A 125,330-nucleotide genomic window follows, 5' to 3' on the forward strand; every position below is an offset into this window, starting at 1 on the left:
ATATTTTGTGACGTTCCTGCAAAAAGCATCCGAAATATGAATGCCAGGGTGTACTGAACAGTGTTATACCAGGTATGAAAAGATTTATCAAACAATGTGGCATACAGAGACCCCCAAATGAAAATAGTACATATAAATTTTCATGTATGACAGACTGCTACAATACAAGCACCCGGTATGTGTATTATGCATCATAAGACCCCCTAACAGTATGGAGACCCTAGAAAACCATATATTTTCTAGTACACATTATAGTACACATTCTGATGAATCTAAAGCAGGTAATTACATCTTCCTTCAAGTCCCCAGGCAGGACATTACAAGAGAGAGCCCCGCCTCCAAGTGCAGTAAAAAAAAAAAAACATTTAAATACTCCTTCCCTCCCCCACATCCCTCAGTGTTTTTAACTGTCCTCCAAGGACGAGGTGCCTGGAAAAATGCAGGTAGGGGTGGAAGAGGTTGGGGCTGGTGCTCTGCTTACCTGCAGCAGCAGGGTCAGGAGGACTTCCATGATGCTGTAGGGGGCTTGCAGCTGCAACTTGTACTGATCCTCTGTGTGGTGAGTCCATGCTGTCACACTCACAGCTGCGAGCTAGACAGGCAAAGTCCCCGGGCCTGGTTACTGGGGGGGGGAGGGTGTTATATACCTGTAACACCCTCTTGGCGACCCCCCCCTGGTGCCAAGGTTGTACCAGCTTACCAACTCGGGTCCTGAGTTCCCTTTGCAAGTTGAAAGGTACTGGGAAAACTCTTCTCTGGCAGTGCCTCCATCTAATGGGGTCCTGGAATACTCCTGAGGATATTCCTATTAGGAAACAAATCACCCACACACTTTATTATATAACAATATAACTTTATATAAAACAAGTGTACTATTAAAGGGGAAGTAAAACACATTCACATCATATAAAATGACCCACTCCCATGGGAACCTATGCAAGTCCAATCCTAACACCTCCTTGCCAGGCAAAGTCCCGCACTACTCCTTTTGGCAGCCCAAGAGTTCCATCCCTTGTCCCCAAAAGAGTACACTTGGTCCTAGGTAGTGCTACAGCCCAAAATACCTTTCCATCCGGTTAGGTACTGGCTCCCTCGTGGCAGGCATCAACAACAGCCTGTGTCATAAACAGAAACCATCCTGGATCCTCTCTTTTTCTACCCTCCCCATGGCACACCTTACCCTGGGGATTCACACAGATGGGTAGGCTCATCCAGAGCTGGAGCAGGCATCCACAGCTATGAATCCATTCCATGAAACACATGCAGCTTGTTTGATCCTCCATTCATAGCTCCCAGCACTGTCTATAGCGCGAGCACAAATTGACATCATTGCTGAACTGCATCTCTCACCCATCTCCAAAAGGTGAATACAGAAATCCGGCATCCAAACTCCAAACCATCTCAGTTGAGTTATTCAGGCACTGGAGGATCCTGCCCAGCCTTTGGCAGGCCTATCATACTCCTTTAAAGGCCTACATTTTGCCGGTGTTGTCACTCTATCCCAAGTGAAACAAATATCTGCAGCAGTCACTGAACTGTAATCTGAACTGTAATGGCTGACAGAGCACATGGCATCATCTTTTATAGGATTGCATAGCACCACCTTGTGGTTCCTTTTGGGATCGGCCATGTGCACCAATCCAAAGGCTCTGCCCCTGGAAAATTCAGGCAGAAAACCATATCTCAAGCCATGAGGCTCAGGGGAGGGGCCCTTAACACTTTAAACCGTGGATTAACTCTACGGGTCCCTACATACTGGTAGGTTATATAGGTTATGTATTCCCCAATGATTGTTTCATGTGGGAAAATGTTATTAATTAAATCAGTAGCGCTCTAATTCAGTGCAGTTCTCGATTGAAGAAGGAATAAGGCACATATAGAGGTGCTTGGCTTAGACTACATACCTCTCAGGGTGATTAAGTTCTTAATATCCACTCATGCTCATTGGTTTCTCCCCATAGATCACATCATATATTACGCACAGCAAATCTCTTATACACATGGATAGGTTTATCCTGTTGTGTGTCTGAATGGCAACCAGTTTAACATATTCTCTGTGACCTGCTTATCCACACAGTTCTATCAATGGGTTCCACAAATAGATATTCCACACATCTAATGCTGCACTTCATCCTTATATAACAAAAGTTCAGGTGCCTTATACTTGTGCTTCCATGGCATATTCCTGGCATATTCAAGCCAGCTGCAAAAAAAAAACACCATCCATACTAGCACCCTCAATATGCTTACTTGGGTCAAATACTCAGAATGGGAGGGCTAGAGGAGAACTTTTCGTTCAACAAGGTGGCAAAGGACTCAGAGATATCCATTTTCAAGTTGGGTGACTACTCTATCCATTTCTACATACGGTAGGGTCATCAGCATATGCTAAGAATTGAAGTCAAGGATAGGTCCGAAATAAGGCAGTTTAAGGCAATGCTTTCGGCCTGTCATTGTCTCCTTGAATCTTCACCAAAGCCCTGGTGGTGGTGGTAGCCTATCTGGGGACTCATTGTATTCTGATTGTTCTGTATCTGGACAATTGGCTAAGAAAGCATACTCCAGTAGCGTCACTAGAGGGGGGGCGGGCCCTGGTGCGTGACGCGCAGCCGGGCCCCGCCCCCTCCGTTCGGCCGCTTTTGTCCGCATTTGACAGTGGCGGGTGAGCTGCCGGCGGGCCCTGAGGGGGGTGCGGGCCCTGGCCCGCTCGCACCCCCTGCTCCCCCAGTAGTTCCGCCACTGGCCTACTCTCGTGACCTTCTGCTTCAACTACAGAAAATCAGATCTTGTTCCTATGCAACAGAAACTGTTCCTAGGAGTTCTTTTGTACCCAAGATCTCACACATCGTCCTTCAGTGAAGATTGTCAATCTAAAGAACCCTGTTTAACCTCTCTCAGCAGAGGAGAGTTGATCAGGAAAGCTGTTTCAGCTCTGAACATGACATCTTTACAAGAGGCTGTTCTGTGGGCCAGACCTCACATGAGACCACTCCAGAGGACAATTCTGAGAGTCTGGGATGGTTCAAAGAGCATTCTGGACAACCCCATAACAATATCTCAGCATGTTGACAGATCCCAGGGAGCTCCCTGGTTAATAGTCCACTGGCTGGTCCTTTCCACGAATTCCAGCAAGCAGGGGTAGGGAGCAACTCTGGAGCAGGGTACCTGGCATGATACTTGGTCACAGCAAGAAGCAGCACTCCCCTCCAATCACCAGGAGCACCTGGCTATTTGGAGGGCCCTTCATCACCAGATGAAGGGAGCTGCAATTAAAGTCCAGCCATCCAGAGAGTCTGAGATGGTTCAGAGAGCACTCTGGACAACCCCATAACCATACCTTAGCATGTGGACAGATCCCAGGGAGCTCCCTGGTTAATATTGCACTGGCTGGTCCTTTCCATGAATGCCAGCAGGCAGGGATGGGAAGCCACTCTGGAGCAGGTTACCTGGAAGGTACTTGGTAACAGCATGAAGCAGCACTCTCCTCCAATCGCCAGGAGCAACTGGCTATTTGGAGAGCCCTCAGAGCAATGGCTTACCGGATAAAGGGAGCTGCAATGAAAGTCCAGTCTGACAACATCACAGTTGTGTCTCATATAAACAGGCAAAGGGGTACTCGCAGCATTACACTAGATCAGGGGTCCACAACTTTTTTTACTCGTGAGCCACATTTAAATGTAAAAAAAGAGTTGGAGAGCAACGCAAGCATGGGGATGTCAAATAAGGGATGTAATTGGCTATTTGGTAGCCCCTATATGGACTGGCAGCCTACAGGAGTATCTGTTTGGCAGTACATCTGTTTTTTCTGCAACTAAAACTTGCCTCTAAGCCAGGAATTCAAAAATAAACACCTGCTTTGAGGCCACTAGGAGCAACATCCAAGGGATTGGTGAGCAACATGCTGCTCACGAGCTACTGGTTGGGGACCACTGCACTAGATGTATCAATTATGCGTGAGGCAGAATATCATCTGCAGGCACTACAAGTAGTGTGCATTAAGGCTCAGTCAACCTCAGCGCAGTTTTTCGGAGTTGGAAACAAGTCCTGCCAGGAGAATGGTCTCTTAGTCAGTCAGAGTTTCTCCACTTTACGCAGACTTTCGGCATTCCTGGATATGTATTTCACTCTCTCCCAATGGTGACCAGGGGTTTACAAAAGATCAGCTGGACAGAAATACGTTTAGTGTCCAGTAGGACTCTTCTTCATCAGGGTCCCAGATCCCAGCAGACTTGCCCTCTCAGCCTGGATCCTGAATGGTAGTTACTGACTCTATAAGAGTTATCACCAGAGGTAAAAGAGATCAGGGACTTCAAAAACATATCTTAGAATTTGAAGGAGATTTTAATTGGGTTGATTCTGATCCATTCACCATTCTTCAGCTACCTTCCACAAAAATTGCAATTTTTTACTAATTGGTGTCACAAGGACTCAAGCCTGCTACTCTTGAAGTCTAGGAGGCAACTCTTGGAGCAATGAGAGGGTTTTCTCTAGGTCAGGTATGTCCAAAGTCCGACTCGGGGGCCAATTGTGGCCCGTTTTCAAATTTACACTGGCCCGCAGCCTCCTTCATGAAATTAATAATAAAGTGGCTCGCCAGCACAGTGCCATCAGGAATCGCGTAGCCGTAATATTTGGCACATAATGAAATTATCTGCCACTTGGTCTATACTGCTGCCTGTGTGCTAAAGGTGTTGGCAATAGACACGTATTGGCACGTAGTGATGCGCCGCTCTCGCATAATTCTTTTGTTTACTGTGCGGGCACGTCAGTTCATCTATTGAAACTTTAAGCCCTAAAGAAGTATGCAAGAGCAGCGTGTCACTACGTGCCAGTGCGTGTTTATTGCTAACACCTTCAGCACAAAGGCAGCAGTATGGACCAAATGGCAGATCATTTCACTAATGTGCCCAAATATTATTGCTACGGCTATGCGATTCCTTGTTTAAATGAGTACATTGATGGTAATGTTTCAAACAATGGTCGGCCCCCACACATATTCACCTCACCAAATCTGGCCCTCGTTACAAAAAGTTTGGACACCCCCTAGGTGAAAACAGATTGGTAAAATGCTTCATCAAATCAACTAACAGGCTTAGACTTACAGTGAGAGATATCTGTCCTCCTTGGGATCTGAACGTACTCCTTACATCCTTGGACAGCTATTCTAATTATGCTGATTACTCTCAAAATAGTTATGTTGGTGGAACTCACTTCAACAAAGAGAGCAGGTGAATTGCAAAGTCTATCTATTAAAGAACCTTATCTTCAGTTCTTCCGGTTTGGTGACATCCAAACCTACAATTTCAAGATGGCTTAAGGCAGATAATTACTATGCTTATGAGCTTGCTGTAAGTCTTCCCCCATTAAAATCGCAGCTCATTCAACATCATGGGCACAAAGAGCAGAAACTTGGCAGAGCAGTTATGTAAGTGGCGACTTGGGCATCCTTGCATACATTGACAAGGCATTATGGACTTGAAGTGATGTTTTCAAGGGAGGCTGCTTTTGGTGAGAAAGTGATATAAACAGGTTTATGAGGCCCTCCCTATGATGTTTTTCAATATCTCTTGTAGAGATGTCGCGAACTGTTCGCCGGCGAACTTGTTCGCGCGAACATCGGGTGTTCGCACTCGCCGGAAGTTCGCGAACGTCGCGCGACGTTCGCCATTTTGGGTTCGCCATTGTTGGCGCTTTTTTTTGCCCTCTCACCCCAGACCAGCAGGTACATGGCAGCCAATCAGGAAGCTCTCCCCTGGACCACTCCCCTTCCCTATAAAAACCGAAGCCCTGCAGCGTTTTTTCACTCTGCCTGTGTGTGCTGAAGAGATAGTGTAGGGAGAGAGCTGCTGCCTGTTAGTGATTTCAGGGACAGTTGAAAGTTTGCTGGCTAGTAATCGTTTTGATACTGCTCTGTTATTGGAGGGACAGAAGTCTGCAGGGGTTTGAGGGACATTTTAGCTTAGGTAGCTTTGCTGGCTAGTAATCTACCTTCTACTGCAGTGCTCTGTATGTAGCTGCAGTGGGCAGCTGTCCTGCTTCTGATCTCATCTGCTGACTGCTGCAATAACAGTAGTCCTTGTAAGGACTGCTTTTATTTATTTTTTTGTTGTTTTACTACTACTACTACTACTACTACTATAAGAGCCCAGTGCTATTAGTCTAGCAGTGTTGGGGAGTGGGACTGGTGTGCTAATCTGCTGCTCCTAGTAGTTCAGCAGCACCAACTTTAATTTTTTTTTTTTAATATTCATTTTTTTTTTATTTTACTTTTTTTTATTTACTACCGCTGTAGTAGTGTATAAGTTGACCTTTTAGGCATTATTTGCCCTGTAGGCATTATTTGCACACTGTTTTCTTCAACCCGCCATCGAGCTGTGTGACCTTGTTCCCATTCTGTCTAAATATCCATAATATTACCGTCTCCAGAAAAAACACCGGAGTCACTTTTTTCAAGCAGCCATAATATATTTTACGTAATCCGTATCCACCGCTGTAGTAGTGTATACGTTGGCCTTGTAGGCATTATTTGCACACTGTTTTCTTCAACCCGCCATCGAGCTGTGTGACCTTGTTCCCATTCTGTCTAAATATCCATAATATTACCGTCTCCAGAAAAAACACCGGAGTCACTTTTTTCAAGCAGCCATAATATATTTTACGTAATCCGTATCCACCGCTGTAGTAGTGTATACGTTGGCCTTGTAGGCATTATTTGCACACTGTTTTCTTCAACCCGCCATCGAGCTGTGTGACCTTGTTCCCATTCTGTCTAAATATCCATAATATTACCGTCTCCAGAAAAAACACCGGAGTCACTTTTTTCAAGCAGCCATAATATATTTTACGTAATCCGTATCCACCGCTGTAGTAGTGTATACGTTGGCCTTGTAGGCATTATTTGCACACTGTTTTCTTCAACCCGCCATCGAGCTGTGTGACCTTGTTCCCATTCTGTCTAAATATCCATAATATTACCGTCTCCAGAAAAAACACCGGAGTCACTTTTTTCAAGCAGCCATAATATATTTTACGTAATCCGTATCCACCGCTGTAGTAGTGTATACGTTGGCCTTGTAGGCATTATTTGCACACTGTTTTCTTCAACCCGCCATCGAGCTGTGTGACCTTGTTCCCATTCTGTCTAAATATCCATAATATTACCGTCTCCAGAAAAAACACCGGAGTCACTTTTTTCAAGCAGCCATAATATATTTTACGTAATCCGTATCCCACCGCTGTAGTAGTGTATACGTTGGCCTTGTAGGCATTATTTGCACACTGTTTTCTTCAACCCGCCATCGAGCTGTGTGACCTTGTTCCCATTCTGTCTAAATATCCATAATATTACCGTCTCCAGAAAAAACACCGGAGTCACTTTTTTCAAGCAGCCATAATATATTTTACGTAATCCGTATCCACCGCTGTAGTAGTGTATACGTTGGCCTTGTAGGCATTATTTGCACACTGTTTTCTTCAACCCGCCATCGAGCTGTGTGACCTTGTTCCCATTCTGTCTAAATATCCATAATATTACCGTCTCCAGAAAAAACACCGGAGTCACTTTTTTCAAGCAGCCATAATATATTTTACGTAATCCGTATCCACCGCTGTAGTAGTGTATACGTTGGCTTGTAGGCATTATTTGCACACTGTTTTCTTCAACCCGCCATCGAGCTGTGTGAGCTTGTTCACATTTTGTCTAAATATTGATAATATTATCGTCTCTAGAAAAACCACTTGAGTTACTTTTTTTCAAGCAGCATTCATATATTTTACGTAATCCGTATCCACCGCTGTAGTAGTGTATACGTTGACCTTGTAGGCATTATTTGCACACTGTTTTCTTCAACCCGCCATCGAGCTGTGTGACCTTGTTCACATTTTGTCTAAATATTGATAATATTATCGTCTCTAGAAAAACCACTTGAGTTACTTTTTTTCAAGCAGCATTCATATATTTTACGTAATCCGTATCCACCGCTGTAGTAGTGTATACGTTGACCTTGTAGGCATTATTTGCACACTGTTTTCTTCAACCCGCCATCGAGCTGTGTGACCTTGTTCACATTTTGTCTAAATATTGATAATATTATCGTCTCTAGAAAAACCACTTGAGTTACTTTTTTCCAAGCAGCATTCATATATTTTACGTAATCCGTATCCACCGCTGTAGTAGTGTATAACGTTGACCTTGTAGGCATTATTTGCACACTGTTTTCTTCAACCCGCCATCGAGCTGTGTGACCTTGTTCACATTTTGTCTAAATATTGATAATATTATCGTCTCTAGAAAAACCACTTGAGTTACTTTTTTTCAAGCAGCATTCATATATTTTACGTAATCCGTATCCACCGCTGTAGTAGTGTATACGTTGACCTTGTAGGCATTATTTGCACAGTGTTTTCTTCAACCCGCCATCGAGCTGTGTGACCTTGTTCACATTTTGTCTAAATATTGATAATATTATCGTCTCTAGAAAAACCACTTGAGTTACTTTTTTTCAAGCAGCATTCATATATTTTACGTAATCCGTATCCACCGCTGTAGTAGTGTATACGTTGACTTTGTAGGCATTATTTGCACAGTGTTTTCTTCAACCCGCCATCTAGCTGTGTGTATTATCGTTTCCAGAAAAACCAACTGAGTTTTTGTTGTTGTTGTTGTTTTTTTAAAAATAATGCCAGGCAAAGGCAGGCCGCCACGCAGAGGCCGTGCTAGGGGCCGTGCTGCTATGCAATCCTGTGGCCCTAGCAAATTGCCCAGTTTTAAAAAGCCAATGACCCTGAACTCCCAAAATGCTGAAGAGGTAGTTGACTGGCTTACACAGCACACCCCATCCTCTACCGTTTCTAACTTTACCACAACATCCTCCTCATCCTCCACTGCTATGGCCACCCCACGTAACACTTCCTCCACCACCGGTGCCCCTTCTTCACTGGGGTCAGAGGAGTTATTTTCCAATGAGTTTCTTGAACTGAGTAATGCGCAACCATTATTGCCAGAAGAAGATGAAGGAGATGAGGACCTTACACCAGATTTAATTCTGGCAGAGAACACGATAGAGATGGACATAATGAGTGATGAGGAGGAGGTCCCCGCTGCTGCTTCCTTCTGTGATGTGTCAGAAGAAATTGATGCATCTGAGGAGAATGATGATGAGGAGATTGATGTTTTGTGGGTGCCTAGTAGAAGAGAGCAAGAGGAGGGTAGTTCAGATGGAGAGACGGAGAGTCAGAGAGGCAGTAGGAGAATAAGACTTAGAAGAAGCAGGGAGGACAGCCCGCAGGGATCAGTAGGGCAACAACATGTATCGGCACCTGTGTTCAGCCGGCCAACGCACCCGCCATTGCCGCCAATACCGCAAACTCCGCCAACTTCTACTGTTACCGCCAGATCGCACACTTCCAAAAAGTCAGCAGTGTGGGATTTTTTTAATGTGTGTGCCTCTGACAAAAGCATTGTAATTTGCAATGAGTGCAGTCAGAAACTGAGCCTTGGTAAGCCCAACAGCCACATAGGTACAACTTCTATGCGAAGGCACATGAGCGGCAAGCACAAAGCACTTTGGGAGCAACACCTCAAAGGCAACAGGCAAACTAAAAGCCACACTCCTTCTGGTCCAGCATCTTACTGCTCTACCTCTGCTCTCCTTGACCCGTCTGAACCACCCTCCACTCCGCCTTCCACCTTGACCACCTGTTCCCATTCCCAGTCATCTGCCACCAGCCAAGTTTCTGTGAAGGCCATGTTTGAGCGTAAGAAGCCAATGTCTGACTGTCACCCCCTTGCCCGGCGTCTGACAGCTGGCTTGTCTGCACTCTTAGCCCGCCAGCTTTTACCATACCAGCTGGTGGACTCTGAGGCCTTCCGCAAATTTGTAGCAATTGGGACACCGCAGTGGAAGGTACCCAGCCGCAATTTTTTTTCTAAAAAGGGAATACCACACCTGTACCAACATGTGCAGAGCCAAGTTACCGCATCTCTGTCACTTAGTGTTGGGCCAAAGGTCCATATGACTACTGACGCATGGTCCTCCAAGCATGGTCAGGGCAGGTATGTCACCTACACTGCCCACTGGGTGAACTTGGTAATGGCTGGGAAGCAGGGAATGGGTAGCACAACAACAACAGTGGAGTTGGTGTCACCGCCACGGATTGCACGCGGTTCTGCCACCACCTCTACTCCTCCATCGCTCTCTACCTCGTCTTCTTCTTCTTCTTACTCTGCTGCTGGGTCCTCCTTCTCCTCCTCCACACCTGTGCACCCCCAGCTCCCCCTAGGCTATTCGACGTGCCAGGTACGCCGTTGTCACGCTGTCTTGGGGATGACGTGCCTGGAAAGCAAAAACCATACCGGATCTGTACTCCTGTCATCTCTGCAGTCACAGGCCGATCGGTGGCTGACCCCACACCAACTGCAGATCGGAAAAGTGGTGTGTGACAATGGAAGCAATCTGTTGGCAGCGTTGAGACTAGGCAATTTAACACATGTGCCCTGCATGGCACATGTGTTAAATTTAATAGTCCAACGTTTTGTCTCCAAGTACCCAGGATTCCAGGACGTTCTCACCCAGTCCAGAAAGGTGTCGGCCCATTTCAGACGTTCCTACACAGCCATGGCACGCCTTGCTGACATTCAGCAGCGCTACAACATGCCAGTCAGGCGTTTGATTTCTGACAGCCAGACTCGCTGGAATTCAACGCTCCTTATGTTGGAACGTCTGCTGCAACAACAAAGGGCCGTCAACGAGTACCTTTTTGAACTGGGTGGTAGGACTGGATCTGCACAGCTGGGGATTTTTTTCCCCCGTTACTGGGTGCTTATGCGCGATGCCTGCAGGCTCATGCGACCTTTTGAAGAGGTGACAAATATGGTCAGTCGCACCGAAGGCACCATCAGCGACCTAATACCCTTCGCTTTCTTCCTGGAGCGTGCCGTGCGACGAGTGACAGATGAGGCTGTAGACCAGCGTGACGAGGAGCTGGAAGCGCGCGATTTCTGGTCGGAATCACCAGAACGAACCCAGGCACCTGCTGCAACGCAGGGAGAGGTGCCAGAAGTGGAGTCAGAAGAGGAAGGTGGCTTTGTGGAGGAGGAGGACCAACAGGAGCAGGCTTCCCAGGGGGCTAGTGGTGACCTTTTGGGGACCCCTGGTCTTGTACGTGGCTGGGGGGAGGAGACCGTGGATGATGCAGTCCTTGATAATGAGGAAGCGGAGATGGATAGCTCTGCATCCAACCTTGTGAGAATGGGGTCTTTCATGCTGTCATGCCTGTTGAAGGACCCCCGTATCAAGAGGCTTAAGGAGAAGGACCTGTACTGGGTCGCAACGCTACTAGACCCTCGGTACAAGCATAAAGTGTCAGAAATGTTACCAACATACCACAAGTCCGAAAAGATGCGGCATTTACAAACCAGCCTGCAAAACATGTTGTACAATGCTTTTAAGGGTGATGTCACTTCAGGAACTCATCAACATTCCAGGGGCAGAGGTGCCAGTAATCCTGCCACGAGCACACCTGCAAGGACAAAGCCCTTTGGCCAGTCTGTAACGTCAGACATGCAAATGTTTTTCTGTCCAAGGCAGCGCCACAACCCTTCTGGATCCACCCTCAAAGAACGCCTCGACCGGCAGGTAGCGGACTACCTGGCATTAACTGCAGATATCGACACTCTGAGGAGCGATGAACCCCTGGACTACTGGGTGCGCAGGCTTGATCTGTGGCCAGAGCTGTCACAATTTGCCATGAACCTCTTGTCTTGCCCAGCCTCAAGTGTGCTCTCAGAAAGGACCTTCAGTGCAGCAGGAGGGATTGTAACTGAGAAGAGAACTCGCCTAGGTCACAAAAGTGTCGATTACCTGACCTTTATTAAAATGAATGAGGGGTGGATCTCGGAGGGTTACTGCACGCCGGAAGACTTGTTCTGACTTCTATGCAGCTGTCCTTCTCTTCAAGCCTCATGACTCCACACACAGCTGTCCTTTAGCGTCCTCCTCCTCCCTCCGCCACCGTTACAAACTAGGGTGCAAACCCTACTGGTTTAATTTTTTCTGGCCTCTGTGCTTCAGTGGCTGCGACCAAAAAAATGCCTATTTTCTGCATTTATATGACATAATTTTTCTGGCCTCTGTGCTTCAGTGGCTGCAACCAAAAAAATTTATATTTTCAGCATTTATATGGCATAATTTTTCTGTCAACTGTGCTTCAGTGGCTGCGACCAAACAAATGCATATTTTCTGCATTTATATGGCATAATTTTTCTGGCCTCTGTGCTTCAGTGGCTGCAACCAAAAAAATTACTATTTTCAGCATTTATATGGCATATTTTTTCTGGCAACTGTGCTTCAGTGGCTGCGACCAAAAAAATGCATATTTTCTGCATTTATATGGCATAATTTTTCTGGCCTCTGTGCTTCAGTGGCTGCAACCAAAAAAATTTATATTTTCAGCATTTATATGGCATAATTTTTCTGTCAACTGTGCTTCAGTGGCTGCGACCAAAAAAATGCATATTTTCTGCATTTATATGGCATAATTTTCTGGCCTCTGTGCTTCAGTGGCTGCAACCAAAAAAATTTATATTTTCAGCATTTATATGGCATAATTTTTCTGGCAACTGTGCTTCAGTGGCTGCGACCAAAAAAATGACTATTTTCAGCATTTATATGGCATATTTTTTCTGGCCTCTGTGCTTCAGTGGCTGTGGCCAAAAAAACTGGGCAAACAATGCCTACAAGGTCAACGACGTTGACCTTGTAGGCATTGTTTGCCCAGTTTTTTTGGCCACAGCCACTGAAGCACAGAGGCCAGAAAAAATATGCCATATAAATGCTGAAAATAGTCATTTTTTGCCATACGTTGACTCAACGTATATGGCAAAAAATGACTATTTTCAGCATTTATGTGGCATATTTTTTCTGGCAACTGTGCTTCAGTGGCTGCAACCAAAAAAACTGGGCAAACAATGTCTACAAGGTCAACGTATGGCGAAAAATTACTATTTTCAGCATTTATATGGCATATTTTTTCTGGCAACTGTGCTTCAGTGGCTGCGTCCAAAAAAACTGGGCAAACAATGTCTACAAGGTCAACGTATGGCGAAAAATGACTATTTTCAGCATTTATATGGCATATTTTTTCTGGCAACTGTGCTTCAGTGGCTGCGTCCAAAAAAACTGGGCAAACAATGCCTACAAGGTCAACGTATGGCAGTTGTTTAAAGAGAACAGTAGATTACTAGCCAGCAAAGCTACCTAAGCTAAAATGTCCCTCAAATCCCTGCAGACTTCTGTCCCTCCAATACAGAGCAGTATCAAGCAGATTACTAGCCAGCAAACTTACTATCATCTGTCCCTGAAATCACTAACAGCTCTCCCCCTACACTATCTCTTCCAAGCACACACAGGCAGATTTTTCAGATACATTTTTGCCCTTGATCCCCCTCTGGCATGCCACTGTCCAGGTCGTTGCACCCTTTAAACAACTTTAAAATCATTTTTCTGGCCAGAAATGTCTTTTCTAGATGTTAAAGTTCGCCTTCCCATTGAAGTCTATGGGGTTCGCGAACCGTTCGCGAACCGCTCGCATTTTTGCGCAAGTTCGCGAATATGTTCGCGAACTTTTTTTCCGACGTTCGCTACATCCCTAATCTCTTGTAGTGTACTTCCTGTGGAGTTGACAGAAAGTTAGAATTTCTTACTGGAAATTGCAGTTCCTTCAGGTCCCCTTAGGCAGCACATAATTCCCTCCCTGATAAATTTCTGTTTGTTGATGTAGCAGCCCTTGGTGTCTTGATCTTGTTAATAAACACTGAGGGATGTGGGGGAAGGAAGGAGTATTTAAATGTTTTTTTTCCCAGTCCTTGGAGGAGGTGCTCTGGTAAGAAATTCTAGCTTTTCTACTGCAAACTACCAAACCATAAAGCTATGCTGAACATAACGGTTTTGATGAAATTTCTGAAAACCGTCACAAAGCTTGCATTTTACCCAATTATATACCGCACATTTCTTAGTCTACAGGCATAAAGCATCCTAAATATGAACACCAGGGGTGTACTGAACAGTTTGATGCCTGATATAAAAAGATTTACCAAACTAGGCGGCATACAAATGAAAATAGTACATATGAATTTTCACGTATGACACTATAATAAAAGCACACGGTATGTGTATTATGCACCATAAGAACCCCTAACAGTATAGAGACCCTAGAAAACCATATATTTTCCAAATGTATAAATTCTGACAAATCTAAATCTCCCTTCTCTCCCCTCCCATCAAACGCTCCCCTCCCATAAGATGCTCTCCCCTCATTCCCCTCTGTTAATTTGCATGCACGCGCAAGTTGAAGTCAGGCGCGCTCACATTTAGACGCGCGCGCGGGGGAACGGGCTGGCTGGCCGGGTTGCCTTGGGCGCACTGGTCGGCTTGGCCCGGCACTGTATGCTAAACATAATGCTTTTTATGAAATTTATGAAAATAGTCACAAAGCTTGCATTTTACCCCTTTGTATATCCCACATTTTATAACATACCAGCAAAAGACATTATAAATATGAATGTCAGCGGTCTTCTAAACAAGTTGATGCCCAATATACATAGATTTACCAAACTATGTTGCACACAGAGACCCCAAAGTTTGGGAACCCTTCTTAATTCTTTGGAGTTTTTTTGTATCATTGGCTGAGCTTTCAAAGTAGCAAATTCCTTTTAATATATAACATGCTTTATGTAGTTTTTCAGGAGTGACATAACATTTATTGGATTAACAGAAAATATGCAATATGCATCATAACAAAATTAGACGGTGTATACATATGGGCACCCCAACAGAGATATTACATCAATACTAAGTTGAGCCTCCTTTCGCAAATGTAGCAGCCTCTATATGACTCCTATAGCCTGTATTCTGGATGGCGGCTTTTTTTGACCATTCATCCATGCAAAATCTCTCTAGTTCAGTTAAATTTGATGGCTACCAAGCAGCCTGTTTCACATCATCCCATAGATTTTCGATGATATTCAAGTCGAGGGACTGTGACGGCCATTCCAGAATATTGTACTTCTCCCTGTGCCTAAATGCCTTTGTAGATTTTGAAGTGTGTTTAGGGTCCTTGTCTTGTTGGAATATCCAACCCCTGCTTAACTTCAACTTTGTGACTGATGCTTGAACATTATCCTGAAGAATTTGTTGATATTGGGTTGAATTTATCCGACCCTTGACTTTAACAAGGGCCCCAGTCCCTGAATTTACCACAGAGCCCCACAGCATAATGGAACCTCTACCAAATTTGACAGTAGGTAGCAGGGGTTTTTCTTGGAATGCGGTGTTCTTCTTTCGCCATGCAAATCGCTTTTTGTTATGACCAAGTAACTAAATTTTTGTCTCATCAGTCCAAAGCACTTTTTTCCAAAATGACTGTGGCTTGTCTAAATGAGCTTTTGCATACAACAAGCGACTCTGTTTGTGGTGTCAGTGCAGAAATGGCTTCTTTCTCATTACCCTGCCATACAGATGTTCTTTGTGCAAATTGCGCTGAATTGTAGAACGATGTACAGATACACCATCTGGAGCAAGTTGTTCTTGCAGGTCTTTGGAGGTTATCTTTGGGTTGTCTGTATGCATTCTCACAATCCTCCACATATTCTGCTCCTGTATTTTTCTTGGCCTGCCAGACCTGGGTTTTACAGCAACTGTGCCCGTGACCTTCCATTTCCTGATTACATTCCTTACAGTTGAAACTGACAGTTTAAACCTCTGATATAGCTTTTTGTAGCCTTTTCCTAAACCATGATACTGAACAATCATTGTTTTCAGATCTTTTGAGAGTTGCTTTGACTGCTGTCACTCTTCAGAGAAGAGTCAAACAGAAGCACAACTTGCAATTGGCCACCTTAAATGCTGTACCTTTTTTCATGATTGGACACACCTGCCTATGAAGTTCAAGGCTTAACGAGCTAATCCAATCAATTTGGTGTTGCCAGTAATCAGTATTGAGCAGTTACATGCATACAAATTTGCAAAATTACAAGGGTACCCAAATTTTTGCATAGCCAGTTTTTCACATTTGATTTAATTTCATACAACTGAATACGGCTTTACTAAAAATCTTTGTTCAGATGTAGAATGAGTGGGGTTCCCAAGCTTTTTCATATGACTGTATATAGCACACAACATTTCCATGGGTAAAATGAAGTAACAAAGCTGAGCAAAATGGAATAAAATCCATTTTCTTCGTCTAGTGTAATCAGCAGACAGAATTAAAGTTTGAATATTTTAGCATGGCCAAATAGGTTTTACGGACAGAAATAAGCAAACAACACCGACACAAGGATAAAAATGTAATAAAATGGCTAAACATGCAATAAAATGGCTAAAAATGCACCAAAATGACAGAAATTGCAATATAATCACAGAAATAACATACACAAGGTATTGCGCAGGGCAATTATCAATTATGCTATTCTCAATGGCTATAAAACGGATGATGCGATAAAAAAAGACACAAAATAGTGAAAGTGTGTATGTGTGTGTACAATTGACAAATCGCGTGTTGTGTGTATGTGTGCAAGCGTGTGTGAGTGCTGAGAATGTGTGTGATCCCCCAAAATTGTATGTGTGTCTGTAAGTGTGAATGTAAGTGTGTATTGCTAAAATAAGTGTGTATTTGGGGGGGCAGTAACCTGGAGGTAGCAGGCTCATGATCGTTCAGGAGGGCAGAGGAAGAGATGGCACAGTTTTCTTCGCAAGCCCTGGTAAGTGGGCAGAGCTTGTGATCCAAGAAGTGCACCCAGTAGCAGAACACTTCCATTGTCTGCTGCTGCCTTTGTGGCCCCTGGGCGATCGCAACTCAGAGGCCACTCGTTCCCCACCTAGGCTCGTTGCCTAGGGGCTGGGGAACAAGAAGGAGCAAAGTGTGGGGCTTTAAAATCCGCTCATCCATTCCCAAACCCTTTAATGCTTCAGAATTTATAATCTATGTTCTGTGGCAGTTACTTTTCCACAGAATGTAGATTCTACATTCGGTGGCACTTAAAGGGTTAATTAGGCTTCTGGTGCAGTAAGTTTATGTTTAGTATACAAAATACAGCATTTCTAGCATTATTATATTTTAGACTTTAGTTCCCCTTTAATATTTGTGAAGCGCTTTCCAATTGTTCAAAACAAGCAGGAGTTGTGGCTCCCATTCATTTCCTTATCTGCCATTCTACTAGCATGGCTGACATAGTGCATTGGAAGATTACATTTTTATCTGCCTTTTTCATTTCTTTAATGAAAAAATCGATCTCATTAACCTGAGCATACTGTCTGACAGCAATCCAAGACTAACGTGCAGTCCACTCACATTCACTTTGCACTCCTTCACCCCAGCAACACTAGATGAAGTTAGCAAACTTCTAGCCTACTCAAAACCTACAACCTGCTCCCTTGACCCCATACCCTCTCGCCTCCTCTATCCAATTTCTGATACACTATCTCCTGCACTTACCCACCTATTCAACCTTTCACTCTCCACTAATCACTACTATCCTCAAAAAACCTTTCCTTGATCCCAGCTCTCCCGCTAACTATCGTCCGGTTTCCCTTCTTCCATTTGCATCCAAATTACTAGAAAGGCTTGTTTACAAACGCCTGATCCAGCATCTCACTCACAACTCCCTTCTCGACCCCCTGCAATCCGCTTCGGCCCAACATACTCAACTGAAACTGCGCTTACCAAATTAACCAAGGATCTCTTACTGGCAAAGTCTAAAGGTGCTTATTCCATACTAATCCTTCTAGATCTCTCTGCAGCCTTTGCCACAGTTGACCACACACTCCTCCTAGACATTCTTTACTCAGCTGGCATTCGTGACACTGCTCTTTCATGGTTTACATCTTATCTGTCTGACAGTTCCTTTAAATTTGCCTTCTCTAACTCTACTTCTACTACGTTCCCTCTCTCTGTTGGAGTTCCTTAAGGTTCTGTTCTAGGCCCTCTGCTGTTCTCGCTCTATACAACTTCGCTAGAAAAACGTATTCAGACGTTTGGACTTGTATCAGTATCACCTTTATGCTGATGACACCCAACTCTACTTGTCTACTCCTGATCTTTCTAATTCTGTCCTTTCCCAAGTTAGAGACTGTCTCTCTGTTGTCTCCTCCTGGATGTCACAGCGCCACCTGAAACTGAACCTTTCAAAAACAGAACTCATTATATTTCCTCTAAGATCTTCCCCTGTCCCTCAGATATCACTCATAGTAAACAACACCACCTTTCATTCCACCACACAGGCACATGGTCTAGGAGTTATCCTAGACTCGCATCTGTCTTTTTCACCACACATCAAACACTTACAAAATTTTGTTGTATTCAACTTCGCAACATTGCCCGCATATGACCATATCTCAGTTCAGAATCAACTGAAACACTGATTCAGTCTCTCATCATCTCCCACCTTCGTTACTGCAGCCTACTCCTCGCAGGTATTCCAACAAGTCACATTTCACAACTCCAATCTGTGCTAAATGCTGCTGCTAGACTCATTTATCTATCTCAACACTCAACATCAGCTGCTCCCATATGCATGTTCCTTCACTGGTTCCCAATCTCCTCTAGAATCCAATTCAAATTACTAACGCTCACATTCAAGGTCCTTAATAATGGAGCCCCTCCCTGTATTTTATCTCTGATCTCTAAATACACTCTTTCACTCAACCTTCAATCTGCTTCTGATCTTCGCCTTGCTTCTCTTCTCATCACTTCTGCCCATTCTCATCTACAAGACTTCTCTCGGGCTTCTGCTTTTCTCTGGAACGCTCTGCCTCGAGCTGTCAGACTTTCTCCTTCTTTCCAAACTTTCAAGCGCTCCTTAAATACCCACTTTTTTAAAGAAGCTTATTAAATGTCCCTTAATTATTCAATCATTGCTGTATCAAAAATCAAAAAATTGTTTCTAAAATCCTAATGTAACCTATATTTCTTAAACTCTAATTTGTAGGACCCTCTAATCCTATTGTACTCTGTAACCCTTGTTTGTTATCCTCCATTAGTTCCCTGTTTGTAATAACTATGGTAAAGCACTGCGTTTCTTGTCAGCGCTATATAAATAAATGATGATGATGATGATGAATGACAATCCAACCAAAATTATGCATAGATACTGGTTAGGTTTGTCCAGGGACATAGGGTCAGTCTGAAGACCACTTAGGGTGAGAGTTGGGAAGAATGGCCATTTGCTCATCTAGTTACACTTGCCCAGCTTGAAGGTTAGTTAGGATGAGATTTGGATTGAATATGTATTAGCTGTTCTGGATATTTTTGAAACTATGACTGAATGACTGACACACTATCTTCCTATTTCTAGTACTTATTTCATCATGAGCAAAGGGAGTCCCCAACCAAATTCTGCAACTTGAAGGGGCACATTCAGGAAGGCCTTGAACTGAAAACCTTTTACGACCACTGCCCTAAAGAGGAACAATGGAATTTTTAACCAGGAAAACACACTTATAGGAGAACCAACCCCTTTTTATTAAAATCCCCTTCCCCCCTACCCTAAATAGTCCCCTACATAGACCCCCCTCCCTGCTCCCCCCAGCCTAGGTGTTACCCTGTGTCAACACCCCTAACTCTTTACTTAGCCATCATTGCAGATTCAGGGCATAAGAGTTCATGGGCGAAATCCTTTCTTCGGATCTTCTTCTGGCGCTTTTGCAATTTCCATTGCTTTCACCGCATACTCAGGACCAGCAGATTGCACCAACTGCGAATGCGCCGACACGCAGCTCTCTTCCTATACTTCCTCATACTTTGGGCATCAGTGGTTGAGGGAAGGCAATACACAGAGAAAAATGGACTAAATGTTACCACAGTTTTGCGGATCTTATGGAGGACACACAGGTGAAAATACAATAATATTGGTCCATTTTCATGTGTGCTCCACAATCCTTTTCCTAACATTGTTTACTGCATTCCCCCAATATTCAATTCCCATGTAAACCCCCCCTATGATTTTAGTATTTATCTTAGTGGTTCATTAGTGTTTCTGTTTCTGCTATGAACAAGTTCTCTCTATGTAAACAACCCCAATCAATAATTATGTTCCTTATGCCAAGTGGCTGGAAGTCATGGTTGATTCATATCCATCCTCTCAAATTTTGACTTCTGCAATCTACTGTTTGTTTGTTTTTTTGATGATATATTCCTTGTTCAAGTCATGCAAATGCTGATGCAAGGGATAACAGTATTTGCATAGCATGAATTTTAAATCAGAAGTCAACAACATCAAACCGTCATAAAGCACCTGCTCACAGGTGCACTGCAGCCCAGGGCAGAAACTAGGGGTAGGCAGAAGAGGCATGTTGCTTATCCATAGTCTGGAAAAAAGGGGGTTATGGGAACACTCCAAGGCTAAAAATATATACAGTAGAACCCCCATTTTACATCCCCTGATTTTAAGTTTCCCTTCATTTTATATTGTTGTTTTGTGGTCCCACCTATATATTATGTATAATACATTTCCCTGATTTTACATTTTCTTGGACACCATTTTTTCTGGTCCCCTGAAAGATGGAAAATGGGGGTTCTACTGTAAATACAATGGAAGTGCTACTGATCTGACCACTACAAAAACCATACCAAAAAGAGGGGGGATTGATCAATGTGTTGATTGATCATGTATTTACAAAAACAGGGATTTTAGTTAAAAAGTTATGATTATTAAATTTGTTGATTGTGACCAGAGCAATGGGGATTGGCGCAAAGGATATTTTAAAAACTATCATATCTCATGTGCATCCCCAGTGTTTCTGAAGCAATGTGGGTGTGGTTGGGTAGTAAGCCACTCCCTTAAAATCCTGCTGCCCTAGGCCTGTGCCTTGGTGGCTTTTCCACAAATCCAGGCCTGATTAAGCCTGTGGAACCAATGTTATGGTCTTGGCAATTTCTCTCTTCTAAAAGCTAATGGTGGGGGAGGACTAAGCCCTGTTAATGAAACCAATGACTAGGTCAGGAGACAGTTATCCCAAAAAATTCTACCATGCAGGGAGGTGCCAGGCTTCGAATATATGACCAGAGGTAAATCGCTAGGGGCCACCATATGGGGTTTACTTTGACGTGAATGGTGGCTCTTCCCTAGTCTGGGCCCATGTCCCCTCGCTGGTCCCTGGTATTAAGAACCCCCCCCCCAATTGTCAAAGCACTTAGCCTGGCACTGTTGCAGCCTTTTATAACATGCACTTATATTAATACTAAATATTGTCTCTGTCCCCATACATGAAATTAGACTGCAAGCTCAATGAGCCCTCATTATTGACTTTGACATAGAGACATCAAATCCCTCACTCATGACAATATTTTTGTAAGTGGAGATATAATCAAAAGGTTTTATTCGTAATATAGAAGGTGTAATAGATCAATAGGTAAGGACAGGCTTGGCCTGCACCTGCTGGTGGTGGTCTCTGTGCCAAATTTTTCAGAGTGCAGCATTCTGAAGGATGCAAGTGTGGTTAATGACCGCTATAATCTTTAGGAACAATTAACACTCTTTATGAATAATATTTCCGTTATTGACATAAATACATTACTACATTTTCAGTGTATCAGACATCAAGGGTAAAAATAAAGAGATTAAAACTGACACTGATGGAAGTTGCTGTTTAATGAAGAGCTGCTGGCTTCTGTGCTGTCACCTCAGATTACATTTTTTGCTCTCTAAAGATAAATTGAATATGATTTGCATTGGCTTTGCCTACCATTATTTTACCAATATATATAATTTTTTTCTTTTCGGATTTTTTTGCATGGTTCCAGTGGCAACTGGAATGCAAATTTGTAGCTGTGTATTTTATTTTAATTAGTGTGCATTATACAATAATGTACAGCAAATTGTAATATACACTATGGGCAGTTGTGTAAATATAGATGAAGCAGACCTTGCTTGCTGGGGGGGGCCAGACAGTGGGGGCTGCTTCCTCTATCGCTTTAAGAAATCCCCGGCCAAGCGGGTGAGCCAGGGTCACTCCACCAATGAGGCGAGTTGAGGCACTCGTCTCAGTCAGCAGCGCCCATCTGGTTGCCCCTTTTTTACGCTCCTAGTAACTTCAAGAACCTACGTTTTTAAACTGGAAATCCGGCTTTTCTAGTGCAGAGAGCATGGTGCACCATACTTGCGCCATGTGACTGACTATGGGGCCTATTAATTATGCTGTGCAATCTTGCCAAAAAATGGTGTAAAAAGCTGTGTAAAATAAACAGAAAATTCATCAAGGTTTGTACACCATCTGAATGCTGTTTCAGGCCTCACATAATCCATTAAATTAAATAGGGGAAATTCAAACTGTAAGTAAGCCGCTTGATGGAAAACCATGTAAAGCCATGATGGATCATCATCATCGTCTTTTCCAAAAGCATTTTCAAGCAGCTGCTACACTGGCTTTGTTCGCAGAGGTACACGGTCACTGAAAATTGGTACAAAACTTGATAGGTATGCTGTTTTTCACACAGCAAAGCCTGGCAATGTGTGTTGAATTTTTTCATCGTTTTTTTTTTAAAAGAACATACTAAATAGGCACATGTGTGTGTTTACAGTGTGAGGGGGAGTGTATTATTCCTTGACTTCTCAGGAACTCCTGACAAATGGCGTCAAAATTGTTTCAACAAATGAGTGCCAATAATACATTCACATAACATCAACTTCATACTCTATAGAACGCAAAAGTTACATAGGAATGCCTACATTAGTATAAAGTAATTGGAATATTTTTATTTTGCTATTTTCGTAGACCATCATGTCCTATCAGATATTGCCTTCCAGCGTCATTACGCAAAAACTCAGTTTGTTATAAAAGTCCTACATATTTGCTATTTTACGTAATGTTATTTGCATGTGTGGTGTGGTTAAACAAAGCTTGAAAAGAAGCAGACAATGGTTTCAGTAAAATGATATCCTGTAACAAGTAACACCACCAGAGCTGCCTCGATTCAGGCTCGGTATAACCTATGCATGGATGCACTGCGTGTACTTCCAGCGCCCACACGGGGGCATAGCAACCTTCAGTTCGTCCTGGGGGGACGTGTGGATTCAAGTCACATAATAAAGGCAGTTGGGTGAAAGTAAAGGTGAATGTGCTGAATGACTGTGGAGAGCAGCTGTGCGAGGATCTCAAGAGACAGAGAAGGGGAGAGCTGCTGTTGCTGGGTCAGTTCATCTCCTTTGCGTGCTATCCTTGCTGCCAAGATGGGTTCCCCGGCACAGTGCAGGGGATCTGGATTATAAATGCCGAGCCTTGTGCTGCTTGTCTCTGCGTGAAGAGGGCATAGAGCGGCTTTCATTGATCATCTTCTTGGTAAGTGACACTCGGGCACTAAACAAATGGGGCAGCGTGTGGGGCAATACAGCCATAGAGATCCTGTGGAATGATGCGTTGGAACATACTGTTGGAACATAATGATGTGGCAACAGATGGAAAATAAATAGCAGAGGAAGCAAGTTAGATTGCGGCTGCTGCTTTTCATGCTGTTCATGTCCCTAGAGTGACACGGGCTCAATCTGTAAGAGAATGGATGTGTCGGTAAATGGAAAGCATGGGATATTGCCTTTGCGCTGTTTTCTCTTCTGCACCTGAGCAATCCACTGAGCGATTGTTCTTTGTGCAGAGACATTGCTCGTTTCATCTTTGTTCACCCGGGTACTACTTTTGAAACTGAATTTGATCTAAGGTAAAGAGATTGTTCATTTTTCTACAGAAAATACACATTGTCATTAAGTATCTGATAGTGGGAATGATTTACTGCTATGATGTGCAACACGAAACCCCAGAAGCTGTGCACCTGTCTCATTCATTTCATGGCAGACCTGTTGCTGGGATTGATCTATTAAAAATGATGGCATTTATTAACTATAACATCCACATAATAAATAGTTTTATGTTAAGGTGGAAATATTAGCAGCCAATTGTATATGTAGTTTCTGTAGCATCCAGTAGGATGCAGGTATGGGAAACATGGAAACAAGGCTCTGTATTATGGGTTTGAGACATGTGAATGATAAATTGCTCTGCTTTTACACAGGGTTTATGACTGTGCTTCATATTAGACAATTATAATGTTTTTTATGTCTTGAAGGCAATTCCCCACAAGCCACAAATTCAATTGTAATGCTTGTGTATCTCCCAGATACCATGTACCTGGATGGCAGATTTGATGCTAATAAACTCACTGGCGTTTTGAGTAGATAATAAGAAGACTAATGTTGGTTACATCAGTCTAATGAGTCATCTGATTGTTGCGCCCTTGAAATTTCCGTCATGCGCTCCAACTGATAATGGTGTTTGTTTATATAAATAATATGGGCTAGGGCTTTGGCACTTTCAGAGAATAACACACATGGAGACTACTGACTAAATGGCATTAACAGTTTGGCTCAGCACCAGGCAACAAAATCACATTCTTACACTGTACAGCAAACTGCTCCACAAACGTACAGGTTATTTAAAGTGGAGACTCTCTTTCACATATTGGAACTTCAGGTGAGAAATAGAATCACAGCACTGAATAGCTTACAGGTAACTACAGTAACAGTTAGAGCTCCTAACATCATATACAGGGTTATTGTGCAATTCAAGTGTAAGGAGAGTGATTCAATTTTGTTTACTTTAACATTGCACCTATATGTAATCATATTGAACCCTGTGTGATACTTGTCTCTTGAAAGTGCACCTATATATAATCATATTGAACCCTGTGTGATACTTGTCTCTTGAAAGTGCTGTGTTCAATTATGGAACTGTTTATATATGACACATATTTAAATGGAGTAGGCTTTTATTATTTTGTACATGTTCCTAACCCTTGTGGTGATATAATGGCTTTGACATAAGTCTGGTAATTAGGCACTGTATATGTACATAAGCCTGATGCCTACTTCCTCTCTTACTAATACTTTTTGATTTAGAAAAAAAGGGGGGCATGTGGTATAGACACACAAGTATGACGTAACAACACACAAGTATGACGTAACAGCAGAAGGTGATATAGCAAAGTCAAACAACTTGTTGATTTATATCATATGATAATTAATTATAAGTCACAAACAAAAATGTATTGCATTTTTCTATTTTTTTTATGTTTAACTGTTTGCTCTGCCTTTTAATTTACTCTGGAATTCATTAATTAATGGCAGTGGCAATCACATGATCATCAAAAAAACCGCGGAAACTACTACCTTTTGCCTGTAGAAAGAAAATAAAGGAAATATATACTGGTTCCTGTTGAGTAAACACATATATAGGTGCTTTGTATGTGTGTGCGTGTGTGTGCGCGCGGTTCTGGGGTTTAAGTAGTAGTATATTTGGAATGCATCAGGTGCAAACATCTTTAAATTGTCCTAATAAAGTGTGATTTTAAAGAACCTGTCACAATGTTGATTTAATCTCTCTCTCTCTCTCTCTCTCTCTCTCTCTCTCTCTCTCTCTCTCTCTCTCTCTTATGGATCTCTTACTTATATTTTTGTTGTGCATAATATGTAACTCTCTCTATTCATTGTGTTCATTATTCATTATCAATTTATGCCTGGTAACAGGTTTGTGTAAAATTTTGTTTTATGTACCTGTAGTTGCTTTATTTGGTAAATTGTGCTTAATGAAGTAGGTTCCTAGCTAAAACATGTTGTACTAAGTACAGCATTAAAGTTGACAGTATACTCCTATCTGCCGTGGCATGTTATGGACATCCCTGCTAATGATGCAAATCATACAACTCAGCTTGTTTAACACAAACATAATGCATGAGTAACATAAAGCTAATGTGCATATTTACACTGAAACAATTTAGAAAAACATTTTGTAGTGCTTTCTTCATTGAGAACTACTGGGCTTGTTGTTAGGTCTTGTGAATTATTTGTTTCTTGTATCAATGATATAACAGATGGAGAAGGCAAATAAGCAGCACCATTGCTAAGGGAGTTGGAAAATTAGACCAATGGGAGTTTAAAAGATGATGAAGGATGTACTTATGAACCTTCAAACACAATCAGAATTCACTCGATGAAGAAAATTAGCAAGAAAGATTTCAATTAAATTGATGCTCCTGTAAATGCTACAGAATATATTATTATAGTATCAAAATGTATCAATAATCAGTATCTTACATTTTAAGGCTTCAGAGACCTCCTGGCTCTCACTGGCTATGTCCTTTGAAATGGAGTATGTATATGTTATATTATCAAACAAAAAAACATTAAGCATTAGTAGCATATTGCTGGAAGAATTCAAATGTATAGCAAGGTGTTAACAGGACTGAGTTGCTTCCTCCTGCCACAAAAGGGATGATGGGACAGGCAGGTGGGAGGTACATAAAAATTTGAAAGTTGGAGAGTTATGTTAAATGGTACAGAGCAATGTATGATTGAGGGAAAGTTGGAGATATACAAAGAAAGGGGTGTATTAAATGCAAAAGTATAATGCAGTTTTACCATAAAGCTAATACACTTTCTTATTAAAACAATTCAGGACAATTTGCAGTTACATAGTTACAGTAGTTACATTGTTAAATTGGGTTAAAAAAAGACAAAGTACATCAAGTTCAACCCCTCCAAATGAAAACCCAGCATCCATACCCCTCCATCACATAAATTATATATACCCATTATAGAAACCCATATCTATACTAACTATAGTTTAGTATTACAATAGCCTACCAATTTGAATTTGAATTTTGACCTGCCGTATACATAAACCATTCTGGTTTTTTTTTTTTAATCAACATTTAGATATTCATAGATAATAAATATTTATGAATTTGACCTAAAAATCTATGACATTATTGTAAAGGTATTTTACACATATCTGAAAGTGAAGAAGTGGCATTATTCATGCACACATTTGTGAATTTTAACATTTTTGTGTTACTTGCCCTTTAATAAAATGGCTACTGTTGTAAGTGCAATCTTTGTTCTGAGTTGAGGCCTCTGAATAATATATCTCTCTGATTGCTGCTGAGGGGTTAAAGTAACTGTTAGCAGATTGTGTTCTCTTTCGTTGACGTTGTTAGCGCAACAGGCATCAATACAAATTTCTTTTCTATGAGTAAATGGTAGAAGAGAAGCAATGTTGCATTTCTCAATATCTGTCACTTGTAATAATCTTAGTGTGAAAGTACCTGCTAACACCCTGGAGTACTATTTGTTCCATAAAAGCCACCGCCTAAACATACATCTCAAACATCAGAAACACTTCTATTACTTATTTAAATAAGCTGCTCTGTAGCAATCAGGGCAACCATTCAATAGAGAAAAGACTCAGGTTAAACAGCAGATAGCACATAAGCTCTGTAGTACATAATGGTGTTATCTGTTATCTATATAACCTGTGCCATATAGCCCTTTTTTCAAGTTTCTGTCATTGCTACACAGCAGGTTGTTTATAGGAACTATAGTAGTGTTTCTGAAGCAAACACATCAGTTTTTACCAGTGCATGGCAACATTACATGATATTTGCATTACCAACACTTTAATTTTTAAATGTTGCTCAAGTTATGCCTGGTTGAAGTTTCTGGAGCTGGAAGTAATGCTAGGTAGGGGTTTGGGTTAAGGGTAATTAAAAAAAGGAACCTTGAGTTCCTTTCTTACTGGTGATAACATATATATAAACAATTGCAATGTGCTTTTTGAATATGGATTGATGCCCTACACTACATTTGCAGCTGAACTTAACATCTATATGTCATTTTAGCCCATTCTTACAGGCAGATTTGCTCCATGTTATATAGTATGGTGTATATATATAAAAAAATAAATGTTAGCTGTCAGGTCCTGGAAGCTGGAGTATTTTGGAAGGAACACTCCATTCTGTAAGTCCAGCTTGCATATTGGAGCTCACTTTCCATAGGAAGGTTGTCCTGTGGAAAAGTAGTGAAACTGCCGGGAAGGTCTCTCTGAGCAGCGCACAGCAGTAGGGTTACCTGCCTGTGTTAAAACTCCCAAAGGGACCAGGGGTGCTGCCTGCAACTGCAAGGAGCAGGGGGAGCCTGTGACATAGAGTCTGTCTGTCTGTAAAACTGAGGAATGCCAGGAGGCTGAGCAAGAAGAATCGTGAGTACAGGAATGACCAGAAAACATTGGTTTTCCTACTGGTAGTTCACAAGGGGCTCAGTTTAGTGAGGGAACTCATCAAATGTGTGTAGGTAGCTCCCAGTGGGCAGGTTTATTTTTATGATTTACAGTTTGTATGCTGAGGTGGTCACCCCTGTGTGTAAATAAACTGCCTTATAGTGATACTGACGCTAAAAAAGTACATTTTAAAATATGAATGTACTTTAAAAGTTACCTATAGGTCATAGTTACATAGTTAAATAGGGTTGAAAAAAGACAAAGTCCATCAAGTTCAACCTCTCCAAATGAAAACCCAGCATCCATACACACACCCCTCCCTACTTTCACATAAATTATATATACCCATACCTATACTAACTATAGAGTTTAGTATCACAATAGCCTTTGATATTATGTCTGTCCAAAAAATCATCCAAGCCATTCTTAAAGGCATTAACTGAATCAGCCATCACAACATCACCCGCAGTGCATTCCACAACCTCACTGTCCTGACTGTGAAGAACCCCCTACGTTGCTTCAAATGAAAGTTCTTTTCTTCTAGTCTAAAGGGTTGGCCTCTGGTATGGTGATCCACTTTATGGGTAAAAAGGTACCCTTCCATTTGTCTATAATGTCCTCTAATGTACTTGTCATGAGAGGTTTGTTTTTGTAAGTTCTTAGCTGATATTTCTAAACCTGACTGTTTTGCCAACCTGACTGTCCCATCTCAGCCTGTCAGTTTTAGTTTCTAATGCTGCACGAATATGGCAGCCCACTCATACAGGAACATGGGACATCAGACGTGTAATGTAAAAGCATTGTGCAAATACTTTTTGGCGAAGTTATAAGTGGCGTTTAAAAGCAATTTTATGATAGATGTAAAATAGTTTAATTTCTGGTATCAGTATCTCTTTAAAGTGAATAAAGTGTCTGTTACGGATCTCGAAATCTTACAATAAATATGTAATACATTATACTGTACAAGCTAATTCAGGCTAATTGCAATTTTTCTACAGTGTATTATAGATAACAGAGAAATGCCTGAAGCAAACCATTCAACTTCCTGTTGTAAATTGAAACTGCCTGACACAGCAGGTAGTAGGTAAGTGAAGGCAACTAAAATGCCAAATTGCCAATTCTGATAAAATTCAATGAAAATCACCTTGAATGAGGTACATTTATACCTCCACATGCCACCTCACACATACAGTTTTGCATGAGAGAATAATATGTTGAAATATAATGTACTAAAATGTTATCTAATGGTGAATTTCCTCTTTAAGACATACCAGGATTGATGCAGACAACTGGACAATTCTCTTGGCCATTACTAATTATTTCCCAGGAGACACACAGTAATTGGTTTCTTGCCAGGCAACAAATTGAACCGTGAGTCCATGGAACATTCAGGTGACTAGCAAGTGTGCCATATAGGAATTATCTAGCAATATTCACAGTGCCATGTAGCCTTGTACTTTTGCAGACAATGCTGCCAAAATTCAGACAACAAGCATTGCAGATTGAGGGGGCAGCACAGAGAGATGTAGTATCCCAGTAGAGGCAAATGCATTTATTAAGGATGGCATAGTGAATAAAGGGCAATGTGTGAGGTTTACAATGAGTCTGTGTGGCTACATATTGTTGTCATTCTGAGGACAGATCTCTTTGAAGAAGTCCAGACTGCAGCATGTTAGCAGAGTTATGGAAATAACATCATCATCTGCTTTACAATACGTTGATAATTACTAATTATTTTGTGTTAAGGTCAGCCTTAGCACAAATTTATTTTGCATTTCGACTATGATACAACTGCTGCATTTAGATAAAATTCTATAATAATACAAAAATCTTTGACATCTGAAGAAAACTGTTTAAGCAGAATTAGTGATGCTCATTGCACAAAATGTTCCTGCTATCAGATGACTACTAATTGACTGCTGTTTGTGAAATGCTACTTTTCCCTGGTTTATTGTACCTGGTTTATTGTAATAAAATACATTTACGTTGCAAAGGTTTGCTGTGAATCATATTAAACCTAGCTGGAAAATATAAATTAAGGCCGTGTTTATCTATCTATCTATCTATCTATCTATCTATCTATCTATCTAAGGCTGTGCTTCTTGATTTTACGTGACTTCATGAATCATTATCAATAGTTGTGCTTAGAAAAAACTTTGATAAGATGAGAGGCTTTACTGGCTGAAACTGAGTAATTATTTTTACATTTAAAGGGGAACTGTCAGCCACAAAAATCTGTATATTAAAAGTCCTTTTCAAATTAAACATGAAATCCAATTTCTATTTTTTATTAAAACATTTATAGCTGTGTGATCTTATTTAAACATCTCAGCTGTCAATCAAATATTGTCTGCCCACTGGCCCACCAATGTTTTGGAGGATGTGGAGAGCGGGGTACATTCTACCACATGTGTTGGACCTGCGAGACAGTTAAAGCGAACTTAACATGCCAATCTTTGATAATGTAACTAGAATCACAACTTATATGATCATACGTGTATTAATGATATGTTTGTAAACGTTTTACAGAAAATAAAAATTTCTAAATAAAAAATATTGTCTGCCCCTCCTCTATGCCTTAGGCATAGAGGCGGGGCAGGCAATTACTTTCACTTTCCATGCAGCACTTCCTTGAGTTCACTGCTGTCCCCACATTCCCTCATTCTCTTCACAATTTAATTGTGTAGCCAGAGCATTTAATTGGGTCCCCCATTCAGGTTCACAAACAAGATTCTTAGATGATGCAAGGCTTGCCTTAATAACAGTGTCCACAAAATGGCTCCTGCCTGCTTACTATAATTATGAATTCCCAGACTGAAGGAAACAAGATTCAAATAATTTATATAGTGTAATTAAAGTTCATTTTACTTGACTAATGTGATAAAATAGGAATCTGAATAATTTTTTATTGGGTGACGGGTTCCCTTTAAGCAAAGTATGGTCACCTCACATAAAACATAAAGACATGAAATGATTCATGTTTAAATACAATGACTTGTATAGAACTTTGAAATTAAGACCTTGCTGCAGAACCTCTGTAAATTGATTCTATTGTGTTGACATACACTGTATATGCTGGAACAATGAAATCTATTTTCAGAAAAGGTTCTGCAGTAAGCTCTGTTTCTTTATAGTTCTATACAAGTCACTGAGTTAACTAAGTTGCGTTAACGTTTTACTGCAAGCAGACCTCAAGTGACATTTTAAGGACCACCATACATTTATGGGATATATTATGAATGCTGTTGTTTGGATTGCCAAATTCTTGTCTACTCAAACATTGAATCTTTTAATAAACCCAATAGAAATGTTTTGCAAAAAATATGGATTTATGCAGCTTAGTTAAAATCAAGTACAAGGTACTGTTTAATTATTATAAATAAATGTTGGTTTATTTTCTTCAAATTGACTCTCCTGAAATGTGGAGCTTTCTGGATAGCAGGTTTCTGCAAAAGAATTCCCATACCTGGGAAGTAGCATTGTAGAGGGATCATTTATTAATGAATTGGCACAAAAGAGCATTTAGACTGCCGTTCACTTAGCACTATACCTTGCGAAGTGCAGAATGCCCACTGCACCCGTCGCACATCTCACATCTAGGGCAGGTCTCCAGAGCACAGTGCTCAGTGCTCAGAAAACTCTGCATTTAATCTCTGGCTTAAAGGAGAAATAAACCCCCCTACTGCTAAAAGCCCCCATTCGACACCATCCTTTGCATTCTTATGCGATACTCTGCATATATAAGTCAGTATTTCTGTACAGATCATTTTTCTTACTAGAACACTATATGGGGAGGAAGAAGGGAGGGGGGCCAGTGGAGGGTGGTGAATGAGGGCTTTTAGCAGTAGGGGGTTCTACTTTAAGATACTGCTCAGCACATAGTGCCTCATGTAGCTTGCATCAACAGATGCTCCTCCTTGTGTCTCATGAATGATGCACTGCTATAGCATGTGCACATGGATGTCCTGTGGCTGCCCCTTACATGGTGAGTCATTCTCTTTCAAACTGGAGATACAAAGATTTGCACCTGACAGCAGTAGCACAATAAAAGTAAGGTGCATTGTGGCTAGAAAAACATAGGGCTTTGTGGCTTGTTTTCCACTTTGCACCTTGTCACCTTTAATTGGGTTGTTCACCTTTAAATTAATTTTTAGTATGAAGTAGAGAGTGATATTCTAAGACAATATTCGGTTTTTGAGTTATTTAAATATGAATCCAAGCAGAGTATTTGTTTTTAGGTGGAGTCAGTGGCCACCATTTGAAAGCTGAAAAGAGTGAGAAGAAGACAAATATTTTTTAAACTATAAAAAATGAAGACCAATTGAAAAGTTGCTTAGAATAAACCATTCTATAGCATACTGAAAGTTAACCACTCCTTTAATAAATTATTCCTTATATTTACACTAAGTTTCTTTAATTGTCTTGGCTCAATTTACAAATCAACAGCTAATTGCTGACCTCTGAAGCAGGAATGGATTTATATAAATAAGATCTAAAAATACAGCTTGTGCTATATGCTAATCTCCACTAAACCAAAAGACATAAGAAGCTCATCTCCAATTTACATAATACAGTCTCAATGACAAACGTTATTAACCATTTAATGTGCAATAAGGACAACAGTGTGTGCAACACGGGGAAACCTATTTATCAAAATTCAAATTTGTGTTGTGTTTTTTTAACCACTGACTTCTGTGACCTTGACAGCTTTTAGATGGCATACTTTTACATTTGAGTTTTGTGTGGTTTCCACACTTAATAAATGGTGAAAATGTCATGTTTTGAAACCATTCGTTACATGATTTTTAGCTCTAAAAGATTTTTAGATTTATAAAGTTAGACTAAAGTTTGAAGAAATGAACCCGATTGGGCCCTAAGGAGCTGATTTATTAAACATTTGTACTTTTTTTCAAACTTTCTAAAGCACAAAAAATTGGTGCAAATGAGATTTTCTAGGTTTTTGTATTCTTATTCAGATTCATTCCATGATTTTATTCATTCATGCTTTTTATATTTTAGCAGGGCCAGGTTTAAAGCTGGGGTGCCCCAGGCTACTCCCACACCCCTGCCCTGCGCCTCCCCCCTTGCATCCCCACACACTTGTACATTTTTTTTCTCTTTCCCTCTGCCGGCTAATTAAGGGGGAGGAGTTAATCAGGTAAATTCTGATCAGGCTTTGTGTTCTGTGGTTTGAAACCTTAACTCTGTGACTGTGTGGGAGCTGCTAAGCAAGTGTTGCATGTGATCTAAGTGTTGCATGTGAATTAAGTGCATTTGTGAGGAATTGCACTTGGGAGACTGTAAGTAGCCAGTGTAAATATGAGTGCAAGTGGGTTTACTGGTACAGGTATGGGGCCTGTTATCCAGAATGCTTGGGACCTGGGGTTTTCCGGATAACGGATCTTTCTGTAATTTGGGTCTTCATGCCTTAACTCTACTAGAAATTCATTTAAACATTAAATAAACCCAATAGGCTGGTTTTGCTTCCAGTAAGGATTAATTATATCTTTTTTTTTTTAAATTATATCTTAGTTGGGTTCAAGTTCAAGCTACTGTTTTATTATGACAGAGAAAAGGGAAATCATTTTTAAAAATTTGGATTATTTTGATAATATGGAGTCTATGGGAGACAGCCATTCCGTAATTCGGAGCTTTCTGGATATCAGGTTTCCAGATAAGGGATCCTATACCTGTATTACTCAGTGTGTCTTGTCACATGTATGTGGTGTTGGAGCAGCAGTTCCATGCAGTATTTACATGTGAGAGATGTCGTGGGTTTTCATCTTGGAATCTAAACTGTAGACTCTAAGGGGCAAATTCACTAAGTGCCGAAGCGCCAAACGCTAGCGTCAATTCGCTAGCGTTGGGCATTTTCGTTACATCGCAAATTCACTAACGAACGCTGGCGTAGATTCGCTAGTGTTACTTCGCACCCTTACGCCTGGCGAATTTTCGCTACGGACGTAACTACGCAAATTCACAAACGAGCGCAGTGTACTGAACTCTACCTTTTACGCTAGACTTCCTTCGCCACCTCAGACCAGGCGAAGCGCAATAGAGTAGATAGGGATTGCTTAAAAAAAGTCAAAAATTTTTCTAAGTCCCAAAAAACGCTGGCGTGTTTTCTATGGGGTGCCGTTTGTCCCAAATACATTATGTATACAAAACTATCCCTAATACACAGAATGAATGTCTCTCATGTTATATAAGTATTTGTGACCATACACAGATAAAAAAATATACAAAAGACTTATTTCTATTAAAGAATGAAAACAAAATCTGGTTAGTGCACAAAAGGATGTCATTATATCACAAACTCCATTCTGTACAGTTTAACAAGCAATCTGTCTCACAAATGTATAACCTCCATGTAACGGACACACTTATGTGCAGAGTTACTTACAGAACGAATTATGTAAAAACAAATTTGGACATAATATATAATAGTGTAACTAACTAGTGCTTGTCAAGCTAGATTTGACTGACAAAATAGATATCTGTGACAGAAAGCAAGATTTTATAGTACAGTATTCATTCTTTCCACAAAATGACAGTTTTGTTTCACAAAACAGATAAAATAACCATTCTGTGAAGCAACACTGTCAGTCACATTCCTGAACCAATAAGAACAAAGCTTATTGCCATATACAAACAAGATGAGAAGTGGCCAGCTCTGCTCCACATGGCTAAGGCAAAGTATCTGACGTGCTATAGAGGGCGCCCTCTAATGTCCCCTGTGCTGCATAGTAATAAACATGAACAAACCTTTCCTAAAAGAGCTGCTGTTGAACACTACAGGTTCATAAATGGAAGTTCTTACAAATGGCATAGTAGTTGAACTATAGGTAAGCACATTATTAAGAGACTACTACAAGCTATTTGGTGCAAGATTACAGCTAGGAGGAGACATTGGAGTCTAACTATCATATACAAAATGTATAACTGTCTCTGAGAGTCAGGCAAAGCAGCCAGACAAGCACAGTAACTTCTGGTACATTTAATAGAAGATAGCAGGTGGGTGTGGCCTTTCCCATTATTGCTCTCAGCTTAGACAGGAAGAGGAATAGGAGTAAGTCATAAGATAATGGCAAAACAGCAGGAATGCCCTTAACCAAAATCGCCACACAAGCAGGTTACTACAATAAGAATAGCCATATCACCTAAAATGATCATATTTATGTTTTGCATACTTTTCTTTTTCTACAATCATTATAAGTGCAGCATTATATTTCTCAGCCATTTGTAAAAACTTCCATTTATGAACCTGTAGTGTTTAACAGCAGCTCTTTTAGGAAAGGTTTTTTCATGTTTATTACTATGCAGCACAGGGGACATTAGAGGGCGCCCTCTATAGCAGGTCAGATACTTTGCTTTAGCCATGTGGAGCAGAGCTGGCCCCTTCTCATCTTGTTTGTATATGGCAATAAGCTTTGTTCTTATTGGTTCAGGAATGTGACTGACAGTGTTGCTTCACAGAATGGTTATTTTATCTGTTTTGTGAAACAAAACTGTCATTTTGTGGAAAGAATGAATCCTGTACTATAAAATCTTGCTTTCTGTCACAGATATCTATTTTGTCAGTCAAATCTAGCTTGAAAAGCACTAGTTAGTTACACTATTATATATTATGTCCAACTTTGTTTTTACATAATTCATTCTGTAAGTAACTCTGCACATAAGTGTGTCCGTTACATGGAGGTTATACATTGGTGAGACAGATTGCTTGTTAAACTGTACAGAATGGAGTTTGTGATATGACATCCTTTTGTGCACTAACCAGATTTTGTTTTCATTCTTTAATAGAAATAAGTCTTTTGTATATTTTTTTATCTGTGTATGGTCACAAATACTTATATACCATGAGAGACATTCATTCCGTGTATTAGGGATAGTTTTGTATACAGAATGTATTTGGGACAAACGGCACCCCATAGTTTTCTACATTATGGGTGATAGGCTGAAAAAGATCGAAAATTTTTTTGGGGCTCCCCTCCTTCCCCCCTACATTTCCTGACTCATGGCAACTTACCTATACAGTGGGCACATGTGTAGGGCAAAATAAAATTTTTATTTGATGTTTTGAAGGTTTTCTAGGCATTTGTAGTGCTGATACGTATTCCTCCATTGAAATTTGAATTTGGCGCCGTATGCAAATGAACCATCGCAAGCGAAACTTTGCTTCGCTTGGCAAATCAACGCTAGCGCAACTTAGCAACCTTACGCTACCCCTGTGCGCAACTTCGGATTTTAGTGAATTTGTGGAGCGCTGGCGAAACTACGCCTGGCAAAGTGCGGCGAAGTGCGGCGAATCGCGGTGAAGTTGCGCCTGGCGCAACTTTGAATCTTCGTGAATTTGCCCCTAAGGGGGGTGACTTGCAGCACTAAGGGCAGCGGCAAACATGGGAGAGGAAAGGAGGCCCGCAGTGCAACCACTGGCAGGGGCTAGTGCCCCATTTTCACCATTTTGGCTGAAGATGCTGGGGAGGACAGCTCTGAGCTGGCATGTATGGAACAGGCTGACTCTCAGAGCACCTTGGGAGGCAGTGGCTCTAATACGGGTGGTGGGGGGAGTGCAAGGAAGGAAAGGCAAGTTCTAGTTATAGGGGATTCAAATTATTAGAAAGGTGGATAGGGTAATATGCCGTAAGGACCCTTCATGCCGAACAGTCTACTGCTTGCCTGCTGCTTGGTTTCGGCATGAGTGGAATGAGTGGACAGATTATTGGGAGAGGCTGGGGAAGACCCAGCGGTCTTGGTACACATAGGTACCAATGACAAAGTTAGAGGAGGTGGTGAAGTCTTCAAGAACTATTTTAAAAAACTAGGTGTGTTGAGGCGAGGACTTCCAAGGTAATTTTCTCAGAGATATTACCTGTGCCACGAGCAACACTAAGAAGACAGCGGGAACTTAATGCGTGGCTAAGAGATTGGTGTAGGGAGGAGGGTTTTGGGTTTTTGGAGAACTGGGCTGATTTCTCAGTCGGCTACAGACTCTTTGCTAGGGATGGGCTGCACCTCAATGATGATCGTGCAGCTGTTTTGGGGGAGAAGATGCCTAGACGGCTGGAGGAGATTTTAAACTAGGCGTGTGGGGTTCAGTAAAAGATTCAGTGGATGACAGGTTAGATGAGATAGTGGGCAAAGGAAGGGAAAATGGGGTGGAGATTTGGTTGGGGGTACTGTTAAGGATAGGGAGGACCACATGTCATTTTTTCAATATGGTACCAGTATTAAATGTAAGTTAGCAAATGCAAGGAGTCTGAAAATATGATGTGATCGGTGTAGCCGAAACATGGCTGAATGAGTTGCATGATGGGCAGTTAATATCAGTGGCTTATATAAAGGAGGAGGTTATGTTAGAAAATGAGGGGGCAGAAGTCTTATGAGTAGAGTTCTTCACCAATTGTAAAGAGTCCAGCAAATTAATTGTAGGAGTATGCTATAGACCTCCTAATGTAAGTGAGGAGGAGGAAAAACACAGAACAGAAATGTTTGTCATTTATTGTCATGTAAATGCTCTAAAAATCACCCTATTTGGCTCAATATAGTAGTAAAGAAGTTAATAGGAAAGAAGAGAAAGGCATTTAAAAATTACAAGTCTGCTGGGACAGAAGCTGCATTTAATGAATATAAACACTATAATAAATATTGTAAATCAGCAATCCGGAAGGCAGAGAAAGGAAAAAAAGAGTGCATTGCAGCGGAGGCTTTGTTTTTGACGCCTGTGTTTATGCACAGCGTGTTGGATCGTGCTGAAATCGCCCGTGGAGTTCTAGCCTAAACTGTTTAGGGATGTAGCGAACGTCGGAAAAAAAGTTCGCGAACATATTCGCGAACTTGCGTCAAAAATGCGAACGGTTCGCGAACGTCGCGAACCCCATAGACTTCAATGGGAAGGCGAATTTTAAAAGCTAGAAAAGACATTTCTGGCCAGAAAAATGATTTTAAAGTTGTTTAAAGGGTGCAACGACCTGGACAGTGCCATGCCAGAGGGGGATCAAGGGCAAAAATGTTTCTAAAAAATCCATTGTTGACACAGCGCTGCGTTTTGTGCTGTAAAGGGCAGAAATCACACTACATTTCTAAACCTGTGTAATAAAATGCTTTAAAACGTCCGGCGTCTACATGCCAATCAAGTCGTGTAAAGGTTACAGCCTGTTCACACGCAAAGACGAAACGCGGTGCTTACTGCAACGCAAAAAGACGCAAAGAGCTTTAATGAATGATACCGTCAAGTGAGCAAATAATAGTTTTTAATTACTAGTTGCTTGTCACCTCCAGGATGTTCGTCCTGTTGGTGGCAATATTTCTGTAGTGGTGTGTTTAGCAGTCACCGTGCTTGTGCGCACGTGCACGGTCAGGCAGAGGTAATTCAATGTACAGTGAAGTGAACCAAAAAACACTGATTCTGCAGTGTGGGCCCAGTTTTGGTCTACTTTATTGATCACCTGCGGTGACCATAAAAGATGCGATTTTGCCACTGTTGCAGAACCCTGAAAAATTAGGCATGTGTACTTTCCTGAAAAATTATGTTTTTTTGTCGCAGCCACTGAACCAGAAGTCCAGAAACAATATGCCATATAAATGCTGAAAATATTAATTTTTTTTTGTGGCAGCCACTGCAGCACAGAGGCCAGAAAAAATATGCCATATAAATGCAAACAATATTAATTTTTTTTGTCGCAGCCACTGCAGCACAGAGGCCAGAAAAAATATGCCATATAAATGCAAACAATATTAATTTTTTTTTGTCGCAGCCACTGCAGCACAGAGGCCAGGAAAAATATGCCATATAAATGCTAACAATATTAATTTTTTTTGTCGCAGACACTGAAGCACAGAGGCCAGAAAAAATATGCCATATAAATGCTGAAAATATTCAATTTTTTTGGTCGCAGCCACTGAAGCACAGAGGCCAGAAAAAATATGCCATATAAATGCTGAAAATATTCTGTTTTTTTTGGTCGCAGCCACTGAAGCACAGAGGCCAGAAAAAATATGCCATATAAATGCTGAAAATATTCATTTTTTTGTCACAGCCACTGAAGCACAGAGGCCAGAAAAAATATGCCATATAAATGCTGAAAATATTCTGTTTTTTTGGTCGCAGCCACTGAAGCACAGAGGCCAGAAAAAATATGCCATATAAATGCTGAAAATATTCATTTATTTTTGTCGCAGCCACTGAAGCACAGAGGCCGAAACAATATGCCATATGAATGCTGAAAATATTCATTTTTTTGTCACAGCCACTGAAGCACAGAGGCCAGAAAAAATATGCCATATAAATGCTGAAAATATTCTGTTTTTTTTGGTCGCAGCCACTGAAGCACAGAGGCCAGAAAAAATATGCCATATAAATGCTGAAAATATTCATTTATTTTTGTCGCAGCCACTGAAGCACAGAGGCCGAAACAATATGCCATATAAATGCTGAAAATATTCATTTTTTTGTCACAGCCACTGAAGCACAGAGGCCAGAAAAAATATGCCATATAAATGCTGAAAATATTCTGTTTTTTTTGGTCGCAGCCACTGAAGCACAGAGGCCAGAAAAACTCAGGATTTACCTGGATTCAAATTAAACCAGTAGGGTTTGCACCCTAGTTTGTAACGGTGGTGGAGGGAGGAGGACGCTAAAGGACAGCTGTATGTGGAGTCATGAGGCGTGCAGAGAAGGACAGCTGCATGGGGAGTCAGAATCAGAAACTCAGAACAAGTCTTCCGGCGTGCAGTAACCCTCCGAGATCCACCCCTCATTCATTTTAATAAAGGTCAGGTAATCCACACTTTTGTGACCTAGGCGAGTTCTCTTCTCAGTTACAATCCCTCCTGCTGCACTGAAGGTCCTTTCTGAGAGGACACTTGAGGCGGGGCAAGACAAGAGGTTCATGGCAAATTGTGACAGCTCTGGCCACAGATCAAGCCTGCGCACCCAGTAGTCCAGGGGTTCATCGCTCCTCAGAGTGTCGATATCTGCAGTTAATGCCAGGTAGTCCGCTACCTGCCGGTCGAGGCGTTCTTTGAGGGTGGATCCAGAAGGGTTCTGCCGCTGCCTTGGACAAAAAAACATTTGCATGTCTGACGTTACAGAGTGGCCAAAGTGCTTTGTCCTTGCAGGTGCGCTCGTGGCAGGATTACTGGCACCTCTGCCCCTGGAATGTTGATGAGTTCCTGAAGTGACATCACCCTTAAAAGCATTGTACAACATGTTTTGCAGGCTGGTTTGTAAATGCAGCATCCTTTCAGACTTGTGGTATGTTGGTAACATTTCTGCCACTTTATGCTTGTACCGAGGGTCTAGTAGAGTCGCGACCCAGTACAGGTCCTTCTCCTTATGCCTCTTGATACGGGGGTCCTTCAACAGGCATGACAGCATGAAAGACCCCATTCTCACAAGGTTGGATGCAGAGGTATCCATCTCTGCTTCCTCGTTATCAAGGACTGCATCATCCACGGTCTCCTCCCCCCAGCCACGTACAAGACCAGGGGTCCCCAAAAGGTCACCACTAGCCCCCTGGGAAGCCTGCTCCTGTTGGTCCTCCTCCTCCACAAAGCCACCTTCCTCCTCTGACTCCACTTCTGACACCTCTCCCTGCTTTGCAGCAGGTGCCTGGGTTCGTTCTGGTGATTCCGACCAGAAATCGTGCGCTTCCTGCTCCTCGTCACGCTGGTCTACAGCCTCATCTGTCGCACGGCACGCTCCAGGAAGAAAGCAAAGGGTATTAGGTCGCTGATGGTGCCTTCGGTGCGACTGACCATATTTGTAACCTCTTCAAAAGGGCGCATGAGCCTGCAGGCATCGCGCATAAGCACCCAGTAACGGGGGAAAAAAATCCCCAGCTCTGCAGATCCAGTCCTACCACCCAGTTCAAACAGGTATTCGTTGACGGCTCTTTGTTGTTGCAGCAGACGTTCCAACATGAGGAGCGTTGAATTCCAGCGAGTCTGGCTGTCGCAAATCAAACGCCTGACTGGCATGTTGTACCGCTGCTGAATGTCAGCAAGGCATGCCATGGCTGTATAGGAACGTCTGAAATGGGCCGACACCTTCCTGGACTGCCTGAGAACGTCTTGGAATCCTGGGTACTTTGAGACAAAACGTTGTACTATTAAATTCAGAACATGTGCCATGCAGGGCACATGTGTTAAATTGCCCAGTCTCAGTGCTGCCAACAGATTGCTTCCATTGTCACACACCACTTTTCCGATCTTCAGTTGGTGTGGGGTCAGCCACCGATCGGCCTGTGACTGCAGAGATGACAGGAGTACAGATCCGGTATGGTTTTTGCTTTCCAGGCACGTCATCCCCAAGACAGCATGACAACGGCGTACCTGGCACGTCGAATAGCCTAGGGGGAGCTGGGGGTGCACAGGTGTGGAGGAGGAGGACCCAGCAGCAGAGGACGAAGAAGAGGAAGAAGACGAGGTAGAGAGCGAAGGAGGAGTAGAGGTGGTGGCAGAACCGCGTGCAATCCGTGGCGGTGACACCAACTCCACTGTCGTTGTTGAGCCACACATTTCCTGCTTCCCAGCCATGACCAAGTTCACCCAGTGGGCAGTGTAGGTGACATACCTGCCCTGACCATGCTTGGAGGACCATGCGTCAGTAGTCATATGGACCTTTGGCCCAACAGTAAGTGACAGAGATGCGGTGACTTGGCTCTGCACATGGTGGTACAGGTGTGGTATTCCCTTTTTTGAAAAAAAATTGCGGCTGGGTACCTTCCACTGCGGTGTCCCAATTGCTACAAATTTGCGGAAGGCCTCAGAGTCCACCAGCTGGTATGGTAAAAGCTGGCGGGCTAAGAGTGCAGACAAGCCAGCTGTCAGACGCCGGGCAAGGGGGTGACTCGCAGACATTGGCTTCTTAAGCTCAAACATGGCCCTCACAGAAACTTGGCTGGGGGCAGATGACTGGGAATGGGAACTGGTGGTCAAGGTGGAAGGCGGAGTGGAGGGTGGTTCAGACGGGTCAAGGACAGCAGAGGTAGAGCAGTAAGATGCTGGACCAGAAGGAGGGTGGCTTTTAGTTTGCCTGTTGCCTTTGAGGTGTTGCTCCCAAAGTGCTTTGTGCTTGCCGTTCATGTGCCTTCGCATAGAAGTTGTACCTATGTAGCTGTTGGGCTTCCCAAGACTCAGTTTCTGACTGCACTCATTGCAAATTACAACGCTTTTGTCAGAGGCACACACATTAAAAAAATCCCACACTGCTGACCTTTTTGAAGCTGGCAATCTGGCGGTAACAGTAGAAGTTGGCGGCGTTGGCGGCAATGGCGGGTGCGTTGGCCGGCTGACCACAGGTGCCGATACATGTTGTTGCCCTACTGTTCCCTGCGAGCTGTCCTCCCTGCTTCTTCTAAGTCTTATTCTCCTCCTGCCTCTCTGACTCTCCGTCTCTCCATCTGAACTATCCTCCTCTTGCTCTCTTCTACTGGGCACCCACAAAACATCAATCTCCTCATCATCATTCTCCTCAGATGCATCAATTTCTTCTAACAGCTCACAGAAGGAAGCAGCAGCGGGGACCTCCTCGTCATCACTCATTATGTCCATCTCTGTTGTGTTCTCTGCCAGAATTAAATCTGGTGTAACGTCCTCATCTCCTTCATCTTCTTCTGCCAATAATGGTTGCACATCACTCAGTTCAAGAAACTCATGTGAAAATAACTCCTCTGACTCCAGTGAAGAAGGGGCGCCGGTGGTGGAGGAAGTGTTACGTGGGGTGCCCATAGCAGTGGAGGATGAGGATGTTGTGGTAAAGTTAGAAACGGTAGAGGATGGGGTGTGCTGTGTAAGCCAGTCAACTACCTCTTCAGCATTTTGGGAGTTCAGGGTCATTGTCTTTTTAAAACTGGGCAATTTCCTAGGGCCACAGGATAGCATAGCAGCACGGCCCCTAGTGCCTCTGCGTGGCGGCCTGCCTTTGCCTGGCATTATTTTTAAAACAAAAACAACAACAACTCAGGTGGTGTTTCTGGAGACGGTATTATTATTGATATTTAGACAGAATGTGAAAAAACTCACACAGCTAAGTGGCAGTGTTTTGAAAATGAAGAACACACTGGGCAAATAATGCCTGCAAGGTCAACGTATACACTACAGCAGTGGTGGATACGGAATATATTATTGCTGCTTGAAAAACGTCACTCAGGTGGTGTTTCTGGAGACGGTATTATTATTGATATTTAGACAGAATGTGAACAAGCTCACACAGCTAGATGGCAGTGGTTTGAAAATGAAGAACACACTGGGCAAATAATGCCTACAAGGTCAACGTATACACTACAGCAGTGGTGGATACGGAATATATTATTGCTGCTTGAAAAACGTCACTCAGGTGGTGTTTCTGGAGACGGTATTATTATTGATATTCAGACAGAATGTGAAAAAGCTCACACAGCTAAGTGGCAGTGGTTTGAAAATGAAGAACACACTGGGCAAATAATGCCTGCAAGGTCAACGTATACACTACAGCAGTGGTGGATACGGAATATATTATTGCTGCTTGAAAAACGTCACTCAGGTGGTGTTTCTGGAGACGGTATTATTATTGATATTTAGACAGAATGTGAACAAGCTCACACAGCTAGATGGCAGTGGTTTGAAAATGAAGAACACACTGGGCAAATAATGCCTACAAGGTCAACGTATACACTACAGCAGTGGTGGATACGGAATATATTATTGCTGCTTGAAAAACGTCACTCAGGTGGTGTTTCTGGAGACGGTATTATTATTGATATTCAGACAGAATGTGAAAAAGCTCACACAGCTAAGTGGCAGTGGTTTGAAAATGAAGAACACACTGGGCAAATAATGCCTGCAAGGTCAACGTATACACTACAGCAGTGGTGGATACGGAATATATTATTGCTGCTTGAAAAACGTCACTCAGGTGGTGTTTCTGGAGACGGTATTATTATTGATATTTAGACAGAATGTGAACAAGCTCACACAGCTAGATGGCAGTGGTTTGAAAATGAAGAACACACTGGGCAAATAATGCCTACAAGATCAACGTATACACTACAGCAGTGGTGGATACGGAATATATTATTGCTGCTTGAAAAACGTCACTCAGGTGGTGTTTCTGGAGACGGTATTATTATTGATATTTAGACAGAATGTGAAAAAGCTCACACAGCTAAGTGGCAGTGGTTTGAAAATGAAGAACACACTGGGCAAATAATGCCTACAAGGTCAACGTATACACTACAGCAGTGGTGGATACGGAATATATTATTGCTGCTTGAAAAACGTCACTCAGGTGGTGTTTCTGGAGACGGTATTATTATTGATATTTAGACAGAATGTGAAAAAGCTCACACAGCTAAGTGGCAGTGGTTTGAAAATGAAGAACACACTGGGCAAATAATGCCTGCAAGGTCAACGTATACACTACAGCAGTGGTGGATACGGAATATATTATTGCTGCTTGAAAAACGTCACTCAGGTGGTGTTTTTGGAGACGGTATTATTATTGATATTTAGACAGAATGTGAACAAGCTCACACAGCTAGATGGCAGTGGTTTGAAAATGAAGAACACACTGGGCAAATAATGCCTACAAGGTCAACGTATACACTACAGCAGTGGTGGATACGGAATATATTATTGCTGCTTGAAAAACGTCACTCAGGTGGTGTTTCTGGAGACGTTATTATTATTGATATTTAGACAGAATGTGAAAAAGCTCACACAGCTAAGTGGCAGTGGTTTGAAAATGAAGAACACACTGGGCAAATAATGCCTGCAAGGTCAACGTATACACTACAGCAGTGGTGGATACGGAATATATTATTGCTGCTTGAAAAACGTCACTCAGGTGGTGTTTCTGGAGACGGTATTATTATTGATATTTAGACAGAATGTGAAAAAGCTCACACAGCTAAGTGGCAGTGGTTTGAAAATGAAGAACACACTGGGCAAATAATGCCAACAAGGTCAACGTATACACTACAGCAGTGGTGGATACGGAATATATTATTGCTGCTTGAAAAACGTCACTCAGGTGGTGTTTCTGGAGACGGTATTATTATTGATATTTAGACAGAATGTGAAAAAGCTCACACAGCTAAGTGGCAGTGGTTTGAAAATGAAGAACACACTGGGCAAATAATGCCTGCAAGGTCAACGTATACACTACAGCAGTGGTGGATACGGAATATATTATTGCTGCTTGAAAAACGTCACTCAGGTGGTGTTTCTGGAGACGGTATTATTATTGATATTTAGACAGAATGTGAACAAGCTCACACAGCTAGATGGCAGTGGTTTGAAAATGAAGAACACACTGGGCAAATAATGCCTACAAGGTCAACGTATACACTACAGCAGTGGTGGATACGGAATATATTATTGCTGCTTGAAAAACGTCACTCAGGTGGTGTTTCTGGAGACGGTATTATTATTGATATTTAGACAGAATGTGAAAAAGCTCACACAGCTAAGTGGCAGTGGTTTGAAAATGAAGAACACACTGGGCAAATAATGCCTGCAAGGTCAACGTATACACTACAGCAGTGGTGGATACAGAATATATTATTGCTGCTTGAAAAACGTCACTCAGGTGGTGTTTCTGGAGACGGTATTATTATTGATATTTAGACAGAATGTGAAAAAGCTCACACAGCTAAGTGGCAGTGGTTTGAAAATGAAGAACACACTGGGCAAATAATGCCTGCAAGGTCAACGTATACACTACAGCAGTGGTGGATACGGAATATATTATTGCTGCTTGAAAAACGTCACTCAGGTGGTGTTTCTGGAGACGGTATTATTATTGATATTTAGACAGAATGTGAACAAGCTCACACAGCTAGATGGCCACTGGGCAAATAATGCCTGCAAGTGCACTACTATTGGTGCACTACTATGAAGAACAGCAAACAGCACTGGACACCTTAAAGAACAGTAAGATAAGTAAAATAAAAAAAAAATTATATGTATATTAAAAAAAAAAAATTTTCTCGGGTTGGTGCTGCTGAACTACTAGGAGCAGCACAGTAGCACACCAGTCCCACTCCCCAACACTGCTAGACTAATAGCACTTGGCTGTTAAAGTAGCAAAGTAAAACAACAAAAAAGAAAATAAAAGCAGTCCTTACAAGGACTATTGGGTTATTACAGCAGTCAGCAGATGAGATCAGAAGAGATCAGTGCCCACAGCAGGCAGCTACATACAGAGCACTGCAGTAGAAGGTAGATTACTAGCCAGCAAAGCTACCCTAAAATGTCCCTCAAATCCCTGCAGACTTCTGTCCCTCCAATACAGAGCAGTATCAAGTAGATTACTAGCCAGCAAACTTACTATCAACTGTCCCTCAAAGAAATCAGTGAAATCAGTAACAGCTCTCTCCCTACACTAGCTCTTGCAAGCACACACAGGCAGAATGAAAAAACGCTGCCAGGCTTCAGTTTATATATGGAAGGGGAGTGGTCCAGGGGGTGTGGGGGTGGTCCAGGAGGGAGAGCTTCCTGATTGGCTGCAATGTATCTGCTGGTCTGGGGTGAGAGGTCAAAAAAAGCGCCAGGTAAGGCGAACCCAAAATGGCGAACGTCGCGCGACGTTCGCGAACATTCGGCGAGCGCGAACAGCCGATGTTCGCGTGAACAAGTTCGCCGGCGAACAGTCCGCGACATCCCTAAAACTGTTCACTATTTAGAAATTTTAATTAGTTCCAAGTGGAAATCTACACATGTACTGATGTCAGTGACAGAAGTAATAGGAAAGGAAAAAACAGACAATGCGTCGTCTGCCTCCGACAGTCGTGTCGCGTCGGACGAACGAACGCTGCAACACCCTCCAACGTTCCTGTTGTTGCCTTGTTTCCATCGCATCCAACTTGATGCCTGTGTTTTTGCACAGCATGTCGGATCATGCTGAAATTGCCCGTGGAGTTCTACCCTAAACTGTTCACTATTTAGAATTTTTAATTAGTTCCAAGTGGAAATCTACAAATGTACTGATGTCAGTGACAGAAGTAATAGGAAAAAAAACAGACAATTTGAAGAAATGATAGCATAGGACCCCTTATCCAGAAAGCTCTGAATTATGGGAAGCAAATCACCTATAATTTATTTTTTGTCAAACATTCCTATTGAGTTCATTTAATATTTAAGTTAGTTTTAGCAGACTTAAGGCATGGCAATCCAAATTATGGAAATAACCATTGTATTTGACGTAGCTGCTATGGGACAACATTGAGAAGGCCATCTCCCTGAATCAGTTGTACTGGCAGATGCATTATAGAAAGGGGTTAGATATCTTGTAAGAGAGGCTTTAGATGTTTTTTTGCCTTTCTCTTAAAGAACAGTTCAGTGTGAAAATAAAAACTGGATAAATAGATAGCATATCCAAAATGAAAAATGTTTCTAATATAGTTTTGGCAAAAATGTATAATGTATAAAGGCTGGAGTAACGTGTTCTAACAGAACACTACTTCCTGCTTTTCAGCTTTTTTAACTCTGAGACTTGAAGGGGGGGACACATGGGACATAACTGTTCAGTGAGTTTTAAATTGATCTTTAGCATGCAGCTCAGATTCAAAAGCAGACAGTTATGACCCATGTGGTCCTCCTCCAAGTCACTGATTGGTTACTGCCTGGTAATCAATTAGTGGAAACCAAGAGAGCTGAAAAGCAGCAAGTAGTGTTCTGGCTATTATGTTAGCCATCCAGTCACTCCAGCCTTTATACATTACATTTTTGCCTAACTAACTATATTAGAAACATTTTTTCTTTTGGACAGGCTATTTATCCAGTTTTTGTTTTTATACGGAACAATTCCTTTAAACAACTAGCAGTTAGACAGGTTGCACTTAAACATTAAAGGTTGAACTCAATGGACGTGTGTTTTTTCAGTGTTACTATGTATGTTACTATATCTGAGTATGGTAATTTTAAGATCTGAATATGATTATTTTAAGATAATTTTGCCAGAGTGATTCTTCTTTCAGTAAGAATTAGAGTTGGTAAAAAGTTGGACATTTGTTCTGACCTGAATGTATGAATGTGCATACTGATGCAATTGCAATTTATAAACACTTTCTTTGTAAATGAAAGCATCCATTCCCCAAAGTAATCTGATTTAAATTAAAGTATTTAGTAATCAATGAGTAATCTAACCAATTTATTCAAATTATTTTGCCCATTTCAGCAAACATTTTCTATAATTTCAAAAACTCCCTAAACCTCTGGTACTGTTTAACATGTGGTTGACTTGAAATTGGAGCCCAGTTGGTTTGAATGGTAAAGTTCCTGTTTTAATTATAGAGGGTGATTTCAGAGATCTTGGGGCTTCATGAGCAATTAAAACATGTTAGATAAAATGGCAAATCACCGTTTATGCCAATTATGTTTACAACCACATTTTGCTTTGCACTCTGTACCTACATTCTCTCTTTTATGAACCTCCAAATCATGTGCAGTTTGAGGGTATCAGTAAATGCCTCCATACTCTTATCAACATGCTGTCGAAAAGCATCATCTTGTGCACTGCTTTGGAAGCCATATAGCCAAAGGCCAACCATGAGCCTTGGTTAGTGATACTCATTTATGAGCCCAAACTCCACACCATTTATGCATAATTATATGTGGCCTCAGTGAAGGGTGAAATAAAAAGGAATGAACTGCAAAATACATATGGTTTTAAAGCAATACCGTCACGTTCCTATAAAAATCATAGGAACGTGTCAGTATCAAGTATGTGCTGCACCCGCAATAGTTCTCCTCAAAGCCGCCCCAGCCTCGCGAACTTTGGTGCAGCAGATTGGCTGACACTACTAACAGATCTTCCATATTGCTTCAGTGATGCTGGGCTGGGGGCAGAGCGATCCTTCCATAGGCTGAAGTCCTGTTTTCATTCGTAATTAGCCTATGGAAGGATTGCGCCACCCCTAGCCCAGCGTCACTGAAACTGCATTGAAGATCTTTTAGCAGTGTCAGAGGGACAGGTTCATGCAGGTTCTGGGGCTAGGGGTGGTCTTGAGGGAGGCTATGAGGGGAATTATTGTGGGTGCAGCAAATACTTGATACTGACACGTTCCTATGATTTTTATAGGAATGTGACGGTATTGCTTTAAAACCATATGTATTTTTCAGTTCATTCCTTTTTATTTCCTTTAATTCTCTTTGAGAATAAATAAAGTTGAAAGCCTATAAATAAGATAATTTGATTTAATCTTGCAGCCATTTAACTGTTTTGACTATTATTGCGGGTGCAGCACAAACTTGATACTGACATGTTCCTATGATTTTTATTGGAACGTGACAGTATTGCTTTAAAACCATATGTATTTTGCAGTTCATTCCTTTTTATTTCCTTTAATTCTCTTTGAGAATAAATAAATCTGAAAGTCTATACATGAGATCATTTGATTTAATCTTGCAGCCATTTAACTGTTTTGACTATTACATATAATTTGAAATATTTATTTTTACCATATATCCAACTGTTGGTCCAGGCCGGCATTTATGTAAACCAATCCTTGGATTGTACAGCTCTGCTGCAAAGATGGGTTAAAAGAGCAGTTTACCTCCTTGTTCAACATGAATTCAATGAACAGCATATTTGCTGAGCATAATTTTTGCATATTGCTTTAAATAGAGGGCATATTTTAAAGACTTATCCCCGTATGTAAAATAAGGCAAGTTTGCCCATGAGCAGTAACCCATGGCAATCAATAAGCTTGCATTTAAACAAATTAGTAGTAAATTCTACTTGCTGATTGACTGCTATGGGAATTCGAAGTAAAAAAATTCGAAAATAGTTCGATCAATCGCTGAAATCGTTCGAACGATTTTACTTTGACCACAAAACGGTCAAATTCGGTAAAAAAACTTCGAATTCGATATTCAAATTTGAAGTATTTAAATTCGATGGTCGAATTTCGAAGTATTTTTTGCTTCGAAATTCGAGCCTTGATAAATCTGCCCCATAGTGTCTTTTATTACATAACTCCATAAAAATGTCGACCAAACTGCTTAACACTGTGCTCTATTGCCCTCTGGGCCATATGAAACAGATATCGGCCACAGGGGAAATGCAGGCCGAGAATCCACTGCCCTCCTCCTGCTCTGCACCCGGAATCATTATATGTGCTTGGGTGTGGGCAAACAAACTGCAAAATTTTGAGCCGAAATCCATTGTGGAGAATCCATGTTGTGTTCCCGTAGCCTAACAATCACCTGAAAGGATACTACAGAATTTTGCAGATACTGTACATGCATTGATCCTGAAAAGGGATGGTTAACAAAGTTATGGAGTGATGCAACAGTATTGTATTTAATACAATATTGCTGGACAGCAGCTGTTTTGGCGGTAGAACAATTTAGTAGATAGATTATAATGTTCCTTATACAGTAAATGCAAATATACAGATATTTATCTTCACCCTGTCAGTATCATTGTGCTGTTTCATAACCTGTGTTATGAAAATACATAGCAAACTCACATTTTTTTTTTCACTACCTTGAACTGCTGTGCCTGGAGTTTGGAGTAGTTGTCGCCTGTATTATTATTTGAAAAAAAATATTTTAGAAGGAAAATTTTCTTGTAGGATGATTTTATTATAAAAGGGGGGCTAATGAACACAATAATAAAGAAGGGGATAAAGGAAAGTTAGGCATTCACTTCCAAATATTTGCATAAGACATCTGCAGTATGTGGAAGGGAAAATAAGTAGTAATTTAAACATAGAGTTATTGACCTTACCATGACTTTTTTTGACAATGTTTTTTACTTCTAATCCTGCATCTAGAATCCAAGCCAGTCATGAGAGGACTAATGTTTTAGTTGCCAGGAAGCAGAGGAAGTGACTTGAGCATTGGAATGTCTATATCCCATGCAAATCCAAAAAGTCCATGCTTTTCTCCCAAGCTGCCCTAATTTTCACACTACAGTAAAGATACACTGTGATGCTTGCATGATTTAAGGGTTGATTTACTTCTATGACACCACCAAATTGCAAAAATTGCTTTTGCAGTTGCCTGAACATGCTTCTGCAATTGCTTTCAGATGATACTGTCGTTACCTGGAAAAGTCTGTATTTCAAGCCAACAAAACAATTGCTGAGCTTTTGCAGAATTGCTTTTATGCCATTTTAGTGAAAGTCTACTGGGGTGGGGTGATTTTGAGAGCTTTGGTGTTGCATTTTAGCCTTTTATCCTAACATATTGTTTCAGTCACCAATAAATCCATTATATTTGATGACAATATATTTCAATATAAACTTCACACATGATTTACAGCTTCATGTATATAATGACCTTGATTATATATGCTAGATATTGGCTACATTTCCTCAGATTACAAACGGCCTAACTCAGCTGACTACTGCAGTTCCAGAGAGTCTATGCAAGCTTCTGTTGCTATAACAGCATTACACAAGAGAGTAAAAGATGTTTGTTTGAGAGACTAGAAAATCAAATATTTACATTAAGTGCAAGGAATGTATCTATCTCTTAGCTTAGTTCATAAATGACTGTTATTATTTGATTACAACATTTTTTAAAAAAAATGGCTTATATTTATAATCTATCTTCTCAACTAACTATACAAATGGTAAAGAAATGGATACCATTGGACACCCATTTGCTTTCTATTTCTGAGTAAAAAAACCTTTTGCTCAAGAGAAAACCACCAATGGCACCTTTTAGGTCTGTTATTGCCCTAGGCATTTGACATCAGCCTGCCCCCTTTAGCTCGCTGATTGCAAGTAGAGTGGGGTTGAGTTCTTTTTCCAAGCATCTTTTTTCTATATAGGTACCTAGGGGCCATTCCCTCTAAAGTTGCTGCCCTTGGGTGCTATATAGAAATATGGCCTTGGCAGCTTGCACATCTCAAAGCTAGGCGAAACAATCACTAGCTCAGTGTGCAGAGGGATGCATTTAAAACATTGAACTAATAATATTAAATTGTATTAAATTAATATAAAAGTCTAAAAAAATGTTCATTAGAATGAAGTTAATGGTAGGCTATAATGAACTATTGAAGATATATAAAATTTGTAAATACAATTCAGAAAAAGGTCACAACCATGGGACACTTGCTCCATCAAAATATTCATATTTATTAGGGAAAGCTGTCATTTATTAAGACAAGGCAGGGTGCAAAATGCGCTAAACTGCCTCAATTTCACTTTTCACCCTTCCCATAACTCCCCTAGATGCAGGTCTTTGCACCACAAAATTAATGCATCATGCAAATACCTCTCTCCAGTAAATACTGAGCAGCGTATTGTATTTATTATACTGCCCCTATATGTCATTCAAGGTACAACACTGTGCCTTGTACCTTTTGCTGGTAGCACTGAAATCTATTGCTGCAGGTGCTCTGTAACTAAGCACTAAGAGAAGCAATTTTGTACTTGTGCCAGGAAATTTCAATAATGACCCCACATAAAAAAGCAAAAAACTGTATAAAATGTAATTTATAAAAAAATTGAGCATTGTATAAGCAAGCTCATTTATATGATTGAGGGTTTTGAAGGTAGGGTTACCATAATTGCGAGGATTGACTATAGTACTGAGCTAATTTCTAATGTGTTCACATTAAAGACTTATTACATTGTTTTATTGTAACCCCATTTTTAAATGTTAGGATAATTCCTTTTACTTACAAGAAAATGACAGAACATAGACTAATAGCCTGAATCAAGGCACCTAATAATTTTTCATCACTGTCTCACAGCTGACCTTTGCAATGCAAATATTAATTATGATTCAAGAATTATGTCAAGGATTATCCCCCTATTAAAACCAAGAGCTTACAACTGAATGATTCATTCTTTTAACTTAAATATGATTTTGCAAAAACCTTCTAACAATTGAAAATGGAACAGGACTCCTGTTTTTTTTTACCTGTTCTCAGTACATCATGTAAAGATCTCTTTCACCTTTGGTGGGTTTAGTTTAGAAACCCTTTCATTTAAAAATCTAAAGGTGTTATTTATTGTGTATTATGCAATCAATATTCCCTAACCCTGTATTTTTCAATTATACATTTTCAAAAACAGGGCTTTATAGTCAACCGAATAATTTGCAGAGCACATGAGCACACGAGCACTTTTTCCAGTTTTAAGAATCATTTACAAGTGAGCGAAGTGTGCAAAGTGCAATTTCAGTGATAAAATTAGGTCTGCGCGGTAGTCTTTAGTTGCACATGAGGATAGCTCCAGGATGGCCCTGTGTCAATTGGTGCACTTGCCCATGATAAGACTAGGAAGACACAATGGCACTTATCTAAAAATGCACAAGTGCGGGAGCATGTTTAGGTGCAAGTAATCATTGGTGTCAATACTTGCAATCAATGGTGTCAATCCATTTTTGCAGGATCGCAAGTGAGCCTTAATACAGATTGTTTAATATTTGTGTTAATAAAATTAGATGATCAAAAATATAAAAAATAGCAACTTCGAGTCTAGTGGCTTACAAAAACCAGATGCATGCTTTAAAACAAGGCATACAAGTAAACACTGTCTTATAATTTGTTGCGTTGGGCTACTAAAACATAACCAACAAAATAATAAATAAAACTATGACACTCTTCTGTGTTTAGGGTGTTTTTAACTTTGTGCATTCATTCTAACCCCCTTTTTAAATGAGAAAATAAATCATGCAAGAAGAATAGTGATGCAATAATTTCCCTAAATGCCAGGGGCTATAATATTATAATTATATTCCAAATTTAGTCAGTGTTTCTATGCTTTTGCTGGGGTCTATTTAAAAACAAGGCATGGACACTTTTTTTAAAGTACATGCTGTGCTTTTCATTGGAAATTAAGAAGCCATAATCACTGACTATATTTCAGGAATAAAAAAGCCAGGTGCATGTAGGTCTCTATGGTATCCATCTGACCTCTGCCGACCATAGATACTGCCTGTTGTCTTGTTATAAAGTGATACTTTTGGTCTGCACAGGTACCAAGGCTAACTCTGCCTGACTACCTAGTGTTGTATATTGTGCATGCGTATCTATAGCAGCTGGGAAAAAAATTCCGCTTTCACTGCTCCACGGCCAGTTTGTATCATGAATTTCTTTTATTTCATTGGTCCAGTCATATTTATTTGCCGAACTGTTGTAATGTCACTCCCCAAATTACTTTTTTGGTCCAGAAACAGGCTCTCCTATGTTTGGGTATGGGCACGGTATATTGGGAGATACAATGCATTTTCTTTGGAGTTTTTTCCCTTCAGTTCTGTGTTAACAGGAGATGGGAACGTAGAAGAGACATATTTAAGAATCTTAACTTTTAGTATGTTATAGAACAGGGAACCCCAACGTTTTTTCATCCGTGTGCAACATTCAGATGTAAAAAGTGTTGGGGAGCAACACAAGCATGAAAAAAGTTCCTGGGTGGTGCCAAATAAGGGATGTGATTGGCTATTGATGGCCCCTATTTGGACTGGCAGCCTAGAGGAGGCTCTGTTCGGCAGTAAATCTTTTTTTCATGTAACCAAAACTTGCTTCCAAGCCAGGAATTTAAAAATAACCACCTGATTTGAGGCCACTGAGAGCAACATCCAAGATGTTGGGGAGCAACATGTTGCTCACAAGCTACTGGTTGGGGATCACTGTTATAGAATGTACTGTTTTTGGCAACATTTCAATAGGTCTTAATTTTTAAATTTTTTTTGCCATTTTCTTCTGGCTCTTTTCATCTTTTAAATGGGGGCTACTGACAATTGCAGCCAAAACTGTTGCTCTCTGACACTACAATGTTATTGTTACTTTTTATTACTTATCTTTTCATTCAGGTACTCTACTATTTATACCCTAGTCTGACATTCAAACCACTTCCTGGCTGCTAGGGTAAATTGGACCCTAGCAACCAGATCAGTGCTGGAATTCAAAACTGGAGAGCTGCAGAACAAAAGGCTAAAAAATAAAAAAAAAATTAAGACCAGAAACAAATTGACCCAGAATTGTCTATATCATCAGACTGTTTACATCATACCAAAATTTAATTTGAAGGTAATCTGTCCCTTTAACAGCAAATATAAAATAGTAATTCAGAGCCATATATACAAACTTGGAGACAGCCTATTTGATCTTATTAGATTTCCTTTGTTCAAGATATTGGAAGATAACTTCTGAGGGGATTAAACTGCTTCGCTGCATCATACCCACTCAGTCATGTCCAATATCATGCACTGATGCCATCTAATAAGGCTATCTGCAAGACAACAGAAGACCAAGTACAAGGTACAATATAAGATAATATATTGACTGTACTGTGTAGCATGTCATTTTGCCTTATTATAGTTTAGTCACAGAAAATGACAATGTCCATAAGAAATACACTTTCCTCTCTAATCCTGTAGGTATTACTGTAAAACAACCTCTAAGAACCTTAAACATTGGGTTTTTTTCTTATCAGAAAGAAGGCACTAGGGAGAAATTAAAATGTGTTTCAAATGAATTTGTTCCAGCCGCAGTCTAGCAAGTACCAGAAATGGTCATAAAGTTGTGCGGGGTGGTTCAAAAAAGCGTCATTGTAAACTGTGTATTCTGCTTTTGCTAACTTAGCAATTTGTTTATTTGTAGTGAATGCAGGCTTGTTTCCTTGTAGTGATCTGTTCTTCTTATGTCTGAACTGTGTCTTGCATTGTGACAGTAAGAACCTCAGTGCAGCAACTCTCCTGTTACATCTCTTGGGTAAAGTAGAAAAATATAGTGGTAAACCCTACTAAATATACAATATTTCCATTTAGTTTGCAATGAAGAGTTTTTGTGGCTACATCACCCAGAGATGGGAAAGATGAAGCAAACTGCTAACAAATATTCCTGATATTTTACATGTATTTTCTTACTTTGTTTGAGACAGTATGCAACATTACCCATGTTTTTGCATTTAAGTTTGGAACAGTTCTGCTGAAGAAACTTGCATGAACATTTTTCTAGAGCAGCTCTTTCAGGCCACTTTAATGTACGGAAATTCTGATTTTTTATGCTTATTTTATTTTTTTACACTGCGAAAAGTGTTTGTTCATGCTATAATATTTTTAAAGTAAATATTTTATTTGGGGAGCCATTGCAATGGTTTTCTTGAAATCTTGGTGTGCTGAAACTGGGGCACCAGCTGCTTCTCATTATCCAAGAACAGACAAGTAATAAATTGTGACATGCTGCACAGGGTGAAATATATAATATATAAGTCTATAGGACCATTTTAGTCTGAATGTATGTAAGCATCAATCTGCACAGAGAATATTATTGTAATTTAGTAAACTTTTGTACAACTGCTAAACTGTATTTACCTCCAGTTAGCAAATACGTTACCCATTCTATTAACAATGTTGAGAATGAAATATGGGACACCTATGTTACAACAATTTTTAAAATCTCAATTTTATGTTAATACTGTGGAAATGTTGAGACCATGGTGGACTACCCTAAGAGCTACCAGGGCAGGTTTCTCCGGCCCATAGTTTCCAGGGGGCCCAGCACAGAGGAAAGTATGTGAAGCTGGGGGTGCGGTGTTGAAGGAGCTGGGCAGGATGGGAAGGAAGTATGTGGAGTTTGTTTCATCAATTGTTGTAACTCCCAATTATATAGAACTGTGAGGTGATTTCTAATACCCTTATCTTTGCTAGTTGTTTGTGAGAGGTATAAAGTTTAAATAACTATACAATGTAATTTATTTGTTCTCCATTTATCACTGGATGATAAAGGCATATGTTATTTTGCACCATATTACTTAAAGGGATACTGTCATGGGAAAAAACATTTTTTTCAAAATGAATCAGTTAATAGTGCTGCTCCAGCAGAATTCTGCACTGAAATCCATTTCTCAAAAGAGCAAACAGATTTTTTTATATTCAATTTTGAAATCTGACATGGGGCTAGACATTTTGTCAATTTCACAGCTGCCCTTGGTCATGTGACTTGTGCTCTGATAAACTTCAATCACTCTTTACTGCTGTACTGCAAGTTGGAGTGATATCACCCCTCCCTTTCCCCCCCAGCAGCCAAACAAAAGAACAATGGGAAGGTAGCCAGATAGCAGCTCCCTAACACAAGATAACAGTTGCCTGATAGATCTAAGAACAGCACTCAATAGTAAAAACCCATGTCTCACTGAGACACATTCAGTTACATTGAGAAGGAAAAACAGCAGCCTGCCAGAAAGCATTTCTCTCCTAAAGTGCAGGCACAAGTCACATGACCAGGGGCAGCTGGGAAATTGACAAAATGTCTAGCCCCATGTCAGATTTCAAAATTGAATATAAAAAAATCTGTTTGCTCTTTTGAGAAATGGATTTCAGTGCAGAATTCTGCTGGAGTAGCACTATTAACTGACTCACTTTGAAAATTTTTTTTTTTCCAATGACAGTATCCCTTTAAATTGAAGTATGGGAGTATGTTTGTCATTAGCACTCAGTGTCGGACTGGCCCACCAGGATACCAGGAAAAGTCCCAATGGGCCCAGGTGTCAGTGAGCCCTCATACTGCTAGACATTTGGCCTATTTCATGGCCACTCCCTACTTCAAAAAGAGCAAAGTGGCTAAATAGAGGGAATAATAGATTATAGTATGTAAAGAAAAGAGACTAGGAGAATATAAATTGATTGAGAAGAGGAAGAATAATAACAGTGAGAGTGTGCCCCTGGTCTAAGATTACTTGTTGGGCCCCTGGTCAAAGGTTTTTGGGTGGGCCCCTGGTGTCCCAGTCCGACACTGTTAGCACTGGAGGGAAAATATGATGGGATTGGTGTTGCCGAGTGGACATGACTGGGCAGTTAATATCAGTGGCTATACTTTGTTTCAGAGGGACAGAGGCAATATAAAATAAGGAGGGGCATGTCTGATTGTTAGGCAGGATTTAAAAACTAATATAAAGGAGGGAATGAGGGGGCTGAAGCCTTATGGATGGAGCTCTTCACTGATTATAAAGAATCCAACAAATTAATTGTAGGAGTATGCTATAGACCCCCTAATGTAAGTAAGGAGGAGGAGGCTAAGCTCCTGATGCAATTTGAAAAGTCTGCTAGTTTGGGGAAAGTAATGATGATGGGGGATTTTAATTACCAGATATTGACTGGAGCAGAAGTACTGTCAGGACTGTTAATGGGAACAGGTTTATAAACTTGTTACATGACAATAGTATGGCACAGGTAGATGAGGAGCCAACCAGAAAAATGCTATACTGGGTCTAGTGATCTTTAATAACTAATAAAAATGTATAGCAAATGTAATTGAAGCCCTGTGTAATAATAACCATAATGTGATCTCTTTTAATGTTTGGCGAAAAAAAACAAATATACACTGGGGCAACAAAAACCCTTAATTTCAGAAAAGCTAATTGTAGTGCCTTGAGGGCTACCCTTCAGAGCATAGATTGGTGCATTATGTTTATGCTAAAACGCAGAACAGAAATGGTTGTCATTTAAAATTATATTAAATTGTTACTGTTGTCAATTTTTCCCCCCTTGAGTAGTAAAGGTGGAAGCACCAGAAACCACCCTACATCAGCACAAGGCCTGGTTGGCCGAAGCACCTTAGGCAACCGACGACTACTGTATGTCACCCCTCCTCGTGTATGAGCAAACAAGTGCACATGGCCTCTTTTTCTGATTTTCTCAGACTCCAAAAAGGGATTGCAATCTTAGCCTGGTAATTACAGGCCAGGAAGTTTGTCATCTGTGGTGGACAATTTGTATTGCTTTTTTTAGATGAGGTAAGTTAGATGCTGGATAGCAGTAGAGCAGTAGATGTGATCTATTTGGATTTTGCCAAAGCTTTTATACAGTACCCCACAAATGACTACTTTGTAACTAAGGTCTGTTGGGCTGAATGTAGTTGTTTGATGGATAGGAAAATGGCTACAGGATCGGGTACAGAAGGTGGTTATTAGCATTACATCTCTACTTGGAGTAAGATTCTTAGTGAGGTCCTTCATAATGAACAAAGACCTTGGAGTCCTTGTAGATAATAAACTTGGCTGTAGCGAGCAATTCCAATCAGCACCGTCAAGAGCACAGTTTAAGACAACAAGGTCTTGAGTTGTATTAAAAGGGGCAAGGTCCCATCTATAATATGTCGTACAGTTTTGGTTTCCAGTGCTCAAACAGGACATTATTGATTTAGAGAGAGTACAGAGAGGGACATCTAAGCTGGAAAAAAGTATGGAAAATCTTAGCTATGAGGAAAGACTGGTCAAATTGAGGTTGTTCACACTGGAGAAGAGGCGTTTAAGGGGTGATATGAAAACTATGTACAAAAATATAAAAGGGGATTGTACAATAACTCTCTAATGCTTTATTTACCAGTAGGTCCTTCCAGCTGACAAAAGGGCACCTATTCCGATTAGAAGAAAGGAGGTTCCATCTAAATATTCGGTAAGGATATATTAGATAGCTTTAAGAAGGGGTTGGATAGCTTTTTAGCAAGTTAGGGAATACAGGGTTATGGAAGATAGTACAAGCTGATCCATGAACTGGTCCAATTGCCCCTCTGAGGCTAATTGTAGGAGCTTTAATTTTTTCCTCTGTTAGGCAGGTTAAATATAGAACGTAATGGACATGTGTCTTTTTTCAGCCAAACTTTCAATGTTACTTTGAGTGGCCCAGAATGTTTAGTTTCTTTCTATCTGCATCCATACAAGGGTATATTTGGCATATTTACATTATATTGTTTTCAGTTGTATGTTATATACAACTGTGTGTAGTGTGTGTAAAAAGGCGCTAAGTGTGTATACTACTGCCAGATGCTGTAACTCCTATGTTTATTGCCTGAAGAAGCGGGTCTGAGCCCGTGAAACGCGTTGCACTGATTGGAGTTCGTTAATAAATTTTGACTGCTTAATTACAGTCGTTGTGTGTCTGCTTGGAGGAGGTAAGTCCATTACTGCCTCCTCTGATTACCAAGTTTTGGTTTTTAAACTCGTTTATATCCTTTTATTCTTTTGGCACCTCTGTTCTTTTTATACAATACTAAGTCCACCCTGGGTGGAGGGTTGATACCCCTTTTTCTATCTACAGAGAGCGACTTCTTAATCCTGAGTGGGGTCAGGACAATCTCCCCACCTGCCTTTACAGTGGTTGCCTATTGGTAACCTTGGTTTGTGAGTATATGTTATCTACTCTTATTTCATTATCCCTTACCAATACATATTACACTATTGGGGCTCTTGGTGTTCCTTTTGTTTATTTGTGTGTAGTGTGTGTTTAACTCTATGGGAATTCTGATATTTTGTGTAATTGTATATGTATGTTTATATATAGTTGATTGCAAAAGGTTACATACAGTACAGTATTTTTTTTGTAAGTGAAAAAACAACAAATTTGCTGAAACTGAAATGGGATGGCTCCTACAAAGAAAATAAACATTTAAAGTAACTTTTTGTATGTTATAGAATGGCCAATTCTAAGCAACTCTTTAATTGGTTTTGAATATTTATTTTTTATAGTTTAATAAATATTTCAAAGGTGAACCACCTCTTTAATATTCCTCAAAAGCCACCTGAGACAGCAGCACTATTGCCACCCCCCCTCCTGCTCCCAGCTTTCAACTTTTAGGAGATTACTTTCAACTTTTAGGGAGTTATTTACTACTCCGAATGCAAACATTATGAAAAATTCATGATTTTCTCTTTATAAAATAGGACTTTTAAAAAAAAAATCACAAATTTTTCGGAATTTATTAAACCCCAAGGATGGAAAAGTCTGAATCTAAAAATCCGGCATCTCAGACCTGTCGAGGTTGCATATAAGTCAATGGGAGAAATCCCAATGATTTTTTGATGTGCGCTGGGTTTTGTGCAATACCCCAAAGTTTTCGGCTGAAAATTCTGGAAAAATCAAATGAAAAAAACGTATAAAAAACCCGTAAATCTGATTTTTTTCCCGCAAATTTTCAGGAAAATGTAATAATAAATAAGTGTAAAAAACCTGAGCGGATTTGATTGGCGTTTGTAGCAGAAAATATTGAGATAAATTCGGACTTCGATAAATAACACCCTAAGCGTCATAGCGGGTAAAGGGCATGTTTGATATATATACAGCACTGCAGAATATGTTGCCACTTTATAAATAGTTGTTAATAGTAATAATAATAATAATAATAATTAGAGCACCACATGAATTAGTTGAATGTCAATGTAGTTTAAAATAATAGATCTGGTTGCTCTGTGGCTAGCTAGTCAAATTCTCTATGTATTTTCAGTTAGTAAAGTTTATAAAAATTATATGAATTCAATAATCTAAGATGTGATTTGTAAAATTATGGGCAGATTGCAAATGCAAGGTTATAAATATCCCATCTTAAAAGTCAATTGCTAATTATGTTGATTTGAAGAGCATAATTATTTTAACCGTGCTCTTTACTGTAATGCAATTGGCTCCATTTTCTTAAACTTCCAACATAACTGTACATACATAACAGTAAAAGACTTAACAAATGTAACCTATATAATAACCAGTCATTAAAGATAGGGGCATATTTATCAAGTCCTCATACTATATACTTAGGGGCATATTTATCAAGTGTCGAATTTCTAATTGAAAAAACTTTGAATTCCAAATTCAAAAAGACCAACCGAAATTGAATCAAAGTTTTTTGTGGGTTGAATAGGTCTGTTTTCAGTCTAATAGGTCCGTATTCAGCCGAATTCAAATTGTTTGAATCGAAAGATTAACGCATTCGATCAAATTTGATTCAAAGTTTTTCCCAGAAAAACTTAGATTTTTCAAAGTCCACCAATTGACTCCAAATAGGTTCTAGGAGGTCCCCCATAGGCTAAAACAACAATTCGGCAGGTTTTAGATGGCAAATGGTCGAAGAGACAGTACATGATAAATTTCAATAATCAAATTTTCTAATTTTTTGCAAATATTTTGGACTATTCCGAAGTACACAAAAATAGCTCGAAATTCAAATTTTTTCAATTTGAAAAATCACCTTGACCTTTGATAAATCTGCCCCTAAGCTGTGGGCATCAATTTTGTCCCAAAGTGTTCAGAACTATTGTTTCAGATTTATTTAGTTGCAGTGCAGAAAAAGATTGCAAGAATCCTTAACCAGTGTTCAATTTGCACCAGGGGCTAGGGTGTTGGAGCCAGTGTAGCTGCTTAGCACTAACAATAATTTAGGGGGTGGTTACATAGGATTGTTCTGCATCCAATGAAGATTCATTATTTTTTAGTTGGTACTGTTTTATTACAGAAAACACTGAAATTATTTTTATAACATTTTAATTATTTCATAAATATGGAGTCTATGGGAGATGGCCTTCCCATAATTCAGAGCTTTCTGGATAACGGATCCCATACCTGTCAAACAATTTATTGTCTATTGTTATAGGACTTACTACCCAGGGAGCCAAACAATAATTTAACAATAATAAAAGCTATGCTGGGTAGAGAAATGGCTGTTGAGGAGTGGCGATGCCATTAGAAGAAGGGGCCCCTCTGTGAGTCTCTGGTCATTTTTCCCTAGGAGCGGACTGATATCATTCGTTGGACGTACTGCTCGTCCAGCGTCAGGGACAAAACTGACCTGTCTTCCAATGGCGGATAAGTATTAGCACAATTTGAAATGATCTGATTTGGATTGCTCTTGGTCACTGAACTATAGCTCACACGCAGAATAAATCTGTGCAATTAGTGATATGAAAATTTTATTGATCTGATACCGGATTATCTTGGATACCAGCACATGTTTTTTAGGGCAGAACTCCACAAAGCAATGCAGTGGGCTGTGTTGCGCTGCGGGGAAACGCCACATCACCTATACAAACTACATGCATCCGACTGTCGGATGCTAACGCCACACACTGCATCTTCATCCAACAGTTGGATGCATGTAGTTTGTAGCTGCGATGTTTCTATAGCTTACATTATATTCGGCGCCTCCGACTGGTCACCTGCATTTCCTCTCAGCGAGTCAAATTGGATCACATGGCGCCATAGAGTTCTGACCTTAATGGGAGACTGCTTTTGGGTCCAGAGACATTTTTATTCACAATACATAAGCCATATTTCATATGTCAAACACCTAATATAGATTGAGCTATATAAATCAAACCTTTACAAGCAATTTGAATACAGGCAATACATTAACTTTTTGACATTCCAACAATTATGTATAATATCTAGTATTGAGTGATAAAATCTACTACATAGTACTACATCAACTTTGGTGGTTGATATAGTTCAACACCAGCTATAGAGATCACTTATAGGTAATGTGATACAAATGGGCGATGGAGCAAATATTGCTGTTTAAGAGAATATAATTTCATGGTGGATGTTCTTTAATGGCATTATAACTTTGAGATGTAATACTTTGTGTAATAATAGGGAGGGTCATCTTCTCTTATTGGTGTCATAAGGTTTTACTATGGTTTTAATGTATACATTTGTTGGCATGTTAGATAAATAAATATTGCCATTTTATGCATGTTTATGATTATTGATCTATTACTGTATATAATTGTTTGTGTCCCAGGCTATTAAGTCCAATATTGGTTTATGATTGATACACCCTGGACTTTTGGCCAATTTAATTATTATTGATCACTCGTTTTTTAAATATTAGTAGGAAAACAATTTATTGAGCAGATCCCTGTAATGTGTATCTGTATTTTACAGTATATCTAAAATTTATTTTACTGCTTTATTGAACATCTCTTACCATAATGGTCAATATATTTAGCTCCTGTATTGGATAGATCAGGTACAGGTATATGATCTATTATCTTTCTGTAATATGGATCATCATACCATTAAAGGGATACTGTCACGGGAAAACATGTTTTTTTTCAAAACATATCAGTGAATAGTGCTGCTCTAGCAGACTTCTGGACTGAAATCTGTTTTTTCAAAAGAGCAAAATTATATTTAATTTTGAAATCTGACATGGGGCTAGACATATTGCCAGTTTCCCAGGTGCTTCCAGTCATGGGACTTGTGCTCTGATAAACTTCAGTCACTCTTTATTGCTGCAGTAAAGTTGGAGAGATATCACCCCCTCCTTTACTCCCCAGAAGTCCATCAGCAGAACAATGGGAAAGTAGCCAGATAGCAGCTCCCTGGTAGATTTTAGAACAGCACTCAATAGTAAAAATCCATGTCCCACTGCGACACCTTCGATCACATTGAGTAGGAGAAACAATAGCCTGTCAAAAAGCAGTTCCATTGTGCATCACTGGCTCTTTCTGAAAGCACAGGCAAAATGACCTGAGATGGCTGCCTACACACCAATATTATACTGTAACTAAAACAAATTTTACACGGTACAGTGAATTATTTGCAGTTTAAACAGTGTAATTTAGAAATAATAACGACACCATAAAGTGTGCTAGAAATCATTTAAATATACTGTATTCTTATATGTCTTTGTCAATAGAAAAAAAATAAGAAGATAATAGATAAAGGAAGAAAAAAATATAAGTAGCCAATTTATGTTCAATTTTAAACACTGTAATTTAGATGTCCATTAATGCATAAATGAATGCAACTACTACAGTATGTTCATGCATTAATAACTGTATTATAGAAAATGTAAAAAAGACAAAACCCTGAAATTTTCTCAGATGGAGCCATAATAAAAATTGGAAATAGCTAATTCTAATGTTAATTCCAATAAGTATAGCTACAGCAAAGTTTTAACAAACCATATAAGCTAATTTTATAAGCTAAAATGTGCTGCTAAGACTGATGGCACACGTGGTGTTTTTTTTCCAAAGGAGAAGCACAGAAACCACTGCCGCCACATCCAAGTTAAAGTTCGTACAATATTTTGCAGCAGAGGACAAAAACATCTAGTTTTGAAACTCCCTTCCTCAGGAATTACACTAAGACATTTTTGCAATGTTGAGCTTGACATCGATTCATTATATATTGCTAATGGTACAGCAAAAAATAAACTTGGTTATGACTCACTATTGTTTAAACTGTACAGTTTCTTAAGCCTGGAGGAGAAGAAGGAGGAGATAAATAGTAGTCACATCAGCTATGGTCTCTCACATATTTGGTTGCCACAGTTCTTTATTTTTATTTATTCTTTATTCATAACAAGCAAAGTTTAAAAATCTCCTGGTATAGTCATGCAAGCCTTTTTTGTTCTTTCCTTTGTAGTACAGATCCATGTGAAGCTGAAAAAAAATCAGGAATAGCTGAAAATTGAGAGAGTAGGTTCTACCAATAATAACTTCAAAAGCACTTTAATGAGTTAAAAAGAAAGTACCTGTAGAAAGGCAGTTTTTACAAATATCTTTTTCACAGAAAATAGGGGTTGCACTACTATTTTTGACAAGTACATTATTAACATACCTATGCAAAATGCACATTTAATAAAACTGTTAAAAACATTTTCATTTGTTACCCAGCAATAGTTTTTCATATATTAATTTGCAATTTTGTGTGACTACTTATGTATCAAAATGGGGAAATAAGTTTAGCACTTTAACTTCCCTAAAACATGTGGGAGAATGAAGTGGTTTCCTCTTTATGCTGTTTGTTCTAAACGGAAGCTATTCTGATCAATTAAGCTCTAAATAGATCAGTAATTGTGTTTGTATCTGAGTCTTTGTTAAACTATTCTACAGAGAACTACAATTTTGTTAAATTCTGAAAAGATTGTAGGGTCAGGTAGATAATGTTATTTTAAATTACTTTAGGGGAGTTCCTAAACAGTGGTCCCTGTTAACATAAAATATATTGACTTAAAGGGGTTGTTCACCTCTATATTAACATATGGGGGCAGATTTATCATGGGTCGAATTTCGAATTGAAAAAAAAAATCGAAATTCCAATTCAAAAAGACCAACAGAAATTAAGTGAAAGTTTTCTTTTGGTCGAATGGCCATTATTCGGCCGAATTTGAATCTTTCGAAATGAAGGAATAGCATTCAATCGAATTCAATTCAAAGTTTTTCCCAAAAAAAACTTAGATTTTTCAAAATCCACCCATTGACTCCAAATAGGAGGTCCCCCATAGGCTAAAGCAGCTATTCAGCAGATTTTAGATGGCGAATGGTTGTAAAATTTTTAAAGAGACTGTACATGATAAATTTCGATATTTGAATTTTCTAATTTTTTGAAAATTCAAATCTAATTTGGACTATTCTCTAGTCGAAGTACACTAAAATTGCTCGAAATTCAATTTTTTTCAATTCGGAAATTTACCTTGACCTTTGATTAATCTGCCCCTTAGTATGACGTAGAGAGTGGTATTCTGATACAGTTTGACAATGATTTTTGGTTTACGGCAATGACCTTTGGTTTATGAAGGCTGTTTATACAATAATAGCACAGGAACTGTACAACTAGACTGTTGAATACAGCAATTTAATCCATACCAATTGTAACAGCTGCATTTAAAGTTTATGAAAAATGAAAAAATAAAGTTTGAAAAAACTTAGGTTTTTGGTTGTACAGCAAGAACTACAAAAAGAAAAAATTAAGGCCCACTTGTGAACTTCTATGTTTTTTCTTCTTCTGTTCATTGTAGGACAGTTTACATTTGAAGGAAAGTAAATATGTGTAAATTCTAAGTGTGTCAGTTTGTAGATATGGTTTAAAAGAGGATAACTAATTGGTTGTATGGGCAGTAGATTAGTAATGAGGGCAATGTCTGTCACTCTGCCAAAACTATAAGAAGAAAAGATTTATGAAGAATATGATTACATAGTTACATAGTTACATAGTTAAATTGGGTTGAAAAAAGACAAAGTCCATCAAAGTCCATCAAAGGTGCGTCCTTCTTGACGCACCTTTTACCACAATATAACGTTAGTGACATGGATGAAGCCTGGGAGCATGTGAGGCTTGCATAAATAGTTTGAGAAGGTATTCATAGTCAGTTTGATATGAAAAGACTAATTTTGTAGTTTATCAACTCAAAAATTCCATGAAGGATTTTTTTAATATTTAATATAGTTAAATATAGTTAAAAACTGTACTGCAGCATGTATATTAATACATATTGGAATATTGTTTTTGGAAAGAACTTAAATTTAATATACTTACTTATATTCGGGAAAAAATATTAGTTTTGTTTCATTAATCCAATAAATTAAAATGATTATATGTTTAATTACATTTAAACATTTAAAATTTAAAATGAATGTATCGACTAATTGAAGCAGAAAAAAAAAATCACACCTATAAATTAATCTCAACACTTAACTGTGTTTATTTTCCACAACAATTAATTGAAGAGAAAAATCAATCATGATACAGTGTGATTTAGTTGCATTTATCTGCCCAGTAACACAGTTAGGGGCTGATTTACTAAGCCACGATTTTTGTGGGTCGGGCTTTTTGTCTCCAAAAACCTCAAAAAAGTAGCGAAAGAAAATCAAACATTTTAATAGGATTTATTATGTGACAAAACTGTGACAATTCTGAATCTGAAAATACTCCAGCTAAAACCTGTCCAAATCATTTAGAAGTCAATGGCAGATGTCCCTTCTACAACTGGAAGATCTTTCTTTGCTTTGTGGTTTTTGTGGTTTTCACGTGTTTTTTTTATACTGGCTTTTGTGTTACAAAAAGTCATAGTTGTGGTTTTCATAATTTTTCTGTGACATTTATCATTCATGTTCTTTCAGTTCGCATCTTTTGATAAATGACTGACATTTATTGTTTCAATAAGCTCTAATACCATTAAAATTTGACCTTTAATTAATGGGCCTCTTAGAGTATCTGTCAGGTTCAGTTTGCAATAACCAGTTGCCCTGAGTGTACCACCAATATTAGCCATTAGTGGTCACCTCGAAAGCAAGTACACTGTGCAAAGTGCAATCTCAGATGCAAATCTACAAATTCCTTTAATTTTAATGCATATTTAACTTCATATTGCCAATGTAATTGTAGCTGCAACCCCCTCCCCCCCCAAGTTACAGCCACTGCAGTTGCACAAATAAATCTGCACAAATATCAGGTGCAAGTTGTTTGTAACACTTTCAGAGTGGTGGTTTGCATCACTTTCTGAGTGTATGTTCAAAATATAATTTGCATTCAATTCACTAGACATGAGGCCGGTGTACCTATGGACGCGAGCTTCTGTGGGAATCCTGGAGCTACTGACATGTCCAGGGTGGCAGTAGCTCCAGGATATGTGTCAATAAAGGAATTTTCAGTCTTTAAAATAATCACCTGAACATTGCAGGGCTCTATAAAAATAAATCTAATTTAACACCTTTTACTTCATAACCACGTTATCAAAATTTTAAATCATTGCTAAGTGATGAGCGGATTTATTTTGCGAATGCGCAGTGAATTCCCGCGATTCGCCGCCGGCAAATAAATTCACAAAACTGTCGCAAAAATTCAAAAACTAGACGCTGGCTGCATTTTGTGAATTTTTCGCCATTTCGCAAATTTCGCGGAAATTCTAAATTTTTCGGCAAATCGAAACGCCCCAAATTCGCCCATCACTATTGCTTAATCAATCACTGCATTGTTCACTATTATAGTGCTTGGATAGCAATGAACTTGAATATTTTATATATTTGACCTTTAATAAAGCATTGGGCTGGCACTGGCAGTTACATAGTATTTCTTCTTTGAAATGAGACATTTATACCAGATGGATTAATAAGGTTTTCTTCACATGTACAATGTGGTTGTTGGATTAACAGTTAACTTTATGAGACTTCATATGACATCAAAGCAAATTTATTGTAAGAGTGTCTTTACATTTTTGTATGATAAATACATCTTCATTGGAACTGAAAAAATACAACTTTAAAAAAACAAAAAACAAATACAGCTTGAATACTACAACCGGTGTACCTGGAATTTGATGAGATATGGACAGTAAATCAGATTCTTGCAGAAGACAGATCATGTTCTGATTTTAAATGAGCTTTTCCATTCAGCAGAAAATGTTGTGATTACTTTTGTCAAACATATTTGATTTATACTCCTTACATATTTACAGTTCTCATGGGAAAGAGTCTAAAAGATTATCAGTATTTTTTTCAAAAAAGAGGAAGGTTGCAGATCGGCACCTGAACACTAACCTGTGGCAACCGATTAAATTTTTATTTGTTCTATCCACTGGATGAAAAGCACTGTTCACTAATTGGTTGGTAAGGAGCCAACGTTGATGGGTTAGATTAAATATAAAAGTTGATCTTTATTAAGGTTTAAATGTTCATAAAAGACAATGTGACTCTCTCTCTCTCTCTGGCTGTAGGTTTGGAACAAGGGTTTTTCTCTACTGGTGAGTCTACTCATATCTACATATGGGGATATTATTTCCTATTAATACAGGTGCAAATTTGCCTTTTGTTGCTAAATGGGTCCCAGTGTGTCATATGACAAATGTGGTGGGCAAATTATTTGAAGGCTTGTTAAAGGAGAAGGAAAGGTTAAAACTAAGTGAGCTTTATCAGAAAGGTCTATATAAGAACACCAGTAAACATGCAAAGTAATGCTGCTCTGAGTCCTCTGTCAAAAGAAATAGCATTTCTTTCCTTCTATTGTGTGCACATGGGCTTCTGTATCAGACTTCCTGTTTTAAGCATAAACCGCCAGGGCTAGGGCTTGAGCATGCTCAGTTTACTCCTCTCCCCCTCTGTGCTGTAATCTGAGCTCAGAGCTATGAGCAAGCAGAGAGAGGCAGGAAGTGATGTCACACCAAGCTAATATGTTAGCTGCAATCCTAAACAAAAAGAGAGAATTTTATTCTGGTATGGTAAAGCGTTCTGCAAAATAAATGTCTTATAGCTTGCACTATTGTGGCTAATCTATTGGCAATAAACTGCTTCGGTAGCTTTCCTTCTCCTTTAAGGAATCACATTCAAAATTTTGTCCTAGTGAATGGCATTATCAGCAGCAATCAGGATAGTTCATGTCAGACAAATTTGATTGATTTTTATGATGAAGTAAGTAAGATGCTGGTCAGTGGGGGAGAAGTAGATGTGATCTATTTGGATTTTGCCAAATCGTTTGATACAGTGCCCCACAAACGACTGCTTTCTAAACTATGGTCTGTTGGGCTTAATAAAGTTGTTTGCATATGGATAGGAAACTGGCTATAGGATCAGGTACAGAGAGTGGTTGTTAATGGTACATTGTCTACTTGGAGTAAGGTTCTTATTGGGGTCCCTCAGGGTTAGGTATTGGGTCCACGTTTATTTAACTTGTTTATTAATGACATAGGGGAGGGTGTTGTAAGTAATGTATCAGTGTTTGCAGATGACACAAAACTATTCAGCCCAATTAATTGCATCCAGGATGCAGCATCCTTGCAACAGAATCTTGACAAACTGGCAATCTGGGCAGCTAAGTGGCAAATTAGATTCAATGTTGATAAATGTAAGGCCATGCACCTGGGATGTAAAAATATACAAACAACTTATACCCTTAATGGGACTGTACTAGGCAAATCCATAATGAAATGAAAAAAAGGACCTTGGAGTCCTTGTAGATAATAAACTTGGCTGTAGCAAGCAATGCCAGTCAGCAGCATCAAGGAAAAATAAGGTAAAATAATTATGTATAAATATATAAGGGGATCATTTAATTATCTCTCTAATGCTTTATTTACCAGTAGGTCTTTTCAGCTGACACAAGGCCACCCATTCCGATTAGAAAGGAGGCTCCGTCTAAATATTCGGAAGGGTTTACAGTAAGAGCTGTGAAGATGTGAAATTCTCTCCCTGAAATCATTTGTACAGGCTGCTACATTAGATAGCTTTAGGAAAGGGCTGGATGGCTTTTAAGCAAGTGAGGGAATACAGGGTTATGGAATATAGCTCATAGTACAAGTTAATCCAGGGACTAGTCCGATTGCCATTTTGGAGTCAGGAAGGAATTTTTCCCCCTCTATATTACTATGTTATTAATACAGATTGGTTTTGTTAAAACATAAGTTTAACCATTAAACCTACTCCCACTAGTCCTTTTATATGTAGTTCATAGATTTTGGTCTTCCAGTTATCTATCCCAGTTATTTTACTTTGTAAACTGCCTTCCACTGAGGGAAATTAAAACCAGAAGAAAATGCATTTCTGTGATATCAATATACCACATCTTTCTGTAACCTCAACATCCTTAATCTGTGAGACAGGCTGAAAAATGGAAAACATTGATTTAATTTGGGTGTAGTCATGGATGAGGGGATAGACAAGATATCAAGCAGATAACTATATATTGTACGTAGATAGATGTGTTTATCTATCCTTAAAGGGATACTGTCATGGGAAAAAAATTTTTTTTCAAAATGAATCAGTTAATAGTGCTGCTCCAGCAGAATTCTGCACTGAAATCCATTTCTCAAAAGAGCAAACAGATTTTTTTATATTCAATTTTGAAATCTGACATGGGGCTAGACATTTTGTCAATTTCCCAGCTGCCCCATGTCATGTGACTTGTGCTCTGATAAACTTCAATCACTCTTTACTGCTGTACTGCAAGTTGGAGTGATTATCACCCCCTCCATTTTCCCCCCAGCAGCCAAACAAAAGAACAATGGGAAGGTAACCAGATAACAGCTCCCTAACACAAGATAACAGCTGCCTGGTAGATCTAAGAACAACACTCAATCGTAAAAACCCATGTCCCACTGAGACTCCTTCAGTTACATTGAGAAGGAGAAACAGCAGCCTGCCAAAAAGCATTACTCTCCTGAAGTGCAGGCACAAGTCACATGACATGGGGCAGCTGGGAAATTGACAAAATGTCTAGCCCCGTGTCAGATTTAAAAATTGAATATAAAAAAATCTGTTTGCTCTTTTGAGAAATGGATTTCAGTGCAGAATTCTGCTGGAGCAGCACTATTAACTGATTCATTTTGAAAAAAAAATTTTTTCCCATGACAGTATCCCTTTAACATTATTTCTATAAGTGTGTGTGTGTGTATATAGAGATGCCAGTGACTGTATAAACACCAGTTCATGTATAGTTTATCCAAGTAGAGACTCACACACACAAGTCATTTATCAGTTTATCCAAAACACAGCCCGTAAATGTCAGCAAACTCCAAACTTATCCATGGGTGTTTAAAAGCTGAACTGTGCTGTATTATTGGATAATTCTTGCTTTCTTCACCTTTTGCATTGTCACACTCTTTTCTCTAAACTGTAAAGATTTATTTCCTTAACATTAAAATGATTTCACAAGATCATTGTTGACATCAAATCATTAAAAAAATAACTATTAATAATTGCTGGCTTGTTTTGCCTGAAAAGAAGTATTACACTAATAAGGTGCTTGCCTCTGGCTGTCAGATCAGATGAAAGAGCTGGTCCAAATAATTTCTAATGGAAAATGCTTTGCCTCATGCTTCAAATTGCTGCCTTGATCTCATTCATAGCATAAAGGAATCGCTAGTGCAAGAATTATCTTAGGACAAAGTTCATTATACTCTACGGGCAAATAATTTATACGCCCTCATTATCCAGTAATAAAGGTACAAGTTATATAAAACACCACTGAAACAATAACAGTGCTATAGGCAGAAGTATCAAGAATACCAATTATACATTCATCCCAAATCTCCCCATAACTGGTCCACATTTTGGGAACTACTGACTTAGGTTTACTGACTTAGAGAGACAAAGGAAACAGAGCAATTAGGTTATGTAGGAGCATGAGTTATGCTGGAATTAGCTAAATTTGATCAGGTCAGTGCAAAAATGCAAATCCAAGGATATAGGATCCTGCTTCTGAGAGATCATTTCAGGAGATAAGAATATTTAATGTTCATGTAAAACATATATTTAGCACACATCCTATTCATTAAATTAATCTAAAACAAGTGGGTAGACTGCCCCTTTAAGAAATCAAACCCAAAGCAAGAGAAGTGAGAAGTGTTTTGGTCTTGCACGCCAAAGTTCCTTGGCAGAGAAATGCTGACAAAATGCTTTAGGAAACTGAGGCTGAAGAAATCATTCTTTGAACCACTGAATCTATGGGCCATGCTTTGCAAATGTGTCTTGAAGTGTGCATGGGGTGGTAGTTCAGCTCTTTGCTGAAACACTGGTCACAGGGTATTGTTGCATGGAGTGCAGCCAGTGCCTCCATCTTGCTTCTGGACTTGTGATCCTCTCTGTAATTTCTCTTTCTGGGTTGCGCAGATGCGCAATAGAGCTGAAAATTTGGCTTTCAGTTTAAAAGTCCATATTAAGCTTTACTGAGCATGTACAAAGTAGCAAAAGTTGACAGGGAATGAAAAGAAGATTGTGGCACTCCCTGCAATCGTACCCTGGGCCAGTGTTGTTTTCATCCCAGCTGGGCATTGGCCAGAGGTCTTTATTATTAAAGTTTATTATTAAAGCAGCCCCTCCCTGAGAGAGATTCAACTTTTATTTGTCCATTAATTTCCATAGGCCTTTATTTTCTTGCTTGCTAATAATATGATCTTTCTTTGAACTATCAAATGTATGTGCCAGCTTGGAAATGGGCAAATGTTGAAAAAGCGCTTTAGAAAAATGAGCATGTATGTGGGGAAAAAGCCTTAAGTAATCCCTTTAGGCTAGTGCCAGACCAAGCAGGGGCACACCTGCCATGAGGTGAAAACCTTGCTTAGGCGGCACTGCCCTGCAAGTTACCAGTGGTGGAAAAAAAGCCACTCCTAGTAATTTTAAGTCTAATTTCCTGATAATAAACAGAAATGTGTGCACAGAAACACAAGATTTTGCATTTTGGGAAGACATCTCTGCAGCGTCTGCCTGCACCTGAGTGAAGGCAATGTTTCCGGTTGCAGGCAGAGCAGCAGCAAAGAATAGCGGAGGAGCGGATTCACCACAGACCAAGTTTCACTTGGTCTGGCACTAGCCTTAGGGTCTTAAATTTGTGATAGTCGCAAAGATAGTCGAACAAATCTTTGTTTTGTATGATTTTCGGTAGGGATGCACCGAATCCACTATTTTGGAATCGGCCGAACCCCTGAATCCTTTGTGAAAGATTCTGAACGGAATCCTAATTTGCATATGCAAATTAGGGGTGGGAAGGGGAAATTTTTTTTACTTCCTTGTTTTGTGAAGAAAAGTCACACGATTTCTCTTCCTACCCCTAATTTGCATATGCAAATTAGGATTTGGATTCGCTTCGGCCGGGCAGATGGATCTGGCCGAATCCAAATCCTGCTGAAAAAGGCTGAATCCTGGCTGAAAAAGGCCGAATCCAGAACCGAATCCTGGATTCGGTGCATCCCTAATTTTTGGACCATGTATGGATGGTCCCAACATTTTTCACGCCATGGCAATAAGTCATTTAGTTGGTTGGATAGGTTTGAAGATATCTGTCGGCTAACGATAATGTCTATGCATGTATTGCCTATCTGACTAGGTTACTGTAACTACTAATTATCAGATATAACTTTTATGCGAATGCGGTCTTTGAATTATTGGCCAGAACATCATTTGATATGTTCTTTTTAATACTTTATTTAATCTGAATGGTTAGTGGTACAGTAGGTCGGGAGATTGCAACGGACGAGCATTTGTTGGACATGAGCATATATCTGCACATCTAGGGCCAGCTTTACTTTCTCACCTGCCCCCAGCTTTTGCATGTGTATTTTTACTAAAAGAAAAGATTTTAAACCCACTGCCAATAAAATACTACCTTAAAAAGAGACGGTAAACCCAGCATCTGGATTCGAAGGTGATATTATTAGCAGTTGTGGTGTTTATACAAATGGTCTGTAGATGTCACTGTGCCCAGACTTATACTGTGCATATCTGACAGCTAAAAAGTGACAGTTACTGTTGTGTAATGGCTGCATGAATCTGCTAATAAAGCGCTGTTATATTCTACTCATCCTCAGCTACCCAAAACATAACAGATTGACGACGAGTATGTCTCTTCTACCTCTGCAGCAGCCTGCAGCTTTTCTTCCAAACCCTGGTGATCCTAACATACCTTTTATTGCTTGGATTCATATGTTTGAAAATTACATTATTGCTGCTGACCAAGGGGAGATTTCTGCTGCTAGAAAGCGTGCTTTACTTATTCACTGCCTGGGAGCAGAGGGACAGTGTATATTCTATACAGTAACATTACCTGATGAGACTTATGAAACTGCACTTACTGCTATAAAGAACTTTTTCGTGCCAAGAGTGGTTTCTGAAAGATATAAATTCCGCCAACGTGGACAACGTAATGGGGAATCCACAGAACAATTTGTAGAAGCTTTGAGAGAGCTGGTTGTTACCTGTGAGTTTGGGAATCTAAAAGATGAAATGCTAAGAGACCAAATAGTGGAAATAACAAAATCACTCTACTCATTCTCGGCTAACTAAAACATAACAGCAGTCCGCGCATGTTTTTCTTATATTTGCTGTCATCATGAACCTGTGTTTAATTAGACTGCTTATCAAAATCTCAAGCTCTTGGAAAAACATCAGTGTTAGTGCCCTTATAAGTAACTTATTTGAAGTAATAACCAGTCTAGGTCCTGGACTTTGAAAGGCATGGCAGAGAACTTTCTTATCTAAACTCAGTTGGCATAGACGTGAGGCAGCTCTATGCTAATTCACCACTTGAAATATAAATCCAAAGAGACAAAAGCTTTGTAAGTAATCCCTCCTGTTGACAGTTGTGAAGTACAATTCAAATGCTATAGTATTTCCTTCTCTGTAATTTCATCTACTCTAGTTTAGGGTCTCCATTGTAATAGAAAAACACTTTTAGCAGGGAGTGAGAAATATTAAAAGTCTTGCCATTTTGTAGCCCTCCAAAGTTATTCTTCTTATTAAATATGTTTTTTTGCTGCTGGGCTTCTCATTGTACATGTTCAAAGACATTCATACAGGCATAAAAAGTATTACACTGTATTACACGGGTACAACAAAGAAAGCAGATCTTCAGATCTGTCATCTGTTTTTTATATTAAGCCGGTGTCCTCTATAAAAAGAATGGACAATATTTACTCTTGTTATTTTCAGAGTAAATAATACATTCACTGCAGCAGGCCGAGCAGCTGAGCTGCTGAAAACTTTGGTGTCAGTTCAGTTCATGACCCACACAAGTCACAATGCAGCTTAAATTGCTACTGTGGTGTCGAGTGTATAACATGATTGCAAAGTCTGAGGAATAAAAGAAAATGATCATTAAAGGACAAAGAAACCTTTTCCCCCAAATCTTAAGTATGTTATTGAGTCCCCTTTTTTCACTAATTTTTGTTTTTCATAGAAACACCTTTTATTTCCCTGTGGTGCTCTGTGCTAGGTCTATAAAACACGACTCTGTTGCATGCGCCTTTTTTCCTTGTGTTACATAATGAAGATGGGCACCTTAACTCTTCTGCACATGCACCAAAGTTTTTCCGCCCACTCTATGTCACTGTGTGCGTGCGATAGCACTGACTGACTAAAAACTTCCCCCCAAATATAATTAATGCACATTTTCCGTTTCCTCTAAGGGTAAGGACACACTGGACGATTTGTCGCCAACGTTTTTAAAAAGCAAATCGCGGCGACATATCGCTCGTTTTGTCTCTGAAAAAAACCAAATGAAAGACGCCAGCTCCTGTGCCCACAGCACGTTTGTGAATCGCCTGTAGCTCCAAAACGCACTGAGACCCTTTTCCGAGCGATTTATCAGAAATAGCATGTACTTAGAAAAGCACTGAAATCTCCTAGACACGCACACACATACAGATAAGTAGCAGCAATTGTATTCAAATTACAATGCGAACGCAATGACGCAAGCACGTAAAGACGCCAGGTTACAGCGGGAAGCACAAACCGTTTCCGGTTTGGGTGGAGCACGTACCGCACAGAGTAATGGGATACAAATCGCTCTGTGCCAATAGTCGCTGTGAATCGTCTGTTCAAAAAAGACGATCGTCTTGTCGCCGCGATTTACTTTTTAAAAACGTTGGCGACAAATCGTCCAGTGTGTCCCTACCCTAAAAGGGGACCTGTCACCCAGACAGCTGTATAGTAGCTGTATAATAAAAGCCCTTTTCAAATTAAACATGAAACCCAAATTCTTTTTTTTTTTAATTAAAAATATAGGGCGGCGTAGGTGGAAGGTGGTGTGAATAGCTCCCACTCTTCCCAACGTAGCTAGGTAGAAGACTTTGCTGGGGGAAGGGTGGGAACCAGCACTATTGGTGGTATACTGATGAATATTCCTATTGAGCAGGTACTGACAATAGGTATTTAAACCTGCTACTAAATACTTTATACATACCCACCACCTTTCCAACCTACGCTCTGAGCTTTTAATTGTGTGTTATTTTAGGGACATGGTCCCGCACGGCGTAGCGTTTTTTCACGCTGTGAGTATGTATGCTGGTGTGGCCAAACGAACAATACTTTTAAAACAGTTTGAATTAAAAGTTATATTTTAATACTTTGTAGCAACCTTGGCTTGAATTGGTTGGCTGGCTGCAGCTGATTTGGATGGGTGTGTCACTCTCCAGTATTCAGTGTAGCTGTTTTTTGCCCTTTTCAAATTAAACATGAAACCCAAATTCTTTTTTTTTAATTAAAATATAGAGGCGGAGCAGGCAATCACTTTCAATTTTGATTATGCACTTCCTAGATGTCACTGCTTTCCCCACATTGCCCTCCCTCCTCACCATCTAATTGTGAAGCCAGTTCATGTGCTTTGGTATGAAGTGTCCTATTGTGAATAAACAAGATTTTGCATGATGCAAAACTTTACTTAATAACAGTGTCTGCTAAATGGTGGCTGCCTGCTTGATGTGATTGTGAATTCCAAGACTAACAGAAATAAGATTATATGTTTAGATTTTGAAATATCCATGATTTTACAGATTATCCAGCAGACAAGCCAGTTGTGGATGTCCAGATCTGATTCTGCAGCCCACTTGTTATTCCTGAATGGACATATATCCCATAGATTTGCAAAATTAACTATCGTGCAACCACAATAAATCATTTGAAATCTTTGCTCATAGCAGGCAACCTTGCTTCAAAGGTGCCTCCATTGGGCAATTTTCTAATTTCTTAGCCCCTAAGAACAGAAAAAGTCAGCATTTTCTCCTTTGATACTTTTACCACTATTACTTTTATCTATGTTGTGAGTAGACATCTGTTTTAACTATTATAATAAATACATCATTAACATCCATTATTTCACACAACGATTGAATGGTTTGGTGTTTCTGAAATGCTAAAGGATTAAGTTTTGAAAAGTGATCCTTAACATTGTGTTTGTGAGTTTATAGGCTGGAAGGTGAGCACTGTGGTAGACCCTTACCTGATACAATTTACTTACAGTTCCTGCTAATTGGTCATAGGATTTTGATGTTATACCACTGGTGATTGCAACGTTACGTTTCGGTGGTGTTTTCACTGATGATTAATTATGCATGAACGGATTTTCTAATTGTATTAATTAAGGGTTAAGTTATCAATCATGTGTGGGTAAATTCATGAATATGCATTAAGGAATGTTTAAAAGGTCCACTTTGTGGTGTGATTTGCTGTCTGACGAAGGTTCACGCCCCCGAAACGTAATGTTGCAATAAACGTGCAGGGCTTTGCCCGCATGCATTGAGCTCTGAGTGCCGGTTTTCTTCTTGCTAAACGTACTCCATAAAGGGTTGCCGATCCCTTTCAACTGTGCACCAGGCCAGCTTGTACCTGAGAGGCCAGGGTGTGCTGGTGGGTTTTGGAACTTATACCACTGGTGATACCAGAAAGGAAAGGAAAGAACCGCTCTTCTATCCAATAATCCAATGGTTCATTTCTAAAAATCTAACTTGCTTAATACATATAATTGAAAGTGGTTACACCTTAACTGTATGATTACGTGATCTTAAAAATATAAATAGTGGATATATCAATTCATTAAAATTTCGTTATTAAGATACAGAATTTATAGTTTTTAAATTAAAGTGCTAATTCATTGAGTTTTTTAAGAAAGGCAGACTAAATCAATTTAATCCTACCAATTCATTAATTAAAAATTAATTAATTTGCAATTGATCCACTGCCTAAAGTGCATAGGTGTTAAAAATAAATAAATTAAGATACTTAAAGTGCAAGTGCATTAGTCCAACATAGGACTTAGAAGAATATGTGAAGAATTTATATATGAACCAAATTAATTAACGATAAATCAATTACCCAGCAACTCAACCCGATATAGAAGTAGGAAAATTGATATACAAGAAGGTGGAGTTGTCCCAAAACAACTACCTATTGCAATTACTATCCCTGGGACACCGCAAAGAAAGGCAGGAAAACCAATTAATTAACGATTTATCGTTAATTAATTTGGTTCATATATTAATTCTTCACATATTCTTCTAAGTCCTATGTTGGACTAATGCACTTGCACTTTAAGTATCTTAATTAATTTATTAATTCTCCCTTGTGCGCTCGCCTTTTTTAAGCATTTCCAGGTTGGTGTATATGAAGCTACACTGTTGAGAGCTGCCTTGTTTTGGATTTGAGTTCAGCGAGTAAGGATGTATTTGTGTCATTTCTTGCATTAACCACCTGTAAAGTGTTCTGCATGCAGCGATTGAAGTGAATCTGGAGGGGCAGATAATTTCATTGCTTCAATGCTTGAGGGACAGATCATCAGGCCTCTAACACACAGAATACACAAAGTAAGCCCACAACTCTAACAGACAGTGCCCAGGTTAGAAATAACCTCAAAACCTCAGTATTGCAAGGCAACAATGCTAACTACACTCAGGGAAATGTAATAACAAGCAAAGCTTATCCAGGTTTAGTAAACCATTGCAACCAACCAACCTTTCCCAGGCTGTGCAATGGGAGTTGGAAGCACTCAGCACACTGCATTGTGAATCAATTAACAGCTAGGCTGACCTGATAGGGAACTAAAGCATGTCTTTGCTTGTGTGAATGCAGGGCTGTGATTGGCTAACCCTTCCTGATGTGCTTCTGGCAGAAACCATTAGGATCCACCCACTCCTCATTTGAGAAACGAACAGGGGCCACAGCAGGTCTATAGGGAGCTTCAATAATATAGACATTTTTAAAGAAAATATTTTTAGCCCAAAGTAAAACCAGTACTACAAGATTGGAGGGGTTTTAAGTTATACTTCTTTAACACATCTAAAACCATTTTTGGGAGTTTTTCAGGAATAAAATACCTACTACATACAATATCAGTGTAAGCGTATTATAACTAGTATTTCACGCTATAGTGCAGGTTATTCTTTTTAACCAACATTCATTATTTGTCATGTGGCATGGACCATTTGATCTTGGGGGAATTCATGACATATTTCATTGCCTATGTTGTTCACCGTCTCCGCTATTTTCCTTTTTGACTTTCTTTTGACTGTGCATAGTATTGTAAAAGCAGAAATTTTATTCTACTGCATTAAACTTAATTCTCCCTAGTTTGTTTTTCACATTTTGATAAACTGACATCATTAATAATAGAGCAAATAGAATTGCTCACAAAGGAAACATTACACTGTTTGCAAGCTTTTTAATTTTGTATTAATTACTGTAAGATATCATGTTTTTCAGATCTGCAGATCATGTCTGACACTATACTTTGAAGTTTAAAGGCATGGTTATGGAACAAATAAGCTATTATTAGATAATTTATAGGACAATGAGCATCATATTTAAAAGTTAATCAATAAATGCTAGAGCTCCCTGCTTTTAGCCAGCATTTTTGAGCCCTAGTGGTATTCCCCCTAGCACTTAGTAGCCTGCTGATGCAAGACTTACTTGGCCTTCTGTCTTGCTCCTTATAAATGAGAAGAATGTGAATAGAACCCCAAGACAGATATATAGATTAATATTGTGGGTGCTATGGTGGTATAAGCATTCAGATTAAAGTGCCCACACCACCATTTGCTTTACACCTCATACAAGTGATATAGTCTAAGGGATAAATTTATGGTAGGTTTGCTAACTACAGTATGGCAGATATTTTGCTCACTAATCTCTTACCATATCCTGTTTTACTATTGAAAATAGACAGACATAACTTTATTGCCAAATTTCCTGAGACACCATTATGCTTGAGAGGTTATTGGACATTGAAATAATAATAGCAAATTGAAGTATGTAAGGTTCCAACACGGGAGGAAATATTGTCCTGAGCTCCTTTAATCGCACCACACTCACAATACAGGCTAATATACTGATAATTGTAGAGGTAAAGAAGCAGGAACAGGAAGGCTAGCTACTTAGTGTTTTTTATTGGCACGTCATGTTTTGAGCGCAACGATCTTTATCATGTGTGATTCATTAATGCAAAACACAACCTCATCAAGGCACAGAAAGGAAGTGAGGTAGATTAGTCAGTTTTTACAAGCATTGCAAAGAGACATGAAGAGGTAACCTTGGAGCTACTGCTTCCAGAAGCACCTGATTTGGAATGGTAGGTAGGAAGGACTGAGCAGCGCTCAGCACAACTATGCAGAAGTGCAAAAAGTACATTTGGACACAAGTACCTTTAATGAAAGTGGTTTTAGACACAAATCACTGCGGGGAAAAGAGCAAGTTGCCCACTGCACTTGCCGACTTAAACAAAGCACTATAATGTTTCCTGTTAACCTAAGATACTGATACTTTTTTTGATTCCTGGAACATCATATCCAGAACCAGATGTCCTGGGGATGTCCTTCAGTGGTACAGCAGTCTAAAATCATGGCATGATTCGTGAGCAATTCTTGACGAGCGATTAGAAACTCAGGTTTCTCCACATTTCCTTAGGTAAATATAAGCATTAGTGTGGCTTCCCCTAATGAAACTATGGCTTACTGAAACAAAATAAGTGCCACCCCAGCATATTGGATCTTCAGCATGACATACTAGAAATTCTAAAAAACAATAATAAATTGTGTCAATACTTAATAATGACAGTCTCATTAAGAATGTTACTTATTCTGAATATATTGCGGTGCTGCTTTAAGACCCAGATTCTTTGGCAGACACGTGAGTATTATATTGTAATATAATCAAGCTGTGCCTAAAAATAGAAATGGCTGCTATTAAGGTGTTAGAGGTCAATGGCGCACAGGAAGAAAGGACAGCACATTCTGATAATTCAGCAGTTACAGATGCACCTGAACACATTATTTTTATAAGCCGGTCACATATACTAGAAAGGTTAACAAATCCTCATAGAAATGCAACATATAAATTGAATTCTCCTTTTGAAGAGACAGAGTTTCTATATAACATAACTGCAAAGCAATGCATAAAAACTAAAAAGTGAGACTCAACAGACCTCTGCTTTTAATGCATGCTGGAATGCTTTTAATGCCTATATACAGTATATATAAAGATCACTTAAGCTATTTTACATACATCTCCCACCAACCTACCAACTGTAAAAATTTTAGGAAACACAGGGATCATAAGCAGAGCCACTATCAGTAGTCATGGGGCCCCATGCTACTTAGGATACCCCAGTTATTAGCCCACTGATGACCTGAGCCTTTAGGTGGTTGGTCCTGCATTCAAGTAAAATGGTTCTAATTATAGCTTCTTTCACATGCAGTCATGACCCTGTTCTGCCCTGGCCACTCTCCAGTCATGCTAAAACTCTGCCCATGATCAGCCCAAACCTTTTGTGCTCCCCAAACCCTCTGCCCCTTTGTATTTATGGTCAGAAAGGCAGCTTCTTCTAGACGAAAGCTAGCCATACATATAACGAAACAAAGTTTTGTATGATTTTTCATACATATATTTTAGAACTATGGTATATTTGTTCTATGTATATTGGTCAGTTACATGGTTTATTTTGGCTGTAAAAAGGCAAAAGTCCATCAGCTTCCACACCCCCAAATTACACCAGTGCACATATACAACACATACTTGTACAGTAAGACTAGTAAGATAGTGATTTAGATTAAAAAAAAAAATGGCCGTCAAGTTCAACCTTTAAAGTCTATATATAACCTGCTTAACTGCTAGTTGAGTAGAGGAAGGACAAAACCCATTTGAAGCCTCTCCAGTTTGCCTCAGAGGGGGAAAAAGTCCTTCTTGACTTCAAGACAATCGGACCAGTCCCTGGATCAACTTGTACTATGAGCTATCTTTCAGAACCTTTTCTCACTTGCTAAAAAGCAATCCAACCTAACTTATGTATCAGCCCACATGACTTCCACATCTTCACACATCTTCACAGCAAAAAACCCTTTCTGCATATTTAGCCGGAACCTTCTAATCAGAATAGGCAACCTTATTCCCCCTTAAGGGCCTCTCTCCAGCATGAACAACCCCAACTTGGCAAGTTTTTGCTCATAGCTGAGATTTTTCCATACCTTTTACCAGCTTATTTGCCCTCCTGTGGACTCTCTCTCTAATTCAATAATGTCCCATTTGAACACTGGAGAACAGAACTGTAAGGGATGTACTTAAATTAAAACCTTCCCTCATCCAACATTTTTTTACATATTTAAAACATATTTGGGGTTTATGTTAATCCTTTCTGCAATGCAGTTTAAATTCTCTATTTTAGATTGTCTGATTGCTTTTATGCATGCTTTTTTGGCTTGTTTGTTTCTAATGAAATTTCAGGGGCCCTAGCTAACTTATATGCCTTAAAGGGGACCCGTCACCCAAAAAAAACTATTCCAAATCCTATTTTATCATGTTAGTCAAGCAAAATTAACTTTAATTACACTGTATAAATTATTTGAATCTGTTTTCCATCAGTCTTGAATTCATAATTATAGCAAGCAAGCAGGAGCCATTTTATGGACACTGTTATTAAAGCAAGCTTTCCATCATCTCAGAATCTTGTTTGTGCACCATAATGGGGGGCCTGATGTCCACCCCTATGCACTGGCTACAAAATTAAATGGTTAATAGAACTGGGGGAATGTTGGGAGTGCAGTGACATCTAGGAAGTGCTGAATGGAAAGTGAAAGTAGTTGCCTGCCCGCACCTATACCTAAGGCATAGAGGAGGGGCAGGCAATATTTGATTTATAAAGATTTTTAAATGAGTTTAAAACAGCTTTGAATGCTTTAATAAAAAAAAAGAATTTGAATTTCATTAATTTAAAAAGGACTTTTACTATACAGCTTTTTATGTCTGGGTGGCAGGTCCACTTTAAATGCAAAATTTTCTTGCCAACTACAATACTAATTTTTCTGTTAAACCATAATAGTTTTACTTTGCCGTGTCTTTTTTTTTGTTGCTTACAAGGGGATTATACTGACATTTATCCCATGTTCCTCCTGTGAAAAGTCTGTTTCAGTTATTTTGTTGCAGAGATGCCAAAGTCTGCCAAATGTCTTGGAGGGTAAGTTATACATTTTGGAGTTAGGGACAAAAACAAGTTCACAGGAAAAAAAATTAAATTTTTCTGCCACAACTGCATTTTATATTTTCGACATCTAGCATACTTAAAGGAGAAATATACTGTAGGATAAATGAAAAAAACCCTAATTTTGTAGGCAATTATAAGTAATATATGGTGTTGCTTTAACATTATGCTAAAAAAATATCTTTAAAAATAGCTCCTTTATTGAAGCTCCCTATAGATGTTCGCTGGTCCTTGATTAAATGGGGGGTGGGCCTGTCCTTACAGTTCCTGCCAGAAGCACAGTATGAGGGGCACAGCCAATCACAGCCCTGCAGTCATACAAGCAAAGCCAGGATTCAGTTCCCTATCAAGTCCTGCAAGCTGCTGATTGGTTCCCACAATTCTTCTATATCTAAATGAATATAACACACATTCTTATTTTTTACACAAAATGTCTCCTTTAAGAAAAAGCAAGGAATAAATAGTCATGGCTATGTCACCGAAAAAGTAACAAATGAAAATATTTTTTCTGCTAATTCTCAATGAAAAAACTGGGAAAAAAATAATGTTGCTTGAAATCTTTAGAGGCAATTCCAATAGACTTTTATAATAGCATGGAAACTCTTACCTGCCAAATTTTTCAAGTCTGGGAAAAAGTTCCTGAATTAACTAAAATAAACAGATGTCATTTAGCATATTTACAAACCTGCTAGCGTTTTGTAACATGAATACACCGTTATGCCTTCTTGTTCTAAATTGTGCACAAGTGAACCTATTGATGCCAGTGAGTTCCTACAGTAAGCTGTGTCAATAGGCCCAACATATTTGTGCCAAGGTTCGTAGGACATATATGGCAACTGATGATGCAAATCAAACTTTGCAAATTTTAAGGACGAGATAGAGGCATGACACTCCCATGACACTTAGTAGGCATTACATATATAAAGGGAAAATATACCCTTCTTTTTGACATGAGCTCATTCACTTGTAGGTTTTGGATCAGGGATTAGTCTGATTTTGGACATTTTGGAGTCAGGAAGAAATTTTTTCCCCCTCTGAGGCAAATTGGAGAGGCTTCAGATGGGTTTTTTGCCTTCCTCTGGATCAACTAGCAGTTAGGCAGATTAAAAAAAAACTAAAAGGTTGAACTTAAGGGACGTGTGTCTTTTTTCAACCTTACTTACTTACTATGTAACAGAACTTAAATGTACAAAAAATCTTTTCAAATTTTTGACATTACTGTATAGTGTATAGTGCCAAGTAGAGCCTCTTATAGGCTGCCAGTCCACATAGGGGCTACCAAGTAGCCAATCTTAGCCTTTATTTGGCAAAAAATTTACTTTTTCATGCTTGTGTTACTCCCCAACATTTGAATGTGGCTCACGGTTTAAAAAGGTTGGGGACCCCTGCTCTAACTAATTCAATCATCTTGCCTAATTTAAACACTGCTCCCGCCTCTTTGTTCCCCTAGCACAGCAAACACCCTTCCATTGAAGTGCAATCAGTTATGACTATATAGGTTGTGCCCCAAGACAAAATTATTCCAGTACACTAGAAACAAAACATTTCTTTCCAACACCAGTTCTTTAGCCACACATTTATCTTTCATGCTGTCTTTTAAAATTGTCAAGCTTTATGGTCCTCATCTATCATTACATGTTTTATTAGTACCAATAACAGTTGTGTCATGCCCAACCCCACCCAATAATTTGTCTACCTGATCAACCATACAGGGAACCCTGACACAATGAAGATTGCAAACTGTTCTGTTGTGGCAATCTGAACAGATTACCCTATCCGCTTGCAGTGGACTATTAACCAAGCATCCTTGGACTGCTTGACAAACCCCACTTTAGTGAAACAGGAGAATAATGCTGACCCCATCTTCATCAACTTTTTTAGGGCCACTGAACTTTCTGCTGCTGGATCCACAGGGGACATGAACATGGAGAGAAATTCAGTAATAAAATACAGACACAGACAAGGCTCAGGCATGGGCGCAATCAGGAACAAGTAATAGATCAAGGCAGGCAGCAAGGAAACATAGTCAGGAACAGGCACAAGCTCAAGCCAGGAAGCAAGACACAAGAACAAGGCTTAGGCACAATATGTTTGCATGTGCAAATGGACCTGGAGTCCAGCATGTCAAGAGTTAGGATTAAATGATTAAAACCATCTCTCTAGGCCTAGTTCTGTTCTCTTCCCAACCACTAACCAGAGAGGCTGGCTGTTAGAAATATCAGCCCCATCTAGAACTGCTCACACTCCCTTCATCAGGCATACATGTTGGGACTCATAAACCTCAGATCAGCCATCCCTTTCATCTTCCCATAATAGGCTTTCTGTTACTCATCCTGCTGGTGTTCTCCTCCCAAGATCTGAGCAATATGTATTGCTCAGTGAACAAGAGACCATTCTAAAATGTAATTTGCTGATGAGCACCTTCTTTACATTTTTTACAGTTTCAATAATTTGAGTGGTTAGCCAGAAGAAACAAAGCAATAGAATGGTAGCCATAGCTTGTAAGACATTCTTGTACAGAGGTCTGGTATGGTGAGGTTCATTAAATGCTGTCTGACCGGGATGTAGTAAGCTCTACAAAATACATCCAGTTGAATCATTTGCAGCCTGTAGCGTACAGAGACTGCTTAGAAGGCTTCCTGTTTTTCTTTTGAAAAACGGTCCGCACACACCAATATTGCAGTCGGGGATTGTGCCCCTTTTATTAATGCCACCAACAATCAACGTTTCGGGGGGAACACAGCCTCCCTTCTTGGGAGGCTGTGTTCCCCCCGAAACGTTGATTGTTGGTGGCATTAATAAAAGGGGCACAATCCCCGACTGCAATATTGGTGTGTGCGGACCGTTTTTCAAAACTACAAAGCGGTAAGGAGACCTGGCAAGGTCAACGGAGGACCAGCACCACTACGCAGTAAAGTGGAAGTAGGTGTGCGGTAATAGAAAATCATATTGTTCCTGTTTTTCTTGCCATTCCTCATCTAGAATAGCATCTACTGCTACTTCTTCTTTCCTCTAGAAGCAATGCTTTTAGTAGAGATATAAGTCCATTGCTTAGAGGGCCTATTGAGATGGTTATTTCCTCTTTTCTGTTAGCATTTATAGCTATTTTGAATCTTATATTTTGGAGTCATTAATTAGCAGAATAACCTTTTTGTAGCTCCCTAAATGGGCATATACCACCCCCTCTCCAAATATCTACCACCAGAGGATAAGGCACGCTGTCCTAGGGGGGCATTTATTAAAGGTATTGCATCCAAACATACTTATTGTACTTCCAAATAGTTGCATTTGACTCCAATGAATACATCTTGCATCTTGTTCTAAATTGTGTGTAAGTGGACCTATTGATGCCAGTGGGTTCCTACAGTAAGTTGTTTCAGTAGGCCCAACATATTTGTGCCTAAGAATCATAGCACATATTTATGGCTACTGATGATGCAAATCAAACTTTGCAAATTTTAAGGACAAGATAGAGGCATGAAACTCCCCGGGCCCTTATGCTTTTTTTTAATTTGTAATTGCAAGGAGGAATGAGGCCAAGGTTTTGATTAACAATTGCAATCATTGAGTCATGCCAAACAAACAATTAACTTGTGTAACCGTTTGAGGTCACAGGGTCGTCGTCTCCTGGGGTAGACGGGTGCACAGCAGTATTGGAGTCCACGCAAAAGAACACAAAATGGGCTGGTAATGTGCAATTGGTCGCAACCAGTTTTATTTGTCTGGTTGGCAGGAAGACATGAATCAAAACAAACAAAAATGAAAATAAAACCTTGCCTGTCCGGCACTAAATAAACAATTAGCTCCTAACTAACTAGGTGAGAATCTAACATCCAGCACCTAACAGAAAACAGTATTTGTGGCACAGCACGTACTCACATGAATCTGGCTCTCTCACACAGGCCTGCACTGCCTGCTCTTTTTCCCCAGGATTGAGAGAGAGAGACACACAATCCCTTCCCTACTTAAGGAGAGAAAACACCTGTTCCTCTCTCAGGTGTTGGGCAAACCCTGACCGTCCAGCTGGAATCGGATCCAGCCCAACACTCAACACTCTCGTAAACCGGGTCCATTTTCCGCCTATTACAGCTAGCCACAAACCCGTGAAAAAATGTACATTTAGCTGGTTGCTTAAAAACAGTATGACAGAAATCTGGATGATGAATACACCCCTTCAACCAATTTCCCAGCATTTCTGTTACACTTGTTACTTCTTCTTTGAATATAATTAGAGTCCTCTGTCTTATCCAGCCATTTTATGTCCCCCCCCACATCCTTATCCTTGCTGTATTTATAACTACCACCTCTCCAAATCCATCTTTCCATTTGTGAGTTGAAACATCATTTCCACTTAACAGTTGTGTTGTTAAGCAAGGTTACAACCTATACAGTCGTGACGGTTTGCACCTCAATGGAAGGGGGTCCGCGGTGCTGGGGGAAAGAATGGCTAAGAGGTTGGAGGAGTGTTTAAACTAGGCAAGGGGGGGGTGAGATAAAGAATTATGGGGAAGCTAGGGTAGACGGGCAGTGGGGTTAGTAAGGGGTCATGGGGGAGGAGTGAGGGGGGCATACAGTTTACCAGCTAAGGAGGTCTCTCTGTTACAAGGAAAATAGAATAATACTAACTTTACATATAATTCTCCACTAAGTAATGCAAATTTCAAAAGTAAAAGTAGTAACCTCCGCTGTATGCTGGCAAATTCACGGAGTTTGTCAGGTAAAATGGGAGACCTAGAATTAATTGGATGCTCTAAAAATTATGATATAATTGGTATCACTGAGACCTGGTGGGATGAAACATGTGACTGGAATGTTAATTTAAATGGTTACACCCTTTTTAGGAGGGACAGAGGGATTAAAAAGGGTGGAGGAGTGTGTTTGTATGTAAAGTCTGAATTAAAGCCATGCGCTAAAGAAATAACAATAGCTGGCACTGGTGAGGGTGTAGAATCACTCTTGGTAGAGATTTTGATTGGGCAAAAGGTAACAAAAAGAATTATCATTGGTGTATGCTATAAACCACCTCGTATAAGTGTCGAGTATGAAGCCCAGCTACTCTTGCAGATACAAGCGGCTTCACAGCTGGGTCAAGTTGTCGCTATGGGTGACTTCAATTATCCAGACATTGACTGGGGTAATGGGGTTGCTAAGACAGAAAAAGCTAGTAGGTTTGTAAATATGCTGAATGACAACTTTTTATTCCAGCTCGTTCAAGAACCTACTAGGAATAACTCTCTTTTGGACCTTGTAATAACTAACAATACTGAACTCATCTCTAACATTTGTGTGGGTGAGCATTTAGGGAATACTGATCATAACATGGTCTCCTTTGAGATTCTGTTGCAGAAGCAATTCTATAAGGGAGTAACTAAAACACAAAATTTCAGAAGTGCAAACTTTGACAGTATAAGGGCATCTCTGCAACATATTAAGTGGGAAATGCTTTTCACAGGGTTAAACACAGAACAAAAATGGGAAGTCTTTAAAATGCTGCTTGATAAATATACTTGTCAGTATATTACACTTGTAAGCAAGGAACATCGTTGCAAAGCAAAACCTTTTTGGTTCAATAGAAGCGTTGGTGTTGAGGTGGGTAAGAAAAGACGTGCTTTTAAGGCTTTCGAGTTAACTGGTACAGCAGAAACATTTATAAGGTACAAGGAGGCCAATAAATCATGCAAAGAAGCTATAAGGCAAGCTAAAATTGATATAGAAAAGGATATTGCAGCAATCAGTAAAAAAAATCCAAAATTATTTTTTAAATATGTTAATAGTAAAAAACATGAAGCAGGAAGGGGTGGGACCCTTATTATCAGAGGGGGGTCAGCTGGTTGATGAAAACAAAATAAAAGCGCAGATTCTGAACTCATATTTTTCATCTGTCTACACAAATGAGGAACCAGTAAGTGAAGGTTTCCTTCTTAACAGTACCAATTCTAGTAATACAACTAATGATGCATGGTTCACACATGATGAAATTCAAAAGAGACTAGAACATGTTAAGATTAACAAAGGTCCGGGGGCCAGATGGTATTCATCCCAGGGTAATTAGCGAGCTTAGCTCTGTGATTGCCAAACCTCTTTACTTCATTTTTCAGGATTCATTGAGATCTGGCATAGTGCCGAGAGACTGGCGAATTGCTAATGTGGTGCCTCTATTCAAAAAAGGATCCCGTTCTCAGCCTCAAAACTATATGCCAGTTAGTCTGACGTCAGTGATAGGAAAGCTTTTCGAAGGGTTAATAAAGGATAAGATACTGGACTTCATAGCAAATCATAATACTATGAGTTTGTGCCAGCATGGTTTTATGCGTAATAGATCTTGCCAGACTAACTTAATTTCTTTTTATGAGAAGGTAAGTAGAGACCTCGATTCTGGGATGGCAGTGGATGTGATTTACTTAGACTTTGCTAAAGCATTTGATACAGTGCCACACAAAAGGTTACTGGTTAAATTAAGGAATGTTGGCCTGGAACATAGTATTTGTACCTGGATAGAGAACTGGCTAAAAGATAGACTACAAAGAGTGGTGGTAAATGGAACATTTTCTAATTGGACCAGTGTTGTTAGTGGAGTACCTCAGGGCTCTGTACTAGGTCCCTTGCTTTTCAACTTGTTTATTAATGACCTGGAGGTGGGCATTGAAAGTACTGTTTCTATTTTTGCAGATGTTACTAAATTGTGCAGAACTATATGTTCCATGCAGGATGCTGCCACTTTGCAGAGTGATTTGTCTAAATTGGAAAACTGGGCAGCAAACTGGAAAATGAGGTTCAATGTTGATAAATGCAAGGTTATGCACTTTGGCAAAAATAATATAAATGCAAGTTATACACTAAATGGCAGTGTGTTGGGAGTTTCCTTAAATGAGAAGGATCTAGGGGTCTTTGTTGATAACACGTTGATAACACGTCTAATTCTGGGCAGTGTCATTCTGTGGCTACTAAAGCAAATAAAGTTCTGTCTTGCATAAAAAAGGGCATTAACTCAAGAGATGAAAACATAATTATGCCTCTTTATAGGTCCCTGGTAAGGCCTCATCTGGAGTATGCAGTGCAGTTTTGGACTCCAGTCCTTAAGAGGGATATAAATGAGCTGGAGAGAGTGCAGAGACGTGCAACTAAATTGGTTAGAGGGATGGAAGACTTAAATTATGTGGGTAGACTGTCAAGGTTGGGGTTGTTTTCTCTGGAAAAAAGGCGCTTGCGAGGGGACATGATTACACTTTACAAGTACATTAGAGAACATTATAGACAAATAGCAGGGGACCTTTTTACCCATAAAGTGGATCCCCGTACCAGAGGCCACCTCTTTAGACTAGAAGAAAAGAACTTTCATTTGAAGCAACGTAGGGGGTTCTTCACAGTCAGGACAGTGAGGTTGTGGAATGCACTGCTGGGTGATGTTGTGATGGCTGATTCAGTTAATGCCTTTAAGAATGGCTTGGATGATTTTTTGGACATACATAATATCAAAGGCTATTGTGATACTAAGCTCTATAGTTAGTATAGGTATGGGTATATAGAATTTAATTAAAAGTAGGGAGGGGTATGTGTATGGATGCTGGGTTTTCATTTGGAGGGTTTGAACTTGATGGACTTTGTCTTTTTTCAACCCAATTTAACTATGTAACTATATAAGTGCTCAAAACACATGCATTAAGCATTTTCTGTATCAAGTACAGAATTTGACACCTCTGTGAAAATATATTGTCATATAAAAATCAACACTTTTCAAGAGAAATTATTACAGGTGTGGGATCTGTTATTTGGAAATGTGTTATCCAGAAGCTCCGAATAAGAGAGAGCTCATCTCCATTAAACTCCATTTTATCAACATAATTCGAATGTATAAACATGATTTCCTTGTCTGTAATAATAAAACAATACTTTGTACTTGATCCAAACGAAGATATAATTAATCATTATTGGAAGCAAAACCAGCCTATTGGGTTTATTTAATGCTTGCATGATTTTCTAGAAGACATGGTATGAAGATCCAAATTATGGAAAGATTCATTATCTGGAAAACCCAAGGTCCCGAGCATTCTAGATAACAGGTCCCATAACTGTATAGAAATAAAAATATCTTGCATTGTAGTTCATATTAAAGGGAAATATATCACTGATTTACAGCAAAGTTTTTGCTTTTACTGGTTGGCTAGTTCTACAGAAGGAAACAAAGATGATTGTATATAACAATGAAAGGGGTGGTTCACCTTTAGATGAACTCTTAAAATGTTTTAGAATGGCCAATTCTAAAGGTGGCCATACACACACTGATATTATCATAAAAAACAATGTTTTGCAGAAAAAATTTAATTGTTATATGTATTCTTAAAGGGCCAGAGAATGATGAATCTAGAAAATCTAATACATTCTTTTTAAAAAAAACTCAAATCGAGTTTGTATTAATTCCCTAGTCGAATTTGACACTTTGACCATAAAAAAAATTTGAAAAGTGGAATTCGAATTTCCAATTCGGCTCTTAATAAATCTGACCCTTATTGTTATTGCTACATTTTATTACTCACCTTTTTATTCAGGCCATCTACTATTCATAGTCCAGTATCTTATTCAAATCAATGCATGGTTGCTATGGTAATTTGGACCTAGCAATCAGATTGCAAAAATGTATACACAGAGAGCTGATAAATAAAAAGCTAAATAACTCAAAAACCTACTCTACATCATACTAAAAGTGAACTACAAAAATTAAAGTTCTGATTTGTTGGTATCAGAAACTGGTGCAGTTCTAGAAGCAGTTCACCTTTAAGCTAACTTTTATTATAATGTAGGCAATTATATTCTATAACAAACTTTGTGCTCACCACTAATTTTTAAAAACATTAAGTTGTGGTGAAATGAGTTTGTGACCACAACATTCACATAGACAAATACAAGAGGTCCTCTGCACTCAACCCATTATCAATATATTAAGTACATTGAACCATTTTGTGCCTTAAGATACTAAAAATACCTTACACTTTAAACAAAACAGGGATTGTTTGCCCATATATTGCAATATACTGTATTTAAGCTGACCAACTACGTCAAAGTCATCCCTGGTCTGGCCAGTCCTACACTCACTTTCATCTGATTCATTAAGAATTATATTGCTTCATTATACAGGGACTAGTTGGCCACCATAAATATATTGCAAATATATGGACAAACAATTCCTGTTTTGTGTAAAGGCATTTTTAGTAGCTTAAAGGGATACTGACTTTGGAAAAAAATGTTTTCAAAATTAATCAATAGTGCTGCTCCAGCAGAATTCTGCACTGAAATCCATTTCTCAAAAGAGCAAACATATTTTTTTATATTCAATTTTGAAATCTGATGGGGCTAGACATATTGTGAAATTCCCAGCTGCCCCAAGTCATGTGACTTGTGCTCTGATAAACTTCAATCACTCTTTACTGCTGTACTGCAAGTTAGAATGATATCACCCCCTCCCTTTTTGCCCCCAGCAGCCAAACAAAAGAACAATGGTAAGGTAACCAGATAACAGCTCCCTAACACAAGATAACAGCTGCCTGGTAGATCTAAGAACAACACTCAATAGTAAAAACCCATGTCCCACTGAGACACATTCAGTTACATTGAGAAGGAAAAACAGCAGCCTGCCAGAAAGCATATCTCTCCTAAAGTGCAGGCACAAGTCACATGACTGGTGGCAGCTGGAAAATTGACAAAATGTCTAGCCCCATGTCAGATTTCAAAATTAAATATAAAAAAATCTGTTTGCTCTTTTGAGAAATGGATTTCAGTGCAGAATTCTGCTCGGGTAGCACTATTAACTGTGTTTTAAAAAAACTTGCATTTGTCTATGGTAATTATATTCTGATATAATTTGCATTTGGTCTTAAGCTTTTATTATTTGTGGTTTTTAATTATTTAACTGTTTGTTGAGCAGCTCAAGACTTCTGTGTTCTGTGTCTAAGGTTTTAAACTGCCAAACATACTGTAGGCTGCAAAGCTGTACAAGAGATGACAGCGTCAGATAAGGGATAGAAGAAGGAAGGAAACCAATTAGAACTAAAATCATTAACATACTGTTCAGACAGCAGAACAAGCTAGCCACCTATAAGTGCAGAGCGACTAATATCCCTGAACTGCCTTCCCCTGCCTTCCCGTCGGCTAGAATGTAAATCGACGGAGGGATGGCACTCGGAGTGCTTAGTTTTCAGAAGTCGCCTGAAGTTTCCTTGTGATTTACAGTCTAGCCGGCGGGAAGGCAAGGGAAAGCAGTTTGGGGAGATTAGATGCCCCAAAGAAGAGGATATTTGTAGCTGGGTGACTAATCTCTCCGAATCTGACCGCGTGTCTCTGCCCTAAGAAGCAGGTTTTAGAATGATATGCTATAAAGAGATAAGAAAATGTGTTTTACATTAGTGCAAGACACAGGCATGTTTCAGACCCGATTCCACCCCCCTCCTGCTCCACGCTTCTAACTTCTAGCGTCAGAGAAGGTGGAGGAGGGGCCATATCGCTAGTTCAGTGATCGCCAGTGCAGTGCGTGATATTTCACTCACTGCACTAGAAGAGCTGAATTTCCATTATATGCGCGTCTATTTTTGCCAAATGCATTAAAGTCAATGCCACAATGTTTCTGCGCACAACTATTCTGACACGCCCCAAATTTTTTCAATGCACCGGAAATTCTACGCGAATTTGCGCCTGCCGAATTTATTCACCCATCACTTCACACTACCCATAGCATGTAGCAAGTGTTACTTTGTATGCAAAAAGTATTAATTTCATCAGTGTCGTAAAAATAAGTCCTGCTGATTTTGTCATGGGTTAGTAAAATACGGGTATATAAAAGCTATTAACTCATGGTTATGTAGTGTAAATAAGATCTGAGGATAATGCCACATGGGGCTGAAACTCAGCCTGCTGAAGAACACAGGCCAAGAGTTAGTCCTTATGCTCAATGCTTTGCTGTGAAACTCTCGTGTTTCTGAGCCAAAATATGCAGATGCAATGGTTCTGGGTACAGGCAAGGTATGGGGCTGATTGCTGCTTAGTGGCTGATTCTCGGCTTGCTTTCCCTTACTATCTGCAGAGACATTACATGGCTGAGATTCGGAACACTCCCCTGCTGTGAAACAATTAAATTGAGTCACAACTATTGTTTGCAGAATAATGTCCCTTCAGGTCACTGTGTAAGTTTAGGAGTGTGAGAAATATTTTCACATAGATGAGACAATAAATTCAGGGTGTTTCCTGTTTAGTCGAGAACTGCTCAGTAAGGGAAATGACTAATCAAAAAACATGAATTTCCCTTGTGTAGCATTATTCCCATTTATCTATTTATGAACACAGCAAGGAAAAAGATCATAGTATAGAAACTCAGATACAGGGCCAAATACAAACTGCAGGTGGTAAACGCCTATGGCCATGATTTGTTTCAAGTTTGCGGGCTTGTTTGTATTGTCTGTTAGAATTGTAAACTGATTATTAATACAGTTATGTAACAAGTAATTTCTTATATTAAAAACAATAAGACAATTTCTTTTTGTGAGTAAAAATAAAGGAAAACAAAAAAAAAAGGAAAACAAGATACATAAACATAAAAGAGACTTGGATGATTTCTTGAGATATGACTATAGATGATTATAATCAACAATTTATAGTTTATATATGTGAGTGTATAGATAGGTTGGTATAAGTATGTGTACATGTATGAACCTTGTAGTTAATATGGAGGGGTTGAAGTTGATGGACTTTGGTTTTTTTACAACCCAACTAAACTATATAACTGTATAATTTAATCTTCCTGTCTATATGTTTTTGGGAACCCTTGTGTGAATATCTATTTACCTATGTGCGCTTGACCCTACCATTATGTTTATTACCTGTTTATTTAAAACATGGGCAAATGTATTTAAAACACCAAAAATCATTTTACTATTCAAAATTTTTTTCTAAACTGAAACACATTGATCAAGTTCTTGTGATATAACTGTTGAGAGTTCTTTCAGCTCCAGATGAATTAGGAGGATTTCATTCTAGAAATGTGGCAATAATCAAATTCCAGCTTTGATGTAAGAATTATTCTGTATTAACATTGTAACTTTGGGGGTTAATGAAAATGTAATTAGTGGTGTTGAATCAGAAATTTACATTAACAATGTCAAACACTGTATGACACCAGTGGAATGCAGAGAAATGTTATATGTATAGTTAAAAATTCAAATCAGACATTAAGGGGCATATTTATTATGTGGTGTAAAAAATGCCAGAATAATACACTACACATCACCAAACTAATGTATAAGAAATACTTAGAGTAACTTTTGCTGGAAGCAATGTAAAATAATGGTGGCAAAAATAAAACACATAATACATATGCCCCTTAGTCTTAGTGAGCCTGTGACAAGTGTTCCTCTATTGTGTACCCATTTATTATAATGTTTTGCAATGTGCTTATTGTCATGTGAGTGCTGGAATTCGCATATTTGTAGAGAGGAATCATAATCCATACAGATAACATCCTAATGCTGGTTTTGTAACAATTTGCTGTCTTAAAAAAAAAGAGGAAAACCCCCCAGATCTATGACTATGTACCTCCTTTTTAAAGCTGTTGCTTAAACAGTTGCGAAGTGGCAATGAATCTGACACAGTTGCATCCAATGAGTTAAAATGCAATTGTACTTTGACACAAATCAGATGCAACTGTGCTAAGAATTTTTGGTGTTCAGATTCCATCACTTCCAACACTAGAGGTCTATTTATTATTTGGAGACAAACATTACTGGTGCTGTTTCCCATTGCAATCAGATCATTGCTTTTTGCCTAACTTGTAGCTGATTGTTCAAATCAAATTGCTGATTGGTTGCTATAGGCAACATTACATGTCAAAATTACATCACAAGAGGGGTGGGAAGGACCAAACTGTATCTAGAGCACAGACTTTCTACCAGTAACGTAACTAGAGGGGGACGGGCCCTGGCGCGGGACGTGCAGCCGGGCCCCGCCCCCTCCGTACGCCCAGAAACTGCCGAAGAACTACGTGGCGCGCAAGCTGCCGGGGGGCCCTGACGGGGTGTGGGCCCTGGCCCAATCGCACCCTATGCTCCCCCGGTAGTTATGCCACTGCTTTCTATAGAAGTACCCTTAATGATTGGATTTTTTGTGCACCATACTTGTATGACTGCTACAGTTCTTTGCAGTAGCAAATGAGCCCTATAGTCTATCTGTAAATTACTTTCAAACAAATATCTAAATTTTAAATAAAGCTTGACATACAAGCCAGTATTTAGACATGAACAGTGCCTAGATTTTGTGGTCTATAGCTATACACAAGCATAATAACAAATAATTGATGAAGAAAGATCTTGAATAGATTTCCTTTGATTAGAGTTGTGAAGTGTTTGGCACCAGACCTAGATAAATTGTATAGACAGTATTGTTTTTATATGAGAGGATTACAAAATCAATTGCTTTTGAATGTACATAGTTTCTATCAAAATGTAAAGAGATAAAAAATCAAACCTGCTGCTGTATGGGTTTTTGTTTCTGGCTCAAATCCCCCTTTGTAGGCCAAAATATAATTCAGGTCCCCCTAAGCTGAGAACAATATTAATGAATACATTGCTGAATCAGCCTTTCTGCAATGACTGTCAAACAGGTGTTCACGTCAAATGTCATCCTAATCAACCTTTAAGTTGGTCTTTAGTTGTACAGTATCTTAGCATTCTTCCTAAATTGTATGCCTTCAGGATGGGCTCATCAAAGTCACTGCTTTGAGCCAACTTCAAGGAGTCAGTCCCATAGTCACTGATCTTCCTAGACAAAAAAAAAACATGACATGTACAGATTGTTCTATGTGCTTTTGCTTTATCAGTGGGAAATGGCACGTTAATTGTACTAACTCACTTATTACTTTCATATTGGTTTGGTTTTTTTCTTGCATACATAAATCAAATTCCAAAAGAAAAGTAAAAAATGCAACATACCTCATATGCCTTAGAGGCAAAACTGCTAGGGAAGCAATTCAGTGGCAATTAAGCACAAACAATATATTTACAGTATCTAAACTGAGTGCTGAAACAATGAGCTCTGATTAGGTGGCTACATTTTAAAATTACAATGCATGCATTATCAAATAAAAATAAGGAACTGAATATTATTTTTTGCATTAAGGAAATAGAACAAAAATACATACCGTAAGACAGAAAGCTAAGTTGCTCTGAAGGTTACAGAAAGAGTTTATAGTATGAATCACGTAGCTGACACTTGTGCTGATAGATTTAGACAAGTGCATCTAGTTCATTTTGTCCTTCCCATTCACCTTCCCTTCTACTTCTCTTCATATCTAAGATTAGAATTCAACTGCTTTTTTCAGTCATAAAATAAGAAAATCGTGAGCATTTTAAAGTCTTATCCTCAGTTAATTAGCTATATTTTTGTTATTCACTAAGATCATTGAAAATCTAAGTGGTTTTTGACGATATATATATATTTTACATATTCAGTTCTCAAAATATAAATATTAGGCTTCCTGGAAGGTCTACACTAAAATGCAGCAAGCATTATTGTTATTATTATAATAATATTTATTATGTAGTACTGTGGGGTAATAAATGCAGGAAAACAATTCTGCAATGTCTTGTTTGTATGCAGTTAGAAATATCTTTCTGCCAAACATTAATGGGTAACTAAGCAGCAAAGATGCATGCTGAACTGCTTAGTTAACCATGAGGATTTAGGATGTGTCTGGTGTCTGGGTCAGGCACGTTTCAGACGTTAGCAATTCCGCCCCTCTCCCCCCCTGCCTGTCACACTGACCTTAAAATCGCAGACGGGGGTTCCTGGGGGGCGCATCGCTAGCACAGAGAGTGAAATGGCGCTCTCTGAGCTAGAAAAGCAGAATTTCCAGTTTAAAAAACAGAAATTCAGCTCTTAAAGTTACCAGGAGTGGCTTTTTGCCACCCCTGATAATTTCTGGCAGTATTTATATGACTGATTGGCATTTCTTTCATTACCTTTGCTAGAGAATGCAAAAAGAATAAGAACTTGATATTGTTGGCTGCAAATGTATACTGAAATGTAAAGGAAAAGGTGTTGCAGATACTTTTTTGGGAGATGCAAATAATCTCCATTTACTTGCAAATAGAGCTGCTTAACATGGTTCCTGTATTTGAGATATTATAAATACATACAGCCAAATCTGCCATCAGGAATAACAGGGTCCCATAATACTAAATTTGCAGGGTCCTCTCCACCAAAAGAGCCCCAGTTATTAATCTACTGGTCATATGGGCAGAGGGCCCTGCCAACAAGTAGAATGCGGTCCTCATGAATAAAAACTGGCCTGTGTATGCATGAACATGCCCCTGATCTCAGTCACACTTATTATACCCCTTCACTCATTAAAGCCCCACCCCCTCTGGGGCTCACTTTGCCATGAGGCTTCTAACTACTATACTTCCTGTACCCTCCTCATGGTGCCTCTGTGTGCTTCGTATACAGAAAATCTCTTTTTATCTATTGCTTATTAAAGGGGTTGTTTACCTTCCAAAATCCTTTTTTCAGTTCAGTGAAAATGTGAAAATGTTCAACAGAAATAAAGACTTTTTCGAGTGGTTTTCCACTGTATTTTTTACAGTTTTTCCAAAAATTGAAGCTTAATGTTTCTGTCTCTGGTGTTTCAATGTGGCAGCTCAGTAATCCAGGAGCAGATTCTGAACTGTTACATTTTGTTATATTAGCTGATACATTTCTCAGCATCTCAGCATAATGTATCAACTAATGTATGTATGTAAGGTGAAAAATACAATTTTAAACTTCAGTATTAGAAAAATGGTTAAAAACAGAAAATAGAAACTGCAATTGAAAATTTCTGGTAAACTGAAAACAACTGAAAATAATATAAGTGTTGGAAGGTTGTTTGAACAATTCTTTAAGATTCTGCATTTCCACACAACACAACAATACATGTAATGCGCCTAGAAACAAATGTAGCAAAGATGTGACACACCAAGCTGAAGAAAGCTGTATTGCTACATTTACTTTCTACCTGCCTTTACAATTTGCCAACATATTGTGCTCAAAGTAAGTACCCAGATATAAAACTTACAGGCTGTGCTAAATCAGGCTGTGTGGCTCCCATGTACTGGATAATGTACCATTTCGGTAGTAGCTTGGTGTGTACTTGCATGAAGAAGTTGACGAAGCCTTATAGTTTATGGTTATAAGTAAACCTGACAGTCATTGTTCTTGGTATAGATCAAAAGAGCTATAATGGTGTGTGGTAGAAAGATCAAAGAAAGGTGTCAAAAGGTGAATTTTGCTTTCAATTTCTCCTCAGTTGGACATGAAAGCTGCAAGGGAGATGTTACTAAACAGAGAATGGTTTATCTGTATAAAGGATTTGCTGTCTGGCCCCGGAAGCTATAGTATTCTGGAAGAAACAGGCAAGCCAGAGAATCCATTCCAGTAGTCCATTTCTCATATTTGAGCTCACTTTCCACAGGAAGGCTGTCCTGTTGAAAGATATTTAATTGTAGTGGGAGTGTTAGCAAGTTCTCTCTGAGCAGGACACAGCAAGATGGTTACCTGTCTGTGTTAGGAACTCCCAGAGGGGCTTGGGGTGCTGCCTGCCACTGCAAGGAGAGGAGGGACCCTTGACCAAGTTACTGAGAGTCAAAAGTGATTGAAGAAAGCCAGAAAGTGAGACAGGCCAGAGGCTGTTGAGCTGATAACACAGGAGGGTAGATTCAGCAGGGCCCAGTGAGAAGGCCAGCATATGTGTGTGGAAGACACCCTGTATGGTGAGACCCTAGAGTGGGGGAAAGTTTTGAATGTGTGCTGTTGAAACACTAATGAACGGTGTTCTTGTGACTTTATATTAGGAAGAATTTGCCAGAGTTTTTGTCTAAAGATGTGGTGTCCCTGCCTTTATGCCCCTGAATACCATAACTAATTTCCCCCCAAAACTGTGTGTACAAGCAGCCAGCTTGTCACAGGTGTTACATATCAAGTTAAGCCACACATCAGGGTATCCAGTAGGATGATTCTAGTCAGTGTCAAATACACATGTCAGACAGGTGAATGGCAAGGCAGAGCACAGTGCACAGGCCAGAAGGCACAATAGGCAAAGGTAGAGTCCAGTATACAGGCCACGGATCAGGACAGTCAGCAGGAAGGCAGAACAAAGAAATGGTATATGGTTGTTAAAAGTTATACTTATAAGGCCATGTTCACAAATACCTCTGTGCCATTCCATTAATCTACCATACTTACCTTTTCTCACAACTACTTATTAATTTACCCTTTCAGTTAAACTATCATCCTCTATCCTTATTTTCCATTCCTTGCTTTCTGCTCCTCCCTTTTATATCCATTGTCAGCATGTTCTTATCATATCCCCATTTTCTTTTTTCTCCTCATTTCCATTCTTTCTTAACTTCTACTGACACTTCCATTATGCTTTCTCCTCTTATCTCAACTTCTTTATGTTCCTATGTTTTCTCTACACTCACTTTTCTGTACACCCAGAAGTTAGTCCTAGCTGAATATCTGGCCTTGAGTTACTTAACAGAGTCTTTATATGCAGTGGTGTAACTAATCTGTGCCTGTCCCTACTGCAAAAAAAATCTTTGGTGGGGCTTGGTGCAAAGTACCAAACCCTACTGCCCTTCCCCTACCAGCTTAAATCATTGCCTGCTCTACTAACTGAGATTGTTACACCACTGTTTCTGCATAAAATTCTAAAAAAAATCATAAAACCACCTTCACTACATTCAGGTCGCTAATGCAAAAACCTATTATGCCTAGGGTAATATGACTAGACAGGTGTTCTAAATATGAATACATATAAAAATAATAAAATGTACTTTATATATGCTCACCTATAGATGTTGCTATGAAGACAGATGCCAGAAATGACTGATGTGGAAGCTGGGGTCACAGATTTTGCAGCATCAGGAAGAGCTGGTCGCCGAAATGCCTTACCAGATATTTTGGGTTCCCCAGCTGGAGGAGAGACCTCGGACCTCCCAAAGAAATTAGCAGAGCTCTCTTTATCTCAAGGTATCAAGCATTTGCTTTAATATAAATGCAAAGAAAAAGCTGATAGCAATCATATTAAAATGCAGCCAAATCTTAATTCAAGCTCATATACTGTAATGCCTAAATGCATTTTGTGTTATGTGCACCTGTTTTAGTGTCAAACTTCCCACAGTTTAACAAAGTTGTTTCATGATGTACAACGTACAAATATTTTATTGGTTCTCCTATATCAAGCTGTGAACCAGAACTTTTTGCCCAATCTTTTTGGGAAATTAAAGAACTTTGCTGTCATATTTACTGGGTCTGACAGACCCATCTAATTTATTAGAAAAAGAAAGGTACACATGTTTATTCCAATAAATGCTAATTTGTAGGAGAATGCTGGTAATATTCTGCCTAGTTGATTAAGGCATCCATAAATTCCTCCACTGGATGAGACCCAGAATAAAAATGTAAAAAGCTTTTAGCACTTACCCATGTACAGAAATAAAGTGCAGTTTTGAGCACAATCACCATGTTTTGAAACTCTGGAGCACCTTTTTTCTTTTCTTTTAGACAGCAATTCAAGCACAGGATACACAGTAGATAACAGACAAGTTCTGACGAATCCCATTGTATACTACAGAGCTTATCTGTGATCTGCTGTGTAACATGCCTTTTCTCCATTTTCAGCTTTAAATGGGTGACCCCATGGCTACACAGCAGCTTGTTTATATAAACTTGTGTAGAGTTTCTGAGACAAACACACCAGTTGTACTAGTGCATTGCAACTGAACACTATATTTTCATTACTTTAAAATGCTTTGATTTTTTTGTTGTTATTGTTCCTTTAAATTCCACACTTTGCAAGAATTCCCTCCATGCTATAACATTTTCTACTGTGTTTTAATCTATAGTTATTATTAAAGATATTGTTCTTTCCATCATATTGACTTATTATGTAAATGCATTGCTTTTGTTGTTTCATTTTGTAAATGTACTTTAAGTTAACCTTATTGTCTTTAGAGAGTGTTATTATGTATTATTTAATGCCCATACACAGTCTCAGCATGTGACAAAGGCAGGATTTATACTTACAGTGATGAATGCCATTTTGATACAAAAAAATGTTTTGGAGCCAGACAGAGAGAATGAAACACATTCTGTACCCATTTTGAGTGCATCTCCTATTAAAGAATGCCCAGATCCATAAATTATGACACGGTTGTATTTTTTTTACAATTTGCAGCAATTAATATTGAATTTTCATTCAGCCATTACATAAACTGTCTCAGTCTAATAAAAAAAATGAAAAACAACAATTAAACACAAAAGCAGCAGATTGTTATAGTCCATTGTGGCTCATTTTTCAACTCGTCATCTACATATGATGCATCATGTTCTGCTTAGGATAGATGGAATCAAATAGTTTTACAAAAGGATTTAGCCGAATCCCAAATTGAATCTGAACCCTAATTTGCATAGGCAGATTAGGCAAGGAAGAAAGGTTGACAAAAAGTCACATGATTTTTAGGCTTTGGATTCGTTTTGGCCTGGCACTTGAATTTAGCCAAACCCAATCCCGCTGAAAAAAGTTGAATCCAGTTGTTAAAAGTGTGCTTTTAAAGGCTGCTCCATTTGAGCTTCTAGTATTCTTACTCTATCAGAGGCCTTCATTACTAGATGTACTTGTTTTGCCAAGTCACCAAAGAAGTTTAATTTTTATCCTGTTCAAACACTCAAATCAGATCAATCCAGTGATTTAATCACATGGGGGGGGGGCTATATTCTTATTACTTGTGGACTACATTTAAGGCCCAATCAGTATTCTATAACATAACACATCAGAGTAGGCAGCAAACATCTGCCTGTCTTTATACTCCTTAGCTCCAAGATAAACTAGTATACTAACATCAATTTTTATTTACTTAGATGGAGGTGCAGAAGGTGGAGGAGAAGCTTCAGCAGAGGCACCAGCAGAGACCCAAGATAAATCTGAGGAGACCTGAAAGTTTTAGACAGGCAGAAATATACATATTCAGATCTGGAGCATGAAGATGCTCTCATATATTATAAGACTGGATTTTAACTGCAGTGCTGTGTTTGGACTATGCAACACAGTTAGTAAGATTGGGACAGAAATGCATTTTCTACTCTAGTTGAATATAGAGTTAATTTACACTAAGATAGGGAGCAGCTCTATGACAAAGAATGTTAAGTAAGTTCTATTTTATAGTACTGGTTCTGTTGTATTCACAAACACAATAAAAGATGGATATTACATATTTAAGTTTAATGCTTTACCAAAATGAATTTGGGTTGTTGTTTAGAAGCACTGACTAGCTACTATATTTTGTAAAAATATAGTGTTAGGGAACCTGTGTCTCTCCAGTTTATGTTGCATCACAACCCCCCAGCCTTTTCTGACAGCGAGAAGTCAGGTGTTGCCAGGATCAGGGATGTTAAAATTGTGGCCCTACAAAAATTGTTTATCCAGAATTACCACTCAGACTTTGGGATCTTGGGATTTATAGTTTTGCAACATCATTTTATGGGCTACAGTTTTTATATCCTTGGCCTAGGGATAGTACAGCTTCTAGTACCCAGGGGCTTCATTATGCTACAGCAGTTGTACTTTAGCAAGTCATGGAGAGGCAAAGATTTATTATCTGTGCTAGAAGTATGTTGTCATGTCTATAGTCTAGCAAGGATTGCTAGTTGCTATAGTGCAATAAATCACTGCAGGAATTGGGTCACCTTCTGATATTACTCCTAAGAGTTATTGTTTGTTTCCGAAGGGGGGAAATATATAAAGGGAACCAAGTTCTTCAGTGCCTTAATGTCTAAATTATCCAGTGTGGCATCCTACCACACAGAAGAAAAAAAGAGCCTGTATCATTTAATTGGGACACAGCCAGCATCTGCAAGATGATCATTTCATTTATATGTCACTATGTCAGGCAATGTAGCAATGTTTGTGAACTGAATTGTTTGATATGAAAAATAAAAAATGAAGTGGTTTACTTTTTTTTGTATTTGTATACTTATGAGGGGTCATTTACTTATGCAAGATGCAAGGTGTAAAATGAAGCCTTCTACTTAATGACTACCGATGACCAGGTTAGGGTATAGAATGGCACATATGGGTACTAAGTATGGGACAGAGTGCAAAGTGCTAAAACATGGCGGTTTGTGTCTTTGTTTTTCATTTGAATCTTTCCCCAGTTGTACAATTGACCAATAGTCTTTAGGGGGAAATACATTTTCAGCACTGAAATTAAGTTTTTTTTCTTTTGGCTTACATGCTATCAATAATGAACTGATTTAAAAGCAACATGAACACATTTACATGACGAGTTTATAACCCAGTTGGGAGAAACAGTTTTTGTAGTGGCTCTACATCTGCTAATAATTTGATTCAATATGCCAAGAGATAGTATGGTGAAACACAGCAACATATTGTATTATCTAACTGAATTCTAATGCTTGCATAATATGGATAACAGATTTATAAGTAAATTGTGTTCACAATTCTCCAAGATTCTGGAATTTAATAATTGTATTCATTGAATAATATCCATCTGTCCATGCTGTATAATATACATATACAAAATAAACCTTTTTCTAGTTTTTGGAAGCACCATATTTAATCTATAAATAAAGCACAGTTATCTTCATTTCATGTAACAATACAAGTGTGCATTGAACTCATGTTCTGCTGGAAACTATAAGGGATTAAAAGCTCTTTATTAATGCCACTGAGATAAGTACAAGAGCACTAAGAGACACACAATTGCAGCCCTTAGTGCTCATGTACATCTAGGGGCACATTTATCAAGGGTCGAATTTCGAAGTTAAAAATAATTCGAAATTCGACCATCGAATTAAAATACTTCGAATTCAAATATCGAATTCCAACTTTTTTTCATTGACTTTGGCCATCGAACGATCAAAGTAAAATCTAACGATTAAATCCTTGAACGTTTTGAACGATTTTATCGTACGATCGAATGATTTTTACTTCGACTTCAAAAACTTAGAAAAATGCTGTAGAAGGTCCCCATAGGCTAACATAGCACTTCGGTAGGTTTAATTTGGTGAAGTATTGAAGTCAAAGTTTTTTTAAAGAGACAGTACTTCGATTACCGAATGGTCGTATATTCGAACTATTTTTAGTTGTAGTATCCAAAAATTACTTTGAATTTCACATTTTTTTTACTTCGAAGATTCCCTCTAATTCACTTTTACCCTTGATAAATCTGCCCCTTATTGTGCTCTACACCTTGCGGCAGCAACCACATGCCACCCACCTCTAGCCTCTATGAATTTAGCTGTGCTAAACACAGGAAGAGTTGATTCCTTTGTGTCTCTTTTTAGAAGTGTATAAATCTGTGTTTTAGGGCATAACCAAATGGCACAGTAATGACCACATGTGATTATTAATGGTTGTAATACTTATCTGGTCAGAGTTCATTTCAAAACCAATTTGTAAAATTGACATCTTCAGACCACTGGAAAAAGCAAAAAAAAAAGAAAAGATTGCTACATATAAAAAGCTGTTACATTTTACTGTACAGTAGTTTATCTGTCAAGTATAAGTTATGACATCTTTAATAATAGAAAATACATTTTTGAGTAAAAAAAAACCTTTTGGGAACTGGTGACAAAACCAAAAGAAATTATTGCTGTTGTCATAGAGGGAATGGTAGATAAGAGTGTCAATGAACTAAAGGTGGTTAATGTACAATGTCTGTAGGGCATATTTACAAAATTGTGCAAATGTTAATGAACAATATTCAGCAACAAATTGTGGAAAAAGTTGGAGATAAGGACTAACATCAAAAATAAGATTTTCTCAGTTTTAAAACAGAAAACACATTTTGTTATGTTATAATAAAGGCAAAGCCACATACATGAATGAAAATCCATTTATACACAGAAATGCCCATGTCCTTACATGTTCCTCTTTAGCCCTATAGCATTGCACTGCCCTTTTTATGTCGATGGCACAGGCCCCGGCTTCCTGTAATATGTAAGATAAACAGAGTGCGGTCTAGACTCAAAATGGGCCATTCAGGTCATGCTCATTTCATGTGCCAATTTTCAAAGGCTTTTTTCTTGGCAAATCATTAAATCCATATACACGCTGAATAACTTACTTGCATACAGATTCACACATGCTAATTTAATCGTGATTCACAGTATGCACTAACAAAAAAAAAAGACCCAAATGATCAATCATAATCTTGTTTGAAGGACTTTTGAATATTCATGCACATTTCTGTGCAAATTGTTCCACATTTATATGCCTAGAGTGATAGTAGGCTTAAACAATATAGCAAAATGAACATATATCTATATGATAATAAGCTGAAAAGGCTTGGATTCTATTACTATGGAGATTATAGCACAGAAAAAATGTCCTTGTGTTTTTCTGGCTGTTTTTCTGCATATGGAAAAAAATGTTCCTCCACTATGGTGGTTTATATTGGTGAGTCAAGTGTGAGACTGCCTAACTCCAAAACACGCAAAATTTCTGGGCGTTTGCAGTTCTCAATTCTACAATGCTAATAATACAAAAGATAATAATATAGCAGGGTAAAATGTAATAATGGTCATTTAAAGGAAAAGTTCATTGTGAAAATGAAAACTGGGTAATTAGCTGTGCTAAATAAAAAACATTTCTAATATAGTTAGTTAGGCTAAAATGTAATGTATAAAGGCTGGAGTGACTGGATGTATAATACATTAGCCAGAACACTACTTCCTGCTTTTCAGCTCTATAACTCTGAGCTAGTCAGCGACTTGAAGGGGGGCCACATGGTACATTTCTGTTCAGTGAGTTTGTAATTGATCCTTAGCATTCAGCTAAGATTCAAAAGCAACAGATATGACCCATGTGGCCCCCCTCAAGTCACTGATTGGTTACTGCTTGGTAACCAGGGTAACCAGTCAGTGGAAGCCAAGCCAAAAGCAGGAAGTAGTGTGGTAGCTGTTATATTACACGTCCAGTCACTCCAGTCTTTATACGTTACATTTTTGGCTAACTAACTATATTAGAAACATTTTTTATTTTGCACAGCCTATCAATTTACATAGTTTTTATTTTTATACTGAACAATTCCTTTAAGCTTATAGGTGCAGACTGCAAAGAGCAATTTCAAATGCAATTTGCAATGGTTTTTTTACCCCGACTACTGTGCTCCCCCATAATTGCGGACGTGTGTGGGAGTTGCATCTGACACAATTGCAGCTTATTTATCAAAGCCCGACAATAGCTGTACAAACTGATTGTAAGAAGATGCTATATATGAGTGGCAAGACTAGCAAAATGCTAATTGTATATATTTTTACATGTAATGAGAGCCCCATAGAAGCAAAGTCGAAGGAGGGTCTGCATGACCCAGCTTAGCATCGCTAGCCGAGGATACGCAAGGATTTAAGTAAAGGGGCAGCTTACTAACAAGGGAAGGAGTGGGTATAAAGGAGACATAGAGAGGCTTGGCTAGCCACTCTTTTAGGTGGACGGCACAGTAAAAGGTCAAGGTCCCCACCAGCTTAAAAATGGCCTCCAATTTGGAAGCGCTGAGGGCCCGCAAAAGAGCTGAGATGGAGTGCAGGGGAGATGACTGGCTCCGGCAGCTGCTTCCGGATCAGGACCCGCAGCAACCGGCCACCCATGCCATGTGAACCCGCAGGTCCAGACTGCCAAGCTGGTTCAGCTCTTCCCCCCCAACCTAGAGATGGAGGGCCATATCACGGAGCCCCCAGATAACTGCAACTCCCAAAAGAAGATCCGTAAAGTGCAGAGCAGCTGGGAGAGAGGGCCACGGTTCACCGGAGCACCGCCTGACACATCCGCCATATCAACTACATCCCAGCGTGGCAGGAGGAACGACCATCATTCGAGTGGAGGAGGCAGCGCGGCAGGCACCAGGGACTGCGCAGTTGAAGGCAGGCAGCACAGGTCACAGAGGAAAATCCGAGGACATCCACGTGGCCCAGCAGTCAGGCGAGTATGGAGGGCCAGGAGAGGCATGGCAGCATGGTTGGAAGGCTGGTGGGAAAGATACAGACCACAGCAAGGAGGGGGGAGGGAGGGTAATGACAGGGCCACTGAGGGGAGCGGTGGGGGAGCAACTTTCAGCAGGACAAGGAGGGGAGGTACAGGGTGTGGTGCAGGCCTATAATGCCGCGGTCGGACTAGGACAAAGCAGGGCAGGAGACACAGCAGGGGCAGGGGGGCCAGATGGCGATCCCAAGGCAGCTGAATGGCATGCAGGTTTGCCCAGGTACATGCCTCCTCTACCTCAAATGCCCCAAGCAAGGTCCGTGAGAGGGGAGTTGGCGAGGCGCCAAGTGTTGGCCCCAGGGACAGCAGCAGGGGGTATCTGGACAGGTATCAACAGCTTAGCAGTGGGGAGGGAGCAGCGGTGGCCCAAGGCGCAGCAGGCCAAGGTGTACCTCCCCACTTGTTTCCCAACAGGTCCCCGAATGCAGCATGGGTGAAGACAGAGGAGAAAAAAGAACAACACCGGCACACGAGGCTTGTATCTGCAGGGCAAGCCCTTGCAAAAGATTTTTACTGCGGTGGTGCCACCGCAGTAAAAATCTTTTGCAAGGGCTTGCCCTGCAGATACAAGCCTCGTGTGCTGGTGTTGTTCTTTTTTGTCCTAGTTACCGGAAGGTTACCGTGCCCTCCATTCATCGAGCACCGAGCCAATTTGTCTACTTTACTAAGGGTGTGCGAGGGTCGATCTTTATTTGAAGACAGAGGAGCACACTACAAAGCCAGGATTGTCCGAAACAATAGCCATGGGACAAGGTATGAGCATAAGACAAGGGAAGGTGACAGCCAGTTCCACCTTTACCTACCTAGGCAGCAGCCAGACGTGGGGGGGGGGATTAATTTGCAGGGTTCATGAAAGGTTTGCGCCAGCTGTTCAAAAAAGGCAAAGAGCATAGAAAGGAGGAGGATGAGAACAGGAGAACCTTTAGACTCATACCTAGGACATTTGGGAACTGGTTGCAATGTTCTCTATATTGCCCAGCATAGTGGGAGAGAGGCACCCAGAGCATTGATCGGCCCTGTTTTGCTACCTGGATAACATTTGGGTGGTGCACCGTGTGTACAGGGGCCAAGCTTGGCTCCAGTACGACGAACAATTCTGCCAGAGAATGTCTATAAGACAGGGTTTGAACTGGCACCACAGGAACATTGGCCTGTGGATGAGGCAAATGAATAGCAAAGAATATTAGAGCTATGATGCCCAGGGGACCTCAGGGCAGTAGCCCTTTCCATGCAGCTCCAGCAGACAGCCTTCCAGCCCAGCTGGATCACACAAAAAAGGAGCATGTTGGCTATTCAATGACAACAACGTCAATTCAAATGGGGGTCATCCTGCCATTCCTGGCATGAATGTTCACTTTGTGCAGGGAACCATCCACTTGGTAGATGCTTCAAGAAAGGAAAAGGGGTAGGGAGTGATTTCAGGAAAGGGCCTGGAAATGGGCCGGACAACGGTGAGAATAGAGGCGATGCTTCCATGGCTAAGTAAATATCCTGCCCAGGAAAAAGCAGTTTTGCTGATTGAGGTTTTTTTTTAGGGGTTTAGGATGCCGGAGGGGGGCAGGTGAAAATGGGGGAAGTAACACGAATCCAAGATCAGCTTGGGAAAACCAAGTTTTGGAATTGGAAAAATTGAGAAAGGAAGTGAAGTTGGGCCTCATGGCTGGTCTTTTTAGGGACCCCCTTTGCTGAACCTTAGGACCTCCCCACTGGGCCTGGTGCCCAAGAAGGAAGTGGGGAAGTATAGGCTTATCCATTACTTGTCCTACCCTAAAGGAAGTTCAGTCAACGATGAGATTGATAAGGGGCTGGTGCAGGTATCTTACACCTACTTTGATGAGGCTGTGCAGCTGGGAGGAAGGCAGGAAAAGGGACATTGATGACGAAGGTGGATGTGGAATCTGCTTTCCAGCTTTTTCCGGTGCATCCTGAGTCATTACATCTGTTGGGCTGCTACTTTGAAGGGCATTGTTATGTAGACAGGAGTCTCCCCATTGGCTGCTCAATTTCTTGAGCATACTTTGAGGCCTTCAGCACATTCGTGAAGTGGGTAGTCCACAGTAAGGCAGGTGTGGTGTCAGTCATTCACTTTTTGGATGTCTTTGTTTGTGTAGGACCCCCTGAGTCCAACCTATGTGCAGTGCTCCTGCAGACACTGCAGGATGTTGCAGCGCAGTTTGGGGTCCCTCTAGTACAGGAAAAAACTGAAGGCCCAACAACGTGCTTGAAATTGCAGGAATGCAGGCTACCTGAGGATAAAGTTTAATTATTGGTGGAGGAAATAGGCTATGCTAGGAGGGCCAAAAAGGTGACCCTAAAACAGCTTCAATCCCTATTGGGCAAACTAAACTTTGCTTGCCGAATAATTCCCATGGGCAGGGTTTTCTCTAGAGGATTGGCCCTGGCGACCGTGGCCGTTACTCTACCTCACCACTTCATTAGACTGACCTCAGAGCACAAAGCGGACCTAGCGGTCTATGGCTCTTTTCTCCAGGACTTTAATGGGAATGTCTATTGGTTGGGGGACACAGTTGAGAACTCAGAGATCACACTATTCACAGATGCTCAGGATCTGTAGGCTTTGGTCTGTACTTTCAGGGTAGGTGGTGCGCAGCACAATGGCCCGCTCACTCCTGGGCGGCCCAAAAGTTTATTAGCAACTTGGCTTTTCTGGAACTGTTTCCAATTGTGGTGGCCGTGGATCTTTGGGGACAGTTTTTGACATACAGGTCTGTGTTCCATTCGGACAATACGGCAGCCGTGGAAGCGGTCAATGATCTGACTTCCTCCTCCCGCCCAGTGCTTGCTCTTCTGCGACATATAGTTCTGCGCGGCTTGCAACTCAATATCAATTTTAGGGCAAAGCACATTTCAGTTGAGGGAAATGAAATGCTGATGCTCTGTCTTGCTTCCAGTGGACCAGATTTCAGGGGCTAGTGTCTGCGGCGGACCAGGAGCGAGAGCAATGCCCAGATTGCATAGGTGGCTATTTTCATTCCAAATATTGTCACTCCGTTATTGGGTAGTTAGGTGAACGGGTGTAGGCGGATGCATGGTTCATGCTTTTATAGGGCAGTACTTACTGATTAAAAAAACATGACCCATGAAGAAAAAACATGACCCACATGACCCATGAAGAAAAACATGACCCACACCCAACCCTACCCTAGCCCACTGGCACTCGCCTCCTCCCATCTATTTATAGGCCTGGTTCTCTGATGACTAGTGATGGGCGAATTTATCCGGCCGGCGCAAATTCACAACAAATTTGTGCGTTTTGTGAATAAATTCGCTGGCGTTGAAAAAATTCTGACAGCGCCTTTTCGCCACCTGCGACGGTTCCGGCACCATCACCAATTTTGACGCCGATTAATGGACACCCATTGACTTACATGGGCGCCAGTGTCAACTTTGATGCCGGCGCCCATTTTGACGCTAGCTTCAAAATTGCTGTTTCGAGAATTTTTTGCTAGTTTCGAGAATTTTGCAGGAAATTCGCAAAACGGGACAAATTCGGCACAAATTCGCCCATCACTACTGATGACATTACAAAAGGGGCAGGGCAAGCACGCTAGGGTTGCCATCTGTCCAAATTAGTAAATCCGGACAGCACACTGAAATGAATGACAGGACAATCAGCCAATCGCTGATCGCCACACCATCATTCCTGCCGTTGATGTCATCCGCCTGCTTCCCAAGTCACCCATCCTGCCCCCTGCCCATTTTTGCATGAATAAAAATGTAGCAATCCTAGAGCATGCGCCTATAAAATTGGAAGCAGGTAGTGTAAGGTCCCAGGTGGTGAGAGCAGGCAGATGATCGCAACCCAAACCCACCTGTGACCCGCAACCGCAAATGGTGTGCTGAGGTCGGCCCGAACTCGCAGATAAACCCATAGGTTTACTGCAGGTATCAGGTACCTATTACTATAGGGGAAATGGGAGCTGCGTTAGCTTTTTTTACTCACATTACACACACCCTAATGGATTGAACGAAAAATTACTGATCTTTCTCAATTCAAACTGTGGATGTTTTTAGCATATATATGACTAATATATACAATTATGAATGCATATTTACTTAAGTAGGCAGAAGTACTATGTTATTAAATAATAAATACATAAACAATGCTAATGCAAATATTGTACTGCTGAAAATATTTAATTGCAGAATAAACTGATTCCCCTCAAAGGAACCCTGTATAAAGGAAGCAGAACCTGCCACCAATAGGGGTGGGGGGGAGGCACTACATCACTGGAATTGGGTCTGTTAACTCATGGGATGGAACATTTGAAAAAGGCACTGCACAGAATCAAATGAAGATACAATGTGTTTAAGAACACATATGCACAAATCCATTCTGATTAATTACTTACTGTTATTATGCAATGCTTATTATTTCAATGTAGTGGGAAATATGGCAATCATATAGAAATCATAAAACTCACTTCTATTCTAAGCCTACTGCTAGTGAATCCTAAATGTTGCTGATGTAAGGGGGGGTCTTTCACTTATTGCATAGCAGTTATGCTTGGCTGCAGTCCAAAGATACTTACATTAACATTTACTCCTTGCACCCCCATATAGCACAGCTGCCTTACTCCTGCCTACCATTCTGAATTGAACGCACTTGTGCCCATTGACACAGTCTGGTGTGGGAATCCTTGTGCTACTGCTAGCTCAGAACCATGTACTCACAGTGGCCTGTGTAAAACTTCACAGCTCAGCTGTATCAAAACAATAGGGTGCACATGTCACTCCCACCTGAAATGTTCCCATCCGGACATAGAACATTTTCAGCACAGTTGCAACAGATGCAAACCAGCTGGCCAGTGCAATGATGCTAGAATGGGCTAATTTCTGGCCATGTAGATGATGCTTTTAAAAATATCACACAAATAAGACTATTGGATGAATGATAACTGAATCTGAATCAAATACTGTACAAATGGCATGTCTTTAGAATTAAAATTTATTCACCCCCTTGGCTTTTTACCTATTTTGTTACATTCCAACCTGTAATTTAAATGTTTCTTAATCTTATTTTATGTGATGGATCTGCGCAAAATAGTCTAAGTTGGTGAAGTGAAATGAGAAAAATATATTTAAAAAAGCATAAAAAAAAATAAAGAACTAAAAATTGGCATGTGCATATGTATTCACCAATGGCCTAGTCAAAGTCCAGAACTCAAAAATCCAATTGAGAATCTGTGGTCACGCTTGAAGATTGCTGTTCACAAGCAAAAACCATCCAACATGAAGGATCTAGAGTAGTTTTGTATTGAGGAATGGGGGAAAAATTGTCTATTCCTTTTTATTTTCTACTGTCAATCCTGGTTCTGACCCTTAAAAGAATGTAGCATAAGTTAGTTCTGTTATACTGCATGTCTGGTGATCAGCTGGTTTCTGCTATATTGTTTTAGAGATCAGATGAAGCAGTTCAAATAATACAAACATTAACTGTTTTCGATTGCAATTGCATAAACGTGGTTTATTAATATACATTGAAGATTTACTTTCATTAAAATATTTTTAATAGAATTTATTCAATTTTTTTTTACTTTGTGATAACCAATATGGATGGATAGGAATTATTAGATTGGTGTTCTCTCCATATTCTAAGGGTTCAGGGCAGATGCACATGGACCAGACTTGGGATGCAGTGAGCTGTGCCTTTTTCCCTTCTTTACTGTTTTGAGAATATGCAGTAATTTGGTATGTTGTGAGCAAAGGACTCGTTGGTAGTACTCCTAAGCCACTGAACTAATTTGGTGAACATATATATATGCATATATATATAAAATAGTACACAAGACCGTAATTAAATAGCAAACACCCCTAGGTCTGCTCATGTTAGTTGCCCCCTTTCCCTTCCTTTTATTCCTGCAAATTCATCATCAGGACCAGAGCAATATGGATTGGTGCACAGAAAATTAAAAATCTCCTGCACTGTAACTGATTGAACTGCTGGTGATTCCCTCTGCGTAGGTGAACATCTGTTATCTGCTTAAAATCAGTAAAATGGTTACTTTATAATGTAAATGGCTGCATTGTGGTAAACCAATAAAAATGTTTTGAAAAAAAAAATCTCCTGCACATCCCTAGTGTTTCTGAACCAATGTGGATGTGGTTCGTCGGCGTCCAAAAAAATGGACGCCCGCGTCTGTTTTTTTTGGACGCAGACAAATTTTTGCTAGCTCTTTTTTTCTCACCCCACCTCCCATCCTCTCTTTTTCCCTAATCTGCTCATATTCACCTGATATCTATTCAATTTTTTTTTATACTTTTCTTTCCTACATGCTCTCTTGTCTTCTCTACTCTTTTTATCTGTTACTGCAAGGAATACTCACTGCTCCGGTCCTCTTCGGCAAGATGGCGGGTCTGGTGCTCCTCAGCAAGATGGCTCCCTCGTTGCACATTCTGACGCCAGTGTGCGAAACGTGCACAACATCTTGATGCAAGCGTGTCAGAATGGACGCAGCGTCAGGACGCCATCCCATCAAGGTGTGCAATGTCAGCACGCAGTGTCATCACGCCAGTGTGTCCATTTGGTGCCAAAACTGGCCTATTTAAGAAGCCATAACATTACAGACCTTGCCCAAATATAGGTTCATCTTATTAAAGGGATACTGTCATGGGAAAAAACATTTTTTTCAAAATGAATCAGTTAATAATGCTGCTCCAGCAGAATTCTGCACTGAAATCCATTTCTCAAAAGAGCAAACAGATTTTTTTATATTCAATTTTGAAATCTGACATGGGGCTAGACATTTTGTCAATTTCCCAGCTGCCCCAAGTCATGTGACTTGTGCTCTGATAAACTTCAATCACTCTTTACTGCTGTACTGCAAGTTGGAGTGATATCACCCCCTCCCTTTTCCCCCCCAGCAGCCAAACAAAAGAGCAATGGGAAGGTAACCAGATAACAGCTCCCTAACACAAGATAACAGCTGCCTGGTAGATCTAAGAACACACTCAATAGTAAAAACCCATGTCTCACTGAGACACATTCAGTTACATTGAGAAGGAAAAACAGCAGCCTGCCAGAAAGCATTTCTCTCCTAAAGTGCAGGCACAAGTCACATGACCAGGGGCAGCTGGGAAATTGACAAAATGTCTAGCCCCATGTCAGATTTCAAAATTGAATATTAAAAAATCTGTTTGCTCTTTTGAGAAATGAATTTCAGTGTAGAATTCTGCTGGAGTAGCACTATTAACTGATGCGTTTTGAAAAAAACATGTTTTCCAATGACAGGATCCCTTTAAGTTCCTGGGTGTGATCTATTGCTATTTCCTCTGATTCTTGTTATTGACCTAAGCCTGTTATTTGGATTATGAACCTTGCTGCCTGGATTGACCCTTTGCCTGGACTTTGTTTACTCTTTTGCCTAACCCTTTTGATACCACAAACTGTATTGTACTAGTAGCTTTCTACTTGGTCTGCAAAATCCCAACAGAGCCTTCGGGCCCTGAATGTATATTTGGGCCATGGACCCTTCTGAGGAAGCCCAACCTGACTTCGGCAGGGCCTTTCGCAGATTGGCATATATGGAGGCGTATGAGGCTCAACAGTCACATTTCGGACAAGCTCTGGAGGCCATTCTGGACAAGCTGTCTGGCCTCACGCCATCAATGCAAGCGCCAACTCCAGCAGCAGTCTCTCTCACAATTGCTCTAGCTCCTGCTATGGAACCACGCATTCCAGCACCTCCTCTCTACAGCGGTGATCCCCAGGCATGCCGAGGATTTGTTAACCAGTGCCAACCCACTCAATATGTGCTGGAACGTGCCAAGGTGGGGTATGTAATCACCCGTCTGGCAGGAAAAGCTCTTGAATGGGCATCTCCTCTGTGGGAAAAAGGATCTCCCTTAATTGATGATGCCAAGGCCTTCCTCCAGGAGTTTCAGACTGTGTTTGACGAGCCTGGCCAGGTTGCTTCAGCTACAGAGGAGTAGTACTGCTTGTGAATATGTCATTGATTTCCACACGCTGGCCGCTGAGATGGCTTGGAACAACAAAGCCTATCATGCCGCTTTCTACAATGGGCTCTCTACCCGCCTTAAGTCTCCTATCTGCCAACGCTGCTGGAAGACCTAATCGCATTAACCATTAAGGTGGACACTCGGTTGAGAGAGCATTAGGCTTACTACCAAAGAACCTATGCAGATAGGGTGAGCTTGACTGCCCTGTGAAGCCGGGAAACTCCCACGCCTAGATGGGTTCAGGGAAACTTACCTAGACGGGATTGATTCTCTTCCCCATAGAAGAGAATCAGTCTCATAATTCCAAGAAAGCTGTCACCCTGGGATTAGAAAAACGACAGAATTTCTATCTCGCCTTGTCTGGTGGCCTTACCTTCGGAAGGTCTTCCTGTGCTACCTCTAAATCTGGATATTCCCCATCCAAGGGGTTACTCCTTCCGTTACCCATACCTTCTAGACCCTGGACCCATTTGGCAATGGATTTTATTGTGGGTCTACCTGTTTTCCTGGGGCACACAGTTATCTGGGTTGTGATCAACAGAATTAGCAAGATGGCTCATTTCATACCTTTACGTAAGTTACCTTCGGCTGTTGAACTTTCTGTTATTTATTCAGCATATTTTTCGTTTCCACTGATTCCCGGCTAAAATTGTGTCCGATAGAGGTTCCCAATTTGGCTCTAAGTTTTGGAGATCATTTTGCAAATCACTGAATATTTCAAATTATGGTCAATATCCACTGGCTTTTCCTCAAGACCTACTCCTCACTAATGTTCCTGCAGCCAATGACCAAGTCGCGCACATGTTGGCTATCTGGCACGCTACAAAAGCCAACTTACCGAAAAGCTCTCTTTCTCAGAAAAAGTTCGCAGACAAAAGAAGAGTCCCTACTCCTCAATATTCTCTCGGAGATAAGGTCTGGCTTTCCACCAGGAATATTCGTCTCAGAATTCCTACTCCTAAGCTTGGTCCCAAGGTCATTGGCCCCTTTTTAATAGTTGAGATCATCAATCCGATGGCAGTTCGTCTTTAACTACCTCCTGAGGTGCGGGTTCCGAATGTCTTCCATGTATCACTCCTCAAACTAGCGACGACCTCAGACTCTTCTTCTTCTCCCACTCCTGTTCTTGTCGATGGCCACCAGGAGTTCGAAGTAAAGAGGATTTTGAATTCCTGTATTTCCAGGGGTGCCTTACAGTACTTGGTTGAATGGAAAGGTTTTGGTCCTGAGGAATGCTCCAGGGTGAAAAAATCTGACATTCATGCTATTTTTCTTATCCGGAAATTCCACAAACAGTTTCGTTCAAGACCTAGTTGTGGTGGTCCTGAGTCCCCCCATAAGGAAGGGGGTACTGTGAGGAATACTTACCGCTCTGATCCTCTTCGCCAAGATGGGATGTCTGGTCCTCCTCGGCAAGATGGCGGCCTCTGGGACTCCCTTGTGGCACGTTCTGACGCCAGTGTGTCAAACGTCTTGACACCAGCAAATCAGAATGGATGTAGCGTCAGGACGCCAGCGTGTCAAGGTGCGCAACTTCAGCACGCAGTGTCATGATGCCAGTGCGTCAGTTTGGCACCAAAACTGGCCTATTTAAGATGCCAGAACATTACAGACCTTGCCCAAATATAGGTTCATCTTATTGAGTTCCTGGGTGTGATCTATTGCTATTTCCTCTGATTCTTGTTATTGACCCCGGCCTGTTATTTGGATTACATACCTTGCTGCCTGGATTGACCCTTTGCCTGGACTTTGTTTACTCTTTTGCCTAACCCTTTTGATACCACAAACTGTATTGTACTAGTAGCTTTCTACTTGGTCTGCAAAATCCCAACAGAGCCTTCGGGCCCTGAATGTATATTTGGGCCATGGACCCTTCTGAGGAAGCCCAACCTGACTTCGGCAGGGCCTTTCGCAGATTGGCATATATGGAGGCGTATGAGGCTCAACAGTCACATTTCGGACAAGCTCTGGAGGCCATTCTGGACAAGCTGTCTGGCCTCACGCCATCAATGCAAGCGCCAACTCCAGCAGCAGTCTCTCTCACAATTGCTCTAGCTCCTGCTATGGAACCACGCATTCCAGCACCTCCTCTCTACAGCGGTGATCCCCAGGCATGCCGAGGATTTGTTAACCAGTGCCAACCCACTCAATATGTGCTGGAACGTGCCAAGGTGGGGTATGTAATCACCCGTCTGGCAGGAAAAGCTCTTGAATGGGCATCTCCTCTGTGGGAAAAAGGATCTCCCTTAATTGATGATGCCAAGGCCTTCCTCCAGGAGTTTCAGACTGTGTTTGACGAGCCTGGCCAGGTTGCTTCAGCTACAGAGGAGTAGTACTGCTTGTGAATATGTCATTGATTTCCACACGCTGGCCGCTGAGATGGCTTGGAACAACAAAGCCTATCATGCCGCTTTCTACAATGGGCTCTCTACCCGCCTTAAGTCTCCTATCTGCCAATGCTGCTGGAAGACCTAATCGCATTAACCATTAAGGTGGACACTCGGTTGAGAGAGCATTAGGCTTACTACCAAAGAACCTATGCAGATAGGGTGAGCTTGACTGCCCTGTGAAGCCGGGAAACTCCCACGCCTAGATGGGTTCAGGGAAACTTACCTAGACGGGATTGATTCTCTTCCCCATAGAAGAGAATCAGTCTCATAATTCCAAGAAAGCTGTCACCCTGGGATTAGAAAAACGACAGAATTTCTATCTCGCCTTGTCTGGTGGCCTTACCTTCGGAAGGTCTTCCTGTGCTACCTCTAAATCTGGATATTCCCCATCCAAGGGGTTACTCCTTCCGTTACCCATACCTTCTAGACCCTGGACCCATTTGGCAATGGATTTTATTGTGGGTCTACCTGTTTTCCTGGGGCACACAGTTATCTGGGTTGTGATCAACAGAATTAGCAAGATGGCTCATTTCATACCTTTACGTAAGTTACCTTCGGCTGTTGAACTTTCTGTTATTTATTCAGCATATTTTTCGTTTCCACTGATTCCCGGCTAAAATTGTGTCCGATAGAGGTTCCCAATTTGGCTCTAAGTTTTGGAGATCATTTTGCAAATCACTGAATATTTCAAATTATGGTCAATATCCACTGGCTTTTCCTCAAGACCTACTCCTCACTAATGTTCCTGCAGCCAATGACCAAGTCGCGCACATGTTGGCTATCTGGCACGCTACAAAAGCCAACTTACCGAAAAGCTCTCTTTCTCAGAAAAAGTTCGCAGACAAAAGAAGAGTCCCTACTCCTCAATATTCTCTCGGAGATAAGGTCTGGCTTTCCACCAGGAATATTCGTCTCAGAATTCCTACTCCTAAGCTTGGTCCCAAGGTCATTGGCCCCTTTTTAATAGTTGAGATCATCAATCCGATGGCAGTTCGTCTTTAACTACCTCCTGAGGTGCGGGTTCCGAATGTCTTCCATGTATCACTCCTCAAACTAGCGACGACCTCAGACTCTTCTTCTTCTCCCACTCCTGTTCTTGTCGATGGCCACCAGGAGTTCGAAGTAAAGAGGATTTTGAATTCCTGTATTTCCAGGGGTGCCTTACAGTACTTGGTTGAATGGAAAGGTTTTGGTCCTGAGGAATGCTCCAGGGTGAAAAAATCTGACATTCATGCTATTTTTCTTATCTGGAAATTCCACAAACAGTTTCGTTCAAGACCTAGTTGTGGTGGTCCTGAGTCCCCCCATAAGGAAGGGGGTACTGTGAGGAATACTTACCGCTCTGATCCTCTTCGCCAAGATGGGATGTCTGGTCCTCCTCGGCAAGATGGCGGCCTCTGGGACTCCCTTGTGGCACGTTCTGACGCCAGTGTGTCAAACGTCTTGACACCAGCAAATCAGAATGGATGTAGCGTCAGGACGCCAGCGTGTCAAGGTGCGCAACTTCAGCACGCAGTGTCATGATGCCAGTGCATCAGTTTGGCACCAAAACTGGCCTATTTAAGATGCCAGAACATTACAGACCTTGCCCAAATATAGGTTCATCTTATTGAGTTCCTGGGTGTGATCTATTGCTATTTCCTCTGATTCTTGTTATTGACCCCGGCCTGTTATTTGGATTACATACCTTGCTGCCTGGATTGACCCTTTGCCTGGACTTTGTTTACTCTTTTGCCTAACCCTTTTGATACCACAAACTGTATCGTACTAGTAGCTTTCTCCTTGGTCCGCAAAATCCCAACAGAGCCTTTGGGCCACTGACATTTACATCCCTCCTTCTTAGGAGGTTTGCATTGGTCAACTGACCTCACTCCTGAAACATTAAGAGAAAAATAAGTGGCTTTTGGAAATTACTGCACTATGAGCAGCAACGGTGGCATTAACTACTGTTCCCCCTGTGGCACCTAAAGCATATGCAAAAATAAATTTCCAAACTATTCTATGCCACTGCATATTACAGATAAAATGTATTAGTATTTTTTGGGTCTACAGCAAGTACATTAGGAAGGGTCCACGGTCCAACACTTCCCTTTCCCTTTCTTTTGACTGCAAGTGCACAGCTGCTTCTTCCATTCCAACAATATTGTGTCCAAGGCAAAACTGCCAAACATTCCTCAATAAACACAGCTAGAACATGTTCTGTAACTGAGCTGAACTCAATTACACAAAATCATAGTGGGTTGCCATATAGTCTAACTGCATACTGTATCACTAATTTGATTCAAATAATTCTACAAATGTCACAGCTATGTGGCAAGTACTGTATGGTACTGTAACTTTATGAAACTATAATTTTTTAAAAAGCTCTGAATTCTCAATTCCTGTAGGTAATTAATTATATTTCACAACAATATTCCTTTTCTAAGCCCTTTCATCAGCACAGAAAAGTGCTATCACAGTATTGTATGTACGGTTCTAAATCATACCTTGCACCAGGACTTCCCTGCTTTGACCAGCTTGCCTTATTCTCCAGGTATGTAATCGGAAGTTCGTTTATATGTTTTTGCGATTTACACGATTGATGCTCTAAACCCTCATGCTGTGTAAATTACATATTTGTATCTGTCCTGATGAGGAAAATGCCATGCTCAATGTAATATATATATATATATATATATATATATATATATATATATATATATATATATATATATATACTGTTACAAGCTGCAGATAAAGACTGATAATTCATAAAATATCATGCCCTAAAAGATCAGTTCAGAGACAATACATAGTTGAGATCATGTTGGTTCTTCAATGGATCTGACACTATTTCTCTATAGATGTAGTACCAGGTGCATGGCCCAGATATACTGTATATTTTCCTAATGCTGTAAGCTGTGATGGCTGCTGTTTCTGATTGCAGTATAATTCATCTTTCTCTGTTTGTGTCAGGACAGAAGCCCTAATATCCGTTTCTTGTGTAGTGCTATAGTAAATTGAGTGCACCGTTCTCTATCTATAGGCTTCACCCCTATACTGTGATCTGGATGAGACCTTAATTCTTAGGGGGTAAGCCCTTGCAAACAGTGTGGAGGCAGGGTGTAGTACAACTGTAACTTTGTGCAGGGTACAATAATTGGGTGCCAATGGTTCTTATAAATTAACCAAAGAATATATTTATTGAACAAGAACATCCACATAGAGCTAGCCAGAGCTAGCACAAAATGGACCCTGAGCACATGGCTGCCCAGGACTTTATACTTTAGCACAGTGCCATCTACTGGTCAGTGTGTGATCACCATGGGGCATAGCTTTAAGCAGGATAAGGAAACCGGTCCCCCTCCAAACTGTATTTTAGGACCCAGTTAGGCGTCTATGACACTAGGGGCCTGCCTGCTAAATAATACTGGGAGACTAATTTACCAGTCCCCTACACTTGTTATAAATCCTCTACTTTCTTTTCTCTTTTACTGTCAATTTCTGGGATCATGCAAATTTTTTGGTAGTGTAAATCCCATTATTAGGTTTGTGAAGTGAACTGAAGTTGAAGAGAGCTTAGAGGCCTGCTGCTGAGACCTGAGGCCATTGACCCAGATGTCCATACCACAATATTGTATGCTGTGCAGTAATTGTCCTCTGTGCTAGGTTATTTTCTGATCACCTCAAATTATAGAGACTTTAGTGCATGTACAATATGGTTTTTGATTCAAAACTTGTTTTTTCTCCCTGCTAACATAAAATGCCTGCCTTTACACCAATGAAATGTAATATTTAGGGCCTATACAGATGGGTTATTGTGCATCTATTAAAATGTAGATTACAAGGGTCTAAACACAAATATTGCATTTATCTTTTTAACCCAACATACATTTCTCATTTTATTATTCATTTCATACATGCACCATAAGCATAAACATGCAGCATATTTAGTTTAAAAATAAAGTAAAATTCCCACGTTTGCTAGGGTTAAATTAATGGCCCCAGTCAGTGAGGGGGACTAGGCCTACCACACTGGTACCACTACTCACTGGTGGCCCAGATCTACTATATTCACTGGTGGCTCAACCCAGACCCCTGCAAACCAAACTTCCCACTCCTAGCCACTCTAGCAAGCTCAACAGAATCACTCAGATACATTCCATTCCCCCTGATTTACACACAAAACACCCAGCTATAATCACCCCTACAAAGCATGGGTGGCAGCAATCTTGCACAATCTCTCCTCTCGCACATTTGCCTCTATGGCGAAATTCCTTCCTCCCACATCGGCAACACATAGCAGAGTACAAAATCTGGCCACAGTGGGGTCTACGAACACTAGGGAACCTGCTCAAAGACGGTATGATACGCCACAGGAACGAAATCAAACATGCTCAAACCCAGGAAGCTCTTCCCTGGTTCTCTTATTTCCAGTTGAGACAGGCCACTAATGCCCAATTTCAGGGGAACACCACAAATCTTACAGTCACTAAGATAGTATTAGCCCTTAGAGCCACATCCACCAGGAGACTCGTCACCATGCTATACTCGCTCCTCCTAGCCACGACTAAACCTCCATTTAATGCAGGGGGCATGGCCTGGAGCAGGGACATCCCAGAGCTGGAAGACGATGACTAGGAAGAGGCAACTGACAGGGCATATGACTACTTGGTCTCAACCAGAGATAGACCGATTCAATTTAAAATACTACACAGACTCCACCTATCCCCAACCAGACTGTTTTGTATGAACAAACGGGACTCATCCCAGTGCCCTAAGTGTAGAGCCTCAGAGGCACCTTACCTCCACCTTATGTGTTCATGCTCCAAAATCCCAAGTTCTCAACTATATTCAGGACAAAACAGCACTGCCTAAAATATTGAACACCAAAGGATGCCTCCTTGGTGTAGTGGATGAAGTTACCCCAAGGGCGGCCATGAGAATATTATTTTGTACCCTACTGTTTTATGTTAGAAAATGTATCCTCCTGAATTGGATGTCCCCCCAACCACCACATTTAAAGGCTGGCTGAACCTGTTAAAAAGAAACACTCCCACTGATACAACTTACCTACACCGCAAGAGGCTGTCCCCAGAAGTATGACCTGGTGTGGCGGGAATGGTTGGATGCCACAGAGGAACCCTAACCTTATAGATGTCGAACTATAGGGGCATAATCATATATATCTATTGCTCTGGCTACTAGTGGGTAACAGACATAGTACCATAAATAAACACATCACACGAGGAGGAGGTAGCTAGAATTATGGTAATGAGTAACTGAAGAGTAAACTAACATATGGAAATTCATAATGTAATGTACATGCTGCACTGAGACCTGTATACTAATTATGGAACCATAAATGTTTTATTGCTTGTTTGTTTTAAAAATGCAAAATAAAAACCTTTAAAAAAAGAAATAAATAAATAAAGTAAAATGCAAATAAAAGTAACGTGTGCTAAAATGCAGACCTGAATACTTGTGGGTACAACAGGCCAGACAAAAAAGGTAAATATATATATAATCAAGCCTGTCACATAATAGAAATGCCCATGTATAAGGGTTTTTACACCTCAAAGCAATTGTAATATTTTTTCTCAGATTTTTAGACTGAGTTCAGGTATATTCTGTCTTTGTTCTGGCATTGCTGTG

At 40.0% G+C, this 125,330-nt stretch overlaps 1 protein-coding gene across 3 annotated transcripts; it reads left to right on the forward strand.

The window, feature by feature from the left end:
* The first annotated feature begins 23,038 nt into the window (after positions 1 to 23,038).
* pkib.L (protein kinase (cAMP-dependent, catalytic) inhibitor beta L homeolog) lies at positions 23,039 to 105,277 on the forward strand. 3 transcript variants are annotated; one of them, XM_018263212.2, is made up of 3 exons: positions 23,039 to 23,330; positions 102,122 to 102,296; positions 104,187 to 105,277. In XM_018263212.2, exons 2-3 carry the CDS (start codon positions 102,140 to 102,142, stop codon positions 104,261 to 104,263), a joined length of 234 nt encoding a protein of 77 aa, XP_018118701.1. In that variant the 5' UTR covers positions 23,039 to 23,330; positions 102,122 to 102,139; the 3' UTR covers positions 104,264 to 105,277. The 3 variants fall into 3 exon arrangements, with proteins under 3 accessions (XP_018118701.1, XP_041418784.1, XP_041418785.1); XM_041562850.1 differs by lacking the exon at positions 23,039 to 23,330 and adding an exon at positions 23,559 to 23,703; XM_041562851.1 differs by lacking the exon at positions 23,039 to 23,330 and adding an exon at positions 69,246 to 69,270.
* Positions 105,278 to 125,330: the final 20,053 nt, after the last annotated feature.

Source organism: Xenopus laevis, chromosome 5L (assembly GCF_017654675.1).
Source record: "Xenopus laevis strain J_2021 chromosome 5L, Xenopus_laevis_v10.1, whole genome shotgun sequence".
In the NCBI taxonomy this organism is placed as follows: Eukaryota; Metazoa; Chordata; class Amphibia; order Anura; family Pipidae; genus Xenopus; species Xenopus laevis.

Coding starts and splice junctions, on each gene's coding strand:
- pkib.L (XM_018263212.2), top strand. CDS start 102,140: ATGCCAGAAATGACTGATGTGGAAGCTGGGGTCACAGATTTTGCAGCA. Junction 102,297..104,186: donor AGAGCTCTCTTTATCTCAAG/GTATCAAGCATT, acceptor TTATTTACTTAG/ATGGAGGTGCAGAAGGTGGA.